This window comes from Ctenopharyngodon idella, chromosome 11, assembly GCF_019924925.1.
Source record: "Ctenopharyngodon idella isolate HZGC_01 chromosome 11, HZGC01, whole genome shotgun sequence".
Taxonomy (NCBI): domain Eukaryota; kingdom Metazoa; phylum Chordata; class Actinopteri; order Cypriniformes; family Xenocyprididae; genus Ctenopharyngodon; species Ctenopharyngodon idella.
This window is the reverse complement of record NC_067230.1, coordinates 17,734,075-17,878,253: the sequence shown is the minus strand read 5'-3', so window position 1 is coordinate 17,878,253 and position 144,179 is coordinate 17,734,075. Positions and strand designations below refer to the sequence as shown.

The window sequence follows — 144,179 nt, the reverse complement described above, 5'->3', positions numbered from 1 at the left end:
AAAAACATCATTATTATTATTATTATAGTTTTTATTATTATATATTATTATAGTTTCTAAGGGGCTGGGTTTTGGAGAGAAGGCGAGTCAAAGGGATGGAGGCAGTCTAATATAATAATAATTAATATAAAATAATAAATATAACTATATTAATAACAGTAAGTATTATTATTATTATTATTGTTATTAGTGGAAATCAGCAAAACATCTAAAATCACTTATAGCATCTTTAACCTTTGAAAGTCTGTTAAATATTACTGGTGATTATATCAGACCTGGATTATTCATCACAGATCAGTCTGAGAGCATTGCATTGTGGGATAAACTACATCACTGCACATGAATGGCACGTTTTGGCAAGAGCAGTAGGTCAAAATTCACATAATGTACACTAAGTATGTATTGCATACATCAGAAATATTAATAATATATATTGTATAGTAATATCACAGCCTGTACAAACACACACACACACACACACACACACACACACACACACATAAAGTTTGTGTCTCATCTAAACAGCTGACTGAAGCACATAATCATCATGACTCCTGATGATGTCATCATCACCTCACGCTAAAAAACACACCGTCACACACTGAGAGAACTAGTGCTAGTGCACACCAGCCATTAATACAGCCAAAAAACATATTTTTATCTTCTGACACAACGCATCTGTTTCACACTGATAGACAATAAATATTCAGCCATAACACAGATGAAGCTCCACTGAAATTAAAACACATTAAAACGGTGTAACAAATAATTATAGCTCTGGTTATAAGTCAAAATGCAAATAAAGAAGAAATCAGATCATTCAGGAATATTGTTGACTAAAACAGCATTATGTCCACAATGCTCAGGCCAGCAGGTGTGACGCCACACTTCACCAGCAGGTGGCAGAACACTGAAGCTGATGAGCTGGCAGTTTGTGTTACAGAGCACAGGAATATGTCACTTCCTGGTGATGTACCAAATTGCAAAATCTATTGTGAATTAGTAACATAATAAAATGCCACAATGGACCTTAAAACAAGACTCAAACTCAAATACAAAATCACCAATTATCAACTCTGTCATCATCTCTGCAGGCAGATCACGGGTTCATCCTGTCCTGATCCTGTGATTCAGGACCAGCTTTCACAACAAACACTTCAAATAAAGCTTAAGATTGATCCGAGAGGACGTCTTTCACAATCACTCGTTCTTCTCATACTGGTGAGTGTTTAACGCCACTCCCTGACTAATGATTCCTGAGCCTGTAATTAAGAAAATTGGCTGAAACAAAAGGTGTTGCTGTATTAACGTCTGTAAGGGAGTTCAACTTCAGATAAATCCCTGTCTGCTTTCAGTGAATTTAATAATCCTTATTAAAACTGAACGAGAGGAATGTGAGAAACATTCACTGACTGATGGGATGTTGCACAACCAAACGTTTTTCAATATATATGATGTAGTTCACAGAACACAAAAAGTGTCCCGCATTTTCATGTCACTACCGAAACAGGCTGAGACTGATTTTAACACACTTCTACATTTCTGATCAGGAAATATTCCTGTGTCCCTCCCTCTCATAGCCTCTCTTTCATAGTAGATAGAGTCCATCATTTTGAATCAAATGTGTTCAAAAGTCTGAAAATCTGTGTGGAACTTTAAGGAATGTCACTTCCAAACACCTTTTTTCTGCAATTAAGCAAACTTTTTGAGTGTTATTCCATAAAATGTAGTTTTTATGTGTGTACAACTGTTCAGATGTGTGCTAGCTAACCATGTGCTGATTAGCATCTTTGAGCAGCTCAAAAGTATCTAAAATTGTCACTACCGAAACAGTCACGACCGAAACACATCATCATTGTTTTGGTAGTGACAAAAAGGAACACATAATCATTTATTTGGTGTAAATAAACAAAATTTTAGTACAGTTATGCAAATCATTAGTGTTTTAGTATGTGAGTTAAAATTCTGTAATGTGATGTAGTCGCTACCAACACATTACTGTCACTACCGAAACATGGTGAAGTTTCGGTTGTGACATAATTGTTTTTGTGGGGTTATTCGATAAAATTTTGTTTTTATGTGTGTACAACTGTCCAGATCTGTGCTAGCTAACCATGTGCTGATTAGCATCTTTGAGTGGCTCAAAAGTATCGAAAATTGTCACTACCGAAACTTCACCACGTTTTGGTTGTGACTGTTGCGGTAGTGACATCATTGGTTTGGTAGTGACAAAAGGGAACACATAATCGTTTATTTTGGGAAATAAACAATTTTAGTACAGTTATGCAAATCATTTGTGTTTTAGTATGTGAGTTAAAATTGTGTAATGTGATGTGGTCACTACCAACACATTACTGTCACTACCGAAACTGTGCAGTCACGACAGAAACATGGAATGTTTTGTCAAAAATAAGATGTTATTATAGTGTTTGGTTCAATGTTTATTCAAACTAATGAATCCTTCACTTTGAAATCAGTATGATAAACTTTATGACTTTTACAAAGAAAGATTGGATTCAAGATACAACAAATCTCATAAATTATACTTAAAATATTGTTAAAATTGTAACTGTTATTGATTAACTCTCTTAAAAAACATATATTTCCAAGGTAGAGGTAAACAAAATGTTAATAGGTCAATGTAACCCTTCTTATTAAATTATTTATTATTGTGTTTCGGTAGTGACAAATTTGGGGAGAGGAAAAATATTCCAAAACTTTCTGAAAATACAATATGAGAATTAACTGCACAATTACTAGAAATGTGTACCTTGGATATTATACAATTTGCACATACAAAATTTGTGGAAAAAAAGAGATTTTCAACTCTGACTTTGAACCAGTTCTGTAAAATGACCCATATAGGCTTCTTTTTGTTAATGCAAAATCTCATTACATTTCATTTGATTTTGTGGCGAATCACCCAAATGCTTCCTTATCTGCATGTGTGCAGATGTTACAGTACATTAATGCATCAAACAAAATGATCTTTCTCCCTCCTTCAAGGCAAAAACACCCACAATATGATCAGCAATGCTCAAATTGTTCTCTAACCTACTTTTAAAGGGTTTCATGTGAAGTGACGAGTAGCTGGACCGACCAGAGGTATAAAAAAGTGTCCCATTTCAGCCATGTGTCCAATCCAAAGCTGCTTATTTTTGTGCCGTAGCGTGTGGGCTGATCTCACACACACTTTCACTCTTACGAAACACACACAAGATGCTGTAAACACACCAAAATCCCTACTGCGTTTCTCTCCCTTAGAACGGCACAGAAAGTGGGGTTAAGACCATATTAAACTGCACAAACCTTCTCTAGATTTCATCATGTCAGACGTCTATCGCTGAAGCTCGTCTCTCTCTGATTCACAGGCTTGTATTCACCGCAGGCATGTTAATTGGCAGCTGAGAAATGCAGGACAAAAGCAACATTCAGCTGGTTTCCTCTGAAAACACAAACATCGGAGGAAACTGCGGCTCATTTTCTGTTCATTACAGTTACTGTTTGTGAAACACTTTAACAGATTTTAACTGATTATTGTTAACAGATTTTATTTGTGTGTTTGAAAAGTCTATGATTACTATTAATAGTGCTTATTTTAGTGTTAAACTTCAGCATGTGACTCGATTTGCACCTGGTATGAATTTCTGTCCCGGTTCATAATTATTCTAGTAAAAAAAAAAAATAAACAATACCAAAATACATTTATTTCATAGTAAGTATACTAACATATTTACTGACATATCGCTTGATATAAATATTATAATTAAACTTTATTTAGTACCTCTTTAGACTTTTAAAAATCTACATTTGTATTAATTTGATTAAAAAAAAAAACATTTGAAGAGTATCAATAATTTCCTCAGATGAGGATCGATTTGAGTTTTTAAATTTCACTAAAAAAAGTTATTAAAAAGATAAATATATAAATATATATATAAATAATAAGTTACTTAAAAGATTTAAAATTCTAAAACTACATTTTTATTAACTTGATTAAAAAAATTAGTTCAGATTTTCTTAGAGGAGTAGTATTGAAGCTTGTTTCTGACACTGAATAAATAATAAAAAAGGTAATTGTGACTTTTTACCTCACAATTCTGACTTTTGAGATATAAACTCATAATTCTGAGTCTTTTTTCCTCAGAACTGGACTTTATAACTCGAAAATGCGAGTTTATATCTCACAATTCTGAGAAAAATGTGAGAAAAAAGTCAGAATTACGAGATAAAAAGTCACAATTATCTTTTATTTTTATTATTCAATGGCGGAAACAAGCTTCCATACAGTAGAGCTATTGCAATCTGATAAAATATCTAACTACAAGTGTAAATGTGGTCTAAAATGATAAATTTGTATGTGTAGTCAAACCAACTAGCAATTAGTCAAGTGATTAACTTTCTTTTTAATCTCAAATTAGATCAATCAATATTTTTATGCAACTGACTTAAGAAAAAGTTATGACCTGCAAGAGTAAAAATGAGATGACTTGTAATACTAGTGTAAGCGGTTTATGCAACAGGCGGTCAGAAATGCATGTGACCTGACAAGCAATCATCGCAGTATATTAGGGAATTTGTGCAAATCTTTTTCTGTGCATTTTTATTTTGTGCTAAGTCACTTACTACACTGATGCATGTTCTGTTAGTCATGAAGTCAGAGAGCGTCCCCTCACAGAGAAATCCGATCACAAGCGGTCACATTTGAGATGTAAATACCAGGTGTAAACGGGGTGATAACGGGAACATTTACAGCCTGTCAACATCAGATGAATGTGAGAGCAGCGAATGGGATCAGAAAATCCCTAAGGTGAACAAGACGCACATCCCGGGACTCTGAACGGAGTCGTGTGTACGAAAGAGTATCAAATATTGAGTTCATGATCATGAATACTTCAGAGCACTTCAGACACCTGAGACGTGAAACTCACATGAACTGAAGCAGCAAATGAGCGTTAAAACAGCACTAATATGCTAATGATGTTGATTAAGCTGAAGAAACATGATACAAGACGAGCTCAAGACATTCAGAAGATGCTAAAACTCACACCTGAATAGAAACAAGGGCGACTATCAGACGAAACCCTGAAACACTGAATCCTTACATGCATTAGATCACATCGTCACACAGAAACAAACCCGTGCAAACATCTTTAATGCACCTGAAACAGACCAGTAAAACACAGCCGGAGCTGGTGAACTAAAGACAGATGTTTTGCAGTAATGTTCATGTGATCTTACCGTCCCCTGCTGTCATAACGGAGGCTTGATTTGTAGTGATGAAGCTCTGCTGTGTCTTGTGACTGAACACACACACACACACACACACACTGCTGCTCTCGTCTGCAGCGACTGCCTCTCTACTGACCTCACTCACATTTAAAGGAATAGTTCACACAAAAATGAAAAGTCTGTCAAATCTTATAAAATTTTTGAAGCGGAGCATAAACGACAATGACATTTCAGAACTTTGATGGAGTGAAAGAACATCAGCGATTAAAAAGCCTGTTTAAAACAAGAACAATAACTATAAAGATAAAAATACACATTCCAAAAATTGCTGGGTTGTTTTAACCCAGCAAATGGGTTGTTTTAACCCAGCTGTTGGGTTGTTTTAACCCAGCGGTTAGGTTGTTTTAACCCAGCGGTTAGGTTGTTTTAACCCAGCAGTTGGGGTGTTTTAACCCAGCAAATGGGTTGTTTTAACCCAGCAGTTGGGTTGTATTAACCCAGCGTTTAGGTTGTTTTAACCCAGCAAATGGGTTGTTTTAACCCAGCGATTGGGTTGTATTAACCCAGCGTTTAGGTTGTTTTAACCCAGCAGTTGGGGTGTTTTAACCCAGCAAATGGGTTGTTTTAACCCAGCGATTGGGTTGTATTAACCCAGCGATTGGGTTGTATTAACCCAGCGTTTAGGTTGTTTTAACCCAGCAGTTGGGGTGTTTTAACCCAGCAAATGGGTTGTTTTAACCCAGCTGTTGGGTTGTTTTAACCCAGCGACTGGGTTGTTTTAACCCAGCAAATGGGTTGTTTTAACCCAGCGACTGGGTTGTTTTAACCCAGCAAATGGGTTGTTTTAACCCAGCGATTGGGTTGTATTAACCCAGCGTTTAGGTTGTTTTAACCCAGCAGTTAAGTTATTTGAACCCAGCAAATGGGTTGTTTTAACCCAGCTGTTGGGTTGTTTTAACCCAGCGGTTGGGTTGTTTTAACCCAGCAAATGGGTTGTTTTAACCCAGCGACTGGGCTTGTTCAAACCCAACGATTGGCTTGTTTTAACCCAGCAAATAGGTTGTTTTAACCCAGTGATAGCGATTGGGTTGTTTTAACCCAGCGGTTGGGTTAAATGTTTGCCCAACCTGCTGGGTAGTTTTATTTAACTCAACTATTGTTTAAAAATTACTGTACTGAGTACGAGCAGTAAGTTGCTGCTGCAGTTCACTTAACGTCCACCGGTGTCGCTAATAACAAGGGTTTCTGAATTCTATATCCCCTTTAAATCTTAAACTCGCTTTATTTTAATACATTTTTCAGAAAACAAGACTTAAAATCTCATGTCATTCTGCTTCAAGTAAATATATCTTGATTTAAGAATGTTTGTACTGGAAAACAAGACAAAAATACTGATGTGTATAAACCAAATACTGTTCCAGACGAGGCTGTGATGGTTTGTATTCGGCTGAAGTCTCTCTTTGAAGAGTGTATTATTTTCAGGTACTGCTGTGTGTCTTTTATGCCGTTAACCTTTAAACAGGCCTGGAAACAAATACCGCTGGCATGTTTGGCCTTTTATTGTAATTCAGAGAGCATGAACTGTGATTGTGATCATGAGCCGTACAGCTGCATAATACATCCAATTTACTCAACCTGGAGATTCAGGACTAAAAATGCATTCCCTTTATAAATACTGTATTATCTGCATGTGTTTTAAAACCATAACATTTTAAACCTCTGATATATGGTTTTCTAAGTACACACACCCGAAGCACGCACACATAAAGCTGTCTGTCAGACGGTGTGGCGCTTGAGTATCAAACCAAGTTCTCTTTCACGTCTTATTGCACTTAAACTGTCAAATACACAGAAGGTTATGTCAAAATCACAGTTCACAAACACTGGCAGTTTCTTCAATGTAAATGTATCTCAGCCTAATGCACTAACCCATACCGCAATTATAGTTTGACTGACATGAATCATTGTGGGTGCTTAGCACTTTTGAAACAATGCTTTTAGTCATTACTTTTGCCATTTATATGCTTTAGATTTAATCTGTCTTTTAATGCATACGGATTTATTTTTTCATATGCATCATGTACTGTAGAAACGGAGAGCATATTCCTGTTTGTAAACTGTGAAATGCTGTTTAAAGAAAAAAAAAACTGCATCAAAAGATTGAGAGTAGATGAAGTCGGCCCACATTCCACCGTCCTAAACGAAACCAAAACTACGGTCACAAATCACACGCACAATGAAACTGGGGCAGCGAGGAAACAATGGCTTAACAATGAGAACAATCTCACCAGCGAGCAATTCTCACACACACACACACACAGAAGGAACCTCGCAGTAACTTCATACAGCACCTGAACACACTTTCATCTCTTTCATTTACAGCCGACAGCATCTGTTCCTGCTCACACATACACGTCAAACAAAAGCAGATTCACTCACCTGAGGACAGGATCATGTTCCCAGACCTCTGGACTTCATCAAACCTGCTGAAAATCACATTCAACCTGAACAAAACAAACAGAAGACACATAATAGAACTTAATAAAGGTTGAACACATCATAAAAAATAATAACTCAAACACAAATAACACTGTCAGTATTTTATTTGTCAAATGTGCAACAGCTGAGAACAATAAAATGTGCTTGAGGTTTTACAAAATAAATCATAAACAAATCATATGGAAAAAAATATGTTTTTTAAAATGTGGATGCCATGACACAATGATTTTAATAATAATAATCAAGTTTTTAAATGTTGTTTATATGTCTATGTGGTGTTTTTAATACATTTTAAGACAAACCATGTGCAAATTCATCAGGCGACACCATTACTGAGTAAACTGCAGTGAACCAAAAACCCCGCCCCTGTTTCCTACCATCACAAACATGTGACCAATCCTGTCAGGAGGACCTGCCACTGACTTTCTATGATGTGATGCTGATTTTTAGAAGGCAGCTGTCTGACTCTGAGATGGCGAACAGGAACATGGTTTGTGTAACATTAGCAACACATTGTTAGCTAAAAGCTAATCATATCAATTCCCGTCATGTAGATGAGCGTTGTATAAAACACATCACCATTCTGATAACTTGTAGATGAGTCTGTATAATTCACTCTTTTTCTTCTGAATTTGAAGTTTTTGTTCAAATAAATATTACTAAATTAAACCAATATTTGCCATCGTATAGCGTTTACTACAGCTGAGCGAGTGGATCAGGTAATCCAAGCTGCTGTGATTTAGTGGGGGTGGGGACTAATTTGCATATTCATGAGTTTGCGTATACTACATGAAGCAAGGGTGTCGAGTTACATTCAAGCTGTTTTAAGGCATGAAGAAATTATTTTCACAGGAAAAAGGCTAAATATGTCATTTTGATTATTAAAGATGAGTTTTAAAGGATAAAGTTATTGACTGCAGGGGGACTTTAAAGTTCACTTCTGAATGAAAATTTCCTGATAATTTACTCACCCCCATGTCATCCAAGATGTTTATGTGTTTCTTTCTTCAGTGGAAAAGAAATGAAGGTTTTTGAGGAAAACATTCCAGGATTTTTCTCCATATAGTGGACTTCAGGTTGAAGGTCCAAATGTCAGTTTCAGTGCAGCTTCAAAGAGCTCTACATGATCCCAGACGAGGAATAAGAGTCTTATCTAGAGAAACCATCGGCCATTTTCTAAAAAAAAATAACAATTTATATACTTTTTAACCACAAATGCTCGTCTTGCACTGCTCTGTGATGCTCCACGCATTACATAATCACGTTGGAAAGGTCATGTGACGTAGGTGGAAGTACCGCGGTAGGGCGAAAAACTCCATCTCATTTTCTCCTCCAACTTCAAAATCGACCGACATCGCTGTTTTACCTTTTTTTATTGTAAAGGCCGTTTGACTTAGTCTTTGACGTTCGCTTTCTCAGTACTTCCACCTACGTCACACGTGACCTTCCCAACGTGATTACGTAATGCGTGGAGCATCACAGAGCAGTGCAAGACACGCATTTGTGGGTAAAAAGTATATAAATGTTTATCTTTTTGAGAAAATGGCCGATGGTTTCTCTAGATAAGACTCTTATTCCTCGTCTGGGATCATGTAGAGCTCTTTGAAGCTGCACTGAAACTGACATTTGGACCTTCAACCTGAAGTCCACTATATGGAGAAAAAACCTGGAATGTTTTCCTCAAAAACCTTAATTTCTTTTCCACTGAAGAAAGAAACACATGAACATCTTGGATGACATGGGGGTGAGTAAATTATCAGGAAATTTTCATTCAGAAGTGAACTAATCCTTTAATGTGATTTTATTACCGTGATTGCGGCAGTCCCTTTTTACCCAGATCCATCCTCACTCTCTCCCCCACGTGTCTGTAAATCTCCACCAGGCAGTTCATCGCACTGTCTCGAACCTGAGGATCAACATATTTATTTATTCTACAAGTTATTTTTTTACCTGGAACCACATATAATATAATATAATGCATTTCCATATATACTTTTTGAAGTAGCGCCTCTCAATGCCAGTCGTAGTTCCTGTGATCACCAGCAGGAGGCGCCACAGACCACAATATTACAATCCCAGAGTTCTCGTGAAAGAAGAGAATAAAAGTCAGTAGATGTGAAGAAAAACACTCACCTGACTGGTGGGGTCTCCCAACAAGTGACAAATATGAGGAACAATCTTGCTAAGGGTTAATCCGTGGGCTCCATATCTGCAAAACACAACAAGGAAAAAGACAGAAATTAAAAAACAGAATTTTAAATTAAAATAAACATTATGTAAATCTGACGGATACATACACATTAAGAGTAGAGATAAGGCAAAAGCAAACAGCTTCTCTGGTCCTGCTGTTTTTATGACGGAAGCCGCCCAGCATTCGGTCCCAAACATACTGCAAATAAAAATACTTTAACCACAGTTTCAAGAGAAGTTTTACTCTAAAGCAGGACTCTAGTGTTTCACCTGCGGATTGGCCGCTTGGTCCATGATTTTTAACAGAAGCGACTGTGCTTGATCTCGAACCTGGTCCTTAGAATCACCCAAACGATCGATTAAACTGGGCAGAACTGAGAGAAGAAGAATCAAAATGTGTACATTTTAATCTGTTAAATATTAATAAAACAAAATATTATTAAATTATTCACCTGTTCCTATTTGTGTTCTGAAGCGTTCCTGTAGTCTGGTCACTAGAGCGGACACTATGTCCATTCCCAGCAGCGCCACCTTAAAAAAAGACAAAAAAATAAATAAAAATAAAAATAAAATACGATAAAAGTATCATATTTTAATAAAAACATCAATAACTTGCATTACAAATGACATTCAGTAACATTTTAAGGTCAAAACTGCACTGAAAACTGTGTCAGAGAGTGTATGCAAATTCAAGCAGCAAAGGATTATGGGTAATGACCACTGTACTGCGTTTTATTGTTGAATATTCACAAAAATAAGAGTCTTTTCTGGTAAATAACCACTGAATGGTTTCAACTAAAACATGCTGAATCAAACAAGCACAATATATCAGATAAACAGCAGTATTTTTCGTTCATCACAGTTACCATCATTGTGAACACCAGCAGGACTGAAGGAAGCCATGGCTGCAGTGCGATCGATAACCTTCCTTGTCTGGGGGTGGATTGGGATGTTCAATGAACGACTAGTGAGAACAGCCCTGCTAACACCTAACCAACACAACCAGCATCACCTGAGCTATCTGGCTCGGGCTATGGTGCAATTTTTGGAACCCTTTGTGAGTTTCGGTTATAATGATAAAACACACATCAAAACAGCGACCTCTAGTGCACGTTCGACAAACTACATTGTAAATACGGTTTTGTTCTCCAAAACACAAATGCAGGTACAAAACCAGCAAGAAACAAACAGTTTTGAAAGAGTGTGTTTAAAAAAACAGTCTATATGGAATTCTGAAATTGTCTTGAATAAAAACGTTGTGGTTGCATTCTTCATAATGTGCGCAATGCACTATTTTTCAATTGTTTTTTATATATTTGAATTAAATATTGTTCACCTGCAACGTGTGCATGAACAGCTAAATATTTGCGCACGTTTTATTAAACTGTTTTGAGATAAATACAAAACATTTCTTATATTAAAGTTCCCCTGTGGTGAAAATCAAGTTTTTAATGTTGTTTATGTCTTTTTAATATGATTTAAGACAACACCACTGCTGAGTATTTTATATTTTAAAAACTGCAGTGATCTAAAGACAGTTTCAAAAAAAGCGGTTTGAAATCGCATCACAAACTAGCTTACCTTGTAACCAATCGCGTCAGCGTGTGGGCGGGCTTTAGCATATCATTAACTATGACCGATCTGAAGCAAGGGAGTCTCAAGAGAAGGTTTATTTTTCTGTTAATACGAAAAATCGGGTAGATTTAGCAATATAGTGGGTGTATGATGTATATCACGATGTTATGATGAACTGTATGCCTTTCTCCACTGACGTTCTGATTTGTTTAAAGTGTTTCTAAGAATACCGATCAAAGACTGAAAAACGGTGCACTCGTATGGGAGAAAGTATAACGCGCAATAATGGCGGAATACGTCCCGCCTTCTAAATAAGAGCCAATCGCTGACTGGTAAAGTCATCGCATCACTGCAGCTGCCGTTAGAAGCTCCGGTTCCTATAGAAACAGTCAGGCGCGCGCTTGGGGCTTGATTCAGCCGTTTTTTGTCATGATTCGAGCAAAATTTATTAGACCACTGTTGTCCGATTTTATTGGTGATTTCAAATATGAAGTTTAATCGAAAGCTTGGTGAACGCCTTTGGAGAATTTGTTTCCCCATTCAAAGAGATAGCACTTGTATGCCCGAGAGGCGTTTCGAAGATGGCCGCCGAGTGAAATGACTACTGATTTTTAGAAAGCAGCTGTCTGAGATGACGAACGGGAACATGGTTTGTGTAACATTAGCAACATATTATAAGCAGCTGTTTGATAATGTAGTCAAGCAAAAGGCTAATCATATTAATTACTGTTATGTGTCCAATGTTGTAAAAAGCGATACCATTGTGCAGCGTTTACCTCAGTAAGTTGACCGAGTGGAGCTCGTGCGAGTGAGTGGAGGCGGGGCTAATTTGCATATTCATAGATCCGTGTATATTAAATGAAGCAAGGGTGTAGAGTTACAATCAAGCTATTTTAAGGCATGAAGAACATTTTTTCACAGGAAAAAAAGACATTTAAATATGTCATTTTGGTGATCAAAGATGAGTTTTAAGGGATAAAACTATTGACTACCTTTGAATCCTTGTGTATGTGCTATATATAGGGCTGCTTGAACCAGATGCACGCTTTCTACACTCAACATACAGCAGATCACACGCCACATTTAAATAACCATATGGGTTTATTACATCATTTGAATGTTTATTCCATCACATTCACCCTAACTGTGACTTTGAGCATGTGTGAGGTAAAATAAGATGGCCCGGGTTGCAGTGGGACCCCTCGCTGTCCTCATTACGGAGAGTGGGGTGATTACTCTCGCCGGAGACGGCTGGGTTTCCAGGCCAGCTGTGGGACGAGCGCTCTGATTGGCTGCGGCAGCTCAGGCGTTTGTGAGCTGTTAAACGTTTGTTAAAGGAGTCCAGAGGTGCGAAGAACACATGCACATTAACTCATGTTTATTAAGAGCTTATATTGCATCAAACTAATATTTTGTCCAGCTATGAAAACAACAGATTATCGATTCGATTTATATAATTAAAATGTCTTTTATTACCCATATGTCTTTAAGAGTGTCATAACAGTAACAGTACAGCAGTGCTGCTATTGAATAAATCACTCAAGCTGAACCAAATTCACTGTAGTACAGCTGATGCAGTGCACACACACTAACACTGTCTTTACAGTCAGACCGCTTTCTGCATGGTCAGATGAAAGTACTAAAACGACAAAGAACCGGTTTCACTTCACTTTTGCACAATTGTGCGTCCACACTGAGATCGGAGTGACACAAAACAGATTACACACAAATGAGAAAACCATCATCTTGACCAACAGAACACAGACAACACACTTCTGTCTCTTTCAAACACACACAATCTCAACTGTAAAATGAGATTTGTAGTTTCTAGCATCACCAAACACAAATACCCCAATCTCACGCCATTAGCTGGCTAATCAAATAAACAAATGTACCTCCTGCTATTCAACAAATGACTTTATACATCTCCTCCAGTTAGACAACTGACAAAACCATTACACCGTGTCATGCGATAAAAGGTATTATTTCCATGTTTAATCAAGCCCCGTTCACACCGCCTGTCTGTCTTCCCTGCACTCGAGACGGTGACGTGAGCTCCAGAGCCTTCACTCCTATTGGTTGTCGCTTGCGAAATTCGCTCCTCATTTGCATAAAGTTGAAATTTATGAACTTTTGTTGCGTGTCTCCCGTCGCTTGACACGCCTACATTCTGTCGCCAAAGGTCATTGTCACTCGTGTCGCCGGAAGTAGGGGTGTTCGATTCCAGGTTTTTTGGAGTTGACTCCGACTCCTCGACTCCATTTACTTTACATCAAAACAGGGTCATAAATAAGGCAAGATGGCAGTCCTTACACACTTAATTAGTTTATTTTTCCCCAACGTGAAGTCTTAAAATCCCCTCATTAAAACAACACACGTTTAGCAAGACTGTCCAAATTAGTCCAATTTAGCAATGACTTGATGAGTATCAATGTTGCTACCTAGCTAATTGCACCTAATTTTACAGAGAGAAAAGTCACGAAACACATCTGTGGATAAATGTATGTGACAAAGTTTTTGCGACAGCTCTCTAACGCGATTCATCAGTGTCCGAATTCCTCGCTTCATTTCGTTCACTCCTTACTTTATATAGGCTATGGATTCGAGAATCAGTAAACAAGTGAGCGGTTTCGGACACAGCAACAGAGTCGACACCGAGAGTCGATTCCTGTGCTGGAGTCGACCCCGACTCTGGGGCTATTCAGAGTCGAGGAATCGACTCTTTCGGAGTCGACTCCCCATCACTAGCCGGAAGTCGCCAGCGCTCCATTAAAATGAATGGGATCCTGTCGTTTTGTCGCTGCGTGTCGCTGGCGCGGGGCTTCAGAGTTTTTATCTTAACTAGCCGCGACGACGACACACGATGATTCTACATTATTTTAGAGATGGTTTCTATTTTTCTGCACCGTCACGGCTGGAACAACAACACAAAGTATGATAATGACAATCTCAGGTAATGTTTATGTGCTTTATTTAATGTTAAAGGCGTCTAATCTGAGTTTGAATATTATTTTGTGTCTTACTGAAAACAAAAATGGACAATTCACCTCAGATCTTCAAAATAAAAAAACGTTCAAACTGGTCATTCGCAGTGCTTCATGGGAGCCATGAATATTAGTATTGTTGTACATTTGCTATGTAAAATGAAATTATTATTATACTATTATTATACTACACTATTATTATTATATATTACTGTATACTATTTTTCTTAAATACTATTATTATTATTTTTCTTAAATAAATATTTTACAGTGAAATATTACCAAAGAAATATTTCATATTTTGTTTTTATTTAGTAATTTATATTATTAGTTAGTAGTACTAAATAAAAAAAAAGGTATTATTTTACAGTGAAATATTACCAAAGAAATATTTCATATTTTGTTTTTATTTAGTAATTTATATTATTAGTAGTACTTAATAAAAAAATATATTATAATTATTAGAGTAATAATACACAACATTACAAACTTTGATGTTGATGTTTTAGAAAATCAGACGAAAAGACTTAATGGCCTTATTGAGGGAAAAAACTACATTCCCATGAATCACTGCGAACAGCATAATCGAATTAATAATCGATGATTCTACATTATTTTAGAGATGGTTTCTATTTTTCTGCACCGTCACGGCTGGAACAACAACACAAAGTATGATAATGACAATCTCAGGTAATGTTTATGTGCTTTATTTAATGTTAAAGGCGTCTAATCTGAGTTTGAATATTATTTTGTGTCTTACTGAAAACAAAAATGGACAATTCACCTCAGATCTTCAAAATAAAAAAACGTTCAAACTGTCAACTCATTGTGAACAGACAAGTGTATTCTATGACAAAGATTGTTTCAGTAACTCAGTATGTATTTTTAATAATGTTAAAATGGTGTAATATTCGTGAATTTGATTATGTACGTGTGCATTTCGTTGCGAGTGCCGGGAGCTTGCCGAGAGAGCCCGCCCACGCGCTCTTCTGATTGGCTGTGATTTTTGATTCGCGTCTGGTGTGGACAAATTTGTTTGTCGCTGGAATCTTATCGCATCGCGAACCATCAGGTTACAAATGCACTGCTCTTCACACAGTCAGTAAGCTATTTTAATATTCTCAGGCTGAATCATCATTCACTTCTCCAGCAGGCCACTGAAGCCCACACAGATACATGATCTCTCTCAGTGTAGGAAGAAGGTTTTTAGACTAATGTGAGAAGCGCTTAAACCAACAAAAGACAAGCTTTAAAGGCGCCCTGCAGCTTTCTGTCAAAATAAAATTTTAATGGTTTAACGTTTGAAAAGAAATTAAGACAGTCACGCATAATATTATTGTAATTTTACAGTTTGTTTCAGACTTTTAAGGATCATTTTGTTTATTGGTCCAATAAAACCTGCACTCACTGAAGGTGACACACGTGTGTCCGGCACGGCTCTTGAATGCTAAGTGTGTGTGGAGAGCCATAAGCACTTCAACATGCTAATGCTCGAGCTGAAGCTCACAGACAGCACTGAAGATCTCTGAAGAGACGTTTACTGTCTGATCAATGCAGTGCACTAGAATCGTAACATTATACGCCTGCTGGACCCAAAACAGCAGAGAGGAAGTAACATCTGTAAGAGGAAAGCTTCTGCTTGAATATAAATATTGATCACATAAAGGCTCAGGGCCACAAAATGAGCCGCACAGAAGAGACAGACAAAACCAGCCTCATAAAACATCAACTGGAGCCGAATATACGCAAGCTATCGGAGACGGGGATAGAATGACAGGAGTTTAAATTCTGTGGAAATATGTGGATCTTTCCCTTGAGTTCGGAGTGAGTGTCTGGTCATGGATGAAATCTAGCAGCAGATGTTCAGAGAATACCAGAAAAAACAGCTGCAAAGTCAGACGCAGAATAAAGATTCGTTTACAGACTGACACTGTCATTCAAATGTGATTTAAGCCACAGACGCTCCCTGCAATAACTTCACGATGATCTCTGTGTACAAAATGATCATTTTTTGGCATTATTGAGCTTGATGAATCGCCTTGAAAATGTTCCAGTGATGTCATTGTTAAATTAACAATCGTTTTAGGTAATTGAAATAAAATAAAATAAAAATGTTAAATAAAAAACTTAAATGAAAATAAGGATGTTTAATTTAAAGTATTAATATTACCTAAACTGAAATATAAATAAATTAAATAAATAAATAATAAAAATGACAAAAGCAAAACAAAAGGTGAATCTAGTTAATTTTTTTATTGCAAAATATTCATATATACCAGCATTTAAGTATTTTGAGAGCATAGATTGACTCGATTACGTCATTCGCAGTGCTTCATGGGAGCCATGAATATTAGTATTGTTGTACATTTGCTAAGTAAAATGAAATTATTATTATACTATTATTATACTACACTATTATTATTATTATATATTACTGTATATTATTTTTCTTAAATACTATTATTATTTTTTTTCTTAAATAAATATTTTACAGTGAAATATTACCAAAGAAATATTTCATATTTTGTTTTTATTTAGTAATTTATATTATTAGTAGTACTAAATAAAAAAAAGGTATTATTTTACAGTGAAATATTACCAAAGAAATATTTCATATTTTGTTTTTATTTAGTAATTTATATTATTAGTAGTACTAAATAAAAAAAAATATTATAATTATTAGAGTAATAATACACAACATTACAAACTTTGATGTTGATGTTTTAGAAAATCAGACGAAAAGACAAAGGTACAAGACTGTGAACTTAATGGCCTTATTGAGGGAAAAAACTACATTCCCATGAATCACTGCGAACAGCATAATCGAATTAAAAACGATGGTGAAATAGAAATCTACTCATTTACAAATGTTAATTATATATATATATATATATATATATATATACACACACACACATATAAAAACAATATATTTTTAGTCTATTGCTAAATATGCATATATACCAGCATTTCAGTATTTTGACAGCGTAAAGAGATCAACTCAATTACATCATTCGCAGTGCTCCATGGGAGTGGGCGGAGCTAAAGAGCTATTTTGGTGCTCTGATTGGTGGAATTTTCTGTACAGCATCATGGGTAATGTAATTTTTCACCACAAATTCAGCTGTTAAACACAATTATTTTAAATATAAGTTCAAATAATGCAGAATGATGGCTTCAACAGAAGCAAATCCCATCGATTAACAACCTCGTAGCTCACAGTAGGGCTGTCTATTTTTACTGTTGCACTCCATTGAGAGCTTAAATAAAGCCGAAGGTAAATCAATGAATAAAAATATTAAAAAAAACAACAAGCAGAAAATGTAAACAATTTTCTCAAACAAAACACTGTTTTCTGGCTAAAACACACTGAGAGTAACAACCAGCAGAATAAAAACTTATTTAATGCCAAACTCAAAATGCACATCATGTTCTTTAGATGCTTCTGTAAAACTCTCTAGACAGCGTCTAGACGGCAGTTCAGCTTTACTGCGTCAGGTCACTGAAATACACACAATGCCAGTAAATTATAAGCATAAACCACGTTTTTCATTTAATACAAACTGCCTGTCATCCAAAAATGCAGTCCTGTGAAATTATAAACCAGAGTTTCCACTCAAAACTCGAGCTTCAGAAGAGACAAACTCAAGCACAGAGTCCCACTGAACTGGTGAGAACAGGAGTAAGTTGCCTTTCCTGAAATGATAACAAATGCTTTATCATCTTCAGCAATCATTGCCACAACAGCTATGCAACTCTAATGCAACAAACCTGAACCTACTTCATCGTCATGCACACTTATAAAACATGTATAAAAAACTCTTGGAACATGAATCAACCAAACACAATCAAGAATGCAAAATAACAGAATCACACAGCCTCAACTCAGCTTTTAATGAGAAAAATTAATTTTTATCACAAACTCTCACCTTAAAATTGCTTGCGTTGACCCATGAGGTTGCCAGACTGTCCACCATCCTGTCCAGCATGGTCTGATCGTGTTCCAAGTCATGTGACTTCTGTCTGTCCAGGATGTAGTCTATGATTTCTGGTCCAACTTGGAAGCGACGTCCAACCTCTTTCTGCGTGACCTGCGCCACTATGTACTCCATGTTGGGCTCCATGACTCAGAACAACACATAAACACACAAACACTGGCCTGAAAACAACCTGTGAGCTTGATAATCCAAAGACAGAATCCAAGAGGCCGCTTGAAGAACGAATGCAGGTGCAACATGTGTTGATATTATAACCGACAGATCAAACACCAGCGGTGCAAAACCTCCTGCAAGGAAATGGTGTCAAACAGCCAGTCCATCATCGTAATGAAGTCCAGTTCCACGTCTCAGGTCACGTACTGCAATGCAAATTAAAATAGTAATTTGTGTTGCATTTATTCACAGGCCAAGTATTATTAAAAAGTCTGTTATAATAATGCTAGAATAACATTAGTGGAATGTTAGAATAACGCTAGAATACCTTTAGGGGAACCTTAGAGTAATGCTAGAATAACATTAGGGAACGTTAGAAGAATTTTAGAATAACCTTAGGGGAACGTTAGAATAATGCTAGAATAACCTTAGGGGAACGTTAGAATAATGCTAGAATAACCTTAGGGAACGTTAGAATAATGCTAGAATAACCTTTGGGGAACGCTAGAATAATGGTAGAATAACCTTAGGGGAACGTTACAATAATGTTAGAACAACGTTAGGGCAACGTTAGAATAATGATAGAATAACCTTAGGGGAACATTACAATAATGTTAGAACAACGTTAGGGCAACGTTAGAATAATGCTAGAATAACCTTAGGGCAACGTTAGAATAACCTTAGGGGAATGTTAGAATAATGCTAGAATAACCTTAGGGGAATGTTAGAATAATGATAGAATAACCTTAGGGGAATGTTAGAATAATGATAGAATAACCTTAGGGCAACGTTAGAATAATGCTAGAATAACCTTAGGGGAATGTTAGAATAATGATAGAATAACCTTAGGGCAACGTTAGAATAATGCTAGAATAACCTTAGGGGAACGTTAGAATAATGCTAGAATAACATTAGTGGAACGTTATAATAATGTTAGAACAACGTTAGGGCAACATTAGAATAATGCTAGAATAACCTTAGGGGAACGTTAGAATAATGCTAGAATAACATTAGGGGAACGTTAGAATAATGCTAGAATAACATTAGTGGAACGTTAGAATAATGTTAGAACAACATTAGGGCAACGTTAGAATAATGCTAGAATAACCTTTGGGGAACGCTAGAATAATGGTAGAATAACCTTAGGGGAACGTTACAATAATGTTAGAACAACGTTAGGGCAACGTTAGAATAATGATAGAATAACCTTAGGGCAACGTTAGAATAATGCTAGAATAACATTAGTGGAACGTTATAATAATGTTAGAACAACGTTAGGGCAACATTAGAATAATGCTAGAATAACCTTAGGGGAACGTTAGAATAATGCTAGAATAACATTAGGGGAACGTTAGAATAATGTTAGAACAACATTAGGGCAACGTTAGAATAATGCTAGAATAACATTAGGGGAACGTTAGAATAATGCTAGAATAACATTAGTGGAACGTTAGAATAATGTTAGAACAACATTAGGGCAACGTTAGAATAATGCTAGAATAACCTTTGGGGAACGCTAGAATAATGGTAGAATAACCTTAGGGGAACATTACAATAATGTTAGAACAACGTTAGGGCAACATTAAAATAATGCTAAAATAACGTTAGTGGAACATTAGAATAATGCTGGAATAACCTTAGGGGAACATTACAATAATGTTAGAACAACGTTAGGGCAACATTAAAATAATGCTAAAATAACGTTAGTGGAACATTAGAATAATGTTCTACAAATCAAAAACTAACGCTCTATTTCTGTTAAGAAAACTTTCCTGGGAACAAAAAAATGTTGTCTTGTAAACACTTTGCTTTATTTACCGGTATTTCACATTAATGTAATAATAAAATTACATGCAACTTATACACAAATTATGTTCTCTCTCTCTCCCTCTCAAAAAAAAAAAAAAAAAAATCATCCCTATAAATGGGCTCAATTTATCTTTTATTTGTCCTATGATTAAAAACAATGATCAACTTATGTAAACGCACAGTATTACTTACTGCAGTATGAACATATTCAAATACCTTGGTATTTATTTTACAGCATGATAAACACGGTATTGCTATGGTACTTTCTTGTAAGCTTTACAAATGCAAAAGATGATGTAACGTGTCACGTGAGATGAACAGACATGTACCTTATATCTGAAGACATTAGCAGTCCCAGTTCACCCATTAAACATGGATGAAGCAGCTGTTGTGATTGCTAACCTAACTTTAGCAGTGTTTAATTTCACCGAGCAGTTGTTTAGCAGCTGTCTGGCTAACAGATCTCAGTATAAACAGGGCGGTCTGCTTGACACTTACATGCTAAACAAACCCCGGGCCTTTCAGGGGGATCTCAACGAGTGTAACGCGCTAAAAACTTGATTAAAAACCTATGGATAAGACATTAGCAACACTAGCTAGCGTCTTGATATCGTTGCTTGGTAACGGTGAAGAATGAAGAACCGCACGAGGCCCAAAAAGACTGTTTACAAACACGCGCGCGACCGCGAATCTTAACGGTTTTAAAATATAAAAAACGTCACGTGCATTTTTACACACAAAATATAACACGCTTATGGAAAAAAAAAATTATAATTAAATTATTTTTAATTTTATCAGTAAAATAAAATGTTTTTTTTTTGGTTCGAAGCAAAACCGAATAAGATATTATTAATACTTGTTTATTATTATATAGCATATATAGTTATATAAGTATATAATACAAGTGTCATTTGTCGACATTGTTTCACTTGTTTGTGTTAAAATAAGTCTAAGAATCTTCCAGTACAAGACATAAAACTTTGTTTTAATGACGTTTTAGATATTTTGATGTCTAAAAAAAGCATATCCCTACATCAATAACAAAAAAAATACCTTGGTTTTTACATGCTATTTTTTTAAGTAACATAAATGACATCATTAAATTATGATATTCCCTGTGCATTCTTTCACATGAGTTCATAATTAAACTATAATCTCACTAGTCTCTAACATTAACTGTACAGTAAAAGGTTTGGGTTGGCTTTTAAAAAATGCTAATGGAAGACCACCCAACTGAGTTTACAGAATGACTCATAATAATATATAATAATGAATAAATTCATGCAAACAACGATCGAGAAACTGTAAAAGATGTCACTACAATGTCACAGTATAATGTTTGCTTTGCATGCATGACCGTGAGAATGTATCCCGTTTGGCACATGCTGTTGAATATTACTGTATGCACAAACTACTTTCACTCATAGTGCATGCAGCCCAGCCACAACAAGCTGAGTCAGAACGCAACTAGTGATAAGGGCTGTGAAAAATAACGGACGTACCTGGCATATCGCTATTAAACCATCTATATGGGCACCGTTTCCCGTTGGTTGATCTTCAGTTGAATTTTCGAAGGAAACAGCAGAGATCTCCGCCCATTGTGCGGCTTCAAACATCAAGATGACACTGCGCATGCGCCAGATGAAGCCGAGATAGCGCGCCCTCTGCTGTGAGTTCAATTCAACTCATTATTATTATTATTATTAGAGAGTGGATAGAGCGTCATCTGCTGTCTGTTCAACTTAATATTATCTCCCTGCACTTTTATTATTATTTATATATATTCTAAAATTCATCTTACACAAATACGTTAAAATAGTTTCCACCACGCAGCGTGAAGTAAAAAGAATAAAGATTGGAAAATGACATGAGTAAGTAAATCATAAATTATATAAATTATTTTATGTTTTAAGCTTTGTTATAAAACGTCTTTAAGCTGTATACGTATCATGTTTCGCGCTCATTTCATAACGGTTGTTTATCATGTGTTCATGCGTTATTTTACTCCGCCCATCACATCATGTTCCTCCTCCGGCACACGGATTGAAACGCACTTTCTAGGCTCACATATGCGAAAATATGCGTCGAAATTTGCGTTATATTCTGTCTAAATCTAAATTCTGTCTAAATCGTTGTCAAAAGGGAGAAAACAAGAACTGAAATGTCAAATGAAGCACTGTTTGACTTCCTGAAGTGACTGTGACTCCTGCGCGCTCAGGTGAGTTTCTGTCTTCAGTCAATTGTAAATAGTTTTCCTAAATAATAAAAGTCACATAACGACGAGAAAATAATTTCGTATTATTTTAGGGCGTTACATATGTAGTTTATTTTTTAATGAAAATAACGTTGCCTGTTCTGCTTATCAAATATAGTATTAAATATATATACAATTTTTATTAAAATATCCACACAAAATATTTTGTCATACCATATATATATAATTACTCATGTCAAAACAAAATAGTAAATATATACTTACCATTTTGTTTTGACAAACGAATAATAATTTATATATATATGCCTATTCTTGGTTTATTTGTCAAGTGTCAGGAAACAGTTGAATCAGATTATCAGTGATAAAGCACATGGACTGGACTTTATCAAATTAACTCTTCCTGCCAACTGTCTTCTTCCTTTTCTCATTTTTACTGACTGATTTGTATTGAAAACTGATGAAGCATCACCACCTCACTACATTTGTCAAGCTCAGTAAGACCGAATAATGATCTATATTGTATAAAGGTTGATGTTTTGTGTAACTGCTTGCATGGCAAAATCTCTCCGTCTTGTGGTCTGCAGTTTTGCACATGCTGCAGAGTTTTGGCACACAGATAAACAGTCATAATGCAGTGTGTCCTATTTAGGGACGCTGCATGGGTGGATGTTACACTAAGGCCTATTTGTTTCCCAGTAGAAAACAGCTCTGACCTCTTTCTTACGCCGCCGTACCTGGTCACTGACAGTTTTCAGAAGTCATCTTGGTTTCTGTGAGTCTGTGAAGAACTCACTGTTCACTGCAAACACGTGCTCATGGCTGAACATCTGTACTCACACTCTATTTCACATGCAGTCTGTTGCAATGGTGTTGTCATTTACATCATATTTAGGTTTGTTTGCCTACAACAACAGTTCATCGTGAGCGTGGGTGTCATGTTGCAAAGAGGACAAAACCTTTTAGTCTTTTCTTCAGCCAAAACTATCATATGACTAGAGAAGTATTTGAATATAGTACACGAGTCTTCTGTTATGTTCTGATCTTGTGGCAAGTGAAAGTGGAGCATGTTTTGTTATATTTCAACAGCACAGTTTGGTACTGGTCAGTACCTGAACGGGAGACCTTTGGGTTGTGTCTGAATTTGAAATCGTCCCCTCATTTGCTATTCCCTACTAGTCCACTTAAAGGAGTGAATGAAAACGTGAATTCGGACACTGACTGCGTAGTTTGTGCTTGCTGTTTAATAATTATTTGAAACTCCAGTAGTAATGAAAAGATTTATATTGAACTTGGTCATGGAAACTAGCAAGTATAAACCTCAATAAAACTATTTAATAATAAAAGAAAAAGGAATTTATATCTGTAGGGTAGACTGGGGGGAAAAGTCCCCCTTTGTGTAAAGGGGGACTGTGTAATTTTTTCTGTGAAACAAAAGTTGAATGTGTCTAGAATAGTTATCCTAGTTTTCAGTGACAATAAACCAAGTGTGAAAAATGTCCAGAGTTTTTATGTTTTAGATTTTTAACAAAAATTCTTTGTACCAAGGGGGGTCATTTTTCTCCACAGGTGAATTTGCTTTGTACATTTACAGCAAAATCAGAGTACAAGCAGTTTTAGCTTAAAATTAAAAAGACACGCCAAAATAACAGTAGATAAATATAAATAACCATGCTGAAAATCTTTGTTAGCTGATGCTAACTGGCTAGAGGTAATTTTTAATTATAAAGTTCAAATATTTTTATTCATCCACCTAGTTGATGGAAAAACAAAGTATGTGATGTTCAGACCATGGTAATTGCAGTAATTACGATACTGGAAAGCGATGCCACCTGGGGGACGTTTTACCCCAAAGACTAGGTTTGGGAAAAAAAATTATGTTATTCTGAAAATATAAGTATATTTTCCTTAAATAACATGTACGCTCTAACTACAGGCTTTACTATTCTAATATCATATATAACTGTGATGTTCTGCAAAACAACAAGCTTTAAAACACTTTTTTTCTTATTGCTGAAAATTAGATCACTTACCGTGAAATCCGTTTCCTCTCAGGTACGTCACCAGTATAAGCTTCACAGTGAATACTTCTACATCACACTTGTCAGTGTAGTCCATAGCAACAACAAAAGCATATATTGACTCTATATGGTGGTTATTTTGGGAAAAACAGTAGGGGGAGGCGTTTTACCCTGAGGTAAAACGCCCCCACTCTACCCCTATGATATTCAACTGTAGTCACATTGGACCAGCGGTTTGGAAAATGGATAGTGCCCTATTTAAGGGTATAGAGAGTGATTTCGGACACAGCCTAGGTAGCTGCAGGAAGAGGTGATGCCAGTGCTCGACCTGTGGTCTGTGTGGGTCCTAATGCCCCAATATAAAGGGCTTCCGCACTGGAGGAACGTTATCATACTTCCTGTAACTTAGGGTGACCATATGTGCCATTTTCCTAGGACGCATCCTGTCCAGGATTTCTAAGTTGCATAAAATGTCCCAGTTTTGTTTTTGTTTTCATATTTGCGGAAGGTAATGACTGAAAAATAATTTGACCAATAGCGTGCATTATACATAATCGACCAATCGTGGCTTGCGAGAAGGCTGAATCTACAGAGAACGGTCAAAGCGTTGCAAATACGACAACATTTTAATGCATTGCATGAAGACTGTCAATAAGAACAGTGGCTTGCACAGACCTCCGTGTAGAAATCGCGTTCCTAAATCGCGTTCCGGGGGCACATCGATATGACCACTTTCATGATTAAAGAGGCAAGGGCTCAAGCCATTTTAGGCAATTCAGAAATCCTGGACAGGACGCGTCCTGGGAAAATGGCACATATGGTCACCCTACTATAACTATTGGCATAAGTACCCGTTTGTTGGCGTGTTCGCACAGCAGGAACTGGGAACGATTTTAGATATAGAAATGCCTTTTGCTAATGACTAAATTAGCTACTTCTTCAGAGTAAGGTCTAACCCAGCACTACAGGAACGACAGTGATGTAAGTGTACATCGATTGGCCAAACGCATGCCATACGAAACACCGGCACCTCCCGTTTAAATAAAAACATAGTTTACGTATACTTACTGTCAGGGTTCTGTCACCTCAGTCTAGTGTGTTTCTTGGTTTTGTGATAGAGCCCTGACACTCCCGTATTCTCCTGTCTTTGTCTGTGCGTTCATGTTTTCTTGTTCTGTGTGAACACGTGGCTTATGAGTGTCCCTCATTAGCTGAGTGTTCGTGTCAAGTTCTGTGTAAGAAGCTCATGGCTAGCGATTGGTTATCACTGGTCATGTGTTTGTGTGTGATTTCATGTTTGATGTGAGCACATGGCTTGTCTTGTTATGCTTCCCTGTGCCATGAGCTCCCCTGTCTATTGTCTGACCTTGCCCATCTTGTTATCAGATTATTGGTTCAGTTTCCTCACCTGTCCTCCCTCGTGTCCTATTTATTCCCCTTGTGTCTGCTGTCCTGGGCCAGATCGTTGTCGCACATCGTTGTTGCATGTCATCATTAGCCCGCCTGTCTGATGATTCCTGTCGTGGGTGTTCCTGCCCAGGTCAAGTCTTGTCTGCAAAGCCGTATGTCTTCCTGCCTAGTCAAGTCTAACCTGTAGAGTCCTCTGATGACCCCTTCGGGGACAGGAGGAGGAAGGAACATGCCTGCCTCATCTGCCACCTACACAGTGGTGGCGGCGCACCCTGCAGCTCTGCCCTTGTCATCTGTGACCGCTGCAGTTTTTCCAGAGGCAGTCGTATATGCTGCAGCGCCTCCTGTGGCGGTTGAAGAAGCCCCCAGAGGTGGCTGTTTATGCTGCAGCTTTCCCTGAGATGGCCGTGAATGCTAGAAGCAGTTATCTCCATGCCATCGCCCCACCAACGTAGGCGGAGAATGAGAAAGGAGGCTTCCTCTATATCGTCAAGTCTGTCGGTTCCTGAATTCCCTGTCTCTCTATGTCGCTGCCCTTGTGTGTATCTAGGCCACTCACACAGCATCGGCTCCCAGCCCGGAGGCTGCCCAGAGACTATTCCTGAGCCACCCGTTTTCCCTGTCAGTCCTGCCATGGCCCAGAGGGCAATCCTTGCCTTTTGTGTCATGATTGTCCTGCATGCCTGGGCAGCACACACCTCTCAGCTGGCTGTCTCCTGTCCTGTCTGTACTCCTGAGACCTTCCCAGAGCCCGCTGCCTGCCCAGAGACCTTCCCAGAGCCCGCTGCCTGCGCAGAGACCCTCCCAGAGCCCACTGCCTGCCCAGAGACCTTTCGAGAGCCCGCTGCTTTCCCAGAGACCTTCCCAGATCCCACTGCTTGCCCAGAGACCTTCCCAGAGCCCGCTGTCTCCCCAGAGGCTGCTCCTGAGGCGGCTGCCTGCCCGGAGATTGTACCAGAACCCGTTACCGACCCGGAGGCCGTCCTACAGCCCACTGCTTGCCCGTAGGCCGTTTCTGAGCCCACTCTTAAGCCCTGGAACTGATCCACCATGACCCATGTTCCCTACCTGAAGGCTGACCAGACCCATGCCCACTACATTGGCAGACGAACTCCTATTGGGACTGTCACCTTCATTTTGTTCCCAGTTTTTACCCTGATTCCTGTCCTGCCCGAGTCTAATCTGCCTGTTCGGATGGTCCCACTCAAGTTCCCTGATCTGCTGGGCCCACTCAAGTTCCCACTCAGGCTGCCTGCCCAGCCAGCCCCACTGACCCACCCTGGCTATCTGCAAGGATTCCTGACCCACCTGATCCACCCTGGTCCTGTGCTAGGACTTCTGACCTGCCTGAGCCTCCCTGGCTTCGCCCGTCCGCCCCTCCCTGGTCCCTTCTAGAGATTTGATTATCTGTTTTTGCCTGTGTTGACTTGACTCCCCTCCCTGCTTTGTGTCTGTTTTGTTCTCCTGTCTGGTGTTGACTGTTTTTGTCTTGTGTTCCTCGTAGGGACTCCTGGGGGTCGGTCTAAAATGGGAAAAATTTGTAAAACTGCATTCTCTTTTATTATTATTTCCATCACAAAAGTTTTGTGAGCAGATGCAAACTTTCTAGGGAGAACGCAAAAGCACTGAAATATAATTTTTCCTCCCATCTCACCATGTTCCTTAACAACAGAAGAAATTAATGTGCTGATTTTCATCTTTTGTACAGATACCCGACCCACATGGCCCATCAGTACACGTCTCTAAACTGTCCAGAGGAGAATGACGAAACCAGGAGTGAAGAGTTTGAGTCGGACATCACTCACAACCCCAATAACCGTTCCACAACCGTTCCACAGATCATTCACCAGGATAACGCAGAGAGTTACTCTTCAGCGTACGCTCATCAGACGCCTTACCCCAGCTGGGACCATCACACGGGCTGGCCGTCCTCAGGTTCCCCTCACAGCCTGCCCTCCTGCCTTCCGTCTGCGATCTACCACACGCTCTCAGAGAGCGGCTCGTTTTTTCCCAGCAGGCCTCACTCTCTTCCAGGCAGCTGTAGCCCGAGTCTCATGAGTCTAGAGCATCCCAGATCTCTACATTCGTTTCCTCCATCTGCGCCCCCGCCCTCGTACCCCGGCGCTCACCTGCGCCCGCAATGCTTTGGTCAGTACCACCCACCTCAGCATCACATGAACCCCATCCATTACTGCAGCTCCAGACCGGGACATCAGCTGCCCTACAGACCCTCAGGTGCGTTTCTGTTCATCAAAGAATGGTTTCCCCAAAAATCTGAAGCAGCACAACTGTTTTCAACATTGATAATAATCAGAAATGTTTCTTGAGCAGCAAATCAGCATATTAGAATGATTCCTGAAGAATCATGTGACACTGAAGACAGAAAATTCAGCTTTGATCACAGGAATAAATTACAGTTACTATATATTCACATAGAAAACAGTTATTTTAAAGGGTTAGTTCACCCAAAAATGAAAATTCTGTCATTTATTACTCACCCTCATGCCATTCCACACCCTTAAGACCTTCGTTAATCTTCGGAACACGAAATATTTTTGTTGAAATCCGATGGCTCAGTGAGGCCTCCATAGCCAGCAATGACATTTCCTCTCTCAAGATCCATTAATGTAATAAAACATATTTAAATCAGTTCATGTGAGTACAGTGGTTCAATATTAATATTATAAAGCGACGAGAATATTTTTGGTGCGCCAAAAAAAAACAAAATAACGACTTATATAGTGATGGGCGATTTCAAAACACTGCTTCGGAGAGTTATGAATCAGCGTGTCGAATCAGCAGTTCGGATCGCGTGTCAAACCGCCAAACTGCTGAAATCACATGACTTTGGCGCGCCGAACCGCTGATTCATAACGCTGATTCATAACGCTCTGAAGCTTCATGAAGCAGTGTTTTGAAATCGGCCATCACTATATAAGTCGTTATTTTGTTTTTTTGGCGCACCAAAAATATTCTCGTCGCTTTATAATATTAATATTGAACCACTGTACTCACATGAACTGATTTAAATATGTTTTTAGTACATTAATGGATCTTGAGAGAGGAAATGTCATTGCTGGCTATGCAGGCCTCACTGAGCCATCGGATTTCAACAAAAATATCTTAATTCGCGTTCCGAAGATTAACAAAGGTCTTACGGGTGTGGAACAACACACGGGTGTGGTGAGTAATAAATGACATTATTTTCATTTTTGGGTGAACTAACCCTTTAAATTGTAAAAATATTTCACTGTTTTTAATGTATTTTTGATTAAATCAGCCTTGGTGAGCAGAAGAGACTTCTTTCAAAAATATTATAAAATATTACAGACATCATTTGGGTTCTTGAGTTAGTATATGGTTCTTTTGGAGGTTAAAATATTCTACATCTAGCCTTATAGAAAATATAGGGAGTATTTTGATTTCTGGACTGTTTTCTAAAAAAACTATAGATTAATTAAACAGATTGTAAAATGTTTTGGTTCTAACTGAGAGAAATAGAAAGAAAGAAATATGTTCCACCCATCATTTACTCGCCTCTGTGTTGTTTTAAAAGCATATGACTTTTTTTCTTCTTTGAAACAAATATGACCTCAAAACGGAAGTACATGAAAGCTGTCCAAAGTGCACAAAATTTTGATGCAGCTGCACATGTGACACAAGGCATCTAAATGCAATAATTTTGAATTGAACACAAGCGTTTACGTACAAAAACAGCCTAGAAAATAAGTGGGTCAGAAAAACATAAGGGTGAGTAAATGACAGAATGTCGACCGAAAATCACTGTTTATTCTATATATTTATATGTGTCTACATTTTTGTTTGCTTTATTTTAAAGGCCTGACGCAGTACAGACAAGTGGATACACACTTTTCTGAAAAGTGAGTCCTTTTAGAATTAAACTATAGAAGCTTGTTTCTGCCGCAGAATATAAAAAAATAAATAAATAAAAAGGTAATTGCGACTTTTCATCTCAAAGTTCTGATTTTTTTTTCTCGCAGTTGCGAGTTTATATTTTTATTCCATGGCAGAAACAACTAAAAAAGAAAGAGTCATTTATTTAAAAAAAAAAAAAAAATTATATATATACTCAGTTTATGTTGAGTAACATGTTTTCTGTGTGTCTTTAGTGGTCATGCATCTCTGAGCCCCAGACAGAACCCCAGTCAATGCACACATCTGTCACAGGAACAGAGTGAGTACTGCTTCCTGTCTGCACGTCAACATAGAATAATGGGAATACAGCAGAGTTTCATATGCTGAAGCGTATAGGCGTATTTTCCCCACGCAGGGAAAGTTTTCGTCACATACGAGGCCGACAGTGAAGAGCATCTGAAGGAGATCATTAAGTTCGTGGCTTTGCTCAGGAACAACGGCTTTGACACGCATGTATGCTGAGAATCGTTTTAAAAAACACAGTTTTCAGATTAATCTGGACACAGTTAAAGTTGATTTTTGTGCACACAGATCGATGTTTTTGAGCAACAGCTGAACAGCATCAGTAAGATCGACTGCATGGAGAGATATCTCAATGAGGTAAATATACAGACACTCACAGGAAGTGACATCATCATTGGCGTCATCCAAACACCTAGAATTACTCAAAACTCTCTCTCTCTCCCTGCAGAAAGATTACCTAATCATCATCATCATCAGCTTGAGGTATTATGAGACGATATCTGGCATTAATATCAGTATGGACAGTGACGAGAGAACATCAAACACTGTGTACATCCACAGACAGGTCAGTAAATAACGTTCACACACACACACACAAAAAAATTGTTTGGTAACGGGAGTGTGTTGCTCAAATATGCCGTGTTTGATTCCCTCCATCAGCTGCAGAGTGAATTCATTCAGAACGGCTGCAGGAACTACAGGTTCATTCCTATTCTGTTCCCGGGGGCTAAAAAGGTTTGTGAAGTTCAACACAGCTACTGTGACTTACCCCGAGGCGTTTCAGCAAATCAAAGCATGTTTGTATTCTTATTATGCACTAAACCGGTTAATCAAGTCCCAAACAGATTCTCTACACAGAACAATATCTATCTATTCAGCTTCTATTTGCAAACAAAGCCACATTTCTCACTGACGCAGGGCCTGTTGTCTTCTCGTTCTCAGAGTTACGTTCCCACCTGGCTGCAGAATACGTACATCTACAGCTGGCCGAAGGATCGGGACGATATTCTCCGCAGGTTAATGCGTGTGGAGAAATACAGACCTCCTCCGATCGGCCCTCTGCCGAAGATAGTCTCAATTCCCCTCAGTTAGAGCAGCAGACCAGAGGTTCGACGCTCGCAGTCGCATACTAATATACTGCTGTTTCTGTAGTACGCAGTATGTACCTGGATGACCTGATGCACTCGACTTTACATTTCCTCCTGAACCAGGATTATTTTTAACATGTTTTTTGATTATTTTTGGATTAAAAATGCAGTTTAACAGTTTTACTTCAGAAATGATAACATGTGACAATGTAGCATACTACTGTTTGAAGTTTTTTAGTATCTCATTTGTTAAAGGGTTAGTTCACCCAAAAATGAAATTTCTGTCATTAATTCCTCACCCTCATGTCGTTCCACCCCCTTAAGACCTTCGTTCATCTTCAGAACACAAATTAAGATATTTTTGATAAAATCCAGACGTTTTTTTTTTTATCCTTCATTGAAAGCAATGAAATTAACACATTCAAGGTCCAGAAAAGTAGTAAAAACATCATTAAAACAGTCATGTGACTGCAGTGGTTCAACCTTAATGTTATGAAGCGACGAGAATACTTTTTGTGCACAAAAACAAAGCAAAAATAACGACTTTATTCAAAAAATTCGTCATTCTCATACGTCGTGCTGCTCACGTGACCAGAGCCGGCCAATACTGAGCCAGCGTTCGGACGTCAACACGGAAGCTCTGCAATGGAAATAGCGTATGAGAATCATGGGAGAGACAAATTTGTTGAATAAAGTCGTTATTTTTGTTTTTGCGCACAAAAAGTATTCTCGTCTCTTCATAACATTAAGGTTGAACCACTGCATATTAACGGTAATATTCAAGTTGTTGAATATAGATTCTGATGTGTTATGTAGTTCCTGCATATAGGCACTAGAGGGCAGTGGGTGAATAGGATGTGATGCAGTGTATGCAAAGAAATGATAGAATAAAAAGGAAAACCGCATGTGTTGAAGCTGATCGCAGATTCTAGTCATCTTTTCACAAATAATACATGGTGTCAGGGTGAATCGCGAAGATGGATGCTGCCGGAGTGCCTGCGCCGCGAATGGATTGGGAAACACAGAATCTTCCCGATGCATGGAGAAAGTTTAAGCAGCACGTTGAACTGATGTTTTCGCCGCAAAGAGGAGACGGAGAAGTGCAGCTACCTGCTTCTACGGGTCGGGGATATTTATAACACATGGACTCTCACCAAATGATGAAGCTAAGTTGCTCAAAACTTGCTATGACAAATTTGAAGCTTATGTAGTACCAAAGGCGAATCCAATTTTTGCTAGATACAAGTTCAATGAAAAAACACAAAGAAACATTCGATCAGTTCGTCACCGAACTCAGACTGCTCGTTAAAGACACCAATCCAGAGGCAGGGCTCTAGAGTGTGACCAATTTGGTCGCACATGCGACCTAATTTCTCAATGGTGCGACTAAAAAAAATCTGAGGTCGCACCAGTGCGACCAGCCATTCGAGGAAAAAAAAAAAAAAAAGTCTCCGCAACTCTGAAAGTCTCCCTGTGGTTCAACAACAGACATGCATTAGGCCCATAGCGTGGTCTAAACCAATCAGAGATACCAGAGGGCAGACCCCCCCTCTGATTGGCCGTGGTCCAGATATTCCTGTACATGTGTGTTACGAATAAACAGGGAGAAATAATCACGAGATGATGAGACGTTTTCTCAGTGATGGCATTTACTCGTATCTTTTTATGTTAAACACACTTAACTCATATTCACAACAAGTTGGTCAGAGTAATGCATCTACTTCCTTTGTGTTGCAAATAATTAACTTATAACCATACGCAAAGATTCCTTAAACATTTCTCATTCTTCTTCTCACTATCAGTGAATAAAACATGAATGCAGTTGAGTATACTCGTACCAAAACTCATAAACAGTTACAAAAATAAACGGTATGAAACATAATACAATATATAGATAAGCCTTTTAGTTTTTTCACAAGGCGAAAATCATATTAACATTACATAGCCATGCTTTAGACCCGGCCACCATGTGCTCCGCTCGTGTGCAGCCCAGGATATTTTCCAGCAGAAAATAGATGAGATTTACGAAGGTCTGCCTGGAGTTGTGGCCATCGTGGATGATATCTTGGTCTACGGAAAGACAAAGGAGGAACACGACCATCTCAGGAGGATGCTGGAAAGGTCTCGAGAAAAAGGAGCGCGCCTTAATCCTGAGAAAAGAAAGGTTTGCGTTCTGGAAGTCAGCTACTTTGGCCACCGTCTTTCCAAAGATGGAATCAAAACAGACCCTCACAAGGTGGAGGCCATAAAAGAGATGTCACCACCTAAGAATCGTGCCGAACTTGAAACAATTCTTGGTATGGTCAATTATCTTTCAAAGTCTTTCAGACGTAAATGCACGTCTGAGCTTGAAAGCTTTGCTCATACTTGGGACTTTGTGCATGTCACGAGCAGCCCGCATTACCCACGGAGCAATGGGCTCAGTGAGAAGGCAGTACAAATTGCCAAATCACTTATGGACAAAGCAAAAGCGGACAAGAAAGACCATATATCAGTCTGTTGGAGTACAGGAACACCCCAGTGGATGGTTTCAAATCACCTGCCCAACTACTGATGAGCAGAAGATTACGCTCCATTTTACCAACTACCAGCCAACAGCTGAAACCTGAAACTGTCAGTGGAAATGATGTTCATGCAAGGCGTGAACAAAAGCAACAATATCAAGGAAAGTACTACAACAGGTCTGCGAAACCACTCGCACCACTACGGGTTGGAGACCATGTCCGAATTCAGGAATCAGGTAGCTGGAATCCTGCTGTAGTCATTCAACCTGCTGACACCTTCAGGTCTTACCATGTACGTACTGCAGGAGGTCAAGTCTTCCGCAGGAATCGTCATCACCTTTTGCAAGATAAGACACTGCCTATCACTGCCGAGCCCGAAATCTCTTCAAGCGCTCTGCACACAGTACCCAAAGACCAACCAAAGCAGACAGACTTTCAGGCTTTCAAAGAAGGAATATTCAAGTTGTTGAATATAGATTTGTAATTCTGATGTGTTATGTAGTTCCTGCATATAGGCACTAGAGGGCAGTGTATGCAAAGAAACGATAGAATAAAAAGGAAAACCGCATGTGTTGAAGCTGATCGAAGATTCTAGTCATCTTTTCACAAATAATACATTAACGATGTCTTTAGTACCTTTCTGGACCTTGAATGATGGTAATTTCATTGCTTTCAATGGAGGATAAAAAACCTTTTGGATTTCATCAAAAATATCTTAATTTGTGTTCTAAAGATGAACGAAGGTCTTGCAGGTGTGAAACGACACCAACACAGCAAAAGGACTCCGCGGCGGATCGGCCGCGGTGGTATCGTACCACAGACCCGTATCGGCATCCACTTGCGCGCAGTGACGGATCCGCAACGAAGGCGGATCGTGGACCCGCCATGGCTCCGCTCTGCATCCACAATTAAAACCTTACCTCCGTGGCGGGTCCATTTGGGACCCGCAAATTGATAAAACCATTACAGTAAAGGCGCGTGCGCGGATCCGACATGGGTCCGCTCAGGATCCGCTGATTGACAGTAGAATTTACGGAGCCGCCTCCGAGCTGATCCTCTGGGCGGCGCCAAAACGAATGTGACAGTCACGCGGGTTTGGCGACTCGAATGTGGATCCGCCTAGGAGTCTCCTGCTGTGTGGGTATGAGGGTGAGTAATTAATTAACAACAGAAATTTCATTTTTGGGTGAACTAACCCTTTAACATTAGTTAATAAATTAGTAGTTTAATGACCTAGCTATAACTTTACAGCACTTAATAATCTTTGTTAAGGGGTTAATTCACCCTAAAATTAAAAAGTATCTTTTGTCAGATCATCGCTGCGTTTCATTTTGGACGTCGCATTTGAAGGCTGCGTACGTCATCAAGGATGTCTTATTTAAGAAAAGTAACCGTAATAAAATTGACTGTTATTCCTCATGAGGTGTAAAATACTGTGATTTCTTTCTTACTTTGCAATCTTAACGGTTTCTTTTCTGAAATGGGACCGCCTCGATGACGTATGCAGTCTTCAAACGCGACCTCCGGAGGACGCAGCCTTCGAAATTAGACACATGACAGTCAAGAATGACAAATGTGAACGCGACGAACACAACGGATATATTCACCTCAGAATGGATTGTATATTTCATGTTGTGTTTTTCTTAATCTTGATTTCTCACAACTTCTGTGCTTTTTCTGAGCGAGACGGAGTGAAGCGCAGTCACGCGAACGCGCACGTCGAGCACAGAACAGGATTATTTTTCGTTAAATAATACATTAAATTTCGGTTTGTTTTTCACCAGTCCATATCTTATACCACCAGAACACGTAGGATATACGACACGTGTCGCATGGGATCATTCTGTGTCTTTTTAAAAGCGTGATGCTGGTCGACTATTCACTACCATTAAATGGACGAGCGCGAGCCATCTTTTTTATTTATTTATTTTTAATTCTCCTTTTGTGGTCCATAAAAGAAAGAAGGGCATACGGCATTAGAACAACACCCACCAGGGTGAGTAAATGATGACTTAATTTTCATTTTAGAGTGAACTAACTCTTTAATGTAAAATTAAAATGTTCATGTTCATGTTATTTCTCAGAGCATTAACTACTGTTAAAGAGATAGCGCACCCAAAAATGAAAATTATCGTATGACTTACTCACCCTCAAGCCATCCTTTCAGACGAACACAATCGGAGTTATAATTAAAAATATCCTGGCTCTTCCCAGCTTTATAATGGTAGTGAATGGGGGGCGAGATTTTGAAGCCTAAAAAAGTGCATCCATCCATCATAAAAGTAATCCATACGACTCCAGGGAGTTAAATAAAGGCCTTCTGAAGTGAAGAGATGGGTTTTGTGAGAAAAATACCTATATTTTTAACTTTATAAACTATATTAACTAAGATTAATAAATGCTGTATTGTTCATTGTTAGTTCATGCTAACTAATGTTGTTAACTTGTGTTAACAAATGAAACCTTAATGTGAAATTTTTCCAGTTTTTTTTTTTTTTTTAACTATTTTGTGAATGGAAAAAGAGGGATCTGTCATGTTTGAGTTTGTTTCTATTAAACCATGACCCTTAAAAGTTACTGTAAAATGAAACCGTAACAGATTATGCTTTTATTGTTTTTGTAATAATAATAATAATAATATTCAGATGTTTTGGTACAGTCTATGCACATTTATTTATAGTGCTACAGTTCTCAATTTTTTTAATATAATTTTTCCTCTGAGGAGATTCATATAATATAAAATAATCATACAAAAACATTTAACTTACTGTGTCTTTTTATCTTTTAATTGTACTTTCTGGAAATATTTTATGAATGAACAAAAATAAATATAATACAATAATGCAATGAAAATACTATTTAATAATTTTTATTATTATTATAACACCCTCAGTTTGATGTGCTGAACTGGAGTAATCGTTGGACATTAATATCTGTAACAGATGCAGTGTTTTTTTTTTTTTTACAAGGACAATATTCATGTTTCAATACAAGAGAAAAAATATCACCATTCTTGTAAATCAAAACTAAAATTCACATTGAATTAATAAATAATAATAACAAAACAGATAAACCTAGTGTTGGAAGAAATGCTAACTATCGTATTTACACAGCGGATTAGTATTCTGGATTATTTTTTCCATTTTGACCTTTTGCATTATGATATATTATTTAATAAACGAATATAATAAACTCACAAAAACCGACATACCAATGAAACGAGCTTCATCTCCACATCTCTCGCCCCGTATAGCAGCTTATGCTTCAAAAACACAGTAAAACCTGTCAGGATGTCTTTGCATTTTCAATGCAAATCATCAGCTTGATCATCAGCTTACAGTAGTGCACATTAAATATAAATATGGCAAAAGCAGCTGTAAAAACAAAATCAACAAAACAACAACAGAGGAAAACAACACTCGTATCCTGTTTTGGCCACATGAACACAGGTGAGTTTAGTAACTACAGGATTGTGATTGTTCACTTTGTGCAGGTTCTGCTAGTTGAACATGATCGATTCAGGATCCTGGTTCATCATTTGCGCCATGTGTCGCAGAACATCCTTCTTAGTAATGATTCCAAGTAAACGTCTGATGTAAGAGAAAGAGAAGTTTAGTCATCAGCCACTTTAAACAGATCTCTGATTAGACACAGCTCATGATTTTATCACATCTGTTTTCACATTTGCATGATTTAACCTTTCTTCCACTGAAGCACTGACTACTAGTGAACATAAGCTGCAACATGTCTATTTCTGAGGCAGTGTGCTCAGAAGCCCCACCCACTGTGAAATCTCATTGGCCACGCCTCGCATATATGAAACATCAAATACGTTCTGAGATGAACTAATCCTAACATGCATTTTTTATCATTATTAGTTGCCTAAAAAAAAACAGTTGTGAAGGTTCTTACCCGCTGCGTGTGACCAGACACTGGCGGAGACCCAGTTTGCGGAAGATGTCCACCACCGTCTCCATGGGCGTGTGGTCAGTGACGGTGAAGGGACTCAGATTCAGGATGCGTCTTAGTTTCAGAGGCTGAGGGTTTGATGTGGGAATCTGCGGAGCGTCTTCGGTGAAATATACCACGGAGTTACTCACCACACCGTCCTGCTTCTGACGCGCGTTTTCTGAGGAAAGGACAAGCAGACACAGATTTACGATTATTAACAACATCATACAGGATTTCATAATAGGACAGAATATTTCTAGATGATGTACACGTTTCTTGTGTCATTAAATCAGTTTTCATACTCATGAGAAGCAAAAATGCTATTAGAATTTGTGTCTTACTGATGGCCAGGATAAGATCCCGTCTCTGTACGAAGCCGATGAGTCTCTCGGATTCCCGGGAGACGACCACAGGAAAGCCGTTGTAGTCCGTCTCTTTGATCAGCGTCTCCACGTCCTCCACCGTGGTGCTGTCCTGCGTGAGGACGGACAGCGGCGGCTCGTTCCGGCGTGGCCGCATCACGTCGGTGGCCAGCGTGCGGTGGGTGAACTCGTCCTGGTCCAGGTACGGGTAGCCGTTGAGCTGGATGTGAGCTTCGTAAATGCCCTCCTTACCGAAAGCGTCGGCCACCCACTTACTGGTGACGGCGGCCGCCATTAGAGGAACGATGTACTCCAGACCGCCGGTCAACTCGAACATGATGACCACCAGAGAGACCGTCATACGCGTCACGCCGCCTGAACAAATGACAAAACATCTCACTTCTGCAATTCTACAGCTCGTAATCTACACTAACGGTCACTTCTGCTTACCAACGCTGAATTTATTTGATCAAAAATACAGTAAAAATTGTGAAATATTTGTACAATTTAAAACAGCTGTTTTCTATGTGAATCATCATAATAAATCAGTATATTAGAATGATTTCTGAAGGACCATGTGACACTGAAGACTGGAGTAATGATGCTGAAAATTCAACACTGGAATAAATTACAGTTCACTATATATTCACATAGAAAACAGCTATTTTGAATTGTAAAAATATTTCACTATTTTTACTGTATTTTTGATCAAATAAAAGCAGCCTTGGTGAGCAGAAGAGACTCTTTCAAAAACATTACAAACACTTTTTGACCAATAGTGTACATCAGCAAAACTTTCACTCATAAAAACAGATCTTGATCTGAGGAAATTATGTCGTGTCTGACCTAAACATGCAGCGGCGCCGACCATGGCGTACAAACCCGGCGTCACACAGTCAGCGCCCGGGCGGCACCAGTTCTTAAAGATGATCCAGTCATGATGATGGTACGCCATCTGCTCCACTGCAATGCCCACGATACGCCCTGCGATGGCGCCCACCGCCATACTGGGGATGAACAGACCCGAGGGGATCTGTGGAAAAACATCACATGACGAGAATGACATTAGAGCTTCTCGATTATGGCCAAAATCAAAATTATGATTATTCTGGTCAATCTTGATTTTGGTCAATAGTCTTTATTAGAGATTTATATAGAGATTTGTGCAAAAATGCTGATTCATCCAGTAATGAAACAAGTCATGTCTTCAGGAGTGAGTCATCAAATCATTCATTCAAGAGATTTGTTCAAAAACGCTGATTCATCCAGTAATGAAACAAGTGAAGTCATTACGAGTGAGTCATTGAATCATTCATTCAAGAGATTTGTTCAAAAACGCTGATTCATCCTGTAAAGAAACAAGTCATGTCTTTATGAGTGAGTAATTGAATCATTCATTCAAGAGATTTGCTCAAAAACGCTGATTCATCCAGTAATGAAACAAGTCGAGTCTTTATGAGTGAGTCATTGAATCATTCATTCAAGAGATTTGTTCAAAAATGCTGATTCATCCAGTAATAAAATAAGTGATGTCTTAATGAGTGAGTCATTGAATCATTCATTCAAGAGATTCATTAAAAAAACGCTGATTCATACAGTAATGAAACAAGTGAAGTCATTACGAGTGAGTCATCGAATCATTAATTCAAGAGATTTGTTCAAAAACGCTGATTCATCTATTTATGAAACAAGTGAAGTCTTTACGAGTGAGTCATTGAATTATTAATTTAAGAGATTCATTAAATAACACCATCAACTTTAAGACATGAGAAAGTCGTCCCCCTCACCTTCATGCCAAATGTGAAGATGGTAATGACTATCTTGAAGATCAGCGCCAGCGTGAGCTGCCAGAGGGCGCTGTAGACGCCCGGCCCGGCGGGTCTGTCCGGGATGTCGTCCACCGGCCGGGTCATGTTGGGATTGTTGATGTAATCGCAGAGCTGCGACGACTCCAGCGCTCCGCAGTCGTTGAACAGCTCCGAGATCAGCTCGCTGGTGCTCCGCCGAGTGTACGGGTTCGGGAAGGCCAGGATGGCCGTGATTCCCGTCACCACGATCACCTCCAGCACCGGATACTTGCCCAGGCTCGTGGTCTTACGCCGCCGGCACCAGGCGATGTTGCCGCGGATGAAGAGCGTCCCCCAGAGCCCCCCGAACACACCCAGCAGGATGAAGGGCACCAGCTCGGCCATGTACCAGGGCGTGTGGTACTCCACGTAGAACAGAACCAAACGATTGTTGCCGAACGGGTTGATGGAGCGCAGCGTGAAGGCCGCCACCAGTGCGGCAAAAAAAGAACGCCAGAGTGTCTTCAGAGGGAAATAATAACTAACCTGCAGAGACACACGGCAGCATGATGAAACTGTAACTGTAAATAGATGTACAAGAATGTGTGTGTGTGTGTGTGTGTGTGTGTGTGTACCTCCTCCAGACTGAACAGCACTCCTCCGATTGGAGCTCCAAATGCCACAGACACTCCTGCAGCCGCAGCTGCTGACAAAACCTGAAACAAACGAAAGCAGCAGATTTCAGGACACTCGTCTGACTTCCTCTCACATCATCACACTCATCACAGCAGCAGATGAAGCACCTCTCTGCGTTTGCCCTCGTTCTTGCTGTATTTGGAGAAAAGGCTGCAGAACAGGTTGCCGCAGCAGCAGGCGACGTGAACGAGCGGCCCTTCCTTCCCCAGACTGAGGCCCGACGACACGGCCAGCACCAGCGTGACCGTCTTTATGAGCAGCGTCCACTTCCCCAGATACCCTCGGATGATGAAGCCACTCAAGATCGTCTTTATCTGAACGACAGACACAAATGAAACACTCTCGGACGTCTTGACTTATATATCAGCTCATCTGCATGAAGTTTCCGTACCTCAGGTATTCCTGATCCGCAGGCGTACGGAGCAAACACTCGCACCAGAGACACGGCCAGGAAGGAGAAGAAGAGCGCCCACAGCACATACAGGAAGTAGTTCAGCACATACACCCCAGCGCCCTGAGGGCACAATTACACAGATATATAAGAGAGTATGAAGAGGACATGAAATCGCCCCCTATACCCTTAAATAGGGCACATTTGAGGGAACAACCATTTGCAGTGATGTGCACTTATTCAATCCTATAATGCACCACAATAACAAGTGCTGAATGAATTCCCGCGTCTGGCCAGAAGATGGCGGCAACAGCTGAATTATAATTTTCTAAACTGCTGGTCCAATGTGGGCACCACGTAATATCATACAGGTATAAATTCCTTTTTAATTGATTATTAAATTGTTTAATTAAGGTTTAAACATAGATTTCATGAGGTTTCAATATAAATCTTGTCATTACTATTGGAGCTGCAATATTGCGCCACAAAAAGTGCCACATAATTTGACCAATTTTTTTGTGATTAAACATCAGTATGGTACGGAGCCCCAAACATGACATGCAGGAAAAAAATAGTAGGCTAAATCATGCGCACGATTTACTATTTCGTTCCCTCGATTTATAAATCATGCACACGATTTAATTTTTTTTCTTGCATGTCATGTGTGGGGCTCCGTAATATGGCTGTAATAATAATAATAATAATAAAATAGTAAATTATAATAAATATATTTATTAATTAAGTAAAAAATTAAACAAAATAAGAAATATTACAATTGTAGTATTTCACTGTGAAATTTAAAAATATATAATATTTTTATAAAGACTTTTGAAGATTTATTTTTTGTATAAAAATTACAATTACGATTTAAAATGTGATTTAAAAAAAATAAAAGTTTTTTGCTGTGCATGATTGTAAGATCATGCACAATCTCCTGTGGTTATATTTAAATATGACTATAATAATAATAATTATTATTATTTTTACAAAATAAAAAAATTAAACAAAATTTTACTGTAGAATAAAAAATCTAGCATTTAAGAAAAAAATTATATAATAAAATAATATATTCATAAAATAATAATAATATAATAAATATATCATTATTATAATTTACTAAATAAAAATATTAAACAAAATAAGAAATATTACAATTGTAATATTTCACTGTGAAATTAAAAAAAAATAAAATTTTTAAGATTTATTTTTCAGATAAAAATTGCGATTGCAATTTAAAATGTGATTTTTTAAAAAGAAAAGTTCCAGGTTTGCTGCGCATGATTGTAGGACTGCACATTTCGGACAATTTCTAGTGGTTATTTATAAATATGACTATAATTATTATTATTATTATTATTATTATTATTACAAAATAAACAAAATTTTACTGTAAAATAAAAAAATCTAGTATTTAAGGAAAAATAAAAGAATAAAATAATATTATATTTATAAAATAATAATAACAATAATCATAATTGTATTTTACAGTGCAACTTTATTTAGATGGAAATCCACATGTAAATAAACACAGCCTTCATGATTTGATAATCACACTGTGCAGACTTGGGATCAATTAAAAAAAATGAGTTTCAACGTATTCCTCACTCTACCTCTGTGTAGCCGGTCATCAGTTCAGCCCATTTCTGCCACTGAGGACACTTGTCTCTGTCAGCGAAGGTGGTCTCATTGGACGTCCAGCAGCACTGCTCATGACTGTACCAGAACGCAAACAGACACACCCCTTCCTTGAGATCCGTCATCCAATCAACAGCCAGATCGATCACTCCGGCCAGCGTGCCTGTGTTAGACGAGACCGAGATGTTGAATATTAAGTGCTTTGATCAGTGATGTCATGAGTGGGCGTGTCTCTGCACCTGACAGCAGGCCAATCAGCAGCATCACCAGCCATCCTGACCAGGCGTCCAGCAAACCCTTAATCAGCTCCCACATGGACTCTTTACTCTTACTGGTGATCTGTAAAAAACACACACAAAACCTGATGATTAATTAATGATTAAAAAATGCATATCAGCATCTGCCGGTCTGTTTCACCTTCCGGTGTCTGTCCGTGTCTCTGGATTTTTCTCTCAGCCAGTCGATGGTGTGAAAGTCCTCATAAGTGCCGACGTCTGGGAACGGCTCGTCCAAGAAGTCCATTAGGTTCCCGGTGCCGTTCATCTCCTCTGTGGGAGTCGCACTGCTGATGCCTGCGAGGAGAGCCGACCGGATTGTCAATAAATACATGAGAAAACAAACACACATTCTCTCATCCCACTTCATTCTGGGACGCTACTGAAGGAGTATCCACTTCAATGAGAAAACATTCATATAGGAACAATTTATATGTATACTTAAGTGTTTAGTAGTACTATAGTATAGTAATGGTATATATATGTATAGTATAGCAGATGTATAGATGTTATTGGGTTATTTTTGAGGTTAAACATTTAACCCAATCGCCATTTGTCCATATTTAACCCAACTTGGGTTATTTTTTAGAGTCACCAAGGTTAAACATTTAACCCGACCACTGGGTCAAAACAACCCAATCGCTTTTAACCCATCTTGGGTTATTTTTAACCCACCGTTTTTAGAGTGTAAACATTTCACAATGAATCAAGCTTTATTCAATAATATGAGGAAAAAACACACAATAGAAACGGCTCGGAGAGGCCTTACAGAAATATCCCTCAGATTTCACATGTCACGTGACAGCAGCATGTTAAAACACATGCTTAAATAAACTGAAATGAATTAAACACCCGACATATATCAACATATGCCCATAATAACACGAATGTCACATACAGCAGGTGCACACGATGATTCTGATCATACAAACATGAGCCTCACCATCTGCCTCCGCCATGTCGCTGTAGGTGTAATAGAATCAGAGATGAAGCGATGGTTTGTAGAGTTTGTCCATCATAACATCAGATTATTAAACTGATGCAGCAGGACGGCGACATACAGTGATGACGTCACGGCGTCTACAGTCAGCGCTCCGCTGGCGTCACTGAGCGTGCGCGAACGTCAGCGCGGCAGAAAACAGGCGCTTGCGAATTTAAGGACGTTTTCTGACAGTTGAAATTCTAATCTATTCGAATACAAATGGAAAACTCAATCAATGTTGTCTAGATAAAATCCAGCCATCATAAACGACTGTAGTTGGTCAATTCTGATTCGCGCTGAGAAAAGTAACAGATGTCATGTGACCACCACTACACACCAGCGATCTGAGAGGAATAATTTACACCATTCTTCAGCCTTTTCTGTGATGTGTAGTGACAGAAGTTAGTGTCCTAATTTCAAATATCAATCTTTATCTTCGCTAGAGTTATTGTTACTACAGTAAAACTGTGTTTACTTGGTATTAGGCATTACTGTCCTCGCAGAGAAACTACTGAAAGATTCTGAAAGCCAGAAAACTGGGGTGTATATTTGATGTGCTTTTTGTTTTCAGAATGACAGGAAAAGAACGGTTAATTTTGCAGTTATTTATTTTATTTAATACCATATACAGAAGAAGAAGTGTGTTCTTTGTAAACCAAACCTTTTACGTTTTATAAACAACTTTAAATTATAGATAAACCTTTTGGAACAAACGAAAAACAATAAAAGCACTAAAACGTAGGCCCTTAAAAGCACAGAAAGTCATTTATTTCTTTTGCTGCTTTATTTAAGAAACTTCACATTCTTACTATGTATGACATTATTATTTTTCAAATGTGCGTTTATAATATATGCATTATATAATAATTATAATGATATACATTTTAAGCAACCAATATAGTAATTTTTTAACAATAGTTGAGTTAAATAAAACTACCCAGCAGGTTGGGTCAAACATTTAACCCAACTGCTGGGTCAAAACAACCCAATTGCTGGGTTTGTCCATATTTAACCCAACTAGGGTTATTTTTAACCCAGCAATTTTACAACCCGATTGCTGTCCATATTTAACCCAACTTGGGTTATTTTTAACCCAGCATTTTTTAGAGTCACAGAGGTTAAACATTTAACCCAACCGCTGGGTTTGTCCACATTTAACCCAACTTGGGTTATTTTTAACCCACCGTTTTTTAGAGTCACAGAGGTTAAACATTTAACCCAACCGCTGGGTCAAAACAACCCAATTGCAGGGTTTGTCCATATTTAATCCAACTTGGGTTATTTTTAACCCAGCACTTTTACAACCCAATTGCTGTCCATATTTAACCCAACTTGGGTTATTTTTAACCCAGCATTTTTTAGAGTCACAGAGGTTAAACATTTAACCCAACCGCTGGGTTTGTCCATATTTAACCCAACTTGGGTTATTTTTAACCCAGCATTTTTTAGAGTGACAGAGGTTAAACATTTAACCCAACCACTGGGTTTGTCCATATTTAACCCAACTTGGGTTATTTTTAACCCAGCATGTTTTAGAGTCACAGAGGTTAAACAGTTAACCCAACCGCTGGGTTTGTCCATATTTAACCCAACTTGGGTTATTTTTAACCCAGCATTTTTTAGAGTCACAGAGGTTAAACATTTAACCCAACCGCTGGGTTTGTCCATATTTAACCCAACTTGGGTTATTTTTAACCCAGCACTTTTACAACCCAATTGCTGTCCATATTTAACCCAACTTGGGTTATTTTTAACCCAGCATTTTTTAGAGTCACAGAGGTTAAACATTTAACCCAACCGCTGGGTTTGTCCATATTTAACCCAACTTGGGTTATTTTTAACCCAGCATTTTTTAGAGTGACAGAGGTTAAACATTTAACCCAACCACTGGGTTTGTCCATATTTAACCCAACTTGGGTTATTTTTAACCCAGCATGTTTTAGAGTCACAGAGGTTAAACAGTTAACCCAACCGCTGGGTTTGTCCATATTTAACCCAACTTGGGTTATTTTTAACCCAGCATTTTTTAGAGTCACAGAGGTTAAACATTTAACCCAACTTGGGTTATTTTTAACCCAGCATGTTTTAGAGTCACAGAGGTTAAACAGTTAACCCAACCGCTGGGTTTGTCCATATTTAACCCAACATGGGTTATTTTTAACCCAGCATTTTTTAGAGTCACAGAGGTTAAACATTTAACCCAACAACTGGGTTTGTCCATATTTAACCTAACTTGGGTTATTTTTAACCCAGCATGTTTTAGAGTCACAGAGGTTAAACAGTTAACCCAACCGCTGGGTTTGTCCATATTTAACCCAACATGGGTTATTTTTAACCCAGCATTTTTAGAGTGTACTCAAATATATCTGATTGTTAGAGATCCATGAATTATTATCGGTGTAAAGCATTAGTTGAAGCACTGAATCTCTGTGCGGGAGTGTGTGTTTTCAGATGATCTGCATATGTGAATGATGTGTTTGTGCTGAGAGAGATCAGAGCGCTTCTGCCCACCCGACCCGAGATGACGCGCGACTCCTCGGCAGAGGCTTATCCCGGACACTAATGCTCCTGTCAGCGCTCGGCACTTTTCAGTCTAATAACTAGTAGACGGTGAGGAGGAGGAGGAGGAGAGGTTGTCATGGACCCTGGAGTGTGCGCTCTGGAGCTGCTGGGTGTGTTTTTCTCGCTGGCCGCCTGCTTGTGTTCGCTCCTCACCACCGCCTCGCCCCGGTGGCTCACGCTCTCCACGGAGCTCCTGCCTACGGAGAGCTTCGAGCTGGGACTGTGGGGAACGTGCGTGGTGCAGGATCTCGGGGTGACCGAGTGCAGGCCGTACGACAGTCTGCTGGGTCTCCCTCCTGACATCCGGCTGGCCAGAATCCTGATGTGCGCCACGGTGGCGGCGGGTTTGATCGGCCTGTTGTTCGCCGTTCCGGGCATCTACCTGGTGAACAGCTGCAGACGCACCGAGAACTTCGAAGCCAAGCGGACCCTGAAGATGCTCGGGGGGATCATGTGCTTCGTCGCAGGAGTCCTCGGCCTCGTGCCCGTCTCGAACGTGGCGCACCTGACGGTCCTGCGCTTCTTTGACGAGAGCGTGCCGAGCGTGGTTCCTCGCTGGGAGTTCGGAGATGCGCTCTTCTTCGGCTGGACCGCTGGGTGTTTGCATTTGGTGGCTGGATTCTTGTTGGTCACCTCCTGCTTGTGTCTGCGAGAGGAAACGTGCCCGTTACACCAGTCTATACCGCTAAACAGAGCACAAATGAGGAATTCAGAACGCAGGAGGACAGAATATGTGTGAGACGAATGGTTGGTTAAAGGCACAGTTTTGCTTCAACTAATGTTTTACTGCACAGATAATAATTCAGTGATCTCTATTGATCAGATATATATGAGTAGATTTATGTGTAAATAAATGCTGCTACTTTTTGTGTTTTATTTTTGAGTCAGATTTGGTAACTCTTTACAATAAGGTACTATTAGTTAATGCATTTAAATAACAATGAGCAATACATTTATTACAGTCTTTGTTAACGTTAGTTAATAAAAATACAACTATTCATTGTTAGTTCATGTCAGCTCAGGTCCATTAAATATAATATTAACACATACAACTTTTTGATTCTAATAATTGTGTTAGTTAATGTTCAAATTAACATGCTTTAGAATATTTTTTTTATTGTTCATGTTTAATTAATGTTAACAAATGGAACCTTATTGTAAAGTGTTACCATTCATTTTGATTTGAAATCATCAGTACTGTTGCAAGCTATTTGTGAATCATTTTATAAGCTCATTTGACTCCCAGATCTGCACACGTGAATGTGATTCTAATGAGAAACGGTTTACTAATCATGGAAATGAAATACGCAAACTTTCCAAGAAAGTGCAACCTAGACTTTTATGACTATAAGGTCATTTATAAGAGAGACAATTTTATGCTAATTATCCAAATATTACCTGAAAACCAGCTGCAAGCTTGTCAGTTCGTCTGTTTTTATATTTTAAAGCATTTAAAGAGAGCGAGTGAAATTATATCTTGTGTTCTCTGACATGACAAAGTACCAAAGTTGTGATGATCAGTCAATAAATCAGCTGAATGTTTGTCACTCTCATGTGATGTGTGGAGAGATGGAGGTGATTTTTCACCAAAATGTCAACAAATATCAGTTTTCACAAAAATGTTTTAATATTTGTGCACGTGGCTCTAATTTATTTGTTTAAAGCAAGCATGTTTATGACGATATTGCTTAAGAACGAATATTTAAAAATGCTTAATAAACCAAATTTACATGCAGTGAGGTTCAAAGGTCAGACACTAGTAAAAAAGCTTTTTTCGCATTGAATGGCATTTTTCTAATTTAATGCATTTTTTTTACATTTTTCATGTAGCGCAAACTTGATTACAGTCACTGGAGAATATTTTTCTTACACACACACACACACACATACATATATATATATATATATATATACATACATACACACGATTTTTTAATATATATATACCGATTATTGGCCGATATATCGGTGCATCTATATGTACCAGTACATATATATATATATATATATATATATATATATATATATATACACACGATTACATATACATGTATATATATATATATATATACCGATTATTGGCCGATATATTGGTGCATCTATATATGCCAGTACATATATATATATATATATATGCATATATACGTGCATATATATATAAATATATATATATATATATATATATATATATATATATATTTACAGTATATATATATATATATGTATATTAGAGATGCACCAATTTATCGGCCAATAATCGGTATAGTTTAAAACAGCCGATAATCAGGGCCGATATATCTGGTCAGTCAAAAGAGGGCAGGAAAATGCACTATATATATATATATATATATATATATATATATATATACAATTTTCAAGTTTAAAATAGATTTTCAGATTCTCAGACTTTTGATTTCCCCTGCATATATCAATATATAAAAAATGTAGTAAAAAATTATATATAATGAGAGTTTTGGAGACAAACGGATCTAGATTTGATAATATGATGATGAAATGTGCAGTATAATTTCATCCGCTTCAACTATTGTAGCTTGAAAGTGACAATTACTTTTAATCCAAGTCTGCAGCATAACTTAAAAGAAACAATGTTAACACACATTGTTTGGGGAAAGTGTTCAACATGACCCTCAGTTATCTTCACTGAGATAAAATTGCATTACATAAGACAACATCATTATATAAAAGATATCCATTTACTCTGAAACCTCACAGAAGTGTGTGATCTCTGATGTGTGTCCTGATGGATTAAAGCCCAGTTCTGCAGGAGGAATGTGTCTTTGATCATGTACTTTCCAAATCCCTTCAGTCTCTTGTCTGAAATGTTTTAACTGTTTTAACGAGTGTTTGTGTCGATCGGATCTTCTTTTGCACATCTCAGTCTCGGCGGTTCTGCCCGGCCCGGGTTCATGCTGTCAGATGAAAGTTCTCTTTGTTGGCTTTCCACAATGGACTCATTATAACGTTGTATGTTAATCTTGCCATCTTTTACATACAAAGGTTTCTTCACTATCAGAAGCACATGTTGCTGACGGCTTCCTGCCCACTTCCTTTATGATAATGAGCCGTATGGATGAAACGGTTCCTCCAAGTCATGATTTTCTTTAGTGGGATTATTTTTTAAAGAATTACCATTGCTACTGCACAAATATTTAGACCTAAATTTATGTATTTAAATTGCATATAATATTTCTATGAACATGGTTAAAATATGGCTAGCTGACTGTGAATCAAGCAATATTCAATTAGTTAAAATGTAAACAAATTGGATTTATTTATAATAAATATATAAACCTGGTTGTGTGTATTTAAAACACTGTTAGTATTCATTTTAAACCATTATTAGTGCTATCATGACTCACAAATACACATCGCATTAAGTTTATTAGTTGGGTTAAAACTGTGTAATCCAAATGGATGGAAATTTTATATGCAATTCAAATACATAAAACATAAATTTAGGCCTTCACCATCATGCAAACGGTTAATTCTTAAACTGATCATAACATGTTTTTATTTTTCAACCTTCATTCCGAGCCTCTGTCTAAAATGGAAGTGTCCAACCCTGCTCCTGGAGAGCTACCGCCCTGCAGACTTTAGTTCCAACCCTGTCCGTAATTATCAAGCAACCCTGAACACCTTGATTAGCTGGTTCAGGTGTGTCAGCCGTTAAGCGACTGAATGCTAGTGGGCGGGGCCTGTGGTGTGATTATGTATAATTATTCTTGATGTATAACTATTCTTGCTCTGGAGGCAGGCATATGCATTTGCTCGTGTGATGTCACAGATATCACAATATCAAAACGAGCCGTTTTTGGAGCTTGATTAAATAAATGCTTTCTAAAATGCTTTGGATGTTTTAAGTTATGAAATTTGCAGGATGTTTTAATGGTACAAAGACCTTTTTTATGTCAAAAAGATCAAGGCAAATTTGATTTCTCATGTCATGACCCCTGTAAAGGCACACTATGTAACTTTTGGCCCTCTAGCGGTTAAAAAACCAAACTGCATGCATTTTGCGGAAGAACATTGTTTTGGTTGTGCTTCGGCTCTGTGTGGATGAATATGATTATCCTTTTGCTCATAAAACATTCACTACTAGGCTTAAGAGATATAACCAGTTAAGATGGAAAGGATTTCAAGCTGACTAGCTGAAGACGTTACTGTAGCTGCCAAGCCGATGTTGATTCTTGTTTTATTACGAGCTCTGTCGCGTTCTCCTTTCCCCAACAGATTCTTCTCTGTTCGGCGTTTGTTTAAAACAAGTGATTCCTCGGAGGTTGGAGATTTAGCGGCTCCATGTCAATCTTTCTCATTCGTTGTGATGACTAACCTCTGCCACTCTCTGACCAGACACGCATCAAAGTAGGCAGAGCAACTTCTCTTTATTTTACGGATATGACGAGACACACACGGGCGAGTGAAGTGCAAATGGAACGGATTATCGAAGAGAAAAAATGTAGGGCGGGCGTGGTTCTGTGCATCAGTTGTTGATTAGATGTTAAGATGTGGGTGTGGCTCTCAAAAGTATATGCAAATGAGCATGCAGGGGCGGGGTTTAAGCACAGTAAATGATTGGTGAATTCTGGATACGTCATCAGAGAGAAGTCTGTCGTTTAAGTGAATGGACCAGTTGACATTTTGATTCAAACTTAGAAGGTCAAAATATTTTTTTAAAATTAAACATGCACATTTCATTTCATGCTGACTTTAATAATGCTAATTTAACAGCATGTTTTTATACAATTTGACTTGCTTGCATTCTCTGGAAATTAATTGAACCCATGACTTTGACATTGCTAATGCAGTGCATCCTTTTTTTGAGCTACACAAATCTAAATTAATGTACTATTTAATTTCAGAACAGAAATCTGGGTTTACTGCGCTCGTTTCTGGTTCTGATCGTGCATAAGAGAGGCCTTTTGTTCTGCTGCCATCGGTCTTGGCACAATGTGGACCTCAGAGAGAACTGCTTTGGCACAGACTGCACTTCCAGCCTAACAATTAGTGTAGTGATCGTCTGGAGAGCTTTTCACGTGCCCTGCCACTGCCATCCTCCGCTCTAGTTCACATGAGCGGGTCTCCGGAGAGATCGAGATGTGAGATCCACACCTACCAGCCATGGACCGAAGCCAGCGCCTCGATGACGCAAGTTCCCTCCACTTCCTGCATGACTGTCACCTGACTCAAGGATTTTTATCTACCAGAGTGTCAACAACAATAATAAAGGTGACACTTTACAATAAGGTCTCATTTAACATCAGTGAATTAACAAATGAACAATATATTCTTAAAGCATTTGTTAACCTTTGTTAATGTTAGTTCACAGTGCACAAAAACTTACATAAGTCTTAATAAACTTAAATCATTAAAATCACACACCTAATTGAGCTAATTAAGGTCTTGGTTTGCCAATTTGCATATTATCCATCTCAAATAGTATGCAAAAGTAATATTAGTGCTTCTAATTTCATACTTTGAGGGAAGCACATGCTTTTTGATCAAACATTATTGCACAACGAAGTCAGTTTGTTTGCCACTTTTTTTAGATACACGTTATGAAATATTGATGAATTTTGAGGTAGTGAAACACAAACTTTTTCATCACCAGTAAAGTACTTTTAGTATGTAAAAGTTATTTTCCCGCTGAAAAAAGAAATGTATAAATAAACTCTGTTCTCTCAGTGTGGACAAGCTTATGTCTACTTGAATTACCCAACAATTACTGTTAAAAAAAAAATCCCTTACAATCACAAAGTTCCTGGAGGATCAAGCAAAGAAAGATAAAGGAAATAATCCCCTTAATTCCATCATTGACTTGATCATCAGGATTACAGTCTCATAAGTCCCTGTCCAAGCTTATATCTTCTTCTTACAGTAATGAACCATTTTTTATAGTCAAACAGGAGTTTAATGCAGTTATGCTCATGAATTTGGGTTTGGCTTCACTGAGAAAATCAAAAGCATCAAAAATACATTTGTAAACGTACAACCGTTGACAGCGTTTTATGATTCAGACTCACTTATCTCCCCTCAAAAACAATTGTAGCTTTACAGCTATAGAACATAGAGCTAAATAAACTTATTACATCACATCTAAACCAACAATATGTTTATTAGATCCAATACCCACTAAACTACCTGTAGCAAAAAAGCTTCTTGATATTATTAACTCATCTTTATCTCTAGGTGATGTCCCAAGACCATTCAAGCTGGCAGTTATTAAGCTTCTCATTAAGAAACCACAACTAGATCCAAATGAATTAGCAAGACCCATTATAAAATCTTCCATTAAGTCTAAAATACTTTAAATAGTTGTCTCCACTCAATTGGGCTGCAAGACAATGATATCAATGAAATATTTCAGTCCTGAATTAGGCCCCATTATAGCACAGAAACTGCGCTTGTTAAAATTACGAATGACTTACTCAATACTAGTTTTACTTGATCTTAGCACTGCGTTCGACACTATAAATCATGACATACATGACATGGGACAGGCATTAAGGTGGTTTAAATCGTACCTATCAGACGTTAACATTTAGTTTATTTAAACAGTGAAATTATCCAAAGTAACGTCAGTAAATTATGGAGTGCCACAAGGCTCTGTGTTAGGCCCGCTGCTATTTTCAATATACATGCTGCTTCCGCTTGGTAATATCATTAGAAAACATAGAATTAGTTTCCACGGTTACACATCATAATTATGCCAATGATATTCAGTTATATATTTCATCACGAACAGATAAAATTATCTGCCATAAAGTATCGTTTAATAATACACATCTCAATGACAGACCCTTTAAACAATTCAAATACATTATACAAAATGAGATAAAAGCACAAAAACAATGGCAAAAAAAAAGTAAAATTCAATGCAGAAAGTATGTAAACAGATGAAAATAGATAACATTTTCCAGAATATAAGTCCCGTTTTTTTATTATTTGAAACGTGCCTGCGACTTATATTCCAAAGTGACTTTGTATTCGTGGCGTTTATAATGAATGCCATTATAGGCCTACTTATATTTTTCATTCCTGATCTGTTCCTGAGAATTTGTTGTGGAATGAGGGGAAATAAAATACGTTTTTAGTGTTTAATGTCTGTAAACGTTTCATTTTATTTAGGCCTACCAGTATTTTACATTATTTCTGAACGTAGATAATAATAAAATGTGTCTTTATCTGTGTGTTTTTCCTTTTAAGAATGTAAATTTGCTACATATCTGACTTATTTTCTGGAAAATATAGTTTGCACATTATTAGTATTATTTGATTATGAGGGTCTCCTGGGTCTGGCAGTGTTTGTACAGTAAAAGTTACAGTATGAATACAGCATTATAATTAGCTACTGATGGTCATCACACACTCACATCCATCCTAAAAACTGAATTTCAGGATGGATGTGTTTGGAAAGCTGGATTGTCAATTCCCTGGGGGTTAACACGGGTTCCCGAGCATCCTTCTCCGGGCCATGAGGGCCTCACTTTGGGCTCCAGTATGACCGGGACCCTGTAGGACAGAAAAACCACCCCGCTACAGACCAACAGGACGGATGCAAAAATCCCCACGATGATACCAGGTCCAACAGACTGGTTTACAGGAGCGGGAGGCATGAGAAACGCTGCTGGGAATATTATAGTCTGATTGTTTACGACCGAATGGAGATTCCAGCACACGGGAACGAGCGCAGCAGCTGCGGTGAGGATGAACAAAACCCCGCCGGTGTAAAACGCCAGTCTGATGGCTTTAAACGTGTTCAGTCCGAAGTAAACGTTCCTGAGGCCGTAAACAACACTGGCGTTTCCCATGAGCCCCAGAATCAGCGCCACTAGCATGAGCACCTGTGCCGTGGCGATTTCCAGTGGCGTGAACGACTCCGACAAATGAATCCTCTGACAGAACATGATCTGATTGTTGGATAAGATCAGAACGTGACTATAAAAACACACTCTCCAAATACCCACCCAGGCCAGACCGGAGGTGATGACAGACAGGTCAGACACTTCCCAAACCCGCCACTCCACCAGCCCGACGGTCACTATGATGAGGATCCAGCCGACCGTCCCGAGCCAGAGAGCCACGAACTGGGCGTGAGCCGTGTGGATGAGGTAAGGCATGCCGTCCGGTCTCAGACTTCAGTCTCCGGAGTGACAAACATCCATCCTGAAGAGCCTCGTCTTCTCTGAAGCTGTTGAACGGCTCTTAACGGAGTTCACAGGAGTGTTGTGGGTTTAAATAACCAATTCCGTCTCCAAGAAACCGGGCAAACAAACCTCACGTCCCTCTGAGAGAAAGAGAGAGAGATTTTGTTTAGATCATAAACTTCCTGTTGCTTAGTCAAACAGAGAAATGTAATACCTCAGTTAAAGGCCGTATGTTATTATTTTGTGCCAAATGCGCACACACACACACACACACACACATATATATATATATATAATTGAAATATTATTACAATAGTGAAATATTATTCCAGTGTAAATATCTGTTTTCTATGTGAATATATAGTAAAGTGTAATTTATATCCAGTGATCAAAGCTGAATTTTCAGCATCATTACTCCAGTCTTCAGTGTCACATGATCCTTCAGAAATCATTTTTCATTCAATCAGTTCAAAATAACAGCATTTATTTGAAATATAATCTTTTGTCATGTTATAAATATCTTTACTGTCACCTTTTACTGATTTTTAAAAGTTTTAAAACATTACCATTCATTTGTCAAGATGTTTGTGGAGATCTTAAAATATATTTGCAATTAATACACATAAAATTTAATTAAAGTTACACATAAATTATAATGAAAAATGATCGAATGACCGTATTACCATATCAGAACATGTTCCACCTATCCATGAATCTTCTCTCAGCGTTTACTTTATCTTCATCAGTGCTCAGCGTTGGACTGGAAACGGTCTGAAACTCCACTTCCTTACCTCAAGGTAAACAAGGTTGTGAATATGTTTCTGTAAATGATTGACTTATGAATCACCAGTCAACATCATAAAATCAAACCGGTGAGTAATTTAATATCATTTGCCTCATATTGGAAAACACAGTGACTTATAAAGTGTGGGTGAGACTTCACAATGAGTAATGAAACATTAAAGAAATTATTGATAATATACTGTAAATTCAAATAAAAACTACTGTGAAAATGTTTGTTCATTCTAAAAAAATCTTTGGTTATTGTCCTGGGTTGAGCCTTTTGGGTCATTTTTTGGGGTTATTTTTCCAGCGTTTGGGTAGTTTTCGTGTTACCCAGCTCCTGGGTCGGACGTAACAACCCAGCGTTTGGGTAGTTTTCGTGTTACCCTGATCCTGGGTCGGACGTAACAACCCAGTGTTTGGGTAGTTTTCGTGTTACCCAGATCCTGGGTCGGACGTAACAACCCAGCGTTTGGGTAGTTTTCGTGTTACTCAGCTCCTGGGTCGGACGTAACAACCCAGCGTTTGGGTAGTTTTTGTGTTACCCAGCTCCTGGGTCGGACGTAACAACCCAGCGTTTGGGTGGTTTTTGTGTTACTCAGCTCCTGGGTCAGACGTAACAACCCAGCGTTTGGGTAGTTTTTGAGTTACCCAGATCCTGGGTCAGACGTAACAACCCAGTGTTTGGGTAGTTTTTGGGTTACCCTGATCCTGGGTCAGACGTAACAACCCAGCGTTTGGGTAGTTTTTGGTTACCCAGATCCTGGGTCAGACGTAACAACCCAGTGTTTGGGTAGTTTTTGGTTACCCAGATCCTGGGTCAGACGTAACAACCCAGCGTTTGGGTAGTTTTTGTGTTACCCAGATCCTGGGTCAGACGCAACAACCCGGCGTTTGGGTAGTTTTCGTGTTACCCTGATCCTGGGTCAGACGTAACAACCCAGTGTTTGGGTAGTTTTTGGGTTACCCTGATCCTGGGTCAGACGTAACAACCCAGCGTTTGGGTAGTTTTTGGTTACCCAGATCCTGGGTCAGACGTAACAACCCAGTGTTTGGGTAGTTTTTGGTTACCCAGATCCTGGGTCAGACGTAACAACCCAGCGTTTGGGTAGTTTTCGTGTTACCCTGATCCTGGGTCAGACGTAACAACCCAGCGTTTGGGTAGTTTTCGTGTTACCCTGATCCTGGGTCAGACGTAACAACCCAGTGTTTGGGTAGTTTTTGGGTTACCCTGATCCTGGGTCAGACGTAATAACCCAGGGGTTGAGTTATTTATAGCGGGCTTTTTGCGCCCTCTTCAGGAGAGAGCAGAGCAGCTCCGTCAAATTGGTGCATGTCTTCGATAAAGTACAGGTTTGTGTACATTTTATTTTATCTATAAATTTGTTATTCTGTATATCACTTAATTTTATGCAAAGCATCATACAGGGGCGTGATGTGAGTCACCTAAACGAGTGTCGCGTCGGTCTGTTCGCGTGATGGAAACACCTGATGCCTTGCATAAAATATTATGCTTTTATTCAAAAAGATACAGAATGTAAATACTTAGGATGTTAAAATATGTTCTCAGAATTGTACACTGATTATTTATGGACAGGTTATGGAGTCAGTCACAGCATTTTTCAGCTACGAGTGAAATGCAGGCGGCGGTCTGAAGTTATCAGTTCCCCCACCAAACGCAAGTCATCTCCGGCACAAGATCCAGCGCCGTTACGGTGGAAACAGGACAACAGAGACTGGTCCATTACACCTGAATTACTTCTAATGGTTTACTTTTTACTTCTAATATTTGTTAAATGAGCTTAAATGTAGGCAATATGTATTAAAAACTATATAAAATATGCTATATTATAAAATGTGATCGAAAATAAAGGAATTATCATGCAAACCAGTGGTTGTGTGGAGTATTTAAAAAAGTTTAGAGGATTTAAATTAACCCATAAACATTAATTCATGTATGAAGTAAAAAAATTAAGCTAGTATTATAGTAAAAATGAATCAACCCAATTTGCTGGGTAAAATTAACCCAACATGTGTTCTGTCCTATATTTACCCAGCCCTGGAAACAACCCAAATTCATTGTTGCGATCTGTCCATACAAGAGCTTAACAGCAAAAGTTGCAGTATATATAATATATTATTTTTATTCCAAATGTATTCCAGCAGAAGTGCGCTGAAAGCGTATTTATGAACAGTATATCACCTGCCTGCAATAAAAGATTATTCTGGTTCACAGTGAGATTGGAGAGCAGGAATATGAGATTGGAAGGATATTTTAGATACCAGATGAGATATTCTGAAGCTCTCTTCCTACCAATGATGGTTATTTCATTAAGTTAAAAAACAAACAAACAGGAAAGTTTAAAACATTTACATCAAAATGAGTAAAACGTCTTTCGGTGTGGATGAATAAGCAGATCTAATGTAGTAGAAACCTTTCCGTTAATAGCACCAGTAACATTCAGTAGCAAAATAAATTAGTTAAACATGTAAATACAGGTAGAAAACCTTTATACGGACTAAAAGAGATCCTTTAAAACTTTTAGACAGCATATCCCTGAAAACGTGAGTGGATATTCAAAGCATGAAAACTCATTTCAAAGCATTTCTACGACTATCAGAATGATAATTTTGTGTTGACCGTAATAAATCTATCCAAACCACACTAGAAATACTTCTGCTTAGAGATGCTCAATATCTCCTGATTCAGTTCTTGTTCTCATCACGATCCAGTCTAGATCAGATCAGAGTTGAGAATAGTTCAGTACAGCAGTCTCTGATCCAGCGGCAGACTTTCCTTCAGACATTTGAGCTGCTCTTCACCCAGTTTGATCTTATCTTCCAGTTTACGCTGCTCAATAATGAGCGCCGACTTCATTTTGACGAAGTGCCGGTAGTCTGCGAGACGCTCTTCGCTGAGGTAACTGGCCAGAATCTCATACACCAGACGTTCTCTTCGGTCCAAGTTTTCCTTCAGCTCTTTGGCATCTTCGTGCTGGCGAATCAGCAGTTTGCGTTTCTCTGTCAAAGTGTGCTGAAAGTACAACACATGCACACAGTAATTTTTAAACAATAGTTGAGTTAAATAAAACTGCCCAGCAGGTTGGGCAAACATTTAACCCAACTGCTGGGTTTGTCTATTTTCAACCCAACTTGTGTTGTTTTTAACGCAGCATTTTTTTAGAGTGTAATATCCGAAAAAAAGTACTTTAAATTAGTCCTAGTTCAGTCAACTTTAGACTTTTTTTCTCTAATATAAAATTCGAAGACATTAATCTCATGTCCTTTGACAGAACAAACTGGATATTGAAACGAAAGAAAAAGAAAATAAATGCATCTCATTTTTACCTTCTCGTCCGCTGACGTTCCCTCCTCCAGGTTGTTCAGAGCGTTTTCCACGCGAGCCAGTCGGCCAGACAGTGACAGCAGCAGACTGACCACTTTATCCAGGTCGCCCACGAACATCCGAAACTTCTCCAGCTCGTTGGGTTTGCAGATGGTCTGTACGGTGGCTTCAACTTCCTCTCCCAGAAGGTTATTGTCCTGTACGTCCTCCTGCAGGCTTTCACGCGCCTCTCGCAGAACCTGCAGCTTCTTGCTTAAGCTGTCAATCAACTCTTGCTGCAGACACACAGAAATGTGACATCACCTAATCGTCGACCATCATATTTCCCAGAATCATGTATGACTGGGATTTTTTAACCAATGAGAATTTCGGTTGTACAGCACAACAGGAGTAAAAACCAAGCAACAAAATGGAGCATTTTACCTTCTTGTTGGACAGGTCATAATCAAGTTCGTCCTCTGAATCCTGTTCCTCCATGTGCTCCTGCATGTCCTTCATCTTTATGAGCAGCTCTGCTTTAGGTGCAGACGTGCTGTAATATGACGAACTGCTCACTAACGACACTGACGAAGCCAAACTGTCCTCCAATCTGCAGAAATCAAACATTCATGGGTCACTAAAAAGAAAAAATTTGGGGGAAAAAAATCACCAGGTACTGTAAATATAGTTTAAAAGTTCTTAAACATAACAGATTTAGAGTCAAGTACATTATACTTGTTATACTGTATCTGTGTGTGTCAGTAGAGGGCAGTAGTGTACAGGTTTTCACTCTAAAGACAACTGATCTAATGCTTCATGACTCCAATTACTAAAATAACAAACACTGTAACTCCAGTTGAACAGCTGATGGCCAGAACATTCACATATCGCTGCTAATGATGAACAAATGAGAAATGACAAAACAGGAATGTCACATTTTGTTCAAAAAAATCTCACAAACCTGTCAAGAACATCTTCTGGCTCATATTTCACCTCAAAATACAAAAAAAGTAATTTTCAACCCAAAATACTAAAGTAAAGAAATAAGAAATTATAATGAACCTCAGGAGCATTAATATTTTTTGCAATTTTTATGACCTTTAAGCACATTTACTCTTCAAAAAATGCTCATTATCATAATAAAAATAAAAAAGAAATGATGTATTATTTAACCCCTTAACTGTCACCCCCCTTTTTGAGCATAGACATGAAAATGCACTATCCAAACTTAAATTGTTGTAAGTCGAGAATGCTTTGGAAAATAGACTTGTTTTACATTTTCACACTCAAACACTTTCAAAAATGAAAGTATGAAAGAGTTATAGAAGTTTAAATTTACTGTAAATCAAATATACTGTACTAATATTTTTCTCTTATATTAAATATATATTTTACAAAATACTTTTTACTCTAAAATTGATATAAAATCAAAGCCATATGTCTAACCAAGTTTTGTTCTAAGTTTGAATTTGAAGTTAAATTGAAGTTCCCATGAGATTTTGTTTAGGCGTTGTACCAAAAATATCCACCGGGTGTCATCCAAAATTCCACTGAAAATTTTTTGCATTCTCCTGTAACGAATTATTAGATTTCTATCACAAAACAGATGCCAAAAATGGAAGCTTGAAATTCAGACCTTTCCGACAAATGTGTTTTGTCAAGATTAGAAATGTTTTGACTATAAAGTAGGTAAAATAAATTTTATAATATAAAACATGACAATGCCCACTAGGGGGAGTAGCCTGCTAAAAGGATTTAAGGTACCATTTCCATGGTAATAAAATGTCCAATTTCAAAACAGTTTTCACGGGATGAATTCTGAGTTTTTAAGCTTTCAAATGATACACAATTTATGATGATTACTAAAATATGTGATACAAAAAAAGGCAATAAATAAAAACAGTGCCACGCGTCCCGCTAGCAGGACGGTAACAGTTAAGGGGTAAATCAGTGCAAAATGTATTGTTTTGAGAATCACATATATAATGATGATCTAATAAGAATCACCAATCATTACAACAACCATCCAACAACCAAAAACACCATCAAAAGTGTACCCAACTATCATGGAAAAGTTACAATTAAACAATTCTTAATTGTACTAAAATAGTTTAAATTTTTTTGCTATATATATATTATTTTCCTCTCTCTCTCTTTTGAATTTCAGGTGAAATGTGACTTGGACATGTTTTTGTGACATTCGCCCCTCTTTCTCAAACAGTGTACCTCTGCTGTGTATTTTTGGGAGACGTTTGTTTGGAGGTCGCTTTCCTCCTCTGCTGCACTCCCTCCAGGAGCTGCTCCCCCTGTGGAAATATTCCCTCCATCAGATCCATGGTAGTCTTCATCTTACTCTGATCCAAGATATCCACCAGACTCTTGTCCTTCCCCATGATATCTCTGGCCAGCTCCTCTCGTTTCAGGTCCTCCTCCGAATGTTCGGTCAATCCGTTGCTTCTGTCCGGCTCTGTGTTTTCTAGTACCGTCTTATCGTTTCTGATGGGATCTGGGCGGGTGTAGGCAGTAAACAGTGACTTGGATTTCTCTGGAGAATCAATTTTTTTTAGTTGGCCAGTTTTAGGCACCTCAGAGCCTCCAGATGATTCACCATGTTGAAGATAGTTTCTGTTTTCCCCCTCTGAACTGTTTTCTGCACAGATGATCTGTATGGGGACCTTCCGCCCAGCAGTGTTTGGCTCCTCCGTCTTACTACTGCAATATGGGGACAGTTTAGTCATGAGTTAGAAATGGTGACAGGTGACTTGTACTAGGCAAATTTTAGCAGTGAAACTGGCAATAATGATGACCCTAAATGGAATATTCATGGTCCTGACCACAATAGTCTATTTACCTGCATGGATCCTTTTTCTGCACAGTTGCAGGTGGTTCATCTGTGAGCCTCTGTGGATAGAACTGAGGAGAAGGAGAACGTGTTCTGCTGGCTGAGGTTACCATCAGGTCAGCGTTCTGCTTGGGAGAGGAACGTCCTAAAAGACGTGGTGTATGAGATAACGTTCCCTCAGTGTCTGATTTCTGGCCGTCCTCTGGTGCAGGGGTCAGGTGTATGTCTCTCTCCAGATGTTCTGCAGGACATGGTGAAGTACAGAGTCTTCGGGGGCCTTGAGTTGGCTCAGGAGAAGAGGTCTGAACCCTTAACATGGCATCCGGCTGTTTGGGTTGGGCGGACCTCTGCAGTTCAGAACCTTTGTTTTTAGGAAGCAGTTGCTCTGACATGGGAACCTGGAGATGATGTGAGGAGAGAGTTGCCGGCTGCCTGGTGTCAGGTCTGGGTCTCTGGTTAGAGGCGAGAGGCGCAGCAACACTTTCCGGAACATTCAGTAGAGGCTCTAGAAGCTCAGAGATGTTGAGTGGACTGTGCTCCCTTTCGGATACTCTGTGAAATAGAAATTACAATAAAACACAGATTAACAGTATGTACATTATCAGATCAGACCCTTGTCTCTGAACACCAAGCCTAACCTGGTGATACGGGCCTCTTGTTGATCCTTGGCTTCAGGCTGACATACCACAGGAGACTGTCTGGGTGGCAGAGGGATTTTCTGAAAGGAATGTGGATCTGTTAACACAAATGCCAAAGATTCTTCTACCTGAAGGACAGACCTGTCCTTCTTAAAGATCATATTACCCATCTTGATACCAAACAATACAGCCTCTCATCTGGTCCATATTGAATTATAAAGCTTATGAAGGTGATGTCTGGGGACCAAAAACTTTATCAATATCATGGCAAAACAAAGAATCTTCTTCATACCTGTCCGTAGAAGTCAGCAGAAGGGGAGGAACGGGATCTTTCATGAACACACACTGTGCTGTTGGATTCCTCCAAGCCGGAGTCCAGGATGTTTTCAGCTGAACGGTATCTGCCCGTGGTTCTTCTTTCCATTGGCTTTTTCTGCAGGTTCCATGTAGCCTCATATTCAGCAAACGTACCAAGCCGTTGTTGCTCCTCTGTATTAAGGTCGGAATGGCTTGACTTACTTTGTTTTAAGGGAGCTTGATGGATGCTTTCACAGTCTCCAGTTAATCTAGTCTTTCTCTCATTGTGGTCTTCATTGGGACTGAGCAGGGACTGCTTGGGAATGGGCTTTTGGAGAACTGGTTTGCAGGAACCTTCAAAGAAATTATACCGGTCCACAAAGGACCCAGCTGCTTTATCCTCAACTCCTACTTCATTGATCTTGTCCGGTTCGGAGAAGGAATGTATCTTTTTATCCATGGGAAATCGTTTACGACCCCCAATGCGGGTGACCTGCCCATGAACAGGCCCAGGTCTTTTGGGAAGTTGACCCGATGCAGCTTCGTTCCCAGGAAGCTCCAGGTCCCTCCTCATAAATGACGTGGCCTTCAGAACTTTGGCTTGGGCTTCCTTCAGATGATCCTTGTAAGTGTTGGTGAAGGAACCATCAGAAGACGATGTGGAGGTTTCATTGGACTTCCAGATGTCAGAGTCCTCCTCAACTTCATTTGAGCAGGTCAAGGTAGCTGCACTTCTGCTTTTCTGAAGCTGAGCCCTCTTCTGTTGGATCTCGTTGCGTAGAGTTGTGGCGTAGCGGTCGCTCCGTCTTCCCTGTTTACCACCGATGGCATCAGTTGATTCTTGACCACCTTCTTTGGTTGTTACGATCATTTTTTCTGCCAACTTCTTGCTCTCCTGGGCCAAAGAGTGCAACATGGGGGTCTTGTGTGGACAGATCTTGTGATCCTGCTTGCTGATCCATGGATTGTCCTGGAGGTGAGTGGACATAGGGTTCTTCTGCTCCATCTGGTTTTTTGGTACGTGCCTGGAAGGCTCTTTCTTCTTTTGAATCTCTCTTTCCCCAGAGCCAGACATTGAAATCAGATGATTTGGTAAAGGGGATGTAGCTTGAGATTGAGGAATGATGGACTGTTTACTGTAACCGTTGGAGCTCTTGTTCTCAGGTAGATTGAGTTGGGGATACTTTGTCTTCACAACCTTTTGAGAACCAACAAAGCTTTTGTCTGTGGCACCTTGGGTGGTTCCCATTTCAGATTTTCGTTCATCTCCTATCCAACCCTGCGTAGAGGATTCCAGGGATGGCTGCTGGGCAGTGATGCAGTAGTAACGGAAATGAGCCTGGCCCTCATAGTTGGGGTCAAAGGCCATGCTGGTTCTGGCTTGGTTTCGACTGCCAGCATTAGTGGGCAAATCTTGAAGGCTTTGGTAGTAGCTTCCAACGCTCTGGGTCTTTGGTGAACCTGTAGCGTTAGGGTACACAGAAAAGGGACTACCATCGCTGTGCTGTCTCTGATGCTGTAGCTCGTAAGTAAATGGGTTCTGCCCTTGTCTTACATCAGTGCTTGACAGGGAAAAGAGTTTGGTAGGGTTTAGCTGATTTGTGTAGTCTTCAACCGAAAGATACGGCTGAAGAAAGTCCTTCTTTGGAGGTGGGTTGTAGCTGTGTCTCGGTTCATGTCCTCGTTCACCATCCAACTGTCGATCCACAGCTCTGCAATGAGGTTTCTGTGGTGGATATACAGATCCCGCCAAGCTCTTCTCATGAACTCTGGTGGCAGTGAAACTATCACTACGCAAGGGAGGAGGAGGAGCTGGAGGAACTTGAGTTGTGGACATCTTATTCTCTGGAATATGCCACACAGGTCTATGGTTGGATCTCCCAGTGGAGGAGAACTTGGAGCTAGCTTGCTCCTCTACACTGGGACTCACTCGTCCCCCATTGCCCATGGGGATCTGCAAGTATCTATGGCAGTCATTGGAAACTCCTAGATCATTGGTAATGCCTCTGTAAAACATCCCTTCTGTGGGAGCGACACTCCGAGGTGCGCTGTGGTCAGTTGTGCCTGATAAAAACACTGGGTGTTCTTCTCCACCATTGGGTTTGCTTGATATCGGCTGCTCTTTTGAGAAAGCGTGAGATGAAGGCTCTACACTTTCCATATTTCCCACTGAGCTGAACTGGCAGGACACTTGTCGCTGATTGGTCTGTCCCCAACAGCTGGTGAAGTCTTTTGTGGGTGACCTGATAAAATGCAAAGAAAATAAATGATGTTGATTGAGAGCTTAATTTATATCCATTGCATACAACCCATCAGAATCTCACCCTGCATCATATTTTGTCTGCCAAGTGGGGTCAGGTACAGGGCTGGGTTCAGATTTGGGGCCGTCTGTGATAGGGTTATCTGTGGATTTAGCGGTATGCCACGAATGGGGTCTACATGATGATTCATTCCTCCTGAAATAAAAACACAAAGACATGCTTAACTACTAAAACAACAACAGCTTCAAATTAGATTACTGTTAAATTTTCAGAAAGACTACTTTAAACAGGCTTATTCTAGAAATTGTAACAGTTTTGTATTTCTGCTCTGAAGACCCGTTCACACCAAGAACGATAACTATAATGATAACTGTAATAACTATATCAGTGTCTGAACCAGCTCTTTAAAGCAGGATGGATTCTGATTGGATGCCATTAGCCGCGTTTCCACCGCAGGAACTTTCCCCAGAAGCTAGGGACTTTGGGGTGGTACTCGGTGTGCAGGAACCAGAGTCTAAATTAAGTTCCGGGTAAAAATTTCCCCCTCAGAAATTCCCTGCTCACGAGGTAGTACTTTTTCAAAGTTCAGGAACATTTGGGGGTGGGACTTGGGTGCTGAACATGCTGATTGGTTGATTCCACGCAGCATTTTATTTCAACCACCATTTTTAAAAGTCTGTTGCGGCGCATGCAGTAAGAGTTGTTTGCTATTCGAATCAACAATGGAGTTTAAAAAATACAACCGATGGACCAACGATGAGGTTCAGACTTTATTAAGCAGTTCTATGTCACCGGACTAATTTGCCTAATCTTCACGGTACTTTAGACAACGATGGAAACGCAGACAGCAACAAGTCTGGGGGGGGAAAAAAAAGTTAATGGAACAAATTGTTCCAGGTAAATTTGGGGGGAAATGTGGCTAAATTTTTTATCGTTCATCAGCTGGAAAAAAACGATCTGAAAGTGATTCCAACAATATCATTAATTCTGCTATTCATTTATATTTAGAACAATTTATAGATCTATATCTTCATTGTTATCATAATAGTTATCATCCTTGGTGTGAACGGGCCTTAAGAGATCTACTTTAGGAACTGCGAATAACATCATTTATTCCTTTTGCAGAATATAACTTCATGATAACTCATTTAGATGCACAAAACGTACCCTTTGAAGCGATTTTTCCTGAAATGCATGGAAAAAGGTGGAAAAGGATGGGATAAAACACAAATTGTGTAAGAAACACAAGTAGAATATTTGTTCATTTTTGACAAATGTTCATCAGCACTCGTCAACAAGACAGCAGGAAACACTGAAGACGCTCACAGGTTCTAAAGAAGCCAGTGAAATTGACAGCACGATAATAGGCTTAAGCATATAATCCCCGTCTTGCACGTGAACAGCACAGCTACAGCTAAGACGCCACATGGCAAAGGATGTGATACTCGGGTCTGGCAGGGGCGGACGGGCTGATGGGTGATAACTACAGGGCTGAGGATCACGAGACAGAAGCCAACAGCTCCACAATACCTCATAGAACTTCTCAAAATCTTCGTGAGAAAGTTCCTTGCCACGTGCACTTCACTTTCTGCAGGCATTGTTTGCGTTACAATATCCACCATTTTAAACTTCCTGTGCAACAAGGTAGAAAAAACACAATATATAATGTAGAGCATCTGAAGCATAAAACATGAATTGCCCATTGTTGTAAAAAAACATATGATTAGTCATTATAAAGTCTTACTGCTGTACACTATTTTTGTTCTTTTGCCATATTACACATTGTATTGAATGTGTACCATCATCACTCCTACTCACTCCACACTTTGCATTCATTTACAATCCACTTAGGTTAACCAGGGTAAAGCCATGTTTCCGGACGGACGGTGTCACCATATGCCGACCAAACAACAGAGCAGCAACTGCATGCGATAAATGGGAGCTTAGCCTTTCAATCTGTCACAAAGGAAGATGAGTAGCTACACATTCTTCTCAATCTGTTGTCTGTCTGAGAGGCCAATTCATCACATCAGTTCACTGCCATTCAGAATAATGACCGATATGCAAGATCAACACTTATTTGGAGTTTTAAAGTTCATTATTTGCCCTAAATTCAGTCTATGTTCTTGTTACAGAAATATAATCTAATCAGATCAAACTGAGCTGACAAAGATGAGAATGTCTCTATCAGGTCAAGTAAAAACACAACATCTAAACTTGAGTCTTTTTATATACAAGTCACTATACAAATGCAAATGGCCAATGCTGAAATTGTCAAGGAGACAGAAAACGCTGCAAGAACATCCAGTTGAGCCGAGAGAAACGTCTCAGACAGAGAGAAAAAACACAGTCGGCAAAACTAACTGTTTGCCTACAATCGAAATGCGCGCGTCTTATCGAATTCACAGTTCACGGGAATTTGGAACCAGTTCTCAATACCCAACCCTAGTCTTTACTCATTGTCCCTACCCACTATACCTGAGATCCAGTTTCGATTCGATGACCTTCTCGACGTCATCAGATGACGTTAGAAAACAGCGTATCATCATGATGCGATCGGATCTCGGATGTCATATAGCTTTAGCAAAGCAGCATGTAATGAGATAAGATCTATGCGTCGTTTTATGTTGTGTTTGGGCTTGTTTGAATCAGGAATACCTGCTTTAAATAAATATACACCTATCAGGCATAACATTATGACCACCTTCGTTATATTGTGTTGGTCCCCCTTTTGCTGCCAAAACAGCTCTGACCCATCAAAGCATGGACTCCACTAGACCACTGAAGGTGTGCTGTGGTATCTGACACCAAGATGTTACAGCAGCCACCAGGAAATACATGTTCTGCATGGTCTGCAACAATGCTTAGGTAGGTGGTGCGTGTCAAAGTGACATCCACATGGATGGCAGGACCCAAGGTTTCCCAGCAGAACATTGCCCAAAGCATCACACTGCCTCCACCGGCTTGCCTTCTTCCCATAGTGCATCCTGGTGCCATGTGTTCCCCAGGTGAGCGACACACACGCACCCGGCCATCCACGTGATGTAAAAGAAAACGTGATTCATCAGACCAGGCCACCTTCTTCCATTGCACTGTGGTCCAGTTCTGATGCTCACGTGTCCACTGTTGGCTCTTTCGGCGGTGGACAGGGGTCAGCATGGGCACCCTGACTGGTCTGTGTCTATGCAGCTCCATACGCAACAAACTGATGCACTGTGTATTCTGACACCTTTCTATCAGAACCAGCATTAACTCCTTGAGCAATTTGAGCTACAGTAGCTCATCTGTTGGATCGGACCACTAGATGAAGAGATAATCAGTGTTATTCACTTCACCTGTCAGTGGTCATAATGTTATGCCTGATCGGTGTATGTGGTCTACTATGGTTTACTAATGCTTAGTGAAGATACAAACCAAAACGCGGCCCAAAAGCCACATGTTCCTATTTACATGTAGTTTGGTCTCTACCTGAAACAATTATGCTTGTTCTATTCTGTGAGTGAGTGTTGACAGAATTTTCATTTAACAGATCACATTTTCAAGCAAAGGCACATTTTTATTTTTCAATTTAGTTATATTTTCAGCTCATATTTTTGACCTTTTTCTCTTTCAGCCAAAAATTGATAATACTGTTTTTAGCTGTCGAAATTTGCATGCCTAATTTTATCTCATGTATTGTAAAATTATGTACTTTTGTTTAAGGTACTGAGATTGAGGTACACCCTATTTCATCAAGGTCCAATCACTCGCCACTGCTCGCATTTAGTCTAGAACTACAACAATCATCATGATTTCTCTTAAAATGGGGACAGGAGACGTGTCAGTTTATAAATGGGAAAACAACTTTACTTATCTGAAAAAGCAACTCAGATATTTTGTTTAAAAGTAATGTGTTACTTTACTAGTTACTTAAAAAGAAAAATCTGATTACTAGTAAAATCTGATTACATATCTCACGTTACTTGTAATTACTTGTAATGCGTTACTTGTAATTACTTGTAATGCATTACTTGCGATGCATTACTTGCGATGTGTTACTTGTAATTACTTGTAATGCGTTACTTGTAATTACTTGTAATGCATTACTTGCAATGCGTTAAGGCTGGTGCACACTGTACAATTTTGGCCACGATTTGGTCGTCTGAGACAAATTTTGAGAATCCTAAAAGATTCCTATAATCCTAGGCAAAAATCTGTAGTCTTTGATTGCTAGTTTGACATGTTCACCAACAGCCGATTAATGACCGTTGCAATCAAATTTTACCTCCAACGAAATTCTGGCAGTGTCAGAAGATTTGGCACACAGTCCTGCAGTGTGACTTCTCCTACGACAAACGTCAAATTGTCTTCATTTTTCAAGATAAGCCTTGATCAAAATTAACGCTACAGATTTCTTTGTTAGCCACCATTTCAGTGCCGTGTGTAATGCAGCTCACTGTCACTGAATGTGTGTGGGTTGATGATGTAAAACTCCGGACAAGTTTTCAAGCGCGTGTCCATTTTTAACACATCTTGACTGTCGTACAGTCTGACATATAGGACAGGTGAGATTCCACAGTGTGACATGAGGATCATGTTCGTACAGTCTGACAAGCAACAATCGTAAAGGACTACTATAAATCGCACAGTGTGCACCCGGCTTTACTTGTAATTACTTGTAATTACCCTCAACACTAAGTAAAAGCAATCTTGCTGAAAAACTTTAAATCACATTCAGTATTGTTTTTGTAGAGCAAAATAAAGAGATAAATGCATTACCACAAACACTACGACTAATTAAATGCTGACGAATATAATCAAACTTAACTTACCCAGTTTCTTGACCTGATTTAAACTAGAAAAATCATAAAAAAGGTTGTTTTATTCAACGTCAGGAGCTTCTTTACTGCATTGACTTTGCTTGGCTGCATATTTTCCCAGGCAGTTGCATTCCTCCGATGCTTTTAAAGATGTGTGGACACAAAGGAACCTCTAGGAGTCAGGAATCTTAAGACATGTGTGGAAAGACCTCCACTGCGTCTACAACTAACAGCTAATGTAGGTTAAGCGTCTGGCCTTTAACCCATATATGCTGAAAACACTGTGTATGATGCAATCACACAGCCTGAAACAACACAAACAGTGAGTGTGTGTCCCAGTCAATCGCAGATTTCCTTGAGGGATTACAGACGCGCGAGACAGGGGAGGGCGAGGAGGAGTATTATAGTAACATGCTCCGAAATCTGCTTATCTGATTGGCTGAAGGTCTATCAAATATCATGGGCATATGAAGCAGGACTAAGGACAAATAAACATTTAAAATAGATAAATAGTAATAAATAAATAAAATAAATAATTATTAACAATAATTAATAAAACATAATTAATACAGGCTAAATAAAAATCATAAATACAGCATTTTACCATATTAAGAACTAGCCCTCTGTCTAAATGTTGTATTATATGTCACCACATTCAGAGGTGCAAAATAACAATACATTTTTTTGTATTAATTACTGAAGAATAACTGAAATAAAATCAATGCTAATAATTAGTTAAAGGGGTTAAGAAAGCACCAGGATATGCTGATTTTGTTGCTGATCATGAAATCTGTTTTATTTTTTTCCAAATTCTGTGTTTTTCCATTTTAATTTTTCTGGATTATGTTTTTTTCCAATTAAAATTTTTTTGTACTCTATTTTAATGGTTAAATTCAATTTTAGTAATGAAAAAGCATGTCTAATTAATTGAAATCATGAAACTCATACAATTTAAACAACAATTTATTAAAAGTTTAACAAAAATTAAATTTTTTAAAACCTTTTTTTTTTTTACCCTCAAATTCTGTTTTCTGTTTTAAGTTTCCTGGATTCTATTTTAATGGTTTAATTAAATTTATAATCAAAAAGTATGTCTACTTAATTGAATTGAATTGAATTGAATTATAATATAATATATATATTAATTTTTTTAAATTCATTTCTATGAAATGTTTTGTTTTTGTGTTTTTCAGAAATTCTGTGTTGTGTATTTTAATGTTTCTGGCAATCAAATGAAGGCATAAAATATTAATCTAATTTATCTTTTAATCATATGACATGAAAAACGTTTTTTATCAAACAAAGTGCTGCACAACAGAGCTTTACTGTTAAAATTAAAACATGGAAGAAAAATTGTGTTTACTCCTTAAAAATAAAGTTTTAATAATTTATTAGTGTGAGTATTATTATTATTATTACACTGAGATGTAGCTAAATTCTACTGTACAACAGTAATATATTTCTGTCACAATTTCTTCAAGTTAAACCGAACTTTTATTTTGACGGGTTGCAGTGGAGACCTTTGAGTTTCTGTGTGTTTATGATATGACGATAGTTTTTCCTCAAATGAAACGGTAAAATGCTGATGAAGTGACTCTCAGATCGGAATAACACCGAAGCTGAAAACACCGTGAGCGTCACGTGCTTCAGTGCGTGTGGTAAATGAAACCGCGCGTCTGCGCCATTCATTCACACCGAACATGCAGGATTCATATTTAAATAGTCTTTTTGCGGTTTAATATTAACGGACACTAGTCTATATTGCTATATGATTTAAGCATATTGACCTACAAAAATAAAAATATTTATTCATCAAAAATGTAACAAATTCCGTGACATTCCGCGTTATACAGTAAATTCCAATTTTATGACTGGATTCCGCGGTTTCTTCAGCAAATGCTGACGAGTGTTTGCAGGTTGAGCAGTGAGCTCATCGGCTACTGATACAGCAGGAACCAATCAGCTGTGCTCTATAGAGAATGATGTGGCAGGTTAAGGACCTATCTGGCTGAATTCTCCGTTAGCTGAGTCACCGTTCAGAACACAGTGATGATCCTGGACTGAAGCCTGAATAGAGGCAGACAGACACAACAATAGAAAGTGCCGTGATGATCAGCAGCAGGATTACGGCTCATACAGACAGCCAGCGAGAGCAAACGTTTCAATGCACACACTATAGTCATTTTAACCGTGGTACACAGTAAAAATGAAAGTAAAAAAGTGGACATTTCATTAAAATACTGTTAAATTTACAGTTTTTAGAAACTGTCAACTGTCAAAAACGTAAATTAACATTTCCGGAATTTCCTGTGTGACATTTTGTTGGTTTTTCGTTTCATTTCTTTTTGGAATTTTCACTACTCACAATATTTATACTGCAAAACGGCACAGAATAGTGCACAAGTACGCAACACATCTGACGTTTCTCCTTAGACATTATTTATGTACATTAGGGTTTTCTGTTCCATCTTATGTTGTTAAATGAATGTTTACTGCAGTATTTTAGTGTCATGTGATACCATGATGGTGTTTTGTATGTTTATGACACTGTATCTTTATTTACTTCAGCCACTTTTCAGTTTTTAAGGTGGTTGTCAAGATTTTCTAAAGGTGAAAAAAACCCAGATTTGAATAATTTAGTATATTAACATTATTTCAGTTAAGGAAATATACATTTTTTACAGTAAATTTAAGCAGGTTAAATAAATATTAATTAAATTCTTTCATATCTAATTCTTCCAATCTGCTCTCCACAATCATTTTACAGCTCTGTAGTCTTACTGCATGTCAACTGTTGTTTCTATTTTTATTTATCTTCCCTAAAGTATTTTAGGAGAACCATCTGGGACAAAAGTGAACATAAAATAAAACTTCATTAACATCCTGTGCCAGCAGCTTCTCTAACCAACTCCTGAAAACAAAACTTCATCTTCAATCAAGAGGCGTTTGAGATCAGTTTCTCTTACGGTCTCTAAATACGGCCGCGTCTCAAATCCCTGAGCTTCAGCGGCCCTCGTCAAACCGCTCATGATGTAACAGGTGTCACGGCAACCGAGGACAGTCCGAGACCACATGACACGAGACGACGACACCGAGAGACCGCCATCAAACACGCCCCGTCCGGGATTATTAAAGTTCACTAAAACTAAAACCATAAATTAAAATTTTTTAAAAATTGTTACTTGAAATTAGGTAAACGTTAACTGAAATAAATTAAAATATTTTAAAAATTATACTTATTTTATCTCAAGGCAACATTTGTCATTTAGTTCAACTTGATCTAATAAAATAACTAAAACTGAAATAAAAATAAACATATTTAAAAGCCACAAAAAATAATAAAAATGTCAAAAACAGCAGCATAAAAAATTCAGTTACTTTAAATAAATGTTTTATCATTTTTACTTAGTTTAACTTGATGTAATAAAATAACTAAAACTGAAAAAAAAAAAAAAACATAAACTAAATAGACATTTAAAAAATAAAAATAAAACAAAAACACAACAAAACTACTAAAACATCAACTAAAATTAAAGTGAAAACTGGAAACCTAAATAAAAAATATTATAAAAACTATAAAAAATATCTGTATTACACTAAAATAACACTGGTCTAGTGCTTATAATGTCATTCTGACATCAAGATTTCTGTCATATTTTTAAACTTACAGTTAAATAAAAATTAAACTAATTATGATGTATCAAAGAACACACTGTACCTTCATGTGTACATAAATACTATATTGTTTATGGCCATCACCACATTAATGTCATTTATCAACAAATCAATATCTGGATATCAAATGTAACATACATACAAATGTAAACTATGTACAGGTAAAAATGTCACAGGACACGCATCAGCACAGACAGACACTGCCGTGAGTGTGAAAGAGCAGATACCTGTTGATCTGAATCTCGCAGTGTTTCCATCTCCATATAGTGGAACGTGCCGCACGCTGACCAGAGTTCAGCCTCGTCTGTGTGCTTACTATGAGCCCAGAGACCAAAACAATGAGCTCACGGCCAGCAGCCAATCACTGCGCACCAACAAACTCACCTAGGTGATGGAATCATCCATTTCTCTAACCAGAGGGGGGGATTAGAGTGAAAAAACACAGACATCATGACGACTGAAACATGAATTTGGACTGGAATGACGGCAGCAGTGTCATGTGGAGCACATCTCTAGAAATAAAGTGTGTAAATAAATCAAACATTATTTTATCTGGTTGCATGTAACTGTGTATTTGTTGTCTTCCTCCTGGTAAATCTGTGCTGAGAGTAATTGGATTCAGGGTTCAGGCTCTGAGCTGGACGTGACTCTGAAACCGTAGTGTTGATCAAACGGATTTGATTTTTATATTTTATAAAATGCTTAATGATGACTTTTGCATTACTGTACTCAAAAAGTCTACTATAATCCTGACATTATACTGAAGCAAGTTTCAAATATAGCCTGAAACAAAAGAAATAAGTGCTATAAAGCCAGAATAAAAATTGTGCACAGGTTGTTTCAGTCTTTAGTTCAAAAACTAAAGGAAAAAAAAAGATTTGGATAATTAAGTCATACATTAAAAAAATGCTCAAATTTCATTGCAATATATGCAACATATCAAAACAAATGTCATTTATTGCATAGAAAGATGCACAAATGTTTTTGTTGGAAATGAAGACGAAAAATTAATTAAGCTAAAATCACAACAACAACAAAAAAATGTTACTTGACATTAATTAACGTTAACTGAAATAAATTAAAATATAAAAAAATTATACTTATTTTATCAAAGAAACATTTGTCCTTTTCATTTAGTTTAACTTGATGTAATAAAAGAACTAAAACTGACATAAAAATTCATTATAAAAACTAAAACATATTTGAAAGCCACAAAAAAATAATAAAATGTCAAAAACAACAGCATAAAAAATTCTGTTACTTGAAATAAATGTTTTATCATTTTCACTTTTGTCATGTGTTTTGTTGAAAACGAAGACGAAAAGTTTAAAGTTTTAAAGTTTTTAATTAACTAAAACCACAAAAAAACATCTGAAATCAAAAAAAGGTCATTATTTCAGCTCATTTATTTTAACGCTAGTAACTGAAAATTGATAAAAATTAATAAAAACTATATAGACATTAAAAATAATAGAAATGACAAAAACAACAAAATTACTAAAACTAACTAAAATTAATACGGAAAATATAAAAATAAAAAACGAAATATTAAAAATAATAATTATAATAGCACTAAGTAGAACATGTCCATAATTAAACTATTTGTGCACTGATACAAGAAACAAGGGCTGCATCTGAAATCACAAACTTCCCTACTATACAGTATGTGACAAATCAAGTGTGTCTGAATTCACAGCACTCATAAAAGAGTAGATAAAAAGTCTGAGAGATTGTGAAGTGTGCATATGATGGAAACTATACTATCCCATGAGGCCACCAGTGAGGATTTGTCAGTGAATGACACTGGTAGGTCACATGATGATGACAACATGGCGAATGTAGTACGTCCAGATTATATTCATACTACACACACATACTATATAGAACATACTTTTTTAATGGCCGTCAAAATAAGTACATACTAAAGAGAGTATGTGATTTAGGACGCAGCTATGATCTGATGCAATGCTTTTCAGACATTTTAAGCACCACTGGATGGCGCTGTAGGGCCTGAAATGCTCTGATGGGGCGACAAAGGGAATGTAACGCTGACCGGTTACTGATGTGTTTGTGTACAGTCAGTACGCATGAATAAAACTGAGTAAATAAAGTTGCTCCATAACATTACAAAAACATACATTGTGTATCTATTATTGACTGGATCTCAGTTGTTGGGGAGGATGAACTGCACAAAACTCTTCTTAAAATCTTAAATGAATTCAAGACATGACTGTGAGTGAGGATGTTTCTACAGTCTCATGACCTCATAATACATATAAACTCCCAGAAGGCCTCTGATGACGGCAGCCCACTAGCGTCCAGGAGAAACACAGACCCAGAGGCCCCAGACCCGCATATGAGGCGTGACGACAGACAATGGCCGGCCCTCGAGCCTCTTGTGTGTGACGGCGTGCAGCAGCACACAATAATGACACCTCTTTTGTTCCACGCTGTCAAATAATGGTGTCGCAGACTCACAAACGTCATGGTGATTTCTGCCGTAACGCCTGGAATAAACACCGAGCTTCAAACTTGATCAGAATGGAGAGAGAACGCTGTGACGGAGCTCACAGGACTGTTTCTGCTCCCGCTCTTTTCTCTGCTACATTCTCTGACGCTGTGCTTTAGTTTCAACCAGACACGACATACAAAAACAATACAATGACAAAGACAAAGAGAAATCAACATGAATATTTTTAGAATAAAGTACAAATTTCCAGGCCATTGCTATGGAGTTGCTGGGATGCTCTGGCTGGTTGCTAGGATGTTGCTATGCATTTGCTAGGATGCTAGAATGCTCTGGGTGATTGCCAGAGTGTTGCTATGCAGTTGCTAGAATGCTCTGGTGGTTACCAGGGTGTTGCTAAGCGTTTTTAGGATGCTCTGGTGGTTGCCAAGGTGTTGCTATGCATTTACTAGGATGCTCTGGTGGTTACCAGGGTGTTGCTAAGCATTTTTAGGATGGTCTGGTGGTTGCCAGGGTGTTGCTATGCATTTACTAGGATGCTCTGGGTGGTTGCTAGGGTGTTGCTTTGCAGTTGCTAGAATTCTCTGGGTGGTTGCCAAGGTGTAGCTATACAATTGCTAAGATGTTCTGGGTGGTTGCCAAGGTGTTGCTATAAAGTTTGCTAGGATGCTCTGTGTGGTTGCCAGGGTGTTGCTATGAATTTGCTAGGATGCTAGAATGCTCTGTGTGGTTGTCAGGGTGTAGCTATACAATTGCTAGAGTGTTCTTAGTTGTTGCCAGGGTGTTGCTATGCATTTGCTATGATGCGCTGTGCTGTTGCCAGGGTGTTGTTATGCAGTTGCTAGAATGCTCTGGGTGATTGCCAGGTTGTAGCTATACAATTGCTAGAGTGTTCTTAGTTGTTACCAGGGTGTTGTCATGCATTTGCTAAGATGTTCTGGGTGGTTGTCAAGGTGTTCCTATACTGTTGCTAGGATGCTCTGTGTGGTTGCCAGGGTGTTGCTATGCATTTGCTGGGATGCTCTGGTGGTTGCCAGGATGTTGCTATGCAGTTGCTAGAATGCTCTGGGTGGTTGCCAGGGTGTAGCTATACAATTGCTAGAGTGTTCTTGGTGGTTTCATTCTGTCTGAAGCACAAAAAGCCCACCCTTAAGTCTCTGTGATATTCTGGTCTGAACTGGCAAAACTGATTATTAATAGAGTCATATATGAGCTGAATTCTTGGCTGAAAACGAGTTAAGAAATAAACTCAGGACTAAATTTTGTCCTTGAAGAGGATAAAAATGTAACTACCATATTTATCAAACTACTTGCTGACTAAAGCACTCAGGTCAGATAGGAACATCTTGCAAAATAGCTGAAAGATTGTGTGATATTCACAGTGTGAGTTTCATTTCCAGACAGCGAACACCTTCCCTTAGACGCTGAGGAGAAACTCAACACCGCGCGGCCCAGCAACAATCCACTGCATGTAAACACAGAGCACATATTGTGGTTTGGCAACAGTATCAAGCGTAAACACGTCAACATAACGACGAAATCTCATAGGAAACCCGGAATGCTTCAGTTCAGATCCAGATTTAAATTCATACATATGTAGATAATGTGTGAATCAAATGTATGGGATTTTCTTAAATATGGAATGAAACCCTATTTTTTTTAATGCATGTCACTGGTCTTATTATGAACAATTCATCTGTGCATTATTATTGTTTTAAACACATTTTGACCTTGTAATCTTTAATCAAAATGTGACACTTATTTTTCACAATACAATCAACACTGACTTCGCATTTTATGTCAACATGAAACTAGGGATGGAGGATATATCAGCCACCATATCAGTATCGGCCGATAGATGTTCATCTTTAATGTTATCGTTATCGGCCCGATAAGAAAATTTGGTCGATATATTGAAGTTGATAAATAATTATTATTTCCAAAAAGGATGGGGAGACTTTTGTCTTTGTAATCAGGCTCTCAGAAATTATATAAAAAATTTGGATTTAGATTCATCGGCCAATATATCGGTTATCGGCTTTCAAATATAAAGAATTATCGGTTATCGGCTAAAATTTTCATATCGGTGAAATAAATCCATTTACCCCTTATGCTGTGTTAAATCCCTGTAACACCTTTGGGGTCAAAAATTCCGGGTCAAAAATTATGAACACTCGTGAACACTAAGTGTTCTCCTATTTTCAATCTCCCCCATTCATTTTCAATGGATGGTCATTTTTGACCAATATAAGCTCAGATCAGTGAGGCCTACGATCAATCACTTCCAAAAAGAAACGCAAAACATGTACTAATGGAAAGAAAACAAGTTGACAAAAAGATTGAATCCAATATTTGATGATATTTTTTGCAGGACGGTTATTTTTGACCAGGAACTATAGAAGCTTGTTTCCGACACTAAATAAAAAATAAAAAAGGTAAAAGCGACTTTTTATCTCACAATTTAGACTTTTTTTCTCAGAATTGTGAGATATAAACAATTGCAAGTTATAAAGTCCAATTGTGAGTTTATATCTCATAACTCTGAGAAAAAAGTCAGAATTGCATGATATAGTTGCAATTCTGACTTTTTTCACAATTGCGAATTTTTATCTCACAATTCTGACTTTTTTCTCGTAATTTTGAGATTTTATCTCACAATTCTGACTTTATAAGACACAATTGAAAGTTTAAATCTTGCAATTCTGAGAAAAAAAAGTCAGAGTTGTAAGATAAAAAACTGCAATTACCTTTTTATTTTTTTATTTAGTGGCGGAAACAAGCTTCCATAAGAAACAGCATAAGCATAACAAGGTGGCGGGAAAAAATCCCCAAAAAGTACAAAAATTAGTAGCTATACCCTGTGTGAGCGAAGTCATTATGTTTTAGTCCAATGCATTAACATTTACTAACATTTTCGGGGAAAAACAAATCCTCTCCGGGTCAAAATGACCGGAACACAACACAAGGGTTACTTCTGTGACGTATTTCCAGTTAAAACAGGATCTTCAAAAAGAAAGCCTGGGGAAATGATTGGATGGTTTCTGAATTTGAAATCACATACTACTCGTATTCTGCCAGTGTCTCTGTACGACAGGTGGTTGGAGGAGACGTCAACTAAAAAGCAAATGAACCAGCAGATGGGGTCAGTGTTGATTTTACGACTTTTAACGGGGAATCCTACCGTTTTATTCCCAGAGAGAGCGTCTTATGTGAGCTTTTAACCAGACAAATGGCCTCCAGTCTGTAACCGCTGAGAAGAACCGAGTTAACGCTGACTATCTCATCACCGATCTGGAGTCGACCCAGCGCCGCTCGACTTCCGTCCTCCACCTAAACAAACAAACAAAAAATGCAAAGAGTTTAAAACAAACATCAGCACTGGCAAAAAACAGTCACACAGAAACATCGACATCTGCTTCACCGCAGACGTTATTTCACTGCAAGTTTAAAGTGGTTGGATGACAGAGTCAAACCCCTGATAACAGAAGCAGGGATAAAACCAGCAGCGATGAAGCGGCTCTTTTCCTGCTCATCTCTGACACGTCTAGAGTTATTTAAGGAATATCTGTTTGCAGCTTCCATGTTGGGATGGATGTGGTTTGTGTCTCTGCTGAATGGAGATCTGCTGGAAGTTCTGCTCAGGAATGATACGTGACAGGAAAAATGTAGTCAACAAAAAATTATGGGTTTCATTTTAGTTGTTTAATTAAACGTAATAAAAATAATAAATAATATACAAATCATATATATTTTCACCAGATAATTCACAGTGTTAAAACTTTAATTAATAATAAAAATAAAAAAATTCAGCTGATTAGACATGCTTTTTGATTTTTTTTTATTATATTTTTATTATTTATTATTTTAAATTAAACCATTAAAACGGAATCCATAAAACAGAAAATACAGAATGTGGGATATAATAAAACAGATTTCACAGGGTCATATTTTAGGCACATTAAAAAGACAAATGTATTGTTTATGCGTGACTCAGGAAGTCAGAAATCACAATAAGACGAGGCCTCGTGTTCAGATCAACATCATGATGAGGACAAACATGAACAAAGAACGTATCACTCAACCTGCATGACCTGAAAGTAACATGGGAAACAGTATAAGGTCCTATCAGATCCATCAGCTGACAGTAAAAGGAAACCCGAGTGCAGCAGTTAAATATTCAAGAGCTCGAAACTTCAGATTACAGCTTGTTTCACGTCCCATAAAGTCCAGAGCAGCTGATTTCAGATCAGTTTGTGATCATGATTTGTAAGGGTTCAGATGGTTTCTGTGCTGTACACTCAGTAGTGCTCACAAACGTGACCTCGGTGGTTTTGGTTTGGATGAAGTGCAGGAACAGCACAGGATTCACAAACACTGCAACACTTGATTTGGCTCTTTATAATTCACATCAAAGCAGTGCTGAAGAATTACACAAGAATAAGATTACAGGAAATTATAGAAAAAAAATGTTGGGAATTCTAATTAGATCCAATTTGTTTATTTTCATGCTGCTTAATCCACAGAGACCGAAACTCCAACAACAGACAGAAGAACTGAACAAATGCTGCAATGACAGATTTAAACTACACTCTAAAAAATGCTGGTTTAAAACGACCCAATCGCTGGTTTAAAAACGACCCAATCGCTGGTTTAAAAACGACCCAATGGCTGTTTTAAAAACGACCCAATCGCTGTTTTAAAAACGACCCAATCGCTGGTTTGAAACGACCCAATCGCTCGTTTGAAACGACCCAATCGCTGGTTTAAAACGACCCAATCGCTGGTTTAAAACGACCCAATCGCTGGTTTGAAACGACCCAATCGCTGGTTTAAAACGACCCAATCGCTGGTTTAAAAACGACCAATCGCTGGTTTAGAAACGACCAATTCGCTGGTTTAAAACGACCCAAACGCTGGTTTGAAACGACCCAATCGCTGGTTTGAAACGACCCAATCGCTGTTTTAAAAACGACCCAATCGCTGGTTTAAAACGACCCAATCGCTGTTTTAAAAACGACCCAATCGCTGGTTTAAAACGACCCAATCGCTGGTTTGAAACGACCCAATGGCTGTTTTAAAAACGACCCAATCGCTGTTTTAAAAACGACCCAATCGCTGGTTTGAAACGACCCAATCGCTCGTTTAAAAACGACCCAATCGCTTGTTTGAAATGACCCAATCGCTGGTTTGAAACGACCCAATCGCTGGTTTGAAACGACCCAATCGCTGGTTTAAAACGACCCAATCGCTGGTTTAAAACGACCCAATCGCTGGTTTAAAAACGACCAATTCGCTGGTTTAAAAACGACCAATTCGCTGGTTTAAAACGACCCAAACGCTGGTTTGAAACGACCCAATCGCTGGTTTGAAACGACCCAATCGCTGTTTTAAAAACGACCCAATCGCTGGTTTAAAACGACCCAATCGCTTGTTTAAAAACGACCAATCGCTGGTTTAAAAACGACCAATTCGCTGGTTTAAAACCGACCAATTCGCTGGTTTAAAACGACCCAAACGCTGGTTTGAAACGACCCAATCGCTGGTTTGAAACCGACCAATTCGCTGGTTTAAAACGACCCAAACGCTGGTTTGAAACGACCCAATCGCTGGTTTGAAACCGACCAATTCGCTGTTTTAAAAACGACCCAATCGCTGGTTTAAAACGACCCAATCGCTTGTTTAAAAACGACCAATCGCTGGTTTAAAAACGACCAATTCGCTGGTTTAAAACCGACCAATTCGCTGGTTTAAAACGACCCAAACGCTGGTTTGAAACGACCCAATCGCTGGTTTGAAACCGACCAATTCGCTGGTTTAAAACGACCCAAACGCTGGTTTGAAACGACCCAATCGCTGGTTTGAAACGACCCAATCGCTGTTTTAAAAACGACCCAATCGCTGGTTTAAAAACGACCCAATCGCTGTTTTAAAAACGACCCAATTGCTGGTTTAAAATAACCCAATCGCTGGGTTTGTCCATTTTCAACCCAACTTGGGTTGTTTTTAACCCAGCATCTTTTAGAGTGTGTGATTTCAATTTAAAATGCATTTTTTTAAGAACTTAAGGTTTGTTTTGCTTCTTTGTATGGGTTGCACAACTTGGCAAAAAAATCATAGTGATTATATATCAATATGATCATAATAACTGTTATTGTTCTTATTTATTTTAATTTATTATGATAATTAATATAATAATAATACAAATTATTTTAATATTTAAATAATTAAATTCATTATAAAATATAATTATTATATTATTGTTTTAATAATAATTTTATTTTACAATATAACTATAATATTAAATTACTAATATTTATGTCTTAATTTCTTCATTTTCAAATGTTAAATCATTAAGCAGCCATTTTGGTGGAAATCAGGAAATGTGTGTGTTAAATGTCAAGTGTGATTGTGTAATAATTCAATAACACTTGATTCCATACTTTGACGCTTCTAATGCGATGATGTTGTGCAATGAAGTGTGATAAACTGTTACATGTACGTCACTAAATATTTTATAAGTAACATTGACACATATAAATAATAATAAAGATAAGAAAAATTATAGAAAGTATATAAATTATAAAAATACATAAATATTATATTAATATAATAATAAATTATTATTTAAAAAATAATAATAAAACAAAAACTAGGCAAAAGTATTACATCCAAGAGTACAATAGTGAAAAAACTTAATATAACTAATAGTATTATGACAGTATTTATTGGGTTTTTACACATGAAAACACTTTCACATTTTAGGATGGGGGTCCCCCGAATTGATTATTATATCCAGGGTTTGCGTATTTCCAGTTATTTTTCCTCATAAGTGTGTGATAATGAATACCTTGGTGATGATGAGCGGCTCGTGATACTCCAGTCCTCCTCTGACAGTGAAGCCCCACGGAGATCCTCCTCTCAGCAGAACCTCCATCAGCTCAACACCTTCATCTCTCTCCTCTTCATCATGATCTACTGACCTGTGATCTCCTGGTAAAACTTCACAATCCACTCTGGAGTTTACGATCTCCATGACGCTCCAGTATCAGTTCATTCTTCTGTGTGAGTCAAACTAGCAGATGGTGTCTCTCATTTTGTACAATATCGCCTTAGCGAGAATAAAAACGACGTGAATTAACAGAAACACCCGGACTAAAGATATCCAGCATGAAGTTATGAATCCACCGGCGTGTCTCAAGCGTCATGAATGTAGTTTGGCGTCTGTTTGAGCTCCAACTGTTGGACATGATCAAACTCCATGAGATCTGAAGAGCAGCGCCACCTGCTGACCCGAGGACAATCGATCACATTAATGAAAATGTTTCACATGTGAAATTCATGTGGTTTTGGGAATATATGTAAGTAAGGGAATAATATGTAAGGGAATATTTAACATTTATTGAATATATTTTCTTTATTTATTAAATAAATTAATTAATTAAATAAACAAATAAAGTTGGAGGTTTTATAATTCACAGTAGAGCATCAGTTCAGAGTCTGATGTAGAAATGACCAAATCCGCCCCAAATAAATTGCAGATTCTCAATTCTATGCTCAAATAAGGCAGCATGTTCATTCAAACTGACTGATGTCTCAGAAGTCGTACATAAAGAGGTTGAGCAATGAGCATTGATATAAAAAAAAGTCCATTACTTATTTTGAGCTCAGAAGAATGAGGAAATGATTTCATGTGATTTAACAGAACTGAGAACAATCTGTTATTTTGTAAAATGGCAGAATACGTCAGCACAGAGCTTGTTCAGCATTTTGAGTTCACTCTGGGGTTTTTTTTTGGGGGGGTTTGTAATCATCATTTCTCATGAGGAGACGTTCACTTAAACATCAAGGAATCATTCCAGGCATTTTAAACTCAAACACCAAACCATATTGTTTCATAATATCGAGTGAATCTGCCATGAACCCCAAATATTCACTCATAGTGTCATTTCTGCTGCATCTGAAAGGTAGGACTCGTTCATTCACTTGTTAAACTTTATTATGTTCTTTACTTGTAAAACCTCCAGTGCTATAAAACTACTGTGACTCAATTCATTTTATGTAAACTTTAACCCTTTCATGCATGAGGTGTGTTTTATTGCTCTTAGGGCATGAAAAACAGGATTTAAATGGGTTTTTTTTTTTTGTGCATAAGAGACTTCCAGATGTCCACTTGAGTGGACTGTATGCGTTTATGGTTTAAACTGAAGAGACACTGTATTAAACATAATACAGTAACACAACAATATTGTGTGCATTTAACAAACCAATCAATAAAATTGTATAAAATCATGTGAAAACTATAAAATATATACAAAAAATGTGAATAATTGTGAACTTCTCGTATCTATGATGGAATCACACCCTCATGTACTGATATCAGAGATATCCAGTCAAAGTAAAACTGTGGAAACTCCATTCAGATGCTCCCTCCAGTGTACCAGAGTATGTCGATTTACCCTTAGTAGCTGATCATTCTGATTATGTTCAAGATGGACACATTTCTAACATAGCTCTCCTCTGAGAAAAGCTAGCAATCAGGTGTTTTCAATCTCATCTGAAATGAGCAGTGTAACGCATTACAAGTAACGTGCATTATGTAATCAGATTACTTTTTGATGTAACGAGTAAAGTAACGCTTTACAAGTAGCGTGCATTACGCAATCAGATTACTTTTTGATGTAATGAGTAAAGTAGCGCATTACAAGTAACGTGCATTAGTAATCAGATTACTTTTTGATGTAACAAGTAAAGTAACGCATTACAAGTAACGTGTGTAACGTGATCAGATGACTTTTTGATGTAACAAGTAAAGTAACGCATTACAAGTAACATGCGTAACGTGATCAGATGACTTTTTGATGTAACAAGTAAAGTAACGCATTACAAGTAACGTGCATTAGTAATCAGATTACTTTTTGATGTAACAAGTAAAGTAACGCATTACAAGTAACGTGCGTAACGTGATCAGATTACTTTTTGATGTAACAAGTAAAGTAACGCATTACAAGTAACGTGCATTAGTAATCAGATTACTTTTTGATGTAACAAGTAAAGTAACGCATTACAAGTAACGTGCATTACGCAATCAGATTACTTTTTGATGTAACGAGTAAAGTAACGCATTACAAGTAACGTGTGTAACGTGATCAGATGACTTTTTGAAGTAACAAGTAAAGTAACGCATTACAAGTAACATGCGTAACGTGATCAGATGACTTTTTGATGTAACAAGTAAAGTAACGCATTACAAGTAACGTGCATTAGTAATCAGATTACTTTTTGATGTAACAAGTAAAGTAACGCATTACAAGTAACGTGCATAACGTGATCAGATTACTTTTTGATGTAACAAGTAAAGTAACGCATTACAAGTAACGTGCATTAGCAGATTACTTTTTGATGTAACGAGTAAAGTAACGCATTACAGGTCACATAGCTACATAACACAAACATATTTTAAAAAAAAGTTACTGCAGATGAAGTATTTTCAAAAACAACAGTCACAGTAATAGTATGAATTGTAGCTGAAATATAGCTATTGATGCATGATGTCCACTATAGTGGACAGATAATCAGAATTTTTTCCCAATCTAAAAACAATACTTGGAAAATTTAACTGTGATATGACTCATTAGATATTGCTTGGTGCTACAACATTTTTTTTTACCTGCAAGAGTGTCCCTGATAGAATTAATGGATATTCCAGAGTAACTGGGATCTTGGTTTGGAAGGGGGGGAATCGACATACAATGGCTTGCCACTTGGTGGCAGTGTATAGGATGATGCACTAGTGTCAAGTGTAGAGATTGATGTGCAACTATGCCATCAAAACCCATGCATATGCAAGAAAATGCGTTTTGAATAGCTGTCCACTGTAGTGACCTCTATGCATGAAAGGGTTAAATGTTCACTTTCTGACTCCCTCTTCAAACTGTGTTTCAGGTGTATTTGTTCAGACAGACACTGCGAGTGGTCGCACTGAATCAGTCTGTGCTCCTACAGGATCATCTTTGACTCTTAGTTCCAGTTGTAAATATCCTGATGGATATACATTTCAGTCATTGTGTATCCACAGATCAAACAGAGAAACAGTTGCAGATCCTAGTAAGGACTCTCGGTATATATATATATATATATATATATATATATATATATATATATATATATAGAAATGATCACCAGAACTGTGACCTAACAATTCATGATCTAAAAGAGACTCTGGCATATATTATATGAGCTTTACTTACAGAAAAGGAAACTCTACCTTTAAGTCAACTATTCCACCAGAATTCACTGTACATGTCACAGGTAAATATTTTATTTCCATTCTATATAGAGAGAGAATGAAGAATACAGAGACAGACACATGTGTGTTTTATTAGCTCTTCAGGTGACTGTTGACTGAGCGTGTGACTGAAGGTCAGAACGTCACACTGACCTGTAAGACCAGCTGCCCTCCGACCACCAGCAAACGCTCCTTCATCTGGTGGAAGAACGAGGCGCGTTTGGACCCGTTTCTGTGGTGAACCGCGAGGATTCAGTATGTGGCAGGAATCATAACGCTTTCATCTCTCCTGACTCTCATTGCTCTGCTGTTGATCTGTGCAGCTCTGTGAGTCTCTGATCTGGTGCTGCTTTGTATTTAGTAGACGCTTTTATCCAAAGCCTCATGTCATCATGTTCATGTTCTCTGTCATTCTAAACAGAAGAAAAAAACAACAATCCTTTAAAAGACCCGAAGGAAAAGAGCAAATCACACAGGTACACCTTAATGAATTATGTTTAAATTAGGTTAAAAAGGACTGCATTAAATTTTCATTATTTTTTCTTCAGAATGACAGTGTTAATGCAAAGAACTCGACGCTGGCCGTGACCTTTGACCCGGGGGAGAAAGGAAAGTCAGTTCATCAGGAGGAAGTTCAGTACTCTCATGTCCATTTCAGCAAGTTTCCAAACGCCCAATCTTCTGTGAAGGAAGCTGAAGTCCAGTACTCTGAGATCGCAGTGCTGCCCTCTACTGAGCGACACAACAACTGCAGTATATGATGTCAGCTTATACACGCTGCGTGTTTAACCCTGTAAAGCCTGACATGTGTGTTTATGTGCTTTTGTTAAATATCATATTTGATGCATCAGATTTGCATGGCTCATATAGTATGAATATGGAGGAAAAAACACCTTAATTTTATTCAGATTCAAAAATATTAATTTTGGTGCAAATGCTGATATTTATATGGACAAAAAGTAAGATGAAATTCTTATGCTTGTAATGTAAATCAGAGATCTCTTTATATCACTATAACAGACTCCTAAAATAAAATGCAAATAAATATCAGTACCAATATTGTCTTAGTACATAATAACCAAAGTTAGGTTAAATATGGACAAACCCAGTGGTTGGGTTAAATGTTTAAACTCGGTGACACTTAAAAAAATGCTGGGTTAAAAATAACCCAAGTTGGGTTAAATGTTTAAACTCGGTAACACTAAAAAAAAAAAAATGCTGGGTTAAAAATAACCCAAGTTGGGTCAAATATGGACAAACCCAGTGGTTGGGTTAAATGTTTAACCTCGATGACAAAAAAAAAAAAAAAAAAAAATGCTGGGTTAAAAATAACCCAAGTTGGGTTAAATATGGACAAACCCAGTGGTTGGGTTAAATGTTTAACCTTGGTGACACTAAAAAAAAATGCTGGGTTAAAAATAACCCAAGTTGGGTTAAATATGGACGAACCCAGTGATTGGGTTGTTTTGACTCAGCGGTTGGGTTAAATGTTTAAACTCGGTGACACTAAAAAAAATGCTGGGTTAAAAATAACCCAAGTTGGGTTAAATATGGACAAACCCAGTGGTTGGGTTAAATGTTTAACCTCGATGACACAAAAAAATAGCTGGGTTAAAAATAACCCAAGTTGGGTTAAATGTTTAAACTCGGTGACACTAAAAAAAATGCTGGGTTAAAAATAACTCAAGTTGGGTTAAATATGGACGAACCCAGTGATTGGGTTGTTTTGACTCAGCGGTTGGGTTAAATGTTTAAACTCGGTGACACTAAAAAAAATGCTGGGTTAAAAATAACCCAAGTTGGGTTAAATATGGACAAACCCAGTGGTTGGGTTGTTTTGACTCAGCGGTTGGGTTAAATGTTTAAACTCAGGTGACACTAAAAAAAATGCTGGGTTAAAAATAACCCAAGTTGGGTTAAATATGGACGAACCCAGCGGTTGGGTTAAATGTTTGCCCAACCTGCTGGGTAGTTTTATTTATTGTATTAATATGTTTAATGAATGAACATTTATTAATAAGTTTAATGAATAATAATTAAACATTTTTTAAATTTATTAATAAATGTTCACCTTTTGATTATTATTGTTGCCTCTAGTAATTATGTGTCTGATTTTTAATTTCCAACATATTTTGGGTTCATTTTAAGTCAGACACACAGTAATTTTTAAACAATAGTTGAGTTAAATAAAACTACCCAGCCGGTTGGACAAACATTTAAACCAGCCGCCTCCATTTTCAACCCAACTTGGGTTGTTTTTAACCCAGCATTTTTTAGAGTGAACCTCAGTTGCTTCAGTACAGTAAGTGTTAATCTTAAAATGTTACAATTACACTAAAAGGCCTTTTTCTTGCTTAAAAAAAAACAAAACATGAACCATCAATCAGACGACAGAAGGACTGTACAGATTGTGTGCGACAGCAAAGTTTTGATCATGTTGATTGTTTAAAGGCCTTAGAAATGTGTGTATAAAATATAATACAGTAGGCTTTGGGTTAACAGATGCCATTTTAAAATTGTGCTGCTCATGATGCATCATATCTTGTTTTGTGTGTCAGTGGTGTCATGCATTGCTTTCTCACACTCATATATAGCACCCGTAAATCTTTTATATGAATGTACAATTAGGTGTAATGTATTATATTTAACTTGCAGATCAGCAGGCTCTGTTTATTCTATGTTGAAAACTACTCTCAGGCTCATGTTGAGTTGGTTCACGTGAATGATGTGCAATGCTCTGTGCCTGACGTCAGTCGCCATTTGTGATGGTTACCACGGCAACCACTAGCCTCCCCTAGAGATACATATGTAGTGATGAATTCAGCTTTTGCATTTGCACTGTACATTTCATTTACCTGTAGCTCCTGTATTACGATTGTTCTTGACTATTTTAGAAGAAAGCTGGACATGTGCCTGTGTTTGACACAACAGAAGCAGGGTATCCTCTCCATATTAACACGTCTATTTATAGACTCTGCTGCATCTTTTTATAGAACACATGCTATTGATGCTCTGCTGTCTCTGGCGACCCGGTGCTCCTCTTCCCTTCGGCTCTGCATCGTGACGGCTGGCCAAGAGATTTATTTTCCTCATACATGTAGTGTCAGAAGAAAAAAAGTCACTAATATGATACTGATTTTAATGATAACAATAACTGAGGAGCTGTGACCCCATCTGGAAGCCTTTTAAAGAGGTTAAAGCCCTGAAAGACCCCATACCATCTCTGACAGAGAACAGATCGCTTTCAACTCGCCGCATTGATTCTTCACCCACTGTTCCCTTTCATTGATGCCATTAAATATTCAACACTTCCAAATGCGAGTGCATTTATCATAAATTTTGAAATAGTTTGCTTAATAATTGCTCTCAGTAATAAACACAATACACAATAGTCTACAGCCCAAAACAATATAAACTGTATGTACAATATACTGCTATACTGATAACGTATACAAAATATGTTTCTATCTGCGCTTTTTTTTGTGCATGTGATTGACCCATGTTTTGACCAAGTGATTGGGTTAAATGCTTAACCTCGGTGACTCTAAAAATGTTGGGTTAAATATGGACAAACCCAGCAATTGGGTTGTTTTGACCTAGTGGTTGGGTTAAATGTTTAACCTTGGTGAATCTAAAAAATGCTGGGTTAAAAAAAACCCAAGTTGGGTTAAATATAGACAAACCCAGCGATTGGGTTGTTTTGACCCAGTAGTTGGGCTAAATATGGACAAACCCAGCAATTGGGTTAAATGTTTAACCTCGGTGACTCTAAAAATGCTGGGTTAAAAATAACCCAAGTTAGGTTAAATATGAATGAACCCAGCGATTGGGTTGTTTTGACCCAGTGGTTGGGTTAAATATGGACAAACCCAGCGATTGGGTTAAATGTTTAACCTCAGTGAATCTAAAAAATGCTGGGTTAAAAATAATCCAAGTTGGGTTAAATATGGACGAACCCAGCGATTGGGTTGTTTTGACCCAGTAGTTGGGCTAAATATGGACAAACCCAGCAATTGGGTTAAATGTTTAACCTCGGTGACTCTAAAAATGCTGGGTTAAAAATAACCCAAGTTAGGTTAAATATGAATGAACCCAGCGGTTGGGTTGTTTTGACCCAGTGGTTGGGGTAAATATGGACAAACCCAGCGATTGGGTTAAATGTTTAACCTCAGTGACTAAAAAATGCTGGGTTAAAAATAATCCAAAGTGGGTTAAATATGGACAAACCCAGCGATTGGGTTGTTTTGACCCAGTAGTTGGGCTAAATATGGACAAACCCAGCAATTGGGTTAAATGTTTAACCTCGGTGACTCTAAAAATGCTGGGTTAAAAATAACCCAAGTTAGGTTAAATATGAATGAACCCAGCGATTGGGTTGTTTTGACCCAGTGGTTGGGTTAAATGTTTAACCTTGGTGACTAAAAAAAAATGCTGGGTTAAAAATAACTCAAGTTGGGTTAAATATGGACGAACCCAGTGATTGGGTTGTTTTTACCCAGTAGTTGGGTTAAATATGGAGAAACCCAGCGACTGGGTTAAATGTTTAACCTCGGTGACTAAAAAAATGATGGGTTAAAAATAACCCAAGTTGGGCTAAATATGGATGAACCCAGCAATTGGGTTGTTTTGACCCAGTAGTTGGGTTAAATATGGACAAACCCAACAATTGGGTTAAATGTTTAACCTTGGTGAACCTAAAAAATGCTGGGTTAAAAATAACCCAAGTTAGGTTAAATACGAATGAACAAAGCGACTGGGTTGTTTTGACCCAGTGGTTGGGTTAAATGTTTAACCTCGGTGACCAAATACGAGTAGTTTTTTGTGCAAAAATTGTGTATATAGTACACTTTATTATGGTACAGTATCTATCTATCTAAACATACTGTTAAGACCTGCGTATGAATATTTCCGAACATTCTGAAGTTTAATTGTAACTTTTACTACGACAGAAACAATGTTACAAGTTTCCCTGCGAGAATCAAATACGTAGCGGATACGTTTCCTGTTTCTCCTACAGGCGCTTTGTTGAGGCAGCGGACGGACTGTACCATTCCTCCGCGGGTGAACACAACAGCATATACAACTACAGGTCTGACCGTGTTCACACGGAAAACATAGAGTTTGGAGGTATATTGTAGTATTTTAAATCTATCTAGATAATATAAATCATATTTACACTTTTAAACAGCGATTTTAGGCTTTTGTAGATAAGCGGTGTCTGTCGGGTCACCCCTCCGCCGCGTCTGTTGCCATGTTCCCGGTTCCCTTATGGGTGTGGTGACGAGATTGCTGGTGAAAATTGACTCTCAGCTCGCGTGAGGGCTGCGTGGCCCTTTAAATGTGTTTAAAATTGAGTTCCAGTTAATTGTGCTGCTTTGAAATTTATTTGTGCGCTTACCAACATGCGAGGGATCTGAAAAAGGAGCGGAATTTGCCCAAAACAGCCTGATCAGGTGAGGGGAAAAAAACAATCGTCCGCTGTGTTTGTCTTTCCTCGTCTATTTCCTGCTTGTAAAATACTCGTAAAAGGGTGATTTGAATGCACTGCTGAGCTTGTTTTGACTGTCAATGATGGGTTGAATCTTAACTTAGTAGCTAATTATTTAAATTATCATCTGCTGGTTGTTGTGTTTAAAGAAGAAGCAACAGGAGGCCTGATTGCACACGAGAGTTCAGTCTGAACTCCAACCGTTATAATCTGTTAAGTGTTTCCTGGCAGGAGTTAATCATCTAAACGGGCAGTGTGGTGTAGTGGTTAAATATCTGAGCTGATAACTGAAAGCTGGGATGACATTATTATTGTGTCCTTGATTAACACACTTCAGGTTACTACAGTAAACACGAACCGCCCGTTGTTTTGAATAAAAGTCTGTTAGGTGAATGTAATGTGATTGAACTCTACTAGTGTTTTTATCTTCTTTAAATGGAATAAAATGTCCTCTTTTCATCTTCAAAATCAAATCCAAGGTATTTGGTGAAGGAAATAACTGAGATTGTTTGAGCAGAAGCTGATAGTTTTACTTTCACTTTACCTTTGATGAAATCTGTTTTGAGTCACCTAAAGTCAAGCATGAATATTGTTGATATTTGCAGTTTTACTCTGACAGTCATGTGTGATCTTTAGTATAACAGTGTAGTTTGTAATTTTATTAACTTATTTTAAGGGTTTGGAAAAGATCTAGCAGATATTATTTTCAGAGAACAGATTTCAGTACATGATGTTCACCTGTATAAAAAAAAACTAATAGTTTTTTATTATTATTATTTTTATTGATTTAATAAATATTTGGGCATTTTTACTCTTAAAGGATTAGTTCACTTCAGAATTCAAATTTCCTGATAATTTACTCACCTCCATGTCATCCAAGATGTTCATGTGTTTCTTTCTTCAGTGGAAAAGAAATGAAGGTTTTTGAGGAAAACATTCCAGGATTTTTCTCCATATAGTGGACTTCAGGTTGAAGGTCCAAATGTCAGTTTCAGTGCAGCTTCAAAGAGCTCTACATGATCCCAGACGAGGAATAAGAGTCTCATCTAGAGAAACCATCGGCCATTTTCTAAAAAAAATAATAAAAAATTATATACTTTTTAACCACAAATGCTCGTCTTGCACTGCTCTGTGATGCTCCACGCATTACGTAATCATGTTGGAAAGATCGTAGCTGGAAGTACTGATCCAGTGTTTACAAAGTCAACGTCAAAGACTAAGTCAAACGGCCTTTACAAAAAAAGGTAAAACAATGATGTTGGAGGAGAAAATGAGTTTTTCACCCTACCGCGGTACTTCCACCTACATCACGTGACCTTTCCAACATGATTACGTAATGCGTGGAGCATCACAGAGCAGTGCAAGATGAGCATTTGTGGTTAAAAAGTATATAAATGTTTATTTTTTTTAGAAAATGACCGATGGTTTCTCTAGATAAGACTCTTATTCCTCGTCTGGGATCATGTAAAGCTCTTTGAAGCTGCACTGAAACTGACATTTGGACCTTCAACCTGAAGTCCACTATATGGAGAAAAATCCTGGAATGTTTTCCTCAATTTCTTTTCCACTGAAGAAAGAAAGACATGAACATCTTGGATGACATGTGGGTGAGTAAATTATCAGGAAATTTGAATTCTGAAGTGAGGAGGGTGAATATTCCCATATCCGTTGTCTTAGTGTCCGTCCAGCAGGGCTCGGGGCTCAGCAGTGTGTTTTGTCATCATTAATGGAGCAAAAAAACCAGCATGCCATATCAGTGCCCACTGAGAGCGTGCCAAGCAGATCCGACACATCCTGGCACCAGACGGGCATCACCTGCAGTCAAAGTGTTCTGGTATTATGGTGCACACTTGGCCGGACATTTGAATTGAACCCTCAACAGACAGCACAGTATAGTTTGGCTGGCATCATCATGATGATGTTCGAAGTAGTAAATCATGCTTATTAGTCAGCAAAAGTCTTCTGACAGCTCCAGGGCTTATGATTATTATGTGAAAAGTTTGCTAAGAAGTATTTCCTACTAAAGCAAGGTGGTATTTGATTCTGGTAAGTGTATCCATAGCAGACTGGTGGGCGTGGCCTTGCACATGCACAGTGCATTATGGGTGTTGAAGTTTTTCTACCTATATTTGGCAAAAGGGAAGACAATGGCCTTTTTTATTTTCTCTAGCACTGATTTTTTTTTTTTTTTTTAAAACTTGCTTTTCTGCTGCATTGGCTGCCAAGTGTTATCGAAAGCCCATTTTGCCAAGAGGGAAAAGTACCCCTTTAATTAAATCACATACTTTGCAACTTCATAATCTCACTAAGCCATATCGCCATTTAGTTTTATTTTGATTAATTGCGCTGCCCGAGTCTGAAGGAGAGCGAGATGGAATATCTGAAGGTTGCCGCATGACGTCATCATTACACTGACGTGAGTTTGAATCCATAGAGGGCTTAAATCCCTCCAGCTGAAAGCCTACAGACGGCCCCAGCTGTGTCTTACAGACGACCACAAAGATAAACTAATGCTAGACCAACACTTTCAGGAAACATGTGTGTGTCTGATCACTTTTACAATCATGCAGCATTACATAAAGGTCAAAACTAAAGGATAAGGAGATTTCTCTTCAGGTTTGTTGAGGTTTATCATTGTAGTCCTTGGTATGTTGGGTGTTGCCGTCTGGTAGTGGTTAGGCAGTATGACCCAATAGTATGAGTAATACATTCATGGTATCTGTATATATCATGATCTAGGTCTTTTTTTATTGGAAATTCGATGGGAAAAATGTCCCTAGTTTTTAATAACCTTGTGGTAAATGCCCAATCTAATGAACTGGTAACACTTTACAATAAGTTTTCATTTAACTATATCAAACAATGAAAAATAGTTTTACAGCATTTATTAATCTTAAAGACCCCCTGTGGTGTAACATTAGCAACGCATTATTAGCTGTTTGATAACGTAGTCAACCAAAGGCTAATCATATCAATCCGTTATGTAGATGAGTGCTGTATAAAACACATCATCATTCTGATAATTCACTCTTCTTTCTGGTTCACACATGTATGACTGAATTAAACCAATATTTCCACTTGCCATCGTGTAGCGTTTACTACAGTTGAGAAAGTAGATCAGGTAATCCGAGCTGCTGTGATTGAGTGGAGGCGGAGACTAATTTGCATATTCACGAGTCTGCGTATACTACACAAAGCAAGTTACATTCAAGCTATTTTAAGCCATGAAATTATTTTCACAGGAAAAAACATTTAAATATGTCATTTTCATTATCAAAGATGAGTTTTAAGGGATAAAATTATTGACTGCAGGAGGACTTTAATGTTTACTTCAACCTTTACTATTATATTATTAAAATCAAAAGTTGTCTGTTAAGTAAGGGATCCCGCTTATTACACGGCTACTTGACACATAAGTAAATAATTAGGCATGAAATATAAGAGAGAGTGATTTTAGTTAATGCATTTACTAATGTTAACTAATAGGATCTTATTGTTAAAGTGTTGCCAGTTATAGCACCTTCCGGTTGTAAATTAATTATCTTGAACTCGGAATGTAAAATATCACATTATTTGTTTATAATCATAAATAACTAACTAATCTCCAGATGACTAGTGACCAAACACCAGTGTAGTATTTACTTCTTTACTGTTAAAGGGTTAGTTCACCCAAAAATGAAAATTATGTCATTTATTATTACTCACCCTCATGTCGTTCCACACCCGTAAGACCTTCGATAATCTTCGGAACGCAAATTAAGATATTTTTGTTGAAATCCGATGGCTCAGCGAGGCCTGCATAGCCAGCAATGACATTTCCTCTCTCAAGATCCATTAATGTACTAAAAACATATTTAAATCAGTTCATGTGAGTACAGTGGTTCAATATTAATATTATAAAGCCACGAGAATATTTTTGGTGCGCCAAAAAAACTAAATAACGACTTATATAGTGATGGCCGATTTCAAAACACTGCTTCATGAAGCTTCGGAGCGTTATGAATCTTTTGTGACAAATCGTGCCAAAGTCATGCGAGTTTGGCGGTTTGACACGCGATCCGAATCATGATTCGGTCATGATGAATGTTTTTTGGCGCACCAAAAATATTCTCGTCGCTTTATAATATTAATATTGAACCACTGTACTCACATGAACTGATTTAAATATGTTTTTAGTACATTAATGGATCTTGAGAGAGGAAATGTCATTGCTGGCTATGGAAGCATCGGATTTCAACAAAAATATCTTAATTTGTGTTCTGAAGATTAACGAAGGTCTTACGGGTGTGGAACGGCATTAGGGTGAGTAATAAATGACATTATTTGGGTGAACTAACCCTTTATCGCACAAACGCTGTTTGAGTTTGTAGTAGATCTTCTAACTCTGTTTAACACATTCATATGCAATCAAAGGTGAGCTTGACGGTCGCTTGATTCGACGGAAAGGTCAGTGAACATATGGGTGGCATTTGGCAGCAGTTGGTGGGGTTTTGAAGACCCTCTGAGCTCAGTCATTTCCCACTGCTCTCAGATCAGTTTGTGCATTTAATTAAAGTTGCTGAAATGGGTTTGGTCAAAGGAAGCTGGTCCTTTGACCGGTTGTAATTGCATTTTAAGGGATTTCATGAGCGCGTGATTGACAGACGAGCAAGAATGATGTCATTATACTGTATAATTGGCACAATGTAAGATGTGCACATTTTTTTTGCAGGTCCAGCACGTTGTCGTCTCGGGTGCAGGTCAAACAGGAACAATGAGTGAGTTGGAACAGTTGCGACAGGAAGCGGAACAGCTTCGCAACCAGATCCGGGTAAGAGGAAACGTTCATCAGTGCTTGTGTTTGGACTGACATGCAACAAAAGGAAATGTTCATATGAGAGGATTCTCATGTAAACAATATACTTCCTGTGCTGTGTGTTTTGATTGGGAGGCTTTGTGTCATGATTGTGTTTTTGTTTTTTAGGATGCTAGAAAAGCCTGCAGTGACTCCACACTTTCGCAGGTACGAAACAATCATTGATTATTCATAGATATTAACCTTACAGTCATTTTTAAACAATAGTTGAGTTAAATAAAACTACCCAGCAGGTTAGGCAAACATTTAACCCAATCGCTGGATTTGTCTATATTTTATTTTTAACCCAGAATTTTTTTAGAATCCCCAAGATTAAACATTTAATCCAACCACTTTTTGTCCATATAAATATCAGCATTTGCACCAAAATTAATATTTTTGAATCTGAATAAATTTAAGGTGTTTTTTCCTCCATATTCATACTATATGAGCCGTACAAATCTGATGCATCAAATATGATACTTAAAAACACATGCAAACTTTCAATTTTTTTTTTCCAATAAAATTATCCTTTATTTTTTTTTTAAAAATAGATCTTTCAGATTATTTCTTCATATGTCAGGCTTTCCAGGATTAAAAACGCAGTGTGCGTAAGCTGACATTATTCACTGCAGTTGTTGTGTTGCTCATTTTTCCAAACTTTTGACCAGTAGTGTGTTCTGTTTGCATTCTTAGTGACGTTTGTGTAAATATTGTGTAAACGAACATTGAAATGCTACAGAAGGTGATGCTGAACTGCTGTGCCATTGCTTCATGGGAGCTGATAATGTCGTGTGATCTTTAATCTCTTGCTGTTTTGGGCTCATATGGCAGATGACAGCGAGCCTGGACTCAGTGGGGCGGATACAGATGAGAACGAGACGCACACTCAGAGGTCATCTCGCCAAAATCTACGCCATGCACTGGGGCAGCGACTCCAGGTGTGTGTTTGATTGTGAAGAGGAGGGTCCCTAAACATCACGATTGGTTTTATATACCGAAAACGCTGCTTTAAACACTCTGGGATTCCTTTCAACTGTGTGATTAATATTGCATGAAATAACGCTTGGGACCCCGGTGTTCGTTTTCCATGGAGCTGTAATAAGGCCTATCCCACCATGTTACTCAAATCCCATCTGTGTCCCTTATTAATTACATTTCATTATGGATACACTGCAGTGTGGATATATATATCATTTCTTTTGGCTTTTTTCAGGTTACTCGTCAGTGCCTCCCAAGATGGAAAACTGATCATATGGGACGGTTATACGACCAACAAGGTAATGAGATGCTAAAGCCATGAACATCACCAAATCAACCTAAATACATTTTACCAACAAAACACATTTTTATGGGTTAAATCAAGCTCTTTAAGTTAACACCACTAGAAATTGTTTGCAGTTTTCGCTTATTATAAAACTGAAGGATGTTTTTAACTCTGTCCGACAGATGCACGCTATTCCCCTGCGTTCTTCCTGGGTCATGACCTGTGCGTACGCCCCGTCCGGGAACTACGTGGCCTGCGGAGGCCTGGACAACATCTGCTCCACCTACAGCCTTAAAACCCGCGAGGGCAACGTCAGGGTCAACCGAGAACTGGCTGGACACACAGGTAGAGGATTTCAAAGATTTTTTTTTTGTCAGCCGAACCCCTTTGACATTAAATATTTACTAGGGCTGTCAACATTAACGCATTAACGTATGTGATTAATTCAAAATCCTTACAATAATTTAACGCTGATAAATTACTGAAGGACGCAGAATTGCGCACTGATCGCACATTGTATTTATGCACAGACACATTTCAGTACATTCACGTTGTATGTTGCCGTGTTTAGTAATTGTGAATGGATCTGTGTAGTGTAGTGGGTATATATGCAGTCAGGTCCAGACGGTTGGTTTAGGCTTTTTTGGCATCTCATGTGGTCCTGTTCGGTATCGCAACTTTACATGTCTAAACTGTAAACAAGCTCTTTGCTGTTGCACTGAACACATACTGTACAGATTTTTCTGACACTTTGGTGTGCATAAATTTATGAATTATATGGACTTCTTATATCATAGTGTCCTTTTGGAGTCTCCAAATGTCCTTTTTTTGGAAAGACACCTAAATTTACCTTGAAAGAAGCTTGTTTTGTGAGAATCATCCTTCAATCTGATAATTTACTTAGCTGGATATAGCAAATGATGACAAAATAAATGCATTAAACGATGAATGATGCATGCTTAATTTTACAAAAAAGTATGCGATTCAAAACCTTTAATAATAATAATTTTTGAATAAAAGTCTCTTTTGCTCACCATGGCTGCATCTATTTGAATGAAAATTCAGCTTTTCCATTGGAAATAAATTTTAAAATAGAAAACAGTTATTTTAAGTTGTAATATTTCACATTACAGTTTCTACTTTATTTTTGATTAAATAAATGCAGTCTTGGTGAGCATAAGAGACATCTTTTAATAACAATAAAAACAATTAATTATTCCACAATTTTGACCTGTAGTGTATTATGTAAACTTGACATTTCTTTTATTTAATTAATACATTAATAATTATTAGCTTAGATAACTCACACACCTCAGTTTTGGAAACCCTGCTCTAATACGTCACCTTCTGTATGCCATTTTATACGATGCATAATTAATCAATGCCATGCATAATAAATTATTTTTCTTGTAGGTTATCTGTCATGCTGTCGTTTTCTTGATGACAATCAGATCATCACCAGCTCTGGCGACACCACATGGTGAGTTCATGTTACGTGTGTGTCATAATGGCAATAAGTAACAATAATTATTGTCTAGTATTAGAATATCAATGGATATATGGTGTATGCATTGTTAATTTTATTCAGCATGTGCAAATTGTTCCTTTAATTTTTCACATTTCTGCATTTGGCAGACACTTCTATCCAAAACGACTTGCATTGCATTAAAGGTGTACATTTTATTAGTTCATGCATTTCTGTTTTAGCTACAGGAATTGTTTTAATTGCAATGTTTTTCCCTGTTGTTTTGAATTAAAAGTGTTTGGGTTTTGACTGAAACGAAATTTTCAACTTTACTTCTGTCTCTTTTGTTGCAGTGCATTGTGGGACATTGAGACGGGCCAACAGACCACCAGTTTCACAGGACACACTGGTGATGTCATGAGTCTGTCGGTCAGTCCCGACTCAAAGACCTTCGTGTCAGGAGCCTGCGACGCCTCTGCCAAACTCTGGGACATCAGAGACGGGATGTGCAGGCAGTCCTTCACCGGCCACGTCTCGGATATTAATGCCGTCTGCGTAAGTGTTTACTTTACGTCTCTTCTGCTCGCCGTGGCTGCGTTCATTTAATCAAAAATACAGTAAAAATAGTTAAATATTATTATAATGTAAATCCGCTGTTTTCTATGTGAATATATTTATTTCTGTGATCAAAGCTGAATTTTCAGCATCATTACTCCAGTCTTCAGTGTCACATGATCCTTCAGAAATCATTCTAATGTGCTGATTTGCTGCTTAAGAAACATTTATGATTATCAGTGTTGAAAACAGTTAATATTTTTGTGGAAACTGTGATACTTTTTCAGTGAAAAGCATTTTTTTCTGTTATGATAACACATTAAATGTCAAAATAACTGCAGCCATTAGAGCTGTTTTTATTGTTTTATTTTATTAGGCTGTTTTTATTCTACTCTAGAAGCTCCTCTCGTGTAGCAGAGCATCATGGGTAGCTGTATTGAGTTGTGTTGTTTACTCCTGCAGTTCTTTCCGAACGGAAATGCCTTCACAACGGGTTCGGACGACGCCACCTGCAGGCTGTTCGACCTGCGTGCGGATCAGGAGCTGATGATGTATTCTCACGACAACATTATCTGCGGTATCACCTCTGTGGCCTTCTCCAAGAGTGGACGCCTCCTGCTGGCCGGTTACGATGACTTCAACTGCAACGTCTGGGACACTTTAAAAGGCGAACGTGCAGGTAAGAGCAAACGCCCTTCACGGATTATATCTATCTATCTATATATAACATTATAATAATCTGCATCGCTCCCTCCGTCAGGTGTCCTGGCCGGTCACGACAACAGGGTGAGCTGTTTAGGAGTAAACGATGACGGAATGGCCGTGGCCACAGGATCATGGGACAGTTTTCTGCGGATCTGGAACTGAGAGCAGTATTAAAACCTCCAGGTCCAGTTTCTTTGGTCCCATTTCTACGTCTTTCCACTCTGTATTCCAGTTATTACACATGATTTTCAGTATGTAGTTCAATCCCGTGGAAAAGCCAATCGTCACCGCCGGCCGCAGGAATCATAAGAGATTATTAAAGTGTCATTGTGTAATATGTAAATATACATGTATATGAATATAGATATGGTATATATGTACAGCATTATGTGTATGTATATACCATATAGTATATACATACATAGTGTTCATGTATATATTTTTCTAGTTGATCATTGGCCCCATGACATTTTTATTAATCCTTTTCTTTTTTTTCTTTGTATTTTATTTTCTGTTTTGTGTACATAGAAAACAACGCTAAACTAGATGGAAAGTTGCGAACAGCAGTCTGTATTACAAAAGTTTGTGAATTTATGGAGGTTTTCATGCGTTAAACACATGCAGATGACCTCTGAACTTTTTTTTTTTTTTCTTTCTTTTACACGCCACTAAATCAATCATCATTTATTGGTGCTTGAGGGTGTTTGAAAAGAAGGCACTGAATTTTCTCAGCCTTGAGATTGAATGTTTAATTCTACGACACCTTGTTTTTAGGAGTTTTGCTTTTGATTGATAAAGAAATTCATAATCTATCTGCCCTTGAACTTTAGCCTTAAATACTAGCAATCGCAACAGAACTAATCCTAGTATATCGATTCTCATTCTTGGTGCTTACAAAGGAAATCTGTGCTTTGAATTGATTCATAACTCTCGCTTTTTCTGATTAGAAACGGCCACAAACCCTCCTCTTAAATTTGTTGCAGTGTTACAAAATGGAGCACGTTCAAAGCAGTATATATAATTTTTTGTTGATTAGGAGTCAGTTTCAGCATGTAAATGTGTGCAAACAGGTGGAAATGAAGAACACTACCTGGTCAGGATGATTAAACTATTTTTTTTTCTGTGCATCAAAAATTGTAGATCAGAGCGATGAAGCTGTTTACTCACTTTCGCCATATTTATAATAAGTGCCATCGGTTCTGACAGATGTTTCTGGCTGTTTGAGATGTGCGTCAGTAACCAGCTTGATATTGTTTCACCTTAACAAGCCTGATTAAAAAATGATATTTGTGCCATTGTTAATGCTCTTAACACCTCATGTAACTGTGAATAGAATTTAAAATCTTTCTCTTACTTTGCCTTTTTTATATTAAAGGGAATTGGAAAGTGGCTTGAAATTATTTTGAGGTATTAAAGTTTTCTTTTTACAGTATGAAAATGCTTTTTAGCATTAATAAAAACCCTCTCAAGTTGGGTAACACACCGTAAATGAATTAATTTGGGGTTTAAGTGTTTTTTTGCGGAGTTTTAAGATGATTACTGTGAAAAGGGATGTTTAGTAATTTAGAAGTCACTTTGAATTCTACAATTTGAACAGGAAGTTTGTCTTATTTGTATTGGTTAGAATTTAAGTCAGATTTCTATTGTTGGTACTGTAGAGGTTGAGAGATTGCCAATCAGTGATTATTTTTGTGGTTGTTTTATTATGATCATGTTGAAGATTTGAGCGCGGGACGGTTTTAACATCTTGGCTAATGCAGTCATAAAAAAAATGTGCATTATTTCCAAACAGGCCGAACCACTCAAACTCAGCAACAAAAAAGCATTTCACACGTTAGAAACCCCAATGCTTAAAGTATTCAAACTATACTTTTGGCTCATTTCTATCCTTTTTTTTTTTTTCCTTCTTTTTGAGCCGATAAAGCCAGGACTGTGGTGCCTTGTGTACTTTCACAGTGCCGTGTTTTCAAATAATCATTTTTAATAACATTTTGTTTTTGGTTTTGTTTTTTTGGTATTTGTAAAGTAACATGGTGATGAAGCAGCCATACACTGATATTGTAACCAATAAAAAGACTTTTAACCATAAGTTGTGTTTCTTTTTTGATCTGCAATTATGTTTAAATATGGATATTTGGGCTATATCTCTTGGGAAAGTTATAAGACATCTTTCAACTGAAAACAAAAGAGTGATCAAAACATTACTCTGTATTGGCCGACGCTAATCAGCACGACATGCGTGTGATACTGGCCAATAATGAGCCGGCGTTCTGATGTAGAACACGGAAGCACTGCACTGTGTTTACTACATGAACAGCGTAGGAGACTGACATGGAAGAGAAGAAATTGTTGAATAAAGTCGTTATTTTGTTTGTTTTTTGTGCACAAAAGTATTTTCATCGCTTCATAACATTAAGGTTGGACCACTGTGGTCACATGGACTATTTTAACGATGTCTTTACTACCTTTTTGGGCCTTGAAAGTGGTAATAACGTTGCGGTCTATCAGAGGTCAGATTTCATCAAAAATATCTTAATTTGTGTTCTGAAGCTGAACGAAGGTCTTACTGGTGTGGAACGATATGAGGGTGAGTAATTAATGACAGAAATTTCTTTTCTGTGGGAACTAACCCTTTAATAGTGCCGTAGGTGATCTGGGAAATGCTAAGTTTAGCCTGCTATCAATGAAAGCATACGATCCTACAAGGGTTGCCAGGTTTTCACAACAAAACCCGCCCACTTGCTACTCAAAACTAGCCTAATCGCATTTCAGGGGGTAAAATCCGAGTTTTTAGCGGGGTTCCCTTGTAAAATTCACATTCCAGGGGCTAAATATCATGTAATTTGGGGTCGCTTCAACCCGCGACAACAGTGTAAAAATAGTCCAATTCCGCGGGCTTGGCAACACTGGATCTTACCCCTCCTGCAAATCGCCGTCCAAAGCCACGCCTCCTTCATGAGCGCGCGCACAGCTGGTCTCGGTAAAGCCTCACGAGAGACGGCGTTAAACTACCTCATGTCTCAAAGCACATAACATTACAATAATAATGAACGTAAACAACTTGTACCTGACTGCTGCAGATTCATTTCTGTGTTGAGACTGTTGACTGTTAACCCGTCACGGGTTATGGCGTGAACGCAGCATGAGCTCGTTGTTTTGGAGGAACTGTAAAAGATGGCGGCTGTTTGTTTGCGGCGCTCCGTGACTGTCTCTGCAGAGCACGAAACGCGCTGATGACGTATGATTCCCGCGCGAGGGAAAGTAAAAACACGTTGACAGGCAGGTAGGACATCGTATTATTTCATTCGGACCAAATATAATGATTGGATTTACATTTTATGGTCCTGCGCCTTCCACAGACGATATACATTTATAAAAATATATTTAGACCGTTTAACATAGTGATTACTATCAGCTGACACGCCTGGACCCGCTGTGAGATCCACCAATCAGAGAGGTTCCCGAATCTCAATCGACTTTTTGATTGGTTATAATGGAGAATATCTCGTGTCTTCCGTGATTGCTCGGCCATTTCCGGAAACACCCACGAGATCAGTATGTATCTATCTATCTATCGCTCTATCTATCTATCTATCGTTCTATCATTCTATCTATCATTCTATCTTTCGTTCTATCTATCATTCTATCTATTGTTCTATCATTCTATCTATCGTTCTATCTATCATTCTATCTATCGTTCTATCTATCATTCTATCTATCATTCTATCGTTCTGTCATTCTATCGTTCTATCATCTATCATTCTATCGATCGTTCTCTATCGTTCTGTCTATCGTTCTATCATTCTATCGTTCTATCATCTATCATTCTATCGATCGTTCTCTATCGTTCTGTCTATCGTTCTATCATTCTATCGTTCTATCATCTATCATTCTATCTATCGATCGTTCTCTATCGTTCTGTCTATTGTTCTATCGTTCTATCATCTATCATTCTATCTATCGATCGTTCTCTATCGTTCTGTCTATCGTTCTCATTCTATCGTTCTATCATCTATCAATCGATCTATCTATCGTTCTATCTATCATTCTATCTATCGTTCTATCTTTCGTTCTATTGATCTATCTATCGTTCTGTCGTTCTATCTTTCGTTCTATCGATCGTTCTATCTATCGTTCTATCGTTCTGTCTGTCGTTCTATCTTTCGTTCTATCTATCAATCTATCGTTGTCTATCGTTCTATCGTTCTGTCTATCATTCTATCTCGTTCTGTCTATCGTTCTGTCGTTCTCTTTCGTTCTATCTATTGATCTATCGTTGTCTATTGTTCTATCGTTCTGTCTATTGTTCTATCTATTGTTCTATCAATCTATCGTTCTGTAGTTCTATCTTTCGTTCTATCTATTGATCTATCGTTCTGTCTATTGTTCTATCTATCGTTCTGTCGTTCTTTCGTTCTATCATTCTATCTATCGTTCTATCATCTATCATTCTATCTATCGATCGTTCTCTCTATCTATCGTTCTGTCTATCATTCTATCTATCGTTCTATCTATCAATATATCTATCGTTCGGTCGTTCTATCTTTCGTTCTATCTATCGTTCTTTCGTTCTGTCATTCTCTTTCGTTCTATCATTCTTTCATTTTATCTATCATTCTGTCGTTCTATCTATCTATCGATCGTTCTATCTATCGTTCTGTCAATCTGTCAGTCTATCTATCGTTCTATCTATTGTTCTATCATCTATTGTTCTATCTATCGATCTATCTGTTTATCTATCGTTCTGTCTATAGTTCTATCGATCTTTCTATCGTTCTATCATTCTATCGTTCTTTCTATCATTCTTTATCGTTCTATCTATCATTTGTTCTATCTATCTTCATTAGTTGTTTCAGACTTGCATAACAGAATCAAAATAAACAAGAAGGAAGTTTATTCATAATAAAAAAAGTTTATTTAAAAACTGGTTCACTAATATCACAGTACTAAAACGGAAGGTCCAGTCTCCGAGAGCGGCAGGGCGGTGGAACGGTGAATATTAAATATGTCCACATTTCACAGTAAAGTTAAAAGTGTCTTGGTAATAAAGACGGCAAGAAAACACCATCACCAATGTAAAGGGTCCATTTCCACAGATTTACTAGAAACCAACTAAGAAACCCTGAGTGTGAGAGATCTGACCGCCAGATCTGATCTGATCTTCATCATGTGGTTCATGAAGGACTCTAGTGGTTTCTGTGAGAGTCGAGTGCAGAAGCGCGTCCAGTCAGTTGATACGGCTCCACATCCGCAGGAACTGCTCAGCGTCTCCGTCAGTTCATCAAGAGCGTCAGGAAAAACTGGAATCCTGAAATCAGATGCAAACAAGCTCTGAAACACTCGCCAAAGAGTGAAAATCAAATAAAGGTGATCACAAAGTCCCTTCAAGACAAGTCATTACACTCGGCCGTGATCACATTATAGATGAATTATCTTATATTTCATTTTAGTTACTTTTTTTTTGTAATTTTGTTACATACTTTAGTCATTTTGAATATTTTTTATAGTGTATTTAGTTTTTCGATTTTCATATAACTTTATTTCTTAAAAAAATGTTAGTTGTAGTTTTAGTTTTGGTGAAGGATAATAAACCTGGAGCGACACATTTTAATTTGGCAGATTCTTCACAGTATTTGGCACTGAATCACTTTCACTTTAACCAAGGATTCATTTCAGAACTGGATTGTGACTCCCTGAACTGAATTCGAATCATTTCAGTGATTCTGTACCTCGCTGGCTTCTCGCACGCGGCGCGGTGAGACGACACGCTTCCGTTCATGGATGTCCTGCAGTCGCGTGATGAGAAACTTCTTATCCTCGCCCTCCTGAATGAACGGGAACAGGAAGTGATGTCATGACATGCATACAGATGATTCTATTGTTACATAACCATTTGATTCTTCTGCCTCACGTTCTCAATCTGTTCCTGAAGGAGATCAATGATCTTCCGCTGACCGTCGACCACCTGACTGTGGAAGTAAATCACTATCCTACACAAACACACAGACAACAACAACACTCAAAAAAACAATGAAATCACCAGAGATCTCTTTCATATCTCAGCTGTGTTTCTTAGAGATGAAATGGAGAGTTTTGATATGATTCACTCTCACTGGATGATTCGTTTGCATCAGTTTACTTTCCTTTTCAGGAGAAACTCCTGAGACAAAGCTGAGAACTCACAGGAAGATGCCGGCGCACAGGAAGAGGAAGAGCGGGTTCTCCACCAGGTACGTGTGAGCCAAGGCGAGCCAGGACAGTTTGGGGTTCGCATCCGCCAGCTGCTGCACCCACTGCTTCCCGGCCTGGAACATGGTCTTCAGACCGCGGAACGGACCGCAGCCGTCCGACGGCTTCATCCTGGGACATGTGACAGACAGAGCAACAACTCACTGAGTGACGGAGCCTATCGAACGCAGTTAGAATTCAGTATTGTTATATTTTAGACACAATATTGTCTGTTTTTGCGTCTGAGTGGTTTCTCGTTTCTGAATGAATCTGCATTTTGAACGAATCAATCGGGTGAATCATTGATTCAATGGTCCATTCATAAAGAGAGTCATTTACTTCATTCCTGAATGAATCAGCCGTTTAAACGAATTAAATGACCAAATGACTTACTCATTTAGACATTTACCGCCACCTACTGGCAGTTTTAGTTTCTTATTTAGAGTATCGTTTCATTAAAAAAAAAAAATTCCATATTAATTAAAAACCCTTTAAAGGTATAATTCATCCAAAAATTAAAACTGTGTCATCATTTACTCACCTTCATGGCCGTTGAAGCCTAAACGCTTGTGTAATAAATTCTATGTTGAATCAAATAAAATGTCAAGTAAAATTTCGTAATGTCTATTTGATGCTTTTCTTATTTAACACAATAATGACTTTAAATGATCTTTTGGGGGTAATTTATCACACGAATTTGATGTGATTATTTAGATTAAAAAATTTAATCGCTTGACAGCTCTATTTTTTATATATATATATATAAAATCAACATTTGTATATGAGTAGATTTGTATTTCTCCATCATTTTTAATTCGATTGTGCTGTTCGCAATGCTTCATGGGATTGTAGTTCTTGTACTTTTCTTGTCTTTTTGTTCGATTCAATAGTTTAAACGATTCGATTCAATTCTTTTTTGCTTCAAATGTGATTTTCCTCGTAGGTGATTTGTTCAGTTAACTCTTTAAAAAAGAATTTTTAAAATCCCTATGGAAAAAATGAATGGAAAAATACTTCCAGTTCAGCTGAAAAAGTGAAAAAGCACTCTATTTGGACGGTAATTGTTTCTCATGTGGTCATTTCAACATTTTCAGGAGCTTGTCATTGATTTTATTACTGCCCGAATACAGAATGTCAGTGTTTTTCTGCCAACATCCGCATAGAAATTCCCAGCAGCGTGTTTAGTAGGAACACACAACTTGCTCTTCTACCGTGAATAAATCGCCATCTGAATGAGTTTCAGCACTTTTCCAGACGCCCCATGAGAAACAGCACAGCGGTGGTAAAAACACTCACGTCCACATGGTGTACGTCACACACACGGCGGCGCCCAGGAACGACGGGAAGCACAGCAGCGTGATGAAGATGGTGGTCATCTGAGAGGCGCGCCACGGCTTCCCTGACGCCTGACAGTTCATCATCAGACTGACCTGTGACAAACAACACCATCACAGAGGAGTCAGAATCATTCTAGTGAATCGCTTCGCAAATGATTCCTTTGAGTCATTGCTCAAAAAGTGTTCCTGCACTGCGCTTTACAGGTTATTTGTCGTAGTGAAATAAATATGGAGCTCTTATGATTTCAATTGTTTACAATTCCAACTCACACTCAAAAGTGATGAGTGCATTACATAAATAAACATTACATAAGTAAAATAAATGCATATAAATGACATTTTTAAATACATCATGTAATGTTGCAATAAATAAATAAAAAGTAAAATGCCGTAAGAAAACATGCAACCCTAACCCTAATGTATGCATGAATGAATGAATAAATAAATAAATAAATACTTCTTAATGTAAAATATAAAAACAGTCAATCTGTTTCCAAAAGTATGGAAAAATTGAACATTAAATAAATACAATAAATTACTATTTAATGGAATTTTTAAATGAATCAAGGGAAAAATAAATAAATAATAAGTAAAAATTAAATGTAAACAAGCAAGCAGTCCTAACCCTAATAAAAATTAATTAATTTTTTTTTTTTTTTGTAAAATAAAGAAAACAGTAAAACTGTGTTTCCAAAAGTATTTACAAGATGGATGTGACATTAAATAAATAAAATAAAAATATGATGAATGTTTTTAAAAACATAATGGAATGTTGCAATAAATAAAGTACACTTAAACGTAAGCATAAATAAATAAAGTACATTACTTTTTATGTAAAAAACAACAACATTAAAACAGTATTAAAAAAATAAATGGATATCACAGAATGTTGAGATAAATAAAAGTAAAATTAAATGTAACCATAAATAAATAAATAAAATACATTTATTTAACACAAAAATCGGGGGGGGGGGGGGGACACAAGAAGAAAATAATATGTGATAAATAATAAATGTATTTCATATTTTTTATTTCATTTCATTGTACTTTTATTTTTTAATTGCATTAATTAATAATTTCATTGCACATTTTTTAATGTAGTCTCTTAAATCCCTCCACACACGACTGTTAAAAGTCTAAACAAACACATGACTGTGAGCAGACAAACAAACCTTCTTCATGTAGAAGAGAAACAGCAGTTTAATGATCTGAACCACAGGCAGGAGAGGTGAGAACAACACGCCCAACCTACACACACACACACACACACACACGTGCTGTTATATCACATCACCGACCAACAATCACATTACAGTCAAAACATCTTCAGAATCACAGTCAGGTAATGATGGATGAGGTTACCAGGCCAGAGTTTGTCCATAGATGAGCTCCAGAACGTTCCGCGCGATATCAAACACGGGTTTCCTCTTCCTCTTCAGAGCTTTCTGAGAAAACACCCTGACAGAGAGAAACACACAACACAAATGATTTCAGTGCAATTCATTTTTTAATTATCAGCAGCAACAATATATCATCAGCCGCTCACCTCCACAGAAACTCTCCAAAGAAAGTGTCCAGCAGCATGAAGATGAAGTCCATCACGAGGAAACGGTACAGTTCCTGTCCCACGAAACTCTCCCAGCACTGCGACAACAATATCGCCATCAGAAACCAACAGGATACGGAGGAAAACACACTGTGAGAGGACGCGGCCTCACCTGTAAGCCCAGACTCTTAGGGTCCGACGCCACGCGGCCCAGCCAATGATAGCACAGCACTCCCAACACGCTCACTTTCAACAGCAGGTTCCTGTCAGACGCATCAGAGACTCGTTTAAGCACACATAAAGTTAAGTGTTGCATCCTGGTAAAATCCCTTTCAAATCTCCATGTAGAAACAGATATTTATATGTAACAGACATTTTTTATAGAGTCAAAAGCTTTTACATCATCGCACTGCAAAAACTTGCTCGACTCCTCAATGCAAGAATTCTTATTACGTTATTTCAAAATTAATAGATGTAAAAAAAAAAAAAAAAAAAACTCTGATAAATTAAAAACATTATGAAAATGAATAGACAGAAAAAATGAAATTTCATCTACTTCCTTCATGACCATTTGAAGTTTATATTAATTATTTATATTAATATATTATATTAATTAAAATTTCATACAAAATTAAAAATATAATTTTAATAAATAAAAAAAATATATACAAAATAATAAAAAAATTATTTAATACAATAAAAATTTCAAATTTGATGTTTGGGGAAAGAATTAAATTAAAATTTAATATAACATTTTAAATTATTTTTAAAATTAAAATTAAATTAAATAAATAAAATTAAAAAAAAATTAAAAAAATAAAATGTAAAATTAAATAAAATTTATTTTAATTAAAAATTAAAATAAAAATATTCAAAAATAAAAATAATATTTAATACATAAAAACTTTAATTTGATGTTTGGGAAAATAATTAAATTTTGTAATACGTTTTAATTTAACAAATAATAATTAAAAAAAATATATGTATAAATATATATTATATATATACTGTATATATATAAAAATATTTAATATGTTAAAAAACTTTTTTAATTTGATGTTTGGAAAAATAATTAAATTAAAATTGAATACAAAATAAAAAATATTTGATATATATATATATATATATATATATATACACATACACACACACACACACACACACAAATAAAAATAATTATTTAATACACTAAAAAAAATATTTAATTTTTGGAAAATTATTGAGATGTTAAGATTTACTTTTTTTTCAAAAATAAGAATTTAATAATAAAAATAAAATTTAAAATGAAAAACAATTTTTAAAAATTAAAATGTATATTATTAATACAAAAATAAAATATATGTTTTAATTAAAACATTAATATGATTAAAAAAAAAAAAACCCTTTAATACATTTTAGCCACTTCCTTCATGACTCTTTGGTGTTTAGAAAAAGAAGTAAAAAAAAAAAAATAGATTAACATGATTACTAAATTGTGATTGATCTCAGAGCTGGATGGTTTGAGTCATGGATCAGACAACGAAAGGGAAATACTTTGGGAAGATCAACGTGAAAGTGTGCGTTAAGCTCGGCCGTTCTGTACCTGCTGATGGAGACGTAATTGAGCACGCTGGGAGAATCATATTGCTCCATCCAGGCCACGGCGTTGAAGAATCCCGGCAGGAGCAGATTAATGCTGGACATGATGACAGGAACGGCCAACAGACTCGCCTCCTTCAGCAACAGGCTGTCAGACGAGCTCGTATTAGGGTAGGAACTAGAACGAATTTTGACGTCTTTCTGCAAATACAAACACATGAAGGCTTCACAGACATGAACGCTGCTCTCAAAGCAAGATAGCAACATTATACTGACGTCTAAGATCCCTCGTTCTGGGCAAACATAGCCAAACTCGTTCTGGAGCATGCGTGTGTTTATCTCGTACCTTGTGCATATGTTCAGAGAAGTAGTACACAGCCAGCATACACCCCAGCGTGCTTCCCAAACATAAGATCCATGCCAGCATGTGGATGAACAGCCGCCACAGTCGCTGGAGAGCGGAAAACTTCAGCTCTTTGCGGTTGACTTCTGCCACCAGCTCCTACACACACACACAGATAACAGAGCTGAAGTGTGTGATACGTGTGTGTGTACGTGTCATACATGTACTCATACGTGTTCTGACCTTGAGCTGTGTGCCGATGTTCGCTCGCTGGAGTCCCACGGAGGATTTCTTGCTGACTTTAAAGTCCCACGAGCTGAACACCTTTATGGCCAACAGGCCTTTAGATTTATCGATGCGAAAACTCTGACCGAAGGACTTGGACATGCTGGAAAACAGAAACAGAATCAGATGTATTCAAAGACGGTCACCAATAGCAAACCACAACCATCCAATCAATTCCCCACAGACAAAATCAAGCCCCGCCCTACATTTGTTCTTGTTTGTGAAGCGTTTCACTCGGATATACAGCACAATAGGGAAGAAAAGACCAGTGCAACTTCCGTTTGGTGCCGGCTTGTTCTGGTGAATTGAAATGTTTTTAGGAGAGACTCACCTGTAGACGAGGATGATGCAGGTGACGAAGAAGGCCGCGCCGATGATGAAGAAGTAAACGAGAGGCATGTTATAGGACAGTCCAGACCCACAGGACGTCCTGTTCATGGACTTAGAACAGCTGCGGTCCGTCTGTAGTGTGTGGTTACTGTAGTAACCGTAATACAGCAGAGAGTCTGAGAAATAACCCTGAGAAACACACAGACACACACTGAAGACTGGAGTAATGATGCTGAAAATTCAGATTTGATCACAGGAATAAATTATATTTTACTATATATTCACATAGAAAACAGATATTTTACATTATAATAATAATATTTCACAATTTTTTATGTATTTTTGATCAAATAAACAGCCTTGATGAGCAGAAGAGACTCTTTCAAATTAATCTTAATTATTCCAAACATTTGTCCGGTAATGTTTGTTCCACATTGTATAATGAAGTTAAAGCTTCACATTTGTGGGTGAAGAATGTTTAAATGTATAAGCGTGTGTGTGTTTATGAACTTACAGTGCCCGTCAGCACCTCCAGCCCCCAGGTGCTTCTGACGCTAGTGCTCTGGTCCCGATCCAGAAGCACGGCCTGAGGAACCACCAGAAACAGACCCGTGACCAGGAACAGGAAGACGTTGAAGAAGAGGAGCGTTCTGAGGAAGACGAAATACGACAGAACGCCCGTCCCGAAGTGACCGCCGACACACTTCAGAGCCGTTTGCCACAACTGCAGCGAGGACAGGAACGACATCCAGCCGTACCATCCCTGTCTCAGCGCCTGACAGACAGACAGACTTAAACCATTAAACCAACTTACAACACAGATTAACTCTTTTATTTTATGTCAAGGCAACATTTTTCATTTTGCTTATCCTTCTGTACTAAAACTAAACTACCCAAAGCTAATAAATAAAATGATTGCTGATTCTACTATTTTGCATAATGTTATTAGGGAACCATTTTGTGTTTGTACCGATATTCTTCTTTTTCCTCCTTACTTCTTTCTGTCCTAAAAGTGAATGGGCGTCGGAGACCATAAATCACAGAGACCCCAAAAAGAAAAATGATTCTGTCACACATGGTTGCAGAGTTATTAGCTAAAACATTAAACTGAGGCCCAAAATTTGGTAAATAAATCTATTTTTCACACAATGCACAAATATATCCAATTTTGTAACGGTAGGGTCATTCGGATTAGCTGGTGAAAATTGATTGGCTGTTGGCGGACATGTTTTTTTTTTTTTTTTTGAAGTATCCGAGTCATATTAGAGGATATGTTAGAACGTCCACCAAAGATGATGCATAACAATTTTCAATTTCATGGATCATTCGGTTGCAGAGTTATATATTTTTTTAATAATTGTAGCGCCCTCTATTGGCGGAATTTTACAAAATTCGGTGTGCATCCTCAGAATGTCCTGTTGTCTTTGCGTGTCAAGTTTCATTAAGCTTGGACATTGCTTTCAGCAGATCAACTGGTAAAAATGGGCATTGCCTCACCAATTAATTAACTTACAACTTTGCAATGCTTCGACGAATCAAAGTTGTTTTCATGACTTTTTGTCAGCATTGTGTGACTATTTTGATGAAGATCGGACCAACGGCCTAGGAGGAGTTCAAAAAGTACGTTTTTAAAGAAAATCAGTGGAATTCAGGGGGAAAAAGAATTTTGTTTGTAGCCCTTAGGGTTCCAAAGGTCCAAACTAAAAACTGTCTTATAGCGCCACCTAGTGTTGGACGGGTGTGCGTCTGTGTTCCTGAGTAGCGGTGCACGATTGGGACCATCCTACCAATTTTAGGGTCTCCACGATTTACGGTTTCTGACGCCCATACACTTTTAGGACAGAAATATCACAACAGAGTTCCTTCTGTGCTTGAACCCCTAATTAAGAAACTCAAACACACAAAAAAAAATCTCTAAATTTATGCTGATGCTATTATTTTGCATATTTAGTTGTAATATTTATCTTCTTAATGAGCTGTTTAATTGGATTTACTTCCTTCACGGAGTTCTTTTTGTTTCATTTATGGTATTTTTTGAAAGTTTTATACTACTTGAAATTAATTTGATCCATTTGCACTGACATGTTTTGCACCATATCTCACTTGTTCAGTTGTGCATCATGGCAATAAAGCAACACTGAAACTAAACCGAAAGTATATTATTAGCTTCCGTACTAAAGTTCATCTGCATCTGCATGTCTGATACAGAGGAGTAAAAATAAAGCCTTCGAAACAAGAGGCACATGATTGCGCTTTGACACACTTCACTGCACGCCTGTGCTGCAAGAGCATAAAACTGCTGGAAAAACCCTGATCTGCATGACTGCACACACACACAAACACACACACACACAAACACACACACACACACACACCAACTGAAGTCTGAAAGATTGAATTACAAAGACACAAAAACAGCTGGCACATCACATGACAGATATAAACTACATTCAGAAACAAACTCAAGTGCACTACTACTTTTTATAAATATAGTACACTACTGTTTAAAGAGCACCTATTCTGCTTTTTGTTCATCAGTCTTTAGTATGTAATGTTGCTGTTCTGATCATACCCACAAATCCCTGTCATGATGCGTGATTATGTCATGAGCGTGTTATGGACTCACAATGATGATGTAATACTTGAGCTGACTGCAGCAGGGAATCTGACTCTGAGACAGAGAGTGTGCGGCTTTATTCAACACCAACATCCTGAAAAACACAATATCAGAAGAGGAACAAGATTTTAAGAAACAGAAATGTGTCCTACATGAGTCAGTTTTTGCAATCTTATAAATAGTACCAAGCAAAACAATACTGGTTTTTAAGCATAATTTAATGTTTTTTTGCACCATTTATTACAACAAAACTCTTGAAGTGATTCAGAAGTTTATTCACTAACAGATTCATTTAGTGATTCATTACACAAATGAGTCTTTTTAACTGATTCGTTAAAAAGAACCAGCTCTTTGAGTTTTAATGCCTTTGCATTATTTTGTATATTACAAATATTGCTTTTGTTCCTCTTTTGTAAGTCGCTTTGGATAAAAGCATCTGCGAAATGCATAAAAATAAGTTTGTGTTGCATCATATTCTATTCAGACTACAGACTCTCGAATAAATATTTATTTTGCGCTAGCGCTGTGAGACATAAAGAACACAGTTGTGTTGAACAGATGCAGCAGCAGGTGTGGCAGTGTCGTATTGTCATAGGATGTGTGTATTTACCTGAGCTCTTTCTTCTCTGCGAGACTCAGTGGCATCGCTCTCAACATGCGCACACGATCATTCGCTGACAGATTCTGCAGATTATTCACTAAACGCTCCCTCTTATTATCTACACACAGAGTCAGTGTACAAGATGAACATGACATAGAAAACATGTTTGGGCATCATACATTATTGGTCAAAAATTTTGAATAATTAAGATTTTTAATGTTTTTGAAAGAGTCTCTTCTGCTCACCAAAGCTGCATTTATTTGATCAAAAATACAGTAAAAATTGTGAAATATTTTTACAATGTGAATATATAGTAAAGTGTAATTTATTCCTGTGATCAAAGCTGAATTTTCAGCATCATTACTCCAGTCTTCAGTGTCACATGATCCTTCAGAAATCATTCTAAAATGATGATTTGCTGCTCAAGAAACATTTATGATTATTATCAATGTTGAAAACAGTTGTGCTGATTAATATTGTTGTGGAAGTTAAAACTTTTATTGAGTAAGGACACAATAAATTGATGTAAATTGATCAGCAAAGATATTTATAACATATTTTGAACTTTGTTCATCAAAGAATCCTGAAAAATAAAATGTATCAGTTTCAACAAAAATATTAAACTGTTTTCAACATTGATAATAATCATAAATGTTTCTTGAGCAGCAAATCATCATATTAGAATGATTTCTGAAGGATCATGTGACACTGAAGACTGGTGCAATGATGCTGAAAATTCATCTTTGATCACAGGAATAAATTACACTTTACTATATATTCACATAGAAAACAGCTATTTTAAATTGTAAAAATATTTCACTATTTTTACTGTATTTTTGATCAAATAAATGCAGCCTTGGTGAGCAGAAGAGAGACTCTTTCAAAAACATTTAAAAAAATCATAATTATTCCAAACTCTGGGCTTCAGTGTTTTCACCTTCTTCCACCTCAAAATCGTCTCCGTCCGTTTCCATGCGGTAACCGCGGATGCTGGGACGTGCAGACCGAGGGAAGTGTTGTATGGAGGGTCTGCTCTGCCTGCGTCTGCGCAGCTGCATGGTGCGGTTGTAATACTGAGAGATGATCGCTCCTCGACTGCGACCTGCAGACACAGAGAGAGACCGATCTTAAACTGAGATCATCTGAACGATCAAGAGGAAAAGATACAAGCTGTACAGGAAGTCAGAACCAGGAAAGCAGATTTCACTCATAACAAACAACATCTGATGTTTCTCAGCAGAAACCTAGATGAAAGACAGAGTCTGAACCACAAACACACTCCAGACTGACCGATGGTGCGGCTGGGCATCGAGGACAGGACTTTGAGCGTGTCAGATGACCAGCGTTCTCCAATCAAATGATCTGTCTGCTGCGGCACCTCGCTGTCAGACCGATGGTACGCTGGACCCTCCAGATGCAAGACGTCATCTGAGACACAAACACAATGACAGATTAAAGAGGACCTGTTGTGCTTTATTACATCTTCATCTTTCTTTAGAGTGTAATGATGCTGTTTGAGCAAGAAAAAGGCGGGAGTTATTCTCTATATCAGAGTTTTCTTCACAATATTCCTCATTTAAATAATTCATATGCAGAATAAAGGGGCGGGGCCTGGTTGAGTTAGTAAACTGGTGGTTCTTGTAAGGGGCGGGACATTTCCCAAACAACAATCACAACACACTGCTCCAGCCGACCAATCAGAGCACATTGTGTTTTTCAGAAGGAGGGGCTTCATAGAGACAGGAAGTAAACAGAGCGTTACTGACAGACTGGGAAGAGAGGAGCTGAACAATGGAGAATATGAGGAGAATAATCAACCTGTTCTAGTAGAGCACAAAAACAACATCACAAGGTATAAAATGGCCTCTTTTAAAATGACTGACTCTAATCTGATTGGCTCAAAGCTTAAGTGGGCGGTTCTTGGTCAGAATAGGCTGCAGTGTGTGATCTGACCTCTGCTCTCCTCCTCCGGGTCCAGCGAGGTCATCTCTATGACATCATGAAAATCATGTTGAAGGTCATGAAGGTCATGACACTGCTCCTCAATCAGCTGAGTGAATGAATCATGAACCCCATCTTCATCAGCTGGACTTCTGATGCGCAAAAACACACAAAACACAAACAATGGACAGTCTGGGGTCAGTAAGATTTTTAATGTTTCTGAAAGAGTCTCTTCTGCTCAGCAAAGCTGCATTTATTTGATCAAAAATACAGTAAAAATGTGAAATATTATTATAATGTAAAACAGCTGTTTTCTATGTGAATAAATAGTAAAGTGTAATTTATTCCCATGATCAAAGCTGAATTTATTTGATTAAAAATGCAGTAAAAATCAATTTTTCAGGATTCTTTGAAGAATTTCAAAAGAACAGCATTTATTTGAAATAGAATCTTTTGTAACATTATAAACGTCTTTACTGTCACTTTTGATCAGTTTAATGCATCTTTGCTGAATAAAAGTATTTTTTTTTTTTTTTTTTAAATCTTACTGACCCCAAACCAAACTTTTGAACACTAATTTATTTAAAATTTTAATCCATTTTTAATCAGTTAAAACAGGAATATATCATAAACAATGCACTGCTTGAAGCATCAAAAGACAAATACATGACATGAACACTGATATACACACACTCACACACACACACACAAAAACACACCGAAAGCTGAAAGACTGAATCACAAAGACATAAACACAGCTGGCACATCACGTGACAGATATAAGCTACATTCAGAAAGAAACACGAGTGCACTATTATCTGTATAATTATAGTACACTAGTGTTTGAAGAGCACAAAGTCACTCTCAGATCTCACAGGAAGTGCTGATGACAGAGTAAACACAGAACAAAGTCACTCACTCTATATCAGTGACCAGGTCCGAGTAAAAATTGACCCTGCCGGCCATGATTTCTGCTCCTCTCACGGCCGCTCCCGAGGAAACTCCTGCCTGATCGCGCCGCCCGTCATTCTGCTGCTGAACAACACGAACAGAAAGAATGTCAGTGAATGAACTCTTATCGTGTTTGAACCTGTCTGACTCACTGCTTTATGGAGATCTGAAGGTGTGTCTGCCTACAGAAACAACTCTTCATTAGCCTTTGGGTCACTGACAATAAAACGACTGCGCTGATACCATGATTCAGTGTGCTGAGCAGCTGATGCTGAGTGTTAACCAGAACATCATCCTGCTTCAGGAAACAGTGTTAGATTAGTAAAGATAGCTACATTAACATGAACATGTTTTATTATTTGCTGGTTTATTAAAGTGTTATTCATTAGAGATTCACAACAGCTCTGAACTGCACAACACTGGAAAGGCCTCATTTTAAACGATGGTTTGGAAAAGCTCACATATATTGTTTAGGTAGTACCTGAAAAGTTTCACAAAGCATGAAACCACTTTATAGCATTTTTGAAGGAATCTGATCCAAATAGTTCATTTCCTGTATAACCTGGTCTAACACTATGGAAGCCCATTTCTGCCACATAAGAAAAAACAAGCTTTGGTAAATCTTAATTATGACACCATAATTATGACATAGAAAGTCAAAATTAGTATGTCATAATTGTAACATTTATGTGCTAAGTCATAATTATGAAATATTAAGTCATAATTTCGACATGGTATGTCAATTTCAATTTTGACTTATAATTTCTAATTATTTGTCGTAATTTTGACTTTTTGTCATAATTTCAATTTAGTATGTCATAATATAAAAAAAACTTCAATTTTTGACTAATTTCGACATAATTTTGACTCATTTCGATTTATTATGTCATAATTTCGACTTTTTGTCAATTTCGACTGTCCATTTCAAATTTTGTCATAATTTTTGACTGTCATAATTTCGATTTATTATGTCATCATTTCAACTTTTTGTCAATTTCGACTGTAAATTTAAAAAAAAAAGTCAATATTTCGACTTTGACAATTTTGACTGTCAATTTCAATTTAGTATGTCATAATTTCGGCTTTTTAACAATTTCGACATAGTATGTCAATTTCAAAAAAAAAAAAAAAAATCATAATCTCGACTTTTTGTCAATTCTGACTGTCAATTTCGACTTAGTATGTTGTAATTTAAATGTTTTTGCCATAATTTTTACTTGAGTCATATTTTTGACTTTCCGTCATAATTTTGACTTCACATCAAATATGACAGTATGTAATAATTTCAATGAATAGTAAAAAGTAGTAAAAGAGTATGTCATAATTTCAAATTTTGACTCATAATTTCAACTTAATGTCATAATTTTGATTTTTGTCATGATTTAAATTTTTTGTCATAATTTTGACTTTCTGTAATAATTTTGACTGTCAATTTTGATTTAGTATCTTGAGTGTCAATTTCTACGTCAATTTCAATTTTTGTCATAATTTTGACAGTCAATTTTGACTTTAATGTCATAATTTTTTTTCATATCAAAAAAATGTGTTATAATTTCAATAAATAGTAAATTTTTTAAATAGTAAAAAAAATAAATAAATTAATTAATTAAAATAAATAAATAAAAATGAATAAAATAAATAAAAATTGAGTCATTCCGTTTCAACTCAACTAGAGGTCTTCTGGAATAAATAGTGTTGAAAGCTAACATATTAAATGTTATGGATGAACATTTGCCGAGTAATCCAATATTTTGTAAAGGGGGTCAAAAATGACCATTTTCACTTGAGATTTGGAGCCAAATTACAGGGGGGTAAAAATGACTTTGGAAAGATGGCAGTAGGGCTGCACGATTTATCGCACAACACGAAAAATAACATTGAACTTATGAAATTGCAAAGGCTGCGAATATTTTTTTATACGCAGCTTGTCAATGAAGTATGGCTCCAAATACTAATCCATCTGAAAGCACTGCAAGTTTGAGTCGCTTATAATGTAAATTTGAAAAAGCAACACGCTTCAAACATCCTTCCAGACATGAGAAGCATTTATTAACATCTAGTCCAACAAAGATCTTCTTACACAGAATAAGGCAGTCATGTGTTTATTAGTCATGTTTAAATCAAAGCGTTTCAATCTTCTGTTTATTCAGCGACAGCGATATGACGCGTGTTATCTTCTTCTGCGGCAGGGCATATTTGGAGTTTCTGCGCGAGAGCGCCCTCTGGCTTTCAGATGGAGAAGCATTTACTACAGCTCTGATAAACTGCGCATGAAATAATCGCAACCTTTGCTAAATCGCGTGCGGTTTAATCTTGTTTAATTTTGTTTCATTATATGCCAACAGTGACAGGTCAAAGATGGCAAAAAGCACTTCTTGTGTTTTATGCCTGAAGTCTGCACGCCTGTAACTCAGGAAGTATTAAAGATATCTTAATAATATCCTTTTAGATTTTCCTTGTGTGTATAATGAGTTACTGGCACAAAGTGTTGGAAACACTTGAGGAAAAGGAGAACCAGAGAGAGTGTGTGCGCGGTGGGTGGAGGTGTGTTTTCCTGGCACTGACATCACCACCATCAGCCTGTGGTCAGAAGACATTTCAAAACCTTTCCATTGGAGATTGCAAACGCTCAGAGAGACGATCGCATTACACACACACACACACACACACACACACACACACAGAGAGAGAGAGAGAGAGAGACTTATGGAAGCTTGAATCAAAAATAAAAATAATGTCAGATATTTGAGATATACTCAAAAATTGCAAGAAAAAATAATGAGATAAATTCACAATTACCTTTTTTCCCCTCACAATTCTGACTCACAATTGCAAGTTATAAAGTCGCAGGATGTTTTAATGGTACAAAGACTTCTTATATGCCAAAAGATCAAGGCAAATTTGACAGTCATGACCCTTTAAACCCGTTATCAACCACAAACTCCTACTGCAAACATGCAGGATTTTTTTTGCCTGGTCGGGCAAGTGGTTCAAATTTTTACTTGTCCTTCTAAAATTTTCACAAATAAAATAGGCCTAGTTATTGTTTTCATTGTTTTTGATCCATAAACTTAATAAATAAGATTGACACCAAAAACTACTCATAAAAATTTTAAATATTGTTAAAGACTGTGTCAGCAATAAAATAAGAACAAATCAAAATTACGAGGAATCGCACAAATAAATAAAATAGAACAAACATAAAAATGAAATAAAAACTGCTTTTCAGTAGGTCCAAGTAGTTTTCAAGTAGAGAAAATGAATCAAATTTAAAATAACACTACAATCTTTACTGTATAAATTAAATATAGATTAATCCTTATTAAAGTTACAAAAGTTATTCAGTCAAGAGCTGTGAGTGATTTTTTTTTTTTGTCTTTTGTTGTTTTATTAACATTAAAATCACAGACAGCAGGAAGTTTATTAGGCTGCTGTCACTTTAAGAGCTGCACAGATCCAATATATCATTTTATTTCTCTACTGTTTATGTTCACTTAAGTCATAACAGACTGTTTATTAATAGACTGTGGGGATACTAGGCAATTTTGTAAATATGTCCGTTCAAGCGTAAGAAGACGCACACTGTCTGTGTTCTCACACAGCGCTCGAGTACCACACTGAGTTCTCTCTCACATCCGAATGCTTAAGTTGGAAAGGCTTAAAAACACATGCAGAAGATTAATGGGAAGTCACAGTTCCGTCTATTGTCCCGAGCGTTGTTTACGCTGGCCACACTTATTGTCAAGCCCTGCTTTTTATTCTTTGTGTTTATAAACACCAACTGAAAACTTGCAAGGAATTTTCATAACTGATGAACTTCGCAACATCAGCAGTTAATGAACTGAACCGAATCAACATTTTTCGAAGCTGTAAACAAAACAAAGGTTATTGGAGTACATTTTACAAGAAAACACTTTTTCAGTTCTTCTACTTCATGTTTAAATGAGACTCTCGTCTCCCGCTCACCACTATAGAAGTGCAAGGAAATGTAAATCACTTTGGATAAAAGCATCAGCCAAATGCATTAATGTTAAATGTAAGACAGCTGTTTCACTGAACTGACGGGTGGGTGTGCATCCGGATTACGAGTGTGGGGAGCTGTAGTGAAGGGATACGACCCTCGAGGGGACTAATACGTAATTTGAAACACGTCCAAAAGAATGGAGATTTATATAACACAGACTCATTGTGTGAGAACAGCAAACAACAGTGCAGAACTTAAAATGGGCCGTACAATGAATCAGTATGTAGAGATCAGACTGCACATCTGGAACTAGAGAGGAACGATGTTGCACTGAAACATCTCCAGGACTTTGTGAAGGAATGAAAACTGATTTCTGAGGGTTTTATAATTGCAGCACATAGTAAAAGAGCAGCACCGGAAAAGCTTGCGCCCAAAATTCCTAAAACAACAAACATTCATTCAACCAAACACAAAGAGGATTCCTCTAGATCAGAGACACAATGGCTTCGTTCTGTTTATCGCATGACTACTGAGATAACTATCAGAATTCAATTCAACTAAAACACAATCGCTCCCGTTCACATTTCAGATGAATTGCATTCTGATGTCATCCCCATAAATATCAGATTCCCATTGAAATTCAGTGCAAATCTGTGACTTTCTGGCTGTTTGAAAACCTAGATGAATTTATGTGCCTCAAAAATCCTCTATGAAAACCCAAAATAATTCTGATATGGAGAGTTTGACAACCAAAAAACAGGTTTTGAGACACAGCCAATGAATCAATCAGTTTGAGTTAAGGACAGACAAAAAAAAAAGAAGCAAAAAGTACCATGGTTTTACCATGTTCAATGGCAAAATCATGTTTATTTGGAAACGCACAATGATATTAAGTTCCACATAAAGTAGTATACAATCGCTGAATCATATCATTTGTAATAGGATATTCTCCATGTTTCAAATGTCGTGTTTGATTGATAAGATCTCTGTAAACACTAAACTTGCGAGAACATGATTATGATACGGAACTCCGAGGATTTATTGTGTTTACACCTGCCGAAGTAAGAAACAGAATCTGATTGATCCGCTCAAGCTCTCAAACTCTCAACTTTACCTCGATATTTTCTCTTCTATCGCTGAAACAAACTCGAACGAGTTTCGGTTGGTCATTAATAAATGAAGTAAATAAGCGTAAATAAGCGTAACTCACCGCTTCTCGCGCTGGACTTGAAGTTCAGATACTCGTGAGAAACTTCTAATGACACTCGACTGAGTAACGAACGTCTAGAAATCAGTTTCGAATCGGTTCGTTCGGACGCGTAACGGTTCCAACATTTAAACGAACTCCTCTTTCTCTGTGAATGGGTCATCAAAAAGAATCGGTTCAAATGAACATTTCGTTAGCGTTACTAGGACCGAATCACTTTTGTTTCCGTAGGGGGGTGAAATGATTTATCATCTCGTAAAAACACTCAAAATACGCTCTATGCTGTTTTTATGATCACATTAAGTGTTTAATTAGAATATGTGGGGCACAATATTAGACTGAACAGCAATTAATTTAAAAGTGTGAATAACCTAATTTAAAATGGTATGAACCGATTCATTGTTCCATTGAACCCTTGACTGAAGTCAGTCAGACACATCAAAACAAACCATCTGAGGGCTACTTAAAAGTTTTCTCACATAAATCAAAGGTTTGAATGAGTTTACTCCACAACAAAGAAGTTTTATGATGTTTTTAAGGCCTCAAGCTATACTTCTCCCCATTCAAGTTTGATTTTGAAGCGTAAAATCATTTATTAATCTGACCAAACAGAAAATAGAGATCTGGCAACTTCAGTTCAGTGCCCGTTTAGACGCGTTTTGTTCCAATAAAGCTCTGCGGTCTGTTCTTACTCATCTCTCTCTCTCTCTCTCTCTCTCTCTGTTTCTTTCTATTGTTTAACTTGAAAAACAGCTCATCGATGCTTTGATGGAGGAAGTGTCATTCACACCCATGAGGATGTGCGTGAGCGTGCGCGCGCCTGGGGCTGCCTCAGTGGTTTAGATTCTGTTTCTTTAGTAATGACGTCAAGTGGCAGATTTTCCATATAATGATTGTGTACATATCAACCACAAAATAATTATGTAACATGGCAGCACTTACTAGAACACAACCGAGATGTTTATCAGAATGCATGTTCATCGGTAAATTAAGAGGTTTTCAATCTTCAGATGCCACAGAATCATCCTTGTTCGAGATGTTCGAGGGTCTACGTGATACGCAGGTATACGCCGTATAAAAAAGCGCGAGAATACGTAACCATCCAATAAATCACAAATAAGAACAAATAATCACAAAGAAGATTCTCATCAAATCTTCTGTCCAATCAAATGCTCTCTAGAATCTGAAGCTGAAATTGGTCATTTATTCACACATACATGGTGAATGGCACATAGTGCACTATATAGAGGATAGGGAACGATTCAGACAGTGTAAATATGCTTTCCTTTGACGCAAATGAAGTCCGTTTTCGCGTTAGTGTAACATGAACCGCCGCAGCGCGAGCACAGTCTGCTCCGGTCCAGAGACACGAGAGCACGGAGCGGATCATATCCGCGAGTCGGCTCAGACCATGAAAGGTATCGACCCATTTAAATTCTGCACAGAATGCTGTATTTTAAAGTGATATAGAGGAGATTAGGAGGAGAAACGGTTAGATATTAACAGAGGTTTTACTGAGCTGGGTTTTAATGGCTCTGGCCATGCTGTGATATAAACGAAACGCAGTAGCCCCACCCCTTTTCAGCGTTGCGCTCGTTGTCTTTTGACTTCCGGTTTGTATTTCCACAGCGATCTTACATTTATGAACGAACTGCTCGTTTTAAAATCTTCCCGGTCTACTGACATTTGTTTAGACATCTGCTTTAAACATTACAATGCTCACGATAACTTTCATTAACTCTACAACAAGTAAATCTACTTCACCAGCTAATTATTCTTTGACAGCAATGCCATAGAAATATACAGAGCTACCGCAAAACGGAAGTTCAAAGACAATTTTATAAAGATGGCAGCGTTTTTGTAGGCTAACCCGGAAGTTAGCGGCGCACGGGTTCCCTCGATTAAAAGCCTATGCATTTTTCCCATAGACTTTTGGAAAATCGCAAAAAATAAGCTCTGTGTTTAACAAAGGGTTATGACACTTACACGTTTTGTCTATCAAGATTATCTTTACAAGTTAACACAACATTTATACATTTTGAAGCCTAAATAAAGTGGTCAGATATAAAAAGCTTTGTTAACCACAGACCTTATTTCAGGCGATTTAGCAAAAACAAAAAACCCAGGGGCGATGGAACCGGAAGTCCTAAAATGCTAACTCGCTTCCGGGTTTCCCTGAGATACTCTATTGGCTATTTTAAAAAAGGGGTGGGGCTGTTCGATATATCGCCCTGTCTTCCTGTTTCAGTTAAAATTACGTCAACACATTGAAAAATGCTGCGCGTTCCAAGACACTTCAGCGGGCCTTTAATACCAGTTACAGCGCGAAATAAACATGAATGAACATCTTAACAAGGTATGTTAAAAGATACAGTATAACTTGACGAAATCCGTATCATGTCTCGTGTAGGCTTACTCAGTGTTCAACCGCGGAAAGACGTTAATAACAGCTAGTAACGTCACATTTACCTCAGGAGAACAAATATTCAGTGACCCAGCTAGAAAAACTAACTCTAGAGAGGAGCATTTAGCTAAATATATGCACCATATTACATATTAATTATAATTTTTAATGTTCTTTAATAGCCTAATGCATGTTTGAATAAATTTATTTAACTCAACTATTGTTTAAAATGACTATATGGATGGCTTAAAATGAAGGTTGGAAATTAAAAATCAGACACATAATTACTAGAGGCAACAATAATAATCAAAAGGTGAACATTTATTAATAAACAATTTAATAAATGTTTATTGTTTAATTATTATATTTAATATTAATAAATGTTAATTTCCAACATATTTTAGGTTCATTTTAAGCAAGAAATACAGCAATTTTTAAACAATAGTTGAGTTAAATAAAACTACCCAGCAGGCTGGGCAAACATTTAACCCAACTGCTGGGTTTGTCCATTTTCAACCCAACTTGGGTTGTTTTTAACCCAGCATTTTTTAGAGTGTAATAATAGTTGCAACTTGCACTCTTAAATGTGCATTAAAACTTGCCAGCTGATAAAACCTGTGATCCAGGGACCATATTCATATAACATCTAAGGCTATCTTAAGTGTCTGAGTTAGATGGTGATTGACACTAAACAGTAGAAAATGAGTCCAGAGTCTCTTGAGCTGTTAATGTCATTGGCTCTTAAAGTCTTGTGTTGCTTATAATACGTTGACATGTTGATAAAACACACATAAGCAGTCTTTCAGAATGCTCTCAATTACATGTTACAATTACAATATAAAAAAGCGCGAGAATACATAACCATCCAATAAATCACAAATAAGATTTGTGATTTGTTGCTTCTGACATAAAAAAAAGTCATATATTTCAAATTCTGCCCATAAAAACATAAATAACCAATAACCATTTAGGAGATATAAGCATTCAAAACTTACAGTCTCTCACTTCCGCTAAAATGGATCACGGATTTTCATGACATCACATCACACTTCAGCTTCTCATCAAATCTTCTGTCCAATCAAATGCTCTCTAGAATCTGAAGTCCCGCCCCCTCCTACACTATAAACAGACACTAAAGCTGCGGCTGAAATCGGTCATTTATTCACACATTTACTAGTTTCTACATGGTGAATGGCACATAGTGCACTATATAGAGAATAGGGAATGATTTAGACAGTGTAAATATGCATAACAGCTTGTAAACAATGTCACATAACGTCACATTTACCTCAGGAGAACAAATATTCAGTGACCAGTTAGTCAGCTAGAAAAATGTACTCTAGAGAGGAGCATTTAGCTAAATACAGGTGCATCTCAATAAATTAGAATATCATGAAAAAGTTTTTTTTTTTTTCTGTAATTTAATTCAAAAAGTGAAACTTAAATATACTCTAGATTTATTAGACATAAAGTAAAATATTTTCAGACTTTTTTGTTTTCATCTTGATGATTACAGCTTGCTGCTCATCAAAATCAAAAAATCAGTATCGCAAATTATTAGAATATTTAATTTCAAGTTCTATTAAATGACCATTCTCAGGGTATAAATACTGGGTTTAGGTCAGTAATCCCAACAGCAGTCATGGGGAAGTCTGCTGACTTGACAGTTGTCCAGAAGACGGTCATCATGACCCTCTACAATGAGGGTAAGCCACAGAGGGTCACTGCTGAAAGAGCTGGCTGTTCACAGAGCTGTGCCAAAGCATATTCATGGAAAGATGGCCGGAAGGAAAAAGTGTGGTAGGAAAAGGTGTACAAGTGAAAGGAACAACCGCAGGCTTGAGAAGATTGTCAGGCGAAGCCGATTTAAGAACTCAGGAGAGCTTAAAAAGGAGTGGACTGAAGCTGGAGTCAGTGCATCAAGAGCCACCACACACAGACGTCTTCAGGAAATGGGCTACAACTGTCACAACAAGCCACTTCTGAACCAAAGACAACGTCAGAAGCGTCTTACCTGGGCTAAGGAGAAGAAGAACTGGACTGTTGCTCAGTGGTCCAAAGTCCTCTTTTCAGATGAAAGTAAATTCTGCATTTCATTTGGAAATCAAGGTCCCAGAGTCTGGAGGAAGAGTGGAGAGGCACAGAAACCATGTTGCTTGAAGTCCAGTGTGAAGTTTCCACAGTCAGTGATGATTTGGGCTGCCATGTCATCTGCTGGTGTTGGTCCACTGTGTTTTCTGAAGTCCACAGTCAACGCAGCCATCTACCAGGACATTTTAAAGCACTTCATGCTTCCTTCTGCTGACAAGCTTTATGGAGATGCTGATTTCATTTTCCAGCAGGATTTGGCAAATGCCCACACTGCCAAAGGTACCAAAAGCTGGTTCAATGACCATGGTGTTACTGTGCTTGATTGGCCATCAAACTCGCCTGACCTGAAGCCCATAGAGAATCTATAGTCAAGAGGAAGATGAGAGACACCAGACCCAACAATGCAGATGAGCTGAAGGCCGCTATCAAATCAACCTGGGCTTCATTACACCTGAGCAGTGCCACAGGCTGATCCACGCCACGCCGCATTGATGCAGTAATTCATGCAGAAGGAGCCCCAACCAAGTGTTGAGTGCATAGAAATGAACATACTTTTCAGAAGCCTGACATTTGTTTAAAATATCCTTTTTTTATTGATCTTATGAAGTATTCTAATTTATTGAGATAGTGAATTGGTGGGTTTTTGTTAAATGTGAGCCAAAATCACCACAATTAAAAGAACCAAAGACTTAAAGTACTTCAGTCTGTGTGCATTGAATTTATTTAATACACGAGTTCCACAATTTGAGTTGAATTACTGAAATAAATGAACTTTTCCACGACATTCTAATTTATTGAGATGCACCTGTATATGCACCATATTACACTTTAATTATAATTTTTAATGTTCTTTAATAGCCTATATAATGCATGTTTGAATAAATCCGTCAAGTTGACAGCCACCATTTAAATGTTTATATTTCAAAAAACGAATTGGAGTAGAAATAATTTTAAAGTTAGTAGGCCTATTATAACTTTATTAGCCTATTATAAAAATTTCCTTAAGTGTGATTTAAGTTTGTATACAAATCAGTTCATTTTAACGTTCAATATTATTGTAGTACCAACTGATTCCCATGTATATTATACAGCATTAGCTGAGAGATTTTTTTTCTTGAGAAAATTTGCCATGTGTACCGGATATACAGTATATCCAAAAGTTAGTGAATTGAAATGCATCACTATGATGACAGACTGGCAGGAAATGGTGCAAAACAGAAAACAGAGTCCAAACAGGGATATTGTGACAGACTGATAAGCCTCATCTTTCCATTATTGTTCATTTAACTCTAAAACTCTAAAAAATGCTGGGTTAAAAATAACCCAAGTTGGGTTGAAAATGGACAAACCCAGCGACTGGGTTGTTTTAACCCAGCGGTTGGGTTAAATGTTAGCCCAACCTGCTGGGTAGTTTTACTTTAACTATTGTTTAAAAATGACTATATGGATGGCTTAAAATGAAAGTTGGACATTAAAAATCAGACACATAATTACTAGAGGCAACAATAATAATCAAAAGGTGAACATTTATTAATAAGCAATTTAATAAATGTTTGTTTAATTATTATATTTAATATTAATAAACGTTAATTTCCAACATATTTTGGGTTCATTTTAAGCAAGAAATACAGCAATTTTTACACAATAGTTGAGTTAAATAAAACTACCCAGTGTCACACTGTTTTTCACTATGTTCTTTTGTCACATGTCTCCCTTTGTTCAGTTTTCCGCCACTTGTCTGTATCCATGGTTACCTTCATTAGTTCATTTGTACCAGCTGTGTCTTGTAAATTAGTCTTGTTTGCTCCTGTTTCCTTTGTATATAAGCACTCAGTTTCAGTTCAGTCTTCGTCCTGTATTGTTTATGTTACACGGTTTTGTATTTCCCCTGTTTCTTGTTCCTAGTGTTCCATTAAAGATCTTTGAAGATATCTCCTTCACTGTGCATTGAATACTATACCACCTAATCGTGACACCCAGCAGGTTGGGCAAACGTTTAACCCAACTGCTGGGTTTGTCTATTTTCAACCCAACTTGGGTTGTTTTTAACCCAGCATTTTTTAGAGTGTAATAATAGTTGCAACTTGCACTCTTAAATGTGCATTAAAACTTGCCAGCTGATAAAACCTGTGATCCAGGGACCATATTCATATAACATCTAAGGCTATCTTAAAGGGTTAGTTCACCCAAAAATGAAAATAATGTCATTAATTACTCACTCTCATGTCGTTCCACACCCGTAAGACCTTCATTCATCTTCAGAACACAAATTAAGATATTTTTGTTGAAATCCGATGGCTCAGTGAGGCCTGCATAGCCAGCAATGACATTTCCTCTCTCAAGATCCATTAATGTACTAAAAACATATTTAAATCAGTTCAGTGTTTTTAGTACATTAATGGATCTTGAGAGAGGAAATGTCATTGCTGGCTATGCAGGCCTCACTGAGCCATCGGATTTCAACAAAAATATTTTAATTTGTGTTCTGAAGATGAACGAAGGTCTTAAGGGTGTGGAACGACATGAGGGTGAGTAATAAATGACATTATTTTAATTTTTGGGTGAACTAACCCTTTAACTGGCTGAGTTAGATGGTGATTGAAAATCAGTCCAGACTCTCCAGCTGTTAATGTCAGTGGCTGTTAAAGGCTTGTGTTGCTTATAATAAACTGACATGTTGATAAGACACACATAAGCATTGTTTCAGAATGCTCTCAATTACATGTAGCCTAGATCAGATGCACACTATATGCATGAGTGTGGTGGTGCTTATGGGGTGTCGCTCTGGGACGGGTGAGTATGAGGCTGGGTGGGAAAAGGAAAAAATCACAGTATACTCACTACAAAAAACTAGACTACACCACTGAGGGACCCCTATCCTAAGACTATATATTTTCCATGTATAAATAACTAATTTATACTGTGATATATTAATATTATAAATGTGTAAAATATTATTTAGAAATATTTTAGATTACATTATTATTGTACTGTACTTTTAGATGTATTATTTATTTATTTAAATCGGTTTGTTTATTTGTTTTTTAACAAATGTTTTGTTTATTTTAATAAATATATTGAAGTTTAATCAATAACATTAACACATTCCTGTAGCTCAAAAAGTAGATCCTTGCGCTCACAGCATAAAGGTCATGGGTTCAATTCCCAGGTCACGCATGAACTGATTAAAATATAAACCTTATTTGCAATATAAGTTGCATTGGATGAAAGTGTCATACAAATGCATAAGTGTTAAAAGTTACAGAAATTTCTAATTAGTGAATACACATTTTTTACCCATAAAACCCTATCAACTGCTTAGCAACACCCTAGCAACCAGAGTACCTTAGCAACTGCCTAACAACCTAGCAACTACCCGCAACCGCCTAGCAACCACCCACAACATCCTAGCAACTGCCTAGAAACCACTCAAAGTACCATAGAAACTGCCTAGCAACACCCTGGCAACCACCTAGAAACCAGCCAGAACACCCTAGCTACGAACTAGCAACTATCCAGAACGCCAAAACAACTGACTAGCAACACCCTAGCAACCAATCAGAACAACCTAGCTTAGAAACCACTCAAGAGCACCATAGAAACTGCAGAGCAACCACCCAGAACACTTCAGCAACTGCCTAGCAACAACCCAGAACACCCTAGAAACAGCCTAGCAACCACCTAAAGCACTTTAGCAACTGCCTAACACCCTAGTAACTAACCACCCACAACACCTTAGCAACACCCTAGCAACTGCTTAGCAACCACTCAAGGTACCATAAAGGCTGCCTATCAACACCCTGGCAACCACCTAGAAACCAGCCAGAACACCCTAGCTACCACCTAGCAACTATCCAGAACACCAAGACAACCAACTAGCATCACCCTAGCAACCAATCAGAACAACCTAGCTTAGAAACCACTCAGAGTACCATAGAAACTGCAGAGCAACCACCCAGAACACTTCAGCAACTGCCTAGCAACAACCCAGAACACCCTAGAAACAGCCTAGCAACCACCTAAAGCACTTTAGCAACTGCCTAACACCCTAGTAACTAACCACCCACAACACCTTAGCAACACCCTAGCAACTGCTTAGCAACCACTCAAGGTACCATAAAGGCTGCCTATCAACACCCTGGCAACCACCTAGAAACCAGCCAGAACACCCTAGCTACCACCTAGCAACTATCCAGAACACCAAGACAACCAACTAGCATCACCCTAGCAACCAATCAGAACAACCTAGCTTAGAAACCACTCAGAGTACCATAGAAACTGCAGAGCAACAACCCAGAGCACTTTAGAAACACCCTAGCTACCACCTAGCAACCTTCCAGAACACCATAACTGCCTAGCAATCACTTAGCAACCATACAGAACACCCAAACAATCACCTAGCATCCACCCTGAACACCCTAGCAACTTCATAGCAATGCCCTGGCAACCACCCAGAATACTCTAGCAACCACATAGCAACACCCTGGCAACCACTTAGCAACCATCCAAACAGCTCAGCTTTTTGTAAGCATAATCTCTATAAAATGATTGTTTTAAAAATGCTTATCACAAACACCTGGAAAAGTCACTTAAAAGTGTTGGTCAGAAACCACTCAAACTCAGTGTGAAAAGCAGAAATGGTTGTCAAACATCTGTCCTCATCTCACCAGAGATCCTTCAGATTCAACTTATTCATGCAAAACTTTGTGTCAAGAACTCACTCACATCTGTTGGCTCATTCTGATGCGACACCCACGTTCATCACATGACTTCCTGCAAACTCTCATACATTTCGCCTTCCTTAAACACACTGAAAACTGCGAACAAGAAGACAGTCGCTCCACACTTGAAGTCTGTATGTTTGTCCTGTGTTCATACGAGTCTGTATATGTGTTTGTAAGGCCTCGGCACTGACCGATGATGATGGAGACAGAAGAAAGGATATCAAACTTCCAGAGACTCCTATCAGGTAAAGGAATGTGTGTGTTTCTGTGACAGAGTCCATGATCTTCATCATTCATCAAGTGGCATATATCATCATGGCTTATCTGTTTGAATACTTTATGCACTTCAGTTTCCTCTGATGATTTAGAGTTTCAACAGAGACTTGACTTCCTTCTTCTGTTCTTTTTTTAGCAGAAGTGCATCTCACCTCTTTCTTTCTCGCTATAATAGCCGACGACACCAAAACTGCTTTATAAAAACAAAAACTTATGAAGTATTAGAATACAGTATTTTTGGTGTTCTTAATGTGTCTGAATGTTAAGAACACTGTTTTCCAGTGCAAATATCTAAACATCAACACATTAAGATACATTAACTGGAGAAGGAAAATGACTTGAGATTTTGGGCTTGTTTACAGACAAGTTGATCAAAATGAAGTGAGTTTGTGCTTAAAACAAGGAAAAATATCTGCCAATGGGGTAAGAAAAATAATCTTGTTTTCCCTTTGAATTCATTTTCTTTTTTAATTGAAATATGCAAGATTATGCCACTTTTTTTTCTTCTTCTTCTTCTTCTTTTTTTTTTTTTTTTTTTACAATATTCTTGCATATTGCAATAAAAAAGTTTCATATTTCAATAAAAAGTGTTGCATATTCTTGCATATTCCAATAAAAAAGTTTCATATTCCAATAAAAAAAGTTTCATATTCCAATAAAAAGCATTGCATATTCTTGCATATTCCAATAAAAAATTTTCATATTCCAATAAAAAGCATTGCATATTCTTGCATATTCCAATAAAAAAACATTTCATATTCCAATAAAAAGCATTGCATATTCTTGCATATTCCAATAAAAAATTTTCATATTCCAATAAAAAGCATTGCATATTCTTGCATATTCCAATAAAAAAACATTTCATATTCCAATAAAAAGCATTGCATATTCTTGCATATTCCAATAAAAAATTTTCATATTCCAATAAAAAGTGTTGCATATTCTTGCATATTCCAATAAAAAAACATTTCATATTCCAATAAAAAGCATTGCATATTCTTGCATATTCCAATAAAAAAACATTTCATATTCCAATAAAAAGCATTTCATATTCTTGCATATTCCAGTAAAAACATTGCATATTCTTGCATATTCCAATAAAAATTTTTCATATTCCAATAAAAAGCATTGCATATTCTTGCATATTCCAATAAAAAAACATTTCATATTCCAATAAAAAGCATTGCATATTCTTGCATATTCCAATAAAAAATTTTCATATTCCAATAAAAAGTGTTGCATATTCTTGCATATTCCAATAAAAAAGTTTCATATTCCAATAAAAGCATTTCATATTCTTGCATATTCCAGTAAAAACATTGCATATTCTTGCATATTCCAATAAAAAATTTCCATATTCCAATAAAAAGCATTGCATATTCTTGCATATTCCAATAAAAAAAGTTTCATATTCCAATAAAAAGCATTGCATATTCTTGCATATTCCAATAAAAAAGTTTCATATTCCAATAAAACGTGTTACATATTCTTGCATATTCTAATAAAAAAGTTTCATATTCCAATAAAAAGCATTTCATATTCTTGCATATTTTCCATTGGCAGATTTTTGTTATTGTTTTAAGCACAAACAAAAATATCTGAAGTCATTTTGCTTCTCATGTAAATATATCTTTATTTAAGAATGTTTAGATATTTGTACTGGAAAATAAGACAAAAACTGAGAAAGAAAAACTTTTTTTTTTGCAGCGTTGTAAATAAAACAGATTATTGTACTGTTTTACAGGGAAATACTATTTCAGTCTTTCTACTTCAAAATTTCATGTTTAATTCAATCTGTTACTTGTCATTTCTTTGTAATTTGTTGTGAAATTTACTAGCAATTTCTAGCAGTAATATGAATGATGATGTTTGTCCGCACAGATGACAGCTGCAGCTCGGATCTGTCCAGCGACTCATGCGAATATTATCAGACTGAGATATTCGGCCTGTTGCCGAGCTCACAGGCTCATCGACGGATTCACGCAGACGCCGTCACACATGATTTGGATGAGAGTTTTCACCTGGACAGAGTCTCCTGGAACCCCAGCGTGCCGCTCAGAGCTCTGCCTGTCTGTCTGCAGGACAAGAAAGACATCAGGTGACCGAGAATACCTTCAGTTACAAAGAAGATTCAGGACGCAGAATGATATTTTGATATATATTTCATACAGCAGAAATACAGAAATATCTTAGCCTATATTGGGGATCCTTCAAACCTTGTATTATCAGTAGTGGTTTGTGTGAATTATACACAGACATGTCACCATCTAGTGGTCAATCTCAGTGTTTCAGAGTTTTGTTTGTGCCAATCAGAGAGCGGCAGAACCTGCAGAGACACAGCATTGGCAACTGGGAATCGTGGAGGCGGAGCCAGCAAACCACATGGCGGCGCATAAAGGAGCATGTGGGCGGGGCCCTCTCAAGACTGTTGCCATGGAGTCACACGCTCCATAAGATTGAAGGTGACTGTTGAGTATGTTAATGATGTGTAGGCGAGTAGATGATGACAGAGCGGTTAACCGCACCTGATCTGGTCTACAGGTCAGTTTGGTGTCGGGGTGAAGGCGTACTTTGTGTTCCTGCGGTACCTGCTGTGTTTAAACCTGCTGTACTGCGTCATCATCGCCGGAACTGTGCTGACGCCGACGCTGGTGTTCAGGGAGAACTTGAGTATGAACAGTGAGGGTCTGCTGTCTCTTAAAAGGCCCGTTTACACCAAGTAGGATAACTATAACGATATAGCTCTAAAAATTGTTATAATTTTTAGAGCTATAACAATTACTGAACAACAGCCAATCAGAATCCATCCTGCTTTAAGAGCTTGAATATTTAAAGTGACAGAAACTGCAGTGCGCATTTAAGGCTTGTCCGTACCAATAACTATAAAGATAATGATAATCATATTAGCATCCACACCAGCGCAATATCGTTCTGTCGCTTTAAAGGTGCAGTAAGCGATTTCTGAAAAACACTGTTGAAAGTGGACCGAGCGCCACGACACACTTGTAGCCAATCAGCAGTAAGAGGCGTGTCCACTCATTAGGGGGGAGGTGCCTGTGCAGCATAGAGTGTTTGTGAATTTGAGGGCGGGGCTATAAAGTTGGGGGTGTGATCCTTTTGGGTAGGGGCGTGTCTGTTTTGTTGATCTCAAATATCAACAGCGTTTCTCAGAAATTGCTTACTGTACCTTTAAATGCTCGAGCTCTGAAGCAGGATGGATTCTGATTGGCTGTCAATGTTTTTATTATTCATTCAAATCATTCTGAATGTGATTCTAATGATATTGTTTCACTGTGCCGTTATCGTTGTGGAATCTGCTGTTCTTTTATATTTAGAACGATTTTTAGAACTATTTCTTTACTGTTATTGTCCTTGGTGTGAACACTAATCATTATAATAATCGTTTTTGGTGTGAACGGGCTTTTAGAGTTAAACATGATGCACTAAAACTGATCTAATGTCAAATAAAAACAGAGTTATTTGATTTTTTTTAGGCTATCAGAGTTTACCCCTTGGATATAAAGACATTTTTGTTGGATCGGTAAGTCATTTTATGATGATCGCTCTCTAATTTCCACACTGACAATCATGTTTAGATTTTATTTAATCAACTAATTTACTATAATTGAAAACTCACTCACTATGACCAGAGAGCACAATAAGTCATGTGGCTTGTTATACTGCATTTGTCTTTATATTGAGTTATATTCTTTCTGTTAATGTAGTAAAAACTGTTTTTATTCTATTGCTTGACTTTTCACATCTGCTTGTTGCTTTTGTTTGACATGCACAGATATAGATGAATGTATGGAGATTTCTGTTAATATTGTCCTAATTGTTTACAGCAATTGTGTTTATTTGATGTACTTTCTTGAGCATGTAAACAAGGTCATGGTCTTATTTTCTTCAGCTGTCTTTAACACTCGGCATGCTGTTTTTCTCTCTCTAAACACACTCTCTTCTCTTCCGGGTCTGTTGTCTGTCTTTTTCAGGGTGTTCTTGAAAACTCTTCAGTGTTTTATAGTTTCTACACTCGTGGGTCTCTTGATTTCGACTGTTTAAACACTCCGATCCTCTTTCTACTTGGCATGATCTCTGTCCTATTCCTCAGCATCATCATGGTGGTCCGCAGGTCAGATCATTCACCCCTGAGCTGTTAAATGAGTTGTTCCTGGTTCAAGTTACAGATGGAGATGCTGCTCATTCAGAATAAGTGATTTCAGCAGCAACATGCATTTGCTGCTCTTGACCACTAAGTGGCGCTATAACCATAGACTATATCAACAGCATAATGTCTAAAACTACAGAAAATCATTTCAACTCATCTCTAAGTTTGCAAATGCTGTGCATAGAATTTAACAGCTGTTGAACTGGGAACATTCATAACATGTATCTGTGAAATCATTTCTCATCTGATTTGTAGAGAATAGCTTCATAAATATGGACCCCATAAAGGGACATTGTGATGGAAAAGAAATATGAGAATAATTTCAATGTTTTTGCATTCACTCGCAAAACTCTCAGAGAACCTCAGCATTCGCTCGCAAATGTTTTGAGAATGCAAAATATTTTACAAATTCTAAAAAGCAAGCAAAGATTCTCAGTAGAATGCAAAAGTTTTCTTGGTAGAATTAAAAGGTTTAGTGAGCGAACGCAAAGATTCTTGGTAGAATTAAAAGGTTTAGTGAGCGAACGCAAAGATTCTTGGTAGAATTAAAAGGTTTAGTGAGCGAACGCAAAGATTCTTGGTAGAATTAAAAAGTTTAGTGAGCGAACGCAAAGATTCTTGGTAGAATTAAAAAGTTTTGTGAGCGAACGCAAAGATTCTTGGTAGAATTAAAAGGTTTAGTGAGCGAACGCAAAGATTCTTGGTAGAATTAAAAGGTTTAGTGAGCGAACGCAAAGATTCTTGGTAGAATTAAAAGGTTTAGTGAGCGAACGCAAAGATTCTTGGTAGAATTAAAAGGTTTAGTGAGCGAACGCAAAGATTCTTGGTAGAATTAAAAAGTTTAGTGAGCGAACGCAAAGATTCTTGGTAGAATTAAAAAGTTTTGTGAGCGAACGCAAAGATTCTTGGTAGAATTAAAAGGTTTAGTGAGCGAACGCAAGGATTCTCGGTAGAATTAAAAAGTTTAGCGAGCGAACGCAAAGATTCTTGGTAGAATTAAAAAGTTTCGTGAGCGAACGCAAAGATTCTCGGTAGAATTAAAAGGTTTAGTGAGCGAACGCAAAGATTCTTGGTAGAATGAAAAAGTTTCGTGAGCGAACGCAAAGATTCTTGGTAGAATTAAAAAGTTTCGTGAGCGAACGCAAAGATTCTCGGTAAAATTAAAAAGTTTAGTGAGCGAACGCAAAGATTCTCGGTAGAATTAAAAAGTTTCGTGAGCGAACGCAAAGATTCTCGGTAGAATTAAAAAGTTTAGCGAGCGAACGCAAAGATTCTCGGTAGAATTAAAAAGTTTCGTGAGCGAACGCAAAGATTCTTGGTAGAATTAAAAAGTTTCGTGAGCGAACGCAAAGATTCTCGGTAGAATTAAAAAGTTTAGCGAGCGAACGCAAAGATTCTTGGTAGAATTAAAAAGTTTCGTGAGCGAACGCAAAGATTCTCGGTAGAATTAAAAAGTTTCGTGAGCGAACGCAAAGATTCTCGGTAGAATTAAAAAGTTTAGTGAGCGAACGCAAAGATCCTCGGTAGAATTAAAAAGTTTCGTGAGTGAACGCAAAGTTTCTCAGTAGAACACAAACGTTTTTTGAGTGGATGAAAAGTTTCTTGGTAGAACTTTGGGGAAATTGTTTCTTTGAGGAATGAAAAAAGATTTGTGAGCAAACACAAAAGCAATGAATTCAAATTTTTCCTCTGACCTCATAATTTTGTCCATCACCGTGTCCCTTTAGGGTCTCCGTACACTCATGTCCACTGCGCTGCTCTCTTTCAGGACGGTGGTGGGCTACAAACACTCATGGCTCACTGGAAGTCGCTTCAGTTCCAACCTGAGTTACAAGGTTTTCTGTGGGTGGGATTTCTGCATCCAGGACCGTCAAGCAGCATCACTGAAACAAAACTTCATCAGAAATGAACTGAAGGTGAGAAATCAACAATCAGTCAGACTCAGAGAGATACAGGAAGAGTATTCCTATTGTCTCGATGACCTCTGACCTCTGCTTCAGATGGATCTAGAAGAGCAGACGTTTCACGAGCGAGTCCAGAGGAGATCGCTCAGACACTGGGTTCAGCTCATCCTCTTTCGGGTCTTTCTGAACTTCCTTGTGCTGATTCTTCTGGGAAGCTCATTCACTCTGATCCATTACTCCATTCTTCTGTCACAAAATGAGGTACTGTACATGTATAATGAATAATTAAAGGGGCCATATTATCATGTCCTTTTACAAAGTCTTGATGTTGTTTTTGGGCTCTACTCTGCTTGGATGTTCATTATTTTCTCCATTGTTGCAATGAGTTTCCTAATGATTGATGTCCAGACATTATTCTCTCTTGTCAGAATAAGGATCATCACTGGACTTCTCTGATGTTTGAGTATCTTCCTCCGATCACAATGACAGCGATAAACTACGTGTTGCCGCACATCTTCAGTAAGGTCTCAGAGTTTGAAGATTACTCACTCACCATCCAGCTCAACCTCACCCTAATCAGGTCAGACAGGTCATGCACTTTGACCTCTCGTGTGTGTCCCTGTGGTATTAAATACAGCAATATTTTTTATTGCATAGCTCTTTATATAAAGTTGAATACATATATGTGTGTGTATATATATATATATATATATATATATATATATATATATGTGTCCAACTTTATTCGTGTACATACAGTATATTGAGATAAAGCAATACTATAGCAAATCTCAACTGATTGATTGATTATTTCATTGCAAAATGTAAATTATATTATTGTCCAGGTCTGATCACCTAAATGCAACTATAAGGGATAAAGATATTAAGATATTATAAACTTTAACATCATGATTTTCTGTAAAGCTGCTTTGAAAAAGATGTGTGACAAAACCACTATACAAACACCTTTGACTTGACGTAAACTTATGTGAATATTATAGGAGTATTTTCCTGAAGTTGGCATCTTTGGGCATCTATCTGTTCTTCCTCATTAAATCTTCAGCTGTACAGGTTTGTTCACAGGGAAAACAGTCACCAATTAAATCTCTTTAATTTCTAAGTTGTAGAGATTACATGAAAAGCAAATGGGGACTTTTACTAAAGTCTCTTGACCTGTGCTCAGAATTGCAGTAAATGTGAAGGGAACGAGTTTGGGAAGGAGATGTATAAACTCACCGTCTTCAACTTCCTGGAGTGTTTCTTCACTGCGTTTTGTGTGACTTACCCAAGAACGTGAGTTACTCATACTTTATTGAACCCCTTTGAGCTAAAATATTGAACACAGAAGTTTTATGAGCGAACGCAAAGATTCTCAGTGAAACGCAAACGTTTTATGAACGAACGCAAAGATTCTTGGTGAAAAGTAAAAGATTTATGAGCGAATGCAAAGATTCTCGGTGGAACACAAACGTTTTATGAGCGAACGCAAAGATTCTCGGTGAAACGCAAACGTTTTATGAGCAAACGCAAAGATTCTCAGTGAAACGCAAACGTTTTATGAGCAAACGCAAAGATTCTCAGTGAAACGCAAACGTTTTATGAGCAAACGCAAAGATTCTCAGTGAAACGCAAACGTTTTATGAGCGAACGCAAAGATTCTCGGTGGAACACAAACGTTTTATGAGCGAACGCAAAGATTCTCGGTGAAACGCAAACGTTTTATGAGCAAACGCAAAGATTCTCGGTGGAACACAAACGTTTTATGAGCGAACGCAAAGATTCTCGGTGAAACGCAAACGTTTTATGAGCAAACGCAAAGATTCTCAGTGAAACGCAAACGTTTTATGAGCAAACGCAAAGATTCTCAGTGAAACGCAAACGTTTTATGAGCAAACGCAAAGATTCTCGGTGAAACGCAAACGTTTTATGAGCGAACGCAAAGATTCTCGGTGAAACGCAAACGTTTTATGAGCGAACGCAAAGATTCTCAGTGAAACGCAAACGTTTTATGAGCAAACGCAAAGATTCTCAGTGAAACGCAAACGTTTTATGAGCAAACGCAAAGATTCTCGGTGAAACGCAAACGTTTTATGAGCGAACGCAAAGATTCTTGGTGAAAAGTAAAAGATTTATGAGCGAATGCAAAGATTCTCGGTGGAACACAAACGTTTTATGAGCAAACGCAAAGATTCTTGGTGAAAAGTAAAAGATTTATGAGCGAATGCAAAGATTCTCGGTGGAACACAAACGTTTTATGAGCAAACGCAAAGATTCTCAGTGAAACGCAAATGTTTTATGAGCGAACGCAAAGATTCTCGGTGAAACGCAAACGTTTTATGAGCAAACGCAAAGATTCTCGGTGAAACGCAAATGTTTTATGAGCGAACGCAAAGATTCTCGGTGAAACGCAAACGTTTTATGAACGAACGCAAAGATTCTCGGTGAAAAGTAAAAGATTTATGAGCGAACGCAAAGATTCTCGGTGAAACGCAAACGTTTTATGAGCGAACGCAAAGATTCTCGGTGGAACGCAAACGTTTTATGAGCGAACGCAAAGATTCTCAGTGAAACGCAAACGTTTTATGAGCGAACGCAAAGATTCTCGGTGAAACGCAAATGTTTTATGAGCGAACGCAAAGATTCTCGGTGAAACGCAAACGTTTTATGAACGAACGCAAAGATTCTCGGTGAAACGCAAACGTTTTATGAACGAACGCAAAGATTCTCGGTGAAAAGTAAAAGATTTATGAGCGAATGCAAAGATTCTCGGTGGAACACAAACGTTTTATGAGCGAACGCAAAGATTCTCGGTGAAACGCAAACGTTTTATGAACGAACGCAAAGATTCTTGGTGAAAAGTAAAAGATTTATGAGCGAATGCAAAGATTCTCGGTGGAACACAAACGTTTTATGAGCAAACGCAAAGATTCTCGGTGGAACACAAACGTTTTATGAGCGAACGCAAAGATTCTCGGTGAAACGCAAACGTTTTATGAGCAAACGCAAAGATTCTCAGTGAAACGCAAACGTTTTATGAGCGAACGCAAAGATTCTCAGTGAAACGCAAACGTTTTATGAGCAAACGCAAAGATTCTCGGTGAAACGCAAACGTTTTATGAGCGAATGCAAAGATTCTCGGTGGAACACAAACGTTTTATGAGCAAACGCAAAGATTCTCGGTGAAACGCAAACGTTTTATGAGCAAACGCAAAGATTCTCGGTGGAACACAAACGTTTTATGAGCGAACGCAAAGATTCTCGGTGAAACGCAAACGTTTTATGAGCAAACGCAAAGATTCTCAGTGAAACGCAAACGTTTTATGAGCGAACGCAAAGATTCTCAGTGAAACGCAAACGTTTTATGAGCAAACGCAAAGATTCTCGGTGAAACGCAAACGTTTTATGAGCGAATGCAAAGATTCTCGGTGGAACACAAACGTTTTATGAGCAAACGCAAAGATTCTCAGTGAAACGCAAACGTTTTATGAGCAAACGCAAAGATTCTCAGTGAAACGCAAACGTTTTATGAGCAAACGCAAAGATTCTCGGTGAAACGCAAACGTTTTATGAGCGAATGCAAAGATTCTCGGTGGAACACAAACGTTTTATGAGCGAACGCAAAGATTCTCAGTGAAACGCAAATGTTTTATGAGCGAACGCAAAGATTCTCGGTGAAACGCAAACGTTTTATGAGCAAACGCAAAGATTCTCGGTGAAACGCAAATGTTTTATGAGCGAACGCAAAGATTCTCGGTGAAACGCAAACGTTTTATGAACGAACGCAAAGATTCTCGGTGAAAAGTAAAAGATTTATGAGCGAACGCAAAGATTCTCGGTGAAACGCAAACGTTTTATGAGCGAACGCAAAGATTCTCGGTGGAACGCAAACGTTTTATGAGCGAACGCAAAGATTCTCAGTGAAACGCAAACGTTTTATGAGCGAACGCAAAGATTCTCGGTGAAACGCAAATGTTTTATGAGCGAACGCAAAGATTCTCGGTGAAACGCAAACGTTTTATGAACGAACGCAAAGATTCTCGGTGAAACGCAAACGTTTTATGAACGAACGCAAAGATTCTCGGTGAAAAGTAAAAGATTTATGAGCGAATGCAAAGATTCTCGGTGGAACACAAACGTTTTATGAGCGAACGCAAAGATTCTCGGTGAAACGCAAACGTTTTATGAACGAACGCAAAGATTCTTGGTGAAAAGTAAAAGATTTATGAGCGAATGCAAAGATTCTCGGTGGAACACAAACGTTTTATGAGCGAACGCAAAGATTCTCGGTGAAACGCAAACGTTTTATGAACGAACGCAAAGATTCTTGGTGAAAAGTAAAAGATTTATGAGCGAATGCAAAGATTCTCGGTGGAACACAAACGTTTTATGAGCGAACGCAAAGATTCTCGGTGAAACGCAAACGTTTTATGAACGAACGCAAAGATTCTTGGTGAAAAGTAAAAGATTTATGAGCGAATGCAAAGATTCTCGGTGGAACACAAACGTTTTATGAACGAACGCAAAGATTCTCAGTGAAACGCAAACGTTTTATGAACGAACGCAAAGATTCTTGGTGAAAAGTAAAAGATTTATGAGCGAATGCAAAGATTCTCGGTGGAACACAAACGTTTTATGAGCGAACGCAAAGATTCTCGGTGAAACGCAAACGTTTTATGAGCAAACGCAAAGATTCTCAGTGAAACGCAAACGTTTTATGAGCAAACGCAAAGATTCTCAGTGAAACGCAAACGTTTTATGAGCAAACGCAAAGATTCTCGGTGGAACACAAACGTTTTATGAGCGAACGCAAAGATTCTCGGTGAAACGCAAACGTTTTATGAGCAAACGCAAAGATTCTCAGTGAAACGCAAACGTTTTATGAGCAAACGCAAAGATTCTCAGTGAAACGCAAACGTTTTATGAGCAAACGCAAAGATTCTCGGTGAAACGCAAACGTTTTATGAGCGAATGCAAAGATTCTCGGTGGAACACAAACGTTTTATGAGCGAACGCAAAGATTCTCGGTGAAACGCAAACGTTTTATGAGCGAACGCAAAGATTCTCAGTGAAACGCAAACGTTTTATGAGCAAACGCAAAGATTCTCAGTGAAACGCAAACGTTTTATGAGCAAACGCAAAGATTCTCGGTGAAACGCAAACGTTTTATGAGCGAACGCAAAGATTCTTGGTGAAAAGTAAAAGATTTATGAGCGAATGCAAAGATTCTCGGTGGAACACAAACGTTTTATGAGCAAACGCAAAGATTCTTGGTGAAAAGTAAAAGATTTATGAGCGAATGCAAAGATTCTCGGTGGAACACAAACGTTTTATGAGCAAA

At 37.7% G+C, this 144,179-nt stretch overlaps 9 protein-coding genes, 1 long non-coding RNA gene and 1 other non-coding gene across 18 annotated transcripts in view; 6 read left to right on the top strand and 5 right to left on the bottom strand.

The window, feature by feature from the left end:
* Positions 1 to 22,095, bottom strand: part of LOC127523020 (CLIP-associating protein 1) — a 58,674-nt gene extending 36,579 nt beyond the window's left edge. Inside the window, exons 1-8 of the mRNA XM_051913446.1 lie at positions 21,943 to 22,095; positions 18,410 to 18,837; positions 10,374 to 10,452; positions 10,192 to 10,295; positions 10,029 to 10,120; positions 9,865 to 9,940; positions 9,540 to 9,637; positions 7,672 to 7,736 (exon numbers count right to left, since the gene is read on the bottom strand). Of these exons, the coding sequence (XP_051769406.1) occupies positions 7,672 to 7,736; positions 9,540 to 9,637; positions 9,865 to 9,940; positions 10,029 to 10,120; positions 10,192 to 10,295; positions 10,374 to 10,452; positions 18,410 to 18,604 (709 nt within the window). The 5' untranslated portion in view covers positions 18,605 to 18,837; positions 21,943 to 22,095. The remainder of the gene's footprint in view (positions 1 to 7,671; positions 7,737 to 9,539; positions 9,638 to 9,864; positions 9,941 to 10,028; positions 10,121 to 10,191; positions 10,296 to 10,373; positions 10,453 to 18,409; positions 18,838 to 21,942) is intronic.
* Positions 10,844 to 10,974, top strand: LOC127523080 (U4atac minor spliceosomal RNA). The gene has a single exon (XR_007932820.1). It is a non-coding gene; the product is annotated as a U4atac minor spliceosomal RNA (small nuclear RNA).
* Positions 22,096 to 22,214: 119 nt separating the features above from the next.
* traf3ip2b (TRAF3 interacting protein 2b) lies at positions 22,215 to 32,264 on the top strand. 3 transcript variants are annotated; one of them, XM_051913443.1, is made up of 9 exons: positions 22,215 to 22,311; positions 27,792 to 28,318; positions 29,922 to 29,964; positions 30,214 to 30,278; positions 30,375 to 30,472; positions 30,551 to 30,619; positions 30,711 to 30,827; positions 30,923 to 30,997; positions 31,205 to 32,264. In XM_051913443.1, the coding sequence occupies exons 2-9, from the start codon at positions 27,805 to 27,807 to the stop codon at positions 31,352 to 31,354; spliced, it is 1,131 nt and encodes a 376-aa protein (XP_051769403.1). In that variant the 5' UTR covers positions 22,215 to 22,311; positions 27,792 to 27,804; the 3' UTR covers positions 31,355 to 32,264. The 3 variants fall into 3 exon arrangements, 2 of the variants coding, with proteins under 2 accessions (XP_051769403.1, XP_051769402.1); XR_007932807.1 differs by lacking the exon at positions 22,215 to 22,311 and adding an exon at positions 22,415 to 22,658 and having other exon boundaries at positions 30,356 to 30,472; XM_051913442.1 differs by lacking the exon at positions 22,215 to 22,311 and adding an exon at positions 22,420 to 22,658.
* Positions 32,265 to 36,707: 4,443 nt separating this feature from the next.
* clcn4 (chloride channel, voltage-sensitive 4) lies at positions 36,708 to 44,062 on the bottom strand. Its single transcript, XM_051913441.1, has 12 exons — positions 43,895 to 44,062; positions 43,094 to 43,248; positions 42,916 to 43,015; positions 42,652 to 42,839; positions 41,042 to 41,164; positions 40,758 to 40,964; positions 40,590 to 40,670; positions 39,955 to 40,500; positions 39,014 to 39,200; positions 38,147 to 38,542; positions 37,767 to 37,983; positions 36,708 to 37,444 (listed from the first exon to the last, which is right to left on the bottom strand). Exons 1-12 carry the CDS (start codon positions 43,908 to 43,910, stop codon positions 37,354 to 37,356), a joined length of 2,307 nt encoding a protein of 768 aa, XP_051769401.1. The 5' UTR covers positions 43,911 to 44,062; the 3' UTR covers positions 36,708 to 37,353.
* A 932-nt stretch (positions 44,063 to 44,994) lies between these two features.
* On the top strand, positions 44,995 to 48,037 carry LOC127523019 (putative claudin-24). Of its 2 annotated transcripts, none has more exons than XM_051913445.1 (3): positions 44,995 to 45,050; positions 45,393 to 45,566; positions 45,800 to 48,037. In XM_051913445.1, exon 3 carries the CDS (start codon positions 46,572 to 46,574, stop codon positions 47,232 to 47,234), a length of 663 nt encoding a protein of 220 aa, XP_051769405.1. In that variant the 5' UTR covers positions 44,995 to 45,050; positions 45,393 to 45,566; positions 45,800 to 46,571; the 3' UTR covers positions 47,235 to 48,037. The 2 variants fall into 2 exon arrangements, with proteins under 2 accessions (XP_051769405.1, XP_051769404.1); XM_051913444.1 differs by lacking the exon at positions 44,995 to 45,050 and adding an exon at positions 45,089 to 45,305.
* A 4,364-nt stretch (positions 48,038 to 52,401) lies between these two features.
* LOC127523015 (claudin-34-like) lies at positions 52,402 to 57,414 on the bottom strand. The gene is made up of 2 exons (XM_051913440.1): positions 55,344 to 57,414; positions 52,402 to 54,800 (listed from the first exon to the last, which is right to left on the bottom strand). The coding sequence occupies exon 2, from the start codon at positions 54,631 to 54,633 to the stop codon at positions 53,908 to 53,910; it is 726 nt and encodes a 241-aa protein (XP_051769400.1). The 5' UTR covers positions 54,634 to 54,800; positions 55,344 to 57,414; the 3' UTR covers positions 52,402 to 53,907.
* Positions 57,415 to 57,561: 147 nt separating this feature from the next.
* shroom2b (shroom family member 2b) lies at positions 57,562 to 82,986 on the bottom strand. Of its 2 annotated transcripts, XM_051913438.1 has the most exons (12): positions 82,595 to 82,986; positions 78,929 to 79,077; positions 66,337 to 66,438; positions 65,974 to 65,991; positions 64,870 to 65,001; positions 62,541 to 64,788; positions 62,249 to 62,328; positions 61,620 to 62,162; positions 60,995 to 61,480; positions 59,213 to 59,378; positions 58,792 to 59,064; positions 57,562 to 58,477 (listed from the first exon to the last, which is right to left on the bottom strand). In XM_051913438.1, exons 1-12 carry the CDS (start codon positions 82,778 to 82,780, stop codon positions 58,205 to 58,207), a joined length of 4,656 nt encoding a protein of 1,551 aa, XP_051769398.1. In that variant the 5' UTR covers positions 82,781 to 82,986; the 3' UTR covers positions 57,562 to 58,204. The 2 variants fall into 2 exon arrangements, with proteins under 2 accessions (XP_051769398.1, XP_051769397.1); XM_051913437.1 differs by lacking the exons at positions 65,974 to 65,991; positions 66,337 to 66,438.
* Positions 82,987 to 83,191: 205 nt separating this feature from the next.
* LOC127523016 (uncharacterized) lies at positions 83,192 to 87,089 on the top strand. 2 transcript variants are annotated; one of them, XR_007932805.1, is made up of 6 exons: positions 83,192 to 83,711; positions 85,690 to 85,851; positions 85,985 to 86,055; positions 86,130 to 86,359; positions 86,454 to 86,508; positions 86,581 to 87,089. It is a non-coding gene; the product is annotated as an uncharacterized LOC127523016 (long non-coding RNA). The 2 variants fall into 2 exon arrangements; XR_007932804.1 differs by having other exon boundaries at positions 85,690 to 86,055.
* A 4,189-nt stretch (positions 87,090 to 91,278) lies between these two features.
* gnb4b (guanine nucleotide binding protein (G protein), beta polypeptide 4b) lies at positions 91,279 to 102,435 on the top strand. The gene is made up of 10 exons (XM_051912087.1): positions 91,279 to 91,485; positions 96,232 to 96,330; positions 96,484 to 96,522; positions 97,189 to 97,295; positions 97,571 to 97,634; positions 97,804 to 97,966; positions 99,035 to 99,101; positions 99,440 to 99,641; positions 100,104 to 100,320; positions 100,402 to 102,435. Exons 2-10 carry the CDS (start codon positions 96,274 to 96,276, stop codon positions 100,506 to 100,508), a joined length of 1,023 nt encoding a protein of 340 aa, XP_051768047.1. The 5' UTR covers positions 91,279 to 91,485; positions 96,232 to 96,273; the 3' UTR covers positions 100,509 to 102,435.
* Positions 102,436 to 105,238: 2,803 nt separating this feature from the next.
* On the bottom strand, positions 105,239 to 123,445 carry tmc6b (transmembrane channel-like 6b). Of its 2 annotated transcripts, none has more exons than XM_051912085.1 (21): positions 123,278 to 123,445; positions 118,072 to 118,187; positions 117,165 to 117,304; positions 116,502 to 116,639; positions 116,149 to 116,313; positions 115,221 to 115,329; positions 114,620 to 114,704; positions 112,508 to 112,768; positions 111,995 to 112,182; positions 111,622 to 111,766; positions 111,382 to 111,537; positions 111,040 to 111,236; positions 109,630 to 109,720; positions 109,458 to 109,555; positions 109,274 to 109,369; positions 109,084 to 109,159; positions 107,871 to 108,004; positions 106,530 to 106,706; positions 106,258 to 106,336; positions 106,076 to 106,171; positions 105,239 to 105,654 (listed from the first exon to the last, which is right to left on the bottom strand). In XM_051912085.1, the coding sequence occupies exons 2-21, from the start codon at positions 118,116 to 118,118 to the stop codon at positions 105,637 to 105,639; spliced, it is 2,496 nt and encodes an 831-aa protein (XP_051768045.1). In that variant the 5' UTR covers positions 118,119 to 118,187; positions 123,278 to 123,445; the 3' UTR covers positions 105,239 to 105,636. The 2 variants fall into 2 exon arrangements, with proteins under 2 accessions (XP_051768045.1, XP_051768046.1); XM_051912086.1 differs by having other exon boundaries at positions 118,072 to 118,184; positions 123,278 to 123,438.
* A 9,056-nt stretch (positions 123,446 to 132,501) lies between these two features.
* Positions 132,502 to 144,179, top strand: part of tmc8 (transmembrane channel-like 8) — a 15,507-nt gene continuing 3,829 nt past the window's right edge. The window contains exons 1-11 of one of the 2 annotated variants that reach the window (XM_051913202.1): positions 132,502 to 132,738; positions 134,651 to 134,867; positions 135,083 to 135,231; positions 135,311 to 135,439; positions 136,264 to 136,310; positions 136,762 to 136,901; positions 138,706 to 138,853; positions 138,938 to 139,102; positions 139,270 to 139,421; positions 139,843 to 139,912; positions 140,025 to 140,134. In XM_051913202.1, the coding sequence (XP_051769162.1) occupies positions 132,687 to 132,738; positions 134,651 to 134,867; positions 135,083 to 135,231; positions 135,311 to 135,439; positions 136,264 to 136,310; positions 136,762 to 136,901; positions 138,706 to 138,853; positions 138,938 to 139,102; positions 139,270 to 139,421; positions 139,843 to 139,912; positions 140,025 to 140,134 (1,379 nt within the window). In that variant the 5' untranslated portion in view covers positions 132,502 to 132,686. Of the gene's footprint in view, positions 132,739 to 134,650; positions 134,868 to 135,082; positions 135,232 to 135,310; positions 135,449 to 136,263; positions 136,311 to 136,761; positions 136,902 to 138,705; positions 138,854 to 138,937; positions 139,103 to 139,269; positions 139,422 to 139,842; positions 139,913 to 140,024; positions 140,135 to 144,179 lie in introns of both variants that reach the window. The other variant, XM_051913201.1, reaches the window with a different exon arrangement.

Excerpts from the sequence above, each read along its gene's own strand:
- tmc6b (XM_051912085.1), bottom strand. The coding sequence starts at position 118,118 with ATGGCCGGCAGGGTCAATTTTTACTCGGACCTGGTCACTGATATAGA. Across the intron at positions 115,330-116,148 it reads CGATTTTGAGGTGGAAGAAG|ATAATAAGAGGGAGCGTTTA; the intron begins GTGAAAACACTG and ends CTCTGTGTGTAG. Across the intron at positions 106,707-107,870 it reads GTGACGTACACCATGTGGAC|GATGAAGCCGTCGGACGGCT; the intron begins GTGAGTGTTTTT and ends CACATGTCCCAG.
- clcn4 (XM_051913441.1), bottom strand. Across the intron at positions 42,840-42,915 it reads GCTGATTGGCCTGCTGTCAG|GCACGCTGGCCGGAGTGATC; the intron begins GTGCAGAGACAC and ends CGTCTAACACAG. Across the intron at positions 37,445-37,766 it reads TGTCTGGTCACACGCAGCGG|ACGTTTACTTGGAATCATTA; the intron begins GTAAGAACCTTC and ends CTCTTACATCAG.
- gnb4b (XM_051912087.1), top strand. The coding sequence starts at position 96,274 with ATGAGTGAGTTGGAACAGTTGCGACAGGAAGCGGAACAGCTTCGCAAC. Across the intron at positions 97,296-97,570 it reads CACTGGGGCAGCGACTCCAG|GTTACTCGTCAGTGCCTCCC; the intron begins GTGTGTGTTTGA and ends GGCTTTTTTCAG. Across the intron at positions 99,102-99,439 it reads AGCTCTGGCGACACCACATG|TGCATTGTGGGACATTGAGA; the intron begins GTGAGTTCATGT and ends CTTTTGTTGCAG.
- shroom2b (XM_051913438.1), bottom strand. The coding sequence starts at position 82,780 with ATGGAGATCGTAAACTCCAGAGTGGATTGTGAAGTTTTACCAGGAGAT. Across the intron at positions 66,439-78,928 it reads CTCTCTCTGGGAATAAAACG|GAAGTTTAAAATGGTGGATA; the intron begins GTAGGATTCCCC and ends CTTGTTGCACAG. Across the intron at positions 62,329-62,540 it reads CTGCTGACTTCTACGGACAG|AAAATCCCTCTGCCACCCAG; the intron begins GTATGAAGAAGA and ends CATTCCTTTCAG.
- traf3ip2b (XM_051913443.1), top strand. The coding sequence starts at position 27,805 with ATGGCCCATCAGTACACGTCTCTAAACTGTCCAGAGGAGAATGACGAA. Across the intron at positions 28,319-29,921 it reads GCTGCCCTACAGACCCTCAG|GCCTGACGCAGTACAGACAA; the intron begins GTGCGTTTCTGT and ends TTTATTTTAAAG. Across the intron at positions 29,965-30,213 it reads GATACACACTTTTCTGAAAA|TGGTCATGCATCTCTGAGCC; the intron begins GTGAGTCCTTTT and ends GTGTGTCTTTAG.
- LOC127523019 (XM_051913445.1), top strand. The coding sequence starts at position 46,572 with ATGGACCCTGGAGTGTGCGCTCTGGAGCTGCTGGGTGTGTTTTTCTCG.
- LOC127523015 (XM_051913440.1), bottom strand. The coding sequence starts at position 54,633 with ATGCCTTACCTCATCCACACGGCTCACGCCCAGTTCGTGGCTCTCTGG.